The sequence below is a fragment of the Somniosus microcephalus genome, chromosome 13 (genome assembly GCF_052327205.1).
Source record: "Somniosus microcephalus isolate GS21.2 chromosome 13, FLI_Smic_1.0, whole genome shotgun sequence".
NCBI lineage: Eukaryota > Metazoa > Chordata > Chondrichthyes > Squaliformes > Somniosidae > Somniosus > Somniosus microcephalus.
The window spans coordinates 129063698-129207876 of record NC_140999.1 but is presented as its reverse complement, the minus strand read 5'-3'; the positions used below and the strand labels follow the sequence as shown (position 1 = coordinate 129207876).

The 144179-nt window shown below is 47.6% G+C and overlaps 1 pseudogene; it reads left to right on the top strand.

Moving 5' to 3' along the window:
* The first annotated feature begins 37643 nt into the window (after window positions 1–37643).
* On the top strand, window positions 37644–117531 carry LOC147108594 (protein-glutamine gamma-glutamyltransferase 2-like; annotated as a pseudogene).
* The last annotated feature ends 26648 nt before the right edge of the window (window positions 117532–144179 follow it).

The following is a 144179-nucleotide window of genomic DNA, read 5'->3' as shown; positions in this document are numbered from 1 at the left end:
ATGAGGGAAAGGATTCTCGTAGCGCTCGCGGCGATCGGGTGCGGGCTGGCCTACCGGGGCCACACCAAGGACGCCATCATGTTCGGATGTTCCGGGGACACAGCCCCCATCGCGACGGATGGGACGGGGAAGCGAGAGGTTGAGGAAACCGCCACCTACTTCCACCAAGGGAGATGGCCAGGTTGGCTGGGAACGAATTCTACGGAATACTCCAGCAATTTCGGTTTCGCCTACCAAGAGACTTCGTTAATGTGCCCTTGGGTGAGGATCCTTGCACCCAGAGTCAGCGTTACCGTGGGAAAGAGGATCTGTTTGGTGTGTAATGGGAACGTACCGTTAAGTAGATGGTGGTGGTTATGAAAGCTGGGGAAGGACATGAAGAACTCTACCATCGAGTGGGAACGACTGGGTAACAATACCCATCGGACAATTACGGGGACTCACGGACAATTACATGTGTGTTGGGACAAATGGTGGGAGCCAGATGAAGGGATATATGTCTGTATGTGGGGTTCGAAACGCGTTTGCCCCAAGGGCGTATCCATCTTTTTCCAGAGGCAGTGGCAGGATGAAGGAAAGGGGATGAGATGGGATGTCAGCACTCGGGCGTGCTGAGCCCCATACTCCCCGATTCCAGTAAACGCCACTGAACTCATCACCTGCCCACGCAAGCCCCTGCCCACGATTCCGGTAGCACTAGCCCAGAAGGAAGGGTGCCCCACCACCACAAAGGGACCCGGGAACGGTCTAGTATTGGTACCCACCAGTCAGGTGCTGTACCAAGGGGTACACTACGCGGTGGCCTCAGTGATTTTAAACCTCACTGAGGTACGATTGCCGGAGTGGTGTCCCAGGGAAACGGAACAATTGTACCAGGTCATGTTAACCCGAATGTTCAGACAATTTTACGAGTTTGACTTTGCCGATATCGACAAGGCCAAATTATACACCACACCACAGGAAATTTTGGATCGGGTAGGGAGGCAAAGAAGAGGCACTGTAAATGACATTTTCACTGCTTTTAACACCGGAACGTCTGTTGTCAACGCTCTAGCCAACGTGGAGCTGCAGACACAGATCAATGGTTTAAAAGCCCAGTTAAGGAACATACTGACAAGCGAGAATAAGGTAGTGGGTTCTGAGCTACATGAGGACCAAGCCATGACACTACACTTAAAGGAAATAATTGCTGAGCTGGAGAAACACGCTAGAACGGTAAATGCGCTCATTAAGGAGGATCGGAATGCGTCCGATCAGGCTGCGCAGAACGAGGCCTGTGTGCTATACGGGGCGTGGTTACTGGGCGAGGGCTGCAGTAATCTGGAGGATTTAAAACAAGGTTTGGTCCCGTCCTGGATCAGCAACAAGCACTTGCAAGTGCTCCACCCTTTTGAGAACGCATTAAGCCCGTGCCAGCTCAGACTAGCTGCAGAGGCATACCCAGTCCCAGTGGACTGCGGACGCTCAAACCACACTATCATGGGAATAGTGGTAAGGATGCCGGTGTTGGGTCCCGCAGCAAAGCCCGCCCCGGTATACAGGGTGGAGAACATTGGAGTCATTCAGGGGGGTGCGCACATTCGTTACGCAGTGGTCCCGCCTTATGTCATCAGATGGGAGCGTACGATGACAGGCACCGACCTCTTGGGGTGTCGTAGCCGGGGAGCACACATCATCCTGTGTCCCCAGCACATGAATGCCTTTTTGAAACCACAGTGCGGGTTCAGAGCCGCTAGCGCGAAGCCGATAAATTGCACCATGGAGGCAATGGCAAAGGACCATGTGCCCCCGCAGGTGGCATATATCGGAGGTGGGACTTACTGTGTCACCACCGCAGCGCCTCACTACCGCCACGGACAGCACGAGTGGTGTCCGGTCAGTGACAGCAGTTTCTGTTTCAAACCCAGGGCTGAAGTTCAAGTGGCACAACAATGGATTGTCCCCATTCCTGCACCCTCCACCGTTCACCTCACGGTAAAAGAGAATTTCACGGACTTGCAGCGATTCGTCACGCATTTTGGATATGTCATTCCCCCTCTCCCCGAACACCTCACCAAGATTTTAAAAGCCGTTATAGTTTCACAGAAGCATTTCTACACACTGGAGCAGAAGACATTAAAGATAGGGAAAGACATATTGGACATAGTCACCCCACCATGGTGGGACCTGTTCACCAATATAGAGATCCCGGCCTGGATTAGAATAGCATCCCACATCCTAGTAGTGCGTCAGGTTTTAATTGTAATATTTTTATTGTTCGTGCATTGCAAGAGAGGCAAACGCCTCCAGAGGCACGAGAACACAGGAGAATGGAGAGAACGCTATGTACAAGTGGGGGAAGAGGACACCCCAGTTTAAGCTGCTAGGTATTAAAAGTTAAAGCATCCCTCCACTCTTGATTTTAGCCACTGCATGATTTAAGGGTGTGAATACTGTAATGTTATAGCCGTTGGTGAAGTTTTGTTTTGTTTGATTAATAAAAGGTGTATGCAGGTGGTGCAAGGGGCATTGGCCCCTTCACATCTGAAAAATGAATGTGTTATAGTATAAGATAATACTGCCTATGATTGTCCAACTGTACACAAGGTAATTTTTCTGAAATGGGAACTGCATGTGTCGTGAGGGTCATAGATAGTTAATTACCAGGAATGTTTGGATGTGAGGAATCAGGGAAAATTTGCTCACCAAGGATTATTGATACTTTAAGCAAGCTATCAGTATCACAGGGAGGACTGTAAGATTCGAAATTTTCCATAATTAAATCACGCAACAAAACAGGGTTAATAAGACAGTTTATTGACCAAGAGAAAGCTTGTACAGAAAAACCTTTGATAAAAAGGGCATACAAAATGGCCGCCGGACCTCGTGATCAGTTTCTGGGACCATTTGATTTCTGTTACTGCAAGCCAGACAGGCTTGTGGATTGAGGACAGTAAGCCCGCGAAAGCCAGTATCGGGAAACCGAAACTCAGGGAACTGAGCATACATATTAATTGGATTCTAAGTACAAGACAGTTTCAGGTAACAGGATGGGGCCCATCAAGAAATGGGCGGACAATTGAATGAACACTTAAACCCATTTACTGTACAAAGGAAAGACCGTTTAACAGCCATCAAGGGCAATCTCCAGACCGATCAATATGCGAACCGAGTTACGGTGACAAAGTAAAAGACATTATCGGCCAGGAAGGCCAGTTAAGCAATCATCGGCTTCCGTTACAAGACAAAGCGCCCTTGCAGAGATTTCTGCCCGCCAAAAATATTACAAAGACAGGACTATGATTTGGCGGGAGATAAGACTGTCCCAAAAAGGTATAACTGTGGATTGAAAGGTCCATCAGTACGCTTCTTCTAGAATTCAAGCTTCGGGAAGGATACGATACGGATTCGATTCAGGAAGCTTCACCTCGGGTTTTCATTTCTTCAACGCACCGGGACAGACTTTCCGGTTAAGACAGCACTTCGGTTTCGGAACGTGGTCGGTGTTCAGCCAGGCAAGGCTCGGCCATGACGAGAAGACGACGAGGGTGGCCCGGGTAGTTTTGTCGGGAGATCATCGACGACCCAGGCCGAAGAAGAAGACACCCTCAGGAAAACCGACGATCCAGGCCGAGAAAAAGGACACTCCGGGCCTAGCACTCCCGTGCCTCAACATCCCATTCTCAGCTTTCCAGTAATGGACTTTCCAATGTGTATCCGGTTCTTCAACAACTTTTAACGGATTCAGTCATGACGAGCGCTCATCGGGACTGTATCGGCTGCTCCATCGCCTGAGAGAAAAACAAGCTGCGCCAGAAGTTTCCAAATCCACGTGACGACGGAAAGCTGTGCCAAAAGGGCTGCGAACCCCCTCTTTTGCGAATCTGAAAGTGGTGAACATGATTCCGAGTTCCTCAAGTCGAAACTTAGTCTAGGTCTAGGGGAGGGGGTAAGGGTAATCGTAATGTGTTTCCCCTTTTACGATGTGCCGTGTGTTCCCCATTTCCATAGAGTTAAGTTTATAGATATGTGCATGCTTGTAGTTACATTAATCTGTGCTTATGACATGTATTTTTTAATGCTGCAAACTGTTTAATAATAAAAGCATCCATTTCATGCTATTCAACCTGGTCTATTTTGTTTTTCTCTGCACTACAGTTCCCTGCACCTAATTCCAAGGTCTAGAAGCATAGGGGAGAGTGGGTCGAACCACTCAAGGGTAATTATTGCACGAAGCCTGGTAGGAGACCAGAACGAGCAAGAGAAACCCCCTACACCACCACAAGCTCCTCTGCACCCATGGGAGTGGCCCTCATCTCCATGGCAAAGGGTGCACATTGATTTTGCTGGTCCCTTCATGAACTCGATGTTTTTAATTGCGGTGGATGCACATTCAAAGTGGTCAGAGGTAATAAAAATGTCCTCAACCACCACGGAAAAAACTATCGCAGTTTTATGAACCATATTCGCCAGGAATGGGCTGCCTGATCAGATTTGCTCTGACAATGGACCACAGTTTGTGTCTGAAGAGTTCCGGAGGTTCTTAAAGAACAATGGTGTTAAGCATTACACATCTGCCCCATATCATCCAGCCACTAATGGATTGGCTGAGAGGTTTGTCCAAACATTCAAGAAGGCTATCAAGGCATTGTGTAATGAAGATATACCCCTACAACACAAGGTGGACAACTTCTTGTTTGCCTACCGGAATGCGACACATGCGGTTACCAACCAAACTCCAGCCATGATGTTCTTCAATCGAAGACTACGATGCCGCTTGGATTTGGTTAAACCAAATGTCCGAAGAGATGTGGAGAACAGGCAGTTTCAGAATATGAATGAAAGGCCGACCAGCAGTTTAAAGATAGGTCAACCAGTTTTGGCCCGGGACTACCGCACCGAGAAATGGCAGCCAGGAACGATTTGTACATGACAAGGTCCTCTCATGTATACCGTGGACGTTGGGGAGAGCATTGTAAGACGCCATGCTAACCAGATTCTAGAGTCACTGGAAAACGTCAACTCCACACCACGATCTGATACACCTGGTAATGAAATCGACGTTCCAATTGCAGCTACCGCAGAACCGGTAATATTGGAAGCAGGTGAACCAAACAACGACATTGATTTCGACTCAACATTGCCAGAAGAACCTGATACTCCAAAGAGGCGTTATCCAGACAGAATCAGGAAGCCTCCTCAAAGACTAAACTTATAATTGCTTAAACTTAACCAATGTATCTAGCAACAGTAATTGTGATTGTAATTCGTTCTCATTAGTGTTAAATGAATGTTATGTACTGTTTATCTAAAAGGGGAGGAATTGTTGTGTATGTACCTTTAAGAGAATAACTGGTCTCAGACTGCAATACCGGCAGTGACCACCCCTGTATCAAAGGCGCTAGAGAGCCTCTGTTTTGTTAGATTCGTTTATGCCTTCCACCAGTAAAGACTTGTTTGTTTCTCTCCTGCTAGTCCGTGTCTCAATCATTCACGGACTTAACAGTCCAGGTGTGACGTTGTCATCCTTCTTGGCCTCAACCTTCAGTGCCTGTATGGAATGCCAATCCAATTGTATCTTCTGGTTCCATTCACATCCTAGTAGTGGTGGTCCTCCATCTGACAATACATATAGGTCCATTTTAGGTATTTCCTGGCCTTTGTATATCACTTTCACCCTTATTTTTCCTTTGGGGTAGACTTTTTGCCCCGTGTGCATCTTCAAGACAATCTCTGTAGCTTTCAAGGGTATATGTGAAAATAGCCGCTTATAGTCCCTTTGGTTTATGACTGTTAGGGCTGATCCTGTGTCCAATTCCATTTTCACTTGGACTCCGTCTATCTTGAGTGTGACTCAGATAGTCTGGTGATCCTCCATTTTGGTTACCTTATGTAGTTTCAGACAACCCAGCTCCTTGCTTCCGGAGTCTGTATCACTTTTCTGTTCGTCTGAACTACTGTCCATCACCTTATGTACCTTTTTGTACTTCTCCTGTGGAGATTTCTTGCTGTTGGTTTTCTTCCCTGACCTGCAGACTCTTGCTATGTGTCCTGCTTTTCCACACTGTCTGCACACTTGGTCCTTGAACCAACAATCCTTCTGGTCGTGTGTTGTTCTGCCGCAGCGATAACACTTCCCTGCTCCATATGACATTTCATTGGTGCCATATTCTTGCGGTCTCCGTTGTATCTCTGCAGCGCCCCGTGCGGCTGCTTCATGTGATACTGCCATGCTGAAAGCCTTGTCCAGCTTAAGATCCTTTTCTGCTAGAAGCCATTTCTGGGTTCCTTCACTTTGAAGCCCACACACAAACTTGTCCCTTAACGTATCTGCTAGTCCCACTCCAAACTGGCAGTGTTTCGATAGCTTGCGCAGTTCCGTTAAGTACTCAGCATTACTTTCGTCTTTATGCTGGTTCCTTTTGTGGAACTTAAATCTTTCTGCTATCAGCAGCGGTGTGGGGTTTAAGTGGTCCTGTAGGATTTCTACTATGCTTTCGAAATTCTTATCCACGGGCTTCTCTGGGGTTATTAGGTTTCGCAATAAGCCATAAGTTTTTGCACCCATGGAATTTAACAAAACCAGTGCTTTCCCAGCATCTGGCACTTCATTCGCCCTGCAGTACACCTCAATACGTTCCACATATGTCGCCCAATCTTCAACTTCATTGTCGAATGCAGTGATACTGCCACTCTTCGGCATCCCTGGGTGTGATTTAACTGTCTAAAATGGCGTCTCCTGCGCTCTCCCTTCTTCTCCGCTGGCACAAAATGGCGTCTCCCGTGCTTTCCTTTCTTCCCGCGCTCCCCCTTCTTCTCCGCTGCGGCTTCTAAAATGGCATCTCCCGCGCTCTCCCTTCTTCTCCGCGGCTCAATGGCATCTCCCGCGCTCTCCCTTCTTCTCCCCGCGGACGCGGTTCAGCCCTTGAGCCCTGGCTGTGCTCTGCGTGTTCTCCTGTGCGCCTTTCCCGTTGCCGTCGCTCGGTCCTGAACCTGGCTGCTGCTTTACCCTCTCTCTCTCTCTGTTTGTTTTTCCTCGACGCCATTCGGTTTTCAACCCCCAGCTGTGCCTTGTGCGCTTCACCCTCTCTCTTACCCCGTCGACGCTGCTCGGCTTTTTCTCTGCCGTCGGTCGGCTCCAGCCGCCACTGTCCGGGGAGGGTCTGCGCTGTACCCGTTGCCAGTCTGTTGCTGGATCATCGTGGTTGGGGAACCAAGCCCGGCTCTCAACAGCCTCCCCTGCGATGTTCACTCTCTGCCGGATGCCTGGGCGGTTGCTCATGGTCGACGCCCGTGCTTCTGGCCTCGACTTTCTTCCACCGCCCTCCCGGAGCGAATCCTTGAAGGGAAATGGAGAGTTGCAGGTAGATTCGAATCGACCTCGTCGCCACTGTTGAATCCGTGATTCTCAAAGTATGATGTTTTCCAATAACTACACGGAGGCTGTAACTTAACAATCAACAGGTGTTTACTGGAGGAGGGTAGTCTAAAGACTGACAGTACAGAGGCATGCTCTAGGCTTATATACAGGTGTGGTCACTGTCGGTACTACAGTATACAGGAGCTGTAAAAGTAGTTCTCTCTTAAAGGTACATACACTACAGTATGCATATGGATTAGATGCAGATCCAGTCAAGATCGGCCTGGAGACAGAGGCCATCTAAATGTTGACCCAGACAAAAGGGGACAATTTCATATTCATGAGAACAGCACCCAGGACTAGACAACGAGAACAGCAGGACATTAAAAACAATGAAGGTCATTCCAGACCAGAGATGGGCTTTTACCGGCCATCGAAAACATTTTAAAATATAATAGCTACCCCGCTGTGCTCCCAGCCCGCCAAAAGTTAAACAAAGACTAACCTGATTTTGGGCAGGAGACGGAAGCTTCTGGAAGAAAGGTATACCTGGAAGACTTTTCGGCAGTTGGGGTAGAGGAGAGAGAAGCATGAATCCGGAATCTCTGAAGAAGAAGCACGCACTCAGAGGACGCAGAGCGCACACAGACTCGGGGGAAACTCTGAAGGAGACACCGGAGTTGTAGTTGGAGACAGCAGTGGGTGAAGAGGAGTCGCTTCGGGAGAAGATCAGCAAACTCCTCTCCACCATCGGAGGAGGAAGAAGAATCAAGCCAACATCAGGAAGGCCATTTCGAGCCGGCGTCCTGCCCCGGGGAAGCACATCGGGAGATCATCGACCATCCCCGGGCCGTTGCCGAAACGACAGGCCATTGACCCAACTTGGAAGAAGAAACAAAAAAAAATAAAACCCCAAGAGAAGAAACCTTCCAGCCACCCCGGCTCGGGAGAAGAGATAAAAACAAACTGAAGAAGCGATGGGAGCCAGCCCAAGGCTCCTCTGACCAGGGTTGAGCCGACAATCCTCGACCCCGCCGACATCCAGGCCTGCCGGTGTCCAGCCGCCCCGACCCCCACCTCAGGAGAGAGGTGTGGCGCAGCTCGCAGGGGTTCCACGATCCATGAGGAGACGGAACGCCTGAAGGGATCAAAACACAGACTCGATTTCAAAACCTTGCACTTCCTGGTGGGATTGGTGAGCATGTTTCTGGCCCTTCACAATCAGATCTAGATAGGTTTAATAAGGGGGTGGATTTAAGGGTACAATTAACATGAGTTGTTGTCCCTCGATGTTTCGTGTGTTTCCTTATTTCATGATGATCTTTGTAGAGTATAAGATGCCTGTATTTGCCTTAGTTAGTACTGTGTTGTTATGATTTGTTTGTGTTTTTCCCTCCCATGTACTCTCTTATCTGCTTGCATTTGATTTGATATTTTTCCTTATGCAATAAAATTTCATTTTGTTTCATCAAACTTGGTCTACAAGTGTTTTCTCTACATTGTAGTTCCTGGCCCAAACTCCAGAGTATAGAATCTAAGGGGCGAGTGGGTTGAACCACTCAAGGTTTTACTGTGCAAGAGAGAGAGGCCTCTCGAGAGGGAAACCTCAGAGGCATCTCTCAAGGAAAACCCCTTACAGAAAATGGTGACCGCGGCAGGACTCTGGCAGCAGGATTGCAATGTAGTAGATCCAAGTTTGAATGGTCGAAATGCAATGGATGAGAGAATAGCGGATTATGTCTTTGGCAAGGTAAATCTCACTAAACAGTGGGTTTCCGATCTCTTGCTGGATGGGCGTCCGGTGGACGCAGCCATCAGGTGGCCAGAGAGCAAAGAGCATAAGAAGTCAGTGGAGAAGGTAGTGTGGCTGATGTGTTACAAGAAGCAGGTCCAGATCTTGGACTGGGTCGTTGCAGCACAGGCAGCCAAGATCACAACCCAGGCAGCAGAGATAGAGGAAAAGGCCATGGGAGGGGAAAAACTCATCACAGCGCTTCACGTGCTGAATCAGGAACGCCAAGTGGTAGCTAGTCAACATCAGGCCAGGATAGAATACCTGGAGTGCCAGGTTACTGAGGCAAAGATTAATGAAACGAGGATACGGGAGAAAAATGCCCGCCTCGCACAACAGCAAAGAGCGCAGGAGGAGAGAGTAGTAGAGGTTAAGGCAGCTTACAAGCTAGCCCTCGAGCACAGGTTTGAGAGTACGGACCACGGCCCCTGCCAAAAGACCATAGAGGACCTAAGAACGGCCCTGGTAAAGTCAAAAGGCATGGTGTGTCTCGTCAGCCCGAAAGCTAGTCACATGGACTTTTTAAAGGAATCAAAACAGCCGATTCCAGCTGAGATAATTGTGGTACCAGCCACCGAGCCCTCAGCACCACCGAGCTATAGTGAGACTTGGCCGGAAAAGGAGGGGGTAGTGAAAGAGGAGGTAGCCGAGGTTGAGTGTGAGGAAGAACCACTGGTAGCAAAGCCGGGACTGGCACCAATGTGTCCCGCTCGGCACCAGAGGTTCGGTCCCAACGCTGCCGATAGCAGTATCGGACTACACCAGAACCAGCTCGTGGTGCCCTACGCTGGCCCGCAATTAAGGTCCATGGTGAGCCACCACGCACGACTCACAGTAAAGGGAGATCCCTCGCTCCATTTCAGGGAGATAGAGGAAACAGCAGCCATTAATGACTGTGATGATCAGGAACAGGTAAAACTGTTGCTTTTCTCCCTGGATTGCACAATCCTTCAGTGCCTCTCAGAGGATAGTAAGAGGGGACGGAAAGGGTATGCGGATCTCAGGGAGGAAGTTTTAGAAGTAATAGGAGTGGATGACGGTAGTCCGTTCGACCGTGTGGAAGGGACCGTGCAGCTATCTGGAGAACCCCCACGGGTTTTCGCAGAAAGGCTGTGGCCAGTGTATCGACGCAGCTGTCCGGGTATGCCTGAACAGGCTGTAATGAGCGACGAGCAGCGGGTTCATTGGCTCCGTTGCTTGGTTACCAACAGCTTGCCAGAGATACGGGCCCTAGCCAGATCTTGGTTTGATCCCCAAGGTCCCGGCGTCACGGAGGAGAGGGTGCTTCGTCAGCTCAATGTGGCGTACAAGAATTGTAGAGGTCAGGAAACACCTCCCCAGAAGGGAAAGGTGCATGAGGCAAAACCCGCAGCCCCAAGCAAGAAGGAGTGGCGTCAGGAGGGGAATCGCCCTGTCCAAGCCAAGCTCAATTGCTATGGGTGTGGGAAGGATGGACATTGGCGCAAGGACTGTCGAAATCCGTGGAAGGATAATAAGGGAAAATTTCCCACAGCCCAAGCCCAGACCGCCACACCAGCACCAGCCCAAACCCAAGCCGTAGCTCCTGCCCCAGCACTAGGAGCTGGTGCACTTATGGATCCCGCTGCGATTGAATCGATCATAGAGACAATGCGGTCTCTGATGATTTTGCAGGGGAAAATAGCCGTCACCACTGGTCTTGTCGTTCCTGAAACACCGACTCCTGTGCCCAATTGACTAGAGCCAGCGCAGCCTGTTGACCTGTGTCCTCTAGAAAGACATGCACAGGAAGAGACCTCCTGTAAAATGGAGGAATACCTGCGGTGCCAGGTTGCGGAGGCTAAGTTAGTTGAGCAGGTTTTAAGGGAGGACAACGCTAGGTTAACAGCGAGGGCTGGCAGTTTAGAGGGTCAGCTAAGGGCTTGTAAATGGTTTCACATCAATCAGTGCAAACTGTTTAAACCGGGTGCAAGAGCATCAGCAACCGAAGCCAGGTCTGAGGATAAAGATCCTCAGCCTGAGGCGCGCGATGAGTCACAGACCACACAACCTGGCATCATAGCCTGCTTGGAAGGAGAAGCTGTCCCGCCCACCTGGGGGGAGGTTTCCCCGATGGCCTGGGACTCGGACGAGGAGGGGCCCGAACAACAAGGTCCCGCCCTCGACACGATTCTGGAGGAGGTGGAGTCGGAGGACGGAGGTCCCGCCCTTGACTCAAGCGTGGGGGAGGTAGAAATTGGGGGCAGAGATTCTCCACCTGTAGGGACAGGTGAGGAGGAGCCGTCTGCCACAGGCCCAATTCCCGAAGGGGCGGAGCCTGAGGGGAGGGAGCCGAAGCCCACAGTCGTGGAAGAGCCACGGGCTGTGAGAGCTAAAGTCCCACCCGAAGTTCCACTCGCCAAGGGAGCCTGCCTGAATCCCAAAGGGGCGGAGCCTGAGGGAAGGGAGCCAAAGCCCACAGTCGTGGAAGAGCCACGGACTGTGAGAGCTAAGGTCCCACCCGAAGGTCCACTCGCTAAGGGAGCCACGCCCAAAGCACCTTTTCGCAGGTCGACTCGTACGCCTCAGCCAGTAAAACCTTGGCCCGAGTCCCCCGTTCTCAGTAAACGCCGACTTCAGAAATCCATGAAAAAACACAGTCCCCGATTAACAGCAAAAGGTTGCGGGGAACCCGAGCCACAGGTCACTGCAGCCCCGCCACAGGGAGCAGCAAGCTGCAGTCCAGAGCCACAGGTCACTGCAGCCCCGCCACAGGGAGCGGCAAGCTGCAGTCCAATCAGGGATTAGGCAAGCCGCCCGGGGACGGGCGGCGCTGTACATAAGTTTAGGATTAAGTTTAAGGTGTGTAAATAAAAAGGGGATTAGAGTTTAAGTAATTTTAAATCTGCTCAGTATGTGTGTTGTTTTGGATCGAGGTCGAAAGATCCGATCATGCCGTCACCTAAGCCAGAATCTCTCGGGAGCCTGGCTATATTGTTTGATTTATTGCAGGAACCAGGAGAAAGATGAGAGTGATCCTCGTCGCGTTCATGATAATCGGGTGGAGCTGGGCCTATCGGGGCCGCACTAAGGACTCTACCATCTATGGGTGCTCTGGAAACAGAGGCCCCATCGCGACTGATGGAACCGGCTCACGGGACGCTGAAGAGACTGCTGCCTACTTCCATGAAGGGAGATGGCCAGGCTGGCTGGGGTCGAACTCTACTGAATACTCCAGCCAGACGGGGTTTGCATACAGGGAAACGTCTCTGATGTGCCCCAGGGTGCGGATCATTGCACCCAGGATCAGCGTCACCGTGGGCAAGAAGATTTGCCTTGTTTGCCATGGACATGTACCTTTGGACCGTTGGGGGTGGCTGTGCAAGTTGAGCAGCACCATGAAGAATTCAACTGTGGAATGGGAGAGATTGGGTAATAACACCCATCGTACAATAACGGGAACTCACGGGGGGTTGAGTGTCTGTTGGGACAAGTGGTGGGAACCAGATGAGGGGATCTACATCTGTATGTGGGGTTCAGAACCTGCTTGCCCCACAGGCGTCTCCATCTTTTTCCAAAGACAGTGGCAGGATGCTGGACAAGGAATGAGGTGGGACGTCAGCACATGGGCGTGCGGAGTCCCATACTCTCAGATCCCAGTAAACGCCACGGAGCTCATCACCCGACCCCGCAAGCCCCTGCCCACAGTTCCAGTAGCTAAAGCTCTCAAGGAAGGGTGCCCCACCACGACAAAGGGACCCGGGAATGGATTGGTATTGGTACCCACAGGTCAGGTGCTGTACCAAGGGGTCCACTATGCGGTGGCTTCGGTGATTTTAAACCTCACCGAGGTGTGATTGCCAGAGTGGTGCCCCAGGGAAACGGAGCAATTATACCAGGTCCTGTTAACAAACATGTTTAAACAGTTTTACGAATTCGACTTTGCCGATGTCGACAGAGCCGAATTGTACACCACACCACATGCGGTCTTGGACAGAGTAGGGAGACAAAGAAGGGGTGCAGTAAATGATATTTTCACAGCTTTTAATACAGGAACTTCCGTCATCAACACACTGGATGACGTGGAGCTGCAAACCCAGATCAATGGTTTAAAAACACAGTTAAGAAAGAAACTGACTGATGAGAATAAGGTAGTGGGTTCTGAGTTACATGAGGACCAGGCCATGACACTACACTTAAAAGAGATAATAGCTGAGCTGGAGAAACACGCCAGAATGGTAAATGCCCTCATTAGGGAGGATCGGAATGCGTCCGATCATGCTGCGCAGAACAAAGCTTGTGTGCTATACGGGGCGTGGTTACTGGGCGAGGGTCGCAGTAATCTGGAGCATTTAAAGCAAGGCTTAGTCCCCTCCTGGATCAGCAACAAGCACCTTGCAGCCCTCCACCCTTTTGAGAATACATTGAGTCCGTGCCAGCTCAGACTAGCTTCAGAGGCTTACCCAGTCCCAGTGGACTGTGGACGGTCTAATCACACCATTATGGGTATAGTGGTAAGAATGCCGGAGATGGGAAAGACAGCAAAACCCGCCCCGGTATACAGGGTGGAGAACATTGGAGTCATTCAGGGGGGTGAGCACATTCGCTACACGGGGGTCCCACCTTACGTCATTTGATGGGAGCATGCAATGACGGGTACCGACCTCTCGGGGTGCCGGAGCCGGGGAGCACACATCATCCTGTGTCCCCAGCACTTGAATGCCCATTCGAAACCACAGTGCGGGTTCAGAACTGCTGGCGCGAAGCCTATAAATTGCACCATGGAAGCAATGGCACAAGGCCATGTGCCCCCGCAGGGGGCATATATAGGAGGTGGGACATACTGTGTCACCACTGCAGCGCCCCATTACCAACATGGACAGCACGGTTGGTGTCCGGTTAGTGACAGCAGCTTCTGTTTCAAGCCCAGGGCAGAAGTTCAAGTGGCCCAAGAGCGAATTGTCCCCATTCCTGAACCTGAAAGAGAATTTCACTGATCTGCAGCGATTCGTTGCACATTTTGGTTATATCATTCCCCCTCTTCCTGAACACCTCACCAAGATATTAAAAGCCATTGTTGTTTCACAGAAACACTTCTACACACTGGAGCAGAAGACTTTAGAGATAGGGGCAGACATATTGGACATAGTGACCCCACCATGGTGGGACCTGTTCACTAATATAGAAGTCCCTTCCTGGATTAGGATAGCCTCCCACATTCTTGTAGTGTGCCAGGTTGTCATTGTAGTTTATTTACTGATTGTACACTGTAAAAAGGTCAACCATTCGCAAAAGTATGAGAATAGAGGGGAATGGAGGGAGCATTATGTGCGGGTAGAAGAAGAGACACCCATTTAGATTTTGCTGCTTTGAATAAAGTTAAAATTTTCCTCCCTCCTCTATTATTTTTGATATGTATTCATGTGCATTTTTGAATTTTTCGTGTGTGTATTTTATTTTACTATTGATGTTTTATTAGAAGAGATGTTATTATTAGAAGGTAATGTGTATGCACTAGGTGATGTAGGGGTATAAGGACCCCCTCCATGCCTGGAAGTAAGTTGTTAGATTTTTAACTCCAGGGTATTGCCATCAATAAATGCTTAATGTACACTAGATATTTCTGAAATGGGAAATGCATGTGTCGTGGGGTCATAGATAGGTAAATACTGGGGATGGTTATATTGTGGAAAGTCAGAAAATTTTGCTCACCCAGGATATGATACTTCAAGCAAGTTACAGTATCATCAGGGGGGAGTGTAGGATTCGCAAAATTGGACTTTATATTAATAAGGGTCAAATGGCAGAAGAGGCCGTGATTTTAAAGACTGTTTTAAAAGAAGCCCAGATAAAGGGGCATACAAAATGGCCACCATACCATGTGACCAGCTTATTGGGACACTTTAAAATGGTTCCTGCGCAACCTCAGACAGCTTTGTGGATTCAACCCACAGCAAGTTCTGGAAGCCGTTTCTGAGAGAACGAAACCAGACCCACATGTATGCATATGGATTAGATGCAGATCCAGTCAAGGTCGGCCTGGAGACAGAGGCCATCTAAATGTTGACCCAGACAAAAGGGGACAATTTCATATTCATGAGAACAGCACCCAGGACTAGACAACGAGAACAGCAGGACATTAAAAACAATGAAGGTCATTCCAGACCAGAGATGGGCTTTTACCGGCCATCGAAAACATTTTAAAATATAATAACTACCCCGCTGTGCTCCCAGCCCGCCAAAAGTTAAACAAAGACTAACCTGATTTTGGGCGGGAGACGGAAGCTTCTGGAAGAAAGGTATATCTGGAAGACTTTTCGGCAGTTGGGGTAGAGGAGAGAGAAGCTTGAATCCGGACACTCAGAAGAAGAAGCACGCACTCAGAGGACGCAGAGCGCACACAGACTTGGGGGAAACTCTGAAGGAGACACCGGAGTTGTAGTTGGAGACAGCAGTGGGTGAAGAGGAGTCGCTTCGGGAAAAGATCAGCAAACTCCTCTCCACCATCGGAGGAGGAAGAAGAATCAAGCCAACATCAAGAAGGCCGTTTCGAGCCGGCGTCCCGCCCCGGGGAAACACATCGGGAGATCATCGACCATCCCCGGGCCGTTGCCGAAACGAGAGGCCATCGACCCAACTTGGAAGAAGAAACAAAAAAAAATAAAACCCCAAGAGAAGAAACCTTCCAGCCACCCCGGCTCGGGAGAAGAGATAAAAACAAACTGAAGAAGCGATGGGAGCCAGCCCAAGGCTATCTGACCAGGGTCGAGCCGACAATCCTCGACCCCGCTGACATCCAGGCCTGCCAGTGTCCAGCCGCCCCGACCCCCACCTCAGGAGAGAGGTGTGGCGCAGCTCGCAGTGGTTCCATGATCCACGAGGAGACGGAGCGCCTGAAGGGATCAAAACACAGACTTGATTTCAAAACCTTGCACTTCCTGGTGGGATTGGTGAGCATGTTTCTGGCCCTTCACAATCAGATCTAGATAGGTTTAATAAGGGGGTGGATTTAAGGGTACAATTAACATGAGTTGTTGTCCCTCGATGTTCCGTGTGTTTCCTTATTTCATGATGATCTTTGTACAGTATAAGATGCCTGTATTTGCCTTAGTTAGTACTGTGTCATTATGATTTGTTTGTGTTTTTCCCTCCCATGTACTGTCTTATCTGCTTGCATTTGATTTGATATTTTTCCTTATGCAATAACATTTCATTTTGTTTCATCAAACTTGGTCTACAAGAGTTTTCTCTACATTGTAGTTCCTGTCCCAAACTCCAGAGTATAGAATCTAAGGGGCGAGTGGGTCGAACCACTCAAGGTTTTACTGTGCAAGAGAGAGAGGCCTCTCGAGAGGGAAACCTCAGAGACATCTCTCAAGGAAAACCCCTTACATATTTATAATTTTCCACCGACAGTGGCAAGACGCCGGGGAGGGGATGAAGTGGGATACCAGCCTGAAGGCGTGTGCGGTCCCATACTCCCTGATCCCAGTCAATGCCACTGAGCTTGTAACCCACCCCCGAAAGCCCCTGCCCACGGCGCAGGAGGCGAGGTTACCCAGGGAAGGGTGCCCCACCACCACCAAGGGACCAGGGAATGGACTGGTACTAGTGCCTACCGATCAGGTACTGTACCAGGGGGTACACTACGCGGTAGCCTCCGTGATTTTAAATCTCACCGCGGTACATTTACCGGAGTGGTGCCCCAAAGAAACAGAGCAGCTATACCAGGCCCTATTAAAGGACATGTTCAAGAAGTTTTATGAGTTCGATTTCGCCAATGTCGACAAGGCTGAACTGTACACCACACACCGCGAGTTTTTGGGTAATGCAGGGAGACAAAGAAGGGGAGTATGGAATTATGTTTTTACTGTGTTTAACACTGGGACCTCTGTCATCAACAGTTTAGATGACGTAGAGCTGCAGACCCAGATAAACGCTTTAAAAACACAGTTAAGGAAGATATTAATGGATGAGAACAATGTAGTGGGCTCAGAGTTGCATGAGGACCAGGCCATGACGGTCCATTTAAAGGAGATTATAGCGGAGTTGGAGAAGCACGCAAAGACCGTAAATGCCCTCATAAGGGAGGACAGGAATGCTTCTGACCAGGCTACACAGAACGAGGTGTTTGTGCTGTATGGGGCGTGGTTACTGGGCAAGGGCCGCAATAATCTGGAGGATTTAAAACAGGGTTTAGTCCCCTCCTGGATCAGCAACAAGCACCTCGCAGCCCTCCATCCATTTGAGAATGCATAAAACAAATTAAATGGTCATTGAAACAATTATCCTCAGTCTACAGTGCAGATGCAAAGAGTAAGGCGAGGAAGCATTTCACCCATAGTGAGCTGTGTTATGTGATAGTAGTAGATCCTTGTACATTGTGCAAAAGAAGCTACAATCACGGTTTGAGTTCACCAGAGTGGGGCTGGCATGGAATGAAAATAATTTCCTTATATTTGTAAGTGGGCCAGGAAGACTTATTACACACACAGTTAAAGTAATTGAACTCATAAATGTTGCACCCATCAGGCCATTTTAATGTGTTGTCACGAAATCTAGGATACCAATCTGAGCTATTAAATTCTAGTTCAAATAATGCTTACAACAATGGTGGAGTATATTAAAGATGCCCAAGGGTTATTGAAGTTAGTAACAACATATTAAACAGGCAAACAAAAGAAGTAAAACAGCTCCCGGCGTACACTTCAATTGTATAACACAGGTGATGGATGTACGAACCACTCACATACAGCGCAGAGCCGCAAGAATGATGTTTATTGCATTGCTATATTGTTGCCTGGTAAATTTAGCCATCCAGTGGTACGTTACAGTCACTCACCCATTTAATGACATGCTGTTAATTAGTGCAATTTAGGCTCCATTGGTGATAAATTCTGGCCAATGGTGGGGAAACCAGGAAAATTTGAAACCATGCACTAGAGAAAAGGAATTAATTTATGTAGGAAGTCATAAAATGAAGTTAACACCACTTTCATTTTCTACATTTCAAAGGTAAATAAGATTTACATTTCCCACAGATTTATTTGCTTTGACCGTTATTTTTCATTGCTTCTAAATCCAATGCTTTTATCTTTCAGTTCATGTAGTCAATCATCATTGCATTTAAAAAACAAAATTGGGAATATGGTGAAGTTCATCTTCCCCCTTGTGCAGCTCTTACAGGGGCCAATCAATATGTGATCTTCGGCTCCCACACTGCTGCTGCGCACCAGGCCTAGCATTATGTGGTGCTGAGGCCTGCTGAATGTGTAATGTGCAGGGTATGTATTCATGCGCTCATGAACCATCTGTGGTACTGAGAGCCTGCACATTTAATAGTCGTTTGTTCTTCCTTCGATATTGAAGAAGACAGCCAGACAATCATCTCATTTTTTGCAGTGAGTTCTTTGGTGACTGATAAGACCTCAGAATAGAATCATAGAAATTTACAGCACGGAAAGAGGCCATTTCGGCCCATCGTGTCTGCACCGGCCGACAAAGAGCTATCCAGCCTAATCCCACTTTCCAGCTCTTGGTCCGTAGCCCTGTAGGTTACGGCACTTCAAGTGCACATCCAAGCACTTTTTAAATGTGGTGAGGGTTTCTGCCTCTACCACCCTTTCAGGCAGTGAGTTACAGACCCCCACCACCTTCTGGGTGAAGAAAATTCCCCTCAAATCCCCTCTAAACCTCCTACCAATTACTTTAAATCTATACCCCCTGGTTGTTGACCCCTCTGCTAAGGGAAATAGGTCCTTCCTGTCCACTCTATCTAGGCCCCTCATAATTTTATACAACTCAATCAAGTCTCCCCTCAGCCTCCTCTGTTCCAAAGAAAACAAACCCAGCCTATCCAATCTTTCCTCGTAGCTAACATTCTCCAGTTCAGGCAACATCCTCGTAAATCTCCTCTGTACCCTCTCTAGTGCAATCATATCTTTCCTGTAATGTGGTGACCAGAACTGCACGCAGTATTCTAGCTGTGGCCTAACTAGTGTTTTATACAGTTCAAGCATAACCTCCCTGCTCTTGGATTCTATGCCTCGGCTAATAAAGGCAAGTATTCCGTATAACCACCTTATCTACTTGGCCTGCTACCTTCAGGAATCTGTGGACATGCACTCCATGGTCCCTTTGTTCCTCTACACTTCTCAGTGTCCTACCATTTAACGCCCTTATGCCACTATCTGTGTTTGTGATCCAGACAATCGTACTTAGACATGTCTGAAGAACCCTACACGTGAGCAGAGGCCGTAACAGAATTGTGTAAACTCCTGCAGCCAGATGTGGAAATCGCTTGCAGATTACGGATGGTACTATCAATTGCTGTCACAGTCATTCTTATCTTGAACATATATGCCATTGAGTCCTTCCAAGCAACTTCAGGAGATATCTGCCAAATCTCCTAACCTGCTGTGCACTGTTGCGTCATACAGGACACAGAGATGCCGTGTTGGCCTGGGCCACTCAATTCCTCTATTTTCTTTTGAAAAACCTAAGGCAACACAACTTCATCCTACAAAGCAGCTTCGCCATGAAGCCGGGAGGAAAAGACTGGCAGCATCAATCAGTGTCAGAAGATGGCCCAACCAAGAACCAGAAAACATATCTTCCCAAACAGCTGGTCAATCAGCCAAAGGCTTAAAGCAGGCTGCGATAGAAGGCACAATTCACTAAATGTGCCTGAAACATTTAATGCTCAATGGTCATCTGCACTTGTGTACCATACCCTGGCCAAATAAATGCTCGTTGTCATTGCCCACAGCCTTACATCAACACACAAGATTATAATGGCATTGCTCCCCAACTATTCTTTTCTGCCTGCTCCTAAATGAGGTCTCACACTAAATTAGAGTTGCAGTTATTTCCACTTTTATTTACTGTGTGTGTGGTACAGGTGTGTTCAGTGTGTTTTAACCCAGCGTTTCCTTCTGTGAAAAGTGTACAGGTGTATACCTTCTGCTTTGCAACTGTGCTGTACAGAAGGAGGTTCATGACTGGTGCATGTCTGTGCCTGCCTCTAGCAATGGAGCTGGTCCTTTCCTTCTTGTGTTGGGACAATAGTTGGTTCCATGCCAATGGTATTGATGTGGTAGCTGCTTGTATACAGTTTGAAACATCGCTAGTAATTTCAGCAGGTTGCCAGGGTGTTGCAGATGTGGCAGCATTCTGAGAGAGGAACTCCACCATCCATTGCAATGCCTGCCAGTCCCTTGTTGGGCATGCCCTCAGCATGGTCAGGGATCTGTGTGGAAACAGAGTTTAGGCAGCAGTGAGGGTCTTGAAGCCCTTTGTTCGCTGATTTCTCCAACATTATGGGCCTGATAATAATGCAGAGGCGGAACTGAGCGGGGTGAGGGGGGCAACGATAGCGTCCGTGAAACACAGAGGATCGTAGAATGCGTGGGAATGTTCAATTTAAACAGGAATGCCTCATTATCTTTTAATTTCCGGTTTCGTTATGAGGGAATAAACCATGTTTCAGACAGATACACCATAATATGAACAGAATACTGATATTATTAATACATGATGATATACTGGGTTTAAAAATCTAAAGCCTCAGAGACACAAGCTGTAAAACCTCAGAGACATAAGCTGCAAACGGAATACAGGCTCCTGAGATAAAGATCAGTTGATAACAAAGTTGTAAACAAGCTTTGAAATGGGAATTAGTTAAAAATACTAAAACAATGAAAGATTGAAGCAAACCATTGGTGTTTCCAAAAGGTGTACGGTTTGCAACCAACACAATGAGAAGACCCAGTTTAAAGCTTTAAGAACTAACACGTAGAACAGAAACACAAACATTAAAAGAGGCAAGTGCCTTTGAAAAGATGACATCAAGTAAAAGAAACACCTGCTGGTCAAAGAGTTTTTATGCTAAACTTGGAAGACAGGAACCATAAGATTAAATATGCAACCAATTGAGATAGCTAGAAATGCATGAAACATTCAGTTAAAGTGGTTTTGATTTATATATAGTAAAAACCATACCAACAAGAAGACTTTGAAGATATAACTTCAATAGATGACATGAAGCAATTACATTGTGTTTGTATTAAACTTAGATCACCACAGAGTCACAATGTCTGCTAAAAACCAGTTAAGCCAATATTAAGAATTAAATGGAAAATCTTCGCTAAGAATGGCATCAAACAGAAACCATAGCTGTCATTGTTTTTATGATGGTTTTTGAAACACCTAAAGGTAGAGACATAATTATGCATGCAATAGTTGAATTGACAGTAAGATAGAAAGCATTCGAAAGAGATAGCAATAACGACAATTAGCTGACATCAGCAGAGAACTTCAAAGAAGAAACCACTGCCAAAAGAGACCTTTTCAACAGAAAGGCAGAACTCACTGAATGGGCAAAGCATTTTTCAACTCTTCAGAGATATCTCTGTAAGTCTTAACTATGAGTCTCGGGAAGTCAAAGTAATTGATTTTGGTGGATGTTCTGGATTTAGAAATAAGTAAGAAATGTAGAAATGTAACAAAGTAAAGATTTGAGAATAAGGATCTCTGAGAAATAAGAAATGTAAGCTATCTGTATTTTGAATTGTTAATGTTGTAACTGATTCAACAGCTGTTAAATGAATGTCAGCTCTTAAATAGAGCTATATATTTTTAGAATTGTCTCAAAGAGTAATTCTGTATAAACTTGCAAACCCAATTTCTGTACACTCTTTTATAAGGAGTTGCAGAATTCTGGGGGAGTATTCTGGACCTTCATAATATCCGGAAGGTTACAGTCTAGTTCAACTTATTAAAAGTACTATTCCTTTCCTTTAGGGAGAGAGAGCCTGAACCTTTAGACCCATTTAAGTGTCTTATGGAATTCAGCTATCTCTAACTTAAGTTGAAGGTGAACGTCTGGGGAATACGCTTGATCTGGGATAGCCCGGGAAGGGCTAGGACTTGTAATTATCCCTTCAGTTGGTGCCCAATGAGTGTGTTAACGAGTTGATACAGAACCTATACTTATATTTATATCTATATCCATGTTGTAGATTGTTAAGTATAGAAGGAGTGTTTACTGACAGTGGTTCTAAGACCCAGATTTAAGTTTCTAGAGATGACAAGACCCTGATCAGGCCTTGTAGAACTTAAATCAGAACTCCCTCAAAATACCATTGAGATCTAGAAGCTTCTTATAAAGTTCATATTAAACCCTAACTGAGGTTAGGTCCTGATGAAATATTAAACCCTAACTGAGGTTAGGTCTTGAAGAAATGGCAAATCCTGTCGGAATTGGCTAAGTTTTTTTATTAGAAAATTTGAACGATTGCTTTATTAGGGGAAATAATCCTATCCCTGTACCTCCACAAAACTAAGTGATAATTTTTGAAATAGAAGGCTTTGATGCCGAAGGAGCTGTTAGAACTCATGGCATGAATAATGTTGATCCCCAGAACCAGGGGATACAAAATATCCTGTGGGATAATAAAACAAATACTCCAAATCCAATAAATTCCTTAATGATAAGGTGCACACCAGCACAATTGGGAGGCCTAATGAACGGTGCCCAACAAGGTGGTGGCAACCATGGACGAATAGCAGAACCCGGAGCAGCCTATGCTCCTGGGAGCCATGGATTCCAGTTTAGGTGGCAAACTCATGATGAAATAAATGAGAACAATCTTCGAGAAAACTATAGACAGCTTAGAATCCATTATAATCAATGCAGACAGGCACTAGCTCACTCTTATCTAAATGCTGGAGGCGCAATGATTAATGGTCCAGTAAACCAACCCCAGCAACCACAAATTGCACCCCTAGGTCAAGTAAACCTGAGCTCTATCTATACAATGTGTGGTAGACCAGGAAACACCAGCCAGGAAAAAACCTGCTGGATTCTAACTAACCTTGATAAATTGGAAACCTGTTGCCAAGATTGGAATGCTCAACACCTGAGGCAACTACTGCAAATGATACTAAGTTCAGATTAATTCCCCCATTAAACCAGTGCAACAACTGGGTTCAAATATACGCTTATGTTCTCACGGCAACACAGGGAGGGCATTTAATGGGTTCAATCAAGGAAATACTCACTAATACAGCCACAACTAAAGGGCTGGTAGCTGCCTACAGATTAGGCAAAGTACTTACACAGGATAATTGGGACATTGTTCATGGTTGCCTGGCCAATCAATATCAAAATACAGCCCTCAATCTTGCCTGTGAGGGTGCTCTAAATGATTATTGAGATAACCAACAAAGATGGGATAATGTCAATCGCATTATCCAATTAAATCATGACCTGTTAAATCTACCCCAAACTAAACCTATAATGAGATCAGAAACTAGGGGGAAAAAATGGAGAAGGTATCTTTGGTACTCAGAACGAAGGACTGTATAGACCCAAGTCTCAAGTCCACTCTGCCCAGACATAAACTCATGGCTCAGGACCCCCAAGAGGGTATTCCAAAAGGTTTACACCCCCAATCCACCCACAATATGAGACTGATTTCTCCTCAGAAAGATGGGCAAGATGAGGGCCTAGACCTTGAAAGGAAAGCGAAGGACAGTGGACTCCCGATGGGGACAGCGTTTACACTGGCCAAAGTTTTCAAAGAGCCATGGGAGGATACCGAGAAAACCGAAATTGGGATCAAAAAGATTCCCGGCAGAACCAACGTCCACCTCAACAGGAGGATCGTCAAGAAAGTAAACGGTCCGATAAACCCCATCAGGGATCTTGAAAACATGAAATCCCCAAGAAGGAGGAACAAAAATCAGTTAAAATAATTAAAGATAAAGCAACAAATGAACCTCAGCATCTTGAGGATGATCAATCCCAGCATTGAAGGCCTGGCACCCAGCCAGGACCTTTTGAATTCCCCTATACCTTGGCAACCTTGCCCACAAACGAACACAGCTTGATTAAACTTGCCCAGAAGGGGGAGGCAAAGACCTTCTTGAGCAACTCATTAATAAATACTATCTTTATCTACAAGGCCATCCAAAATTAATGTGGAAAGGTATAGTATCTCTCCATCATGGAGGATGATAATACTGAAGAGAGAATCAGACAAATACTTATGAGACCGCTTACAGAATACCATCAAGTTATTTACTGTGATGGATCATCAATGGCGATTAAAAAAGAGACGTCCCAACAATCCTCAGCTAGGATGGGGATAGTAGTAGGGACTTTTTGAGATTCCTATTTCTTTTTATCCAAAAGAATTACTGTTTATACCCCTTGGCCATAAGACAGCGCAATATGCTGAAGCCGCAGCATTACGGTATGTTTTAAAGAAAGCAGACTTTATTAAACCCATACTGTGGGAAGATATTCTCCATTCAAGAATGGAGAAAAAGAAGTGTCAGGTGATTCATATAAACGGGCATACAACTGGAACAGTGCACTCAAAAGGAAACAGCCTTACAGACGACCAAGCAAAAACATTCGGTCTGCATGATATCCTCTCGAGAGGGGCCTGCCAATGTTAATGTAATCATTAGGGCAGAATGGGCAGCTAATCAGGGTGAGAAACTGATTCAGCTATTAGACCCAATAACAGAGAATCCACCAGAATGTCCACCAAGGTACTTTTACTCGGAAACCCCTATGGGCATTGTACAAGTTAAGTTGCCCAAAGGAAACCGAGAAGTACCCCCGAGCCACAAAGGAGAACAGCTTGTAAAAGAAGCTCACAAGGCCATAAGTCAATCATATTGTAGTGCCAGAATAACATTCTGCAAATTGACCCTCTTATATTGGCTAGAGCCATTGTTTGTGTCTTTACCTGTCCTATTGCTATCTCGTCGCACCTTGAATATCTCTTAATGTCTCTTCTTTCATCCCCTCCCCATTTCCCAGCCCCCAAACTGCCTTTTAATCTCTTTCATTTCCTGCCTTTTTTTCTCAGTTCTGTAGAAGTGTTTCGACCTGAAACGTTGACTCTGTTTCTCTCTCCATGGATGTTGCCTGGCCTGCTGAGTTTTTCCAGTGTTTTCTGTTGTTATTTCTGCCTGTACACCCTGATAGGTGGGTAGTACCTCCTGTGACCTCAACCCCTCTGCTGCTCCCCTCTCTGTTGGCCACCTGCAGCTCCCTCCACACCAGGCCCTTGCTGCTAATGATGCTTGTTCGCTTCCTCATCCAAAGTTCAATCTAAAGCAGCTATGGCAGCACCTGTCCTGATGTTATCAGGGCCAACACCTCCAAACTGTGTAAATAAGTCTCTCACGACAAGTACTCTCACCAAACTGGTTCGCACAGCGAACTGAGAAAGCAGCTGTGAGCACTGAGCCTTTATTCATATCGGAACACCTGACCTTTAACCATCACCATGAAGCGCCACTGAATCTCCTCTCTGTTTTACTGACGAGTTTCCCGAACCCCCGGGAAACCCATGTAGGAAGCGTTAATTTCAAATTGCTGCCAAAATTTTATGAAAGGAGCCTTATTTAAATATTGTAATGACAGACCCGCCTCTCCAGAGTGGGTTACTTGCATGCCCCAAAATCCATCGGCTTTAAAACGGAAACAGGCGCGTTTACGGCAGGTTGGCGGCGGGTTTCCCGCATTTCACAATTTAACGCCCCCCCCACCCCTGATCCTCTCCTGCCCATCGTGGGTGTGGGGGGGGGGGGTGAGGTTAAATCTCCACCCTCCGCCCCCCCCATTATGTCCAAATAGCAAAGACCGCAGCAAATTGGAGCACAAATTTTCCAGAGCTCCAGTCAAAGCATTCGTAATAAAAGGTGTGCTTGAGTTTAGAACCTCAACATAGGGGCTCTGGTGAAGATGGCTGTGGTGGTCTGCCGCTTGGCATAGATTCAGGTTGAGTGAGTCCCCAAAACTGTTCAGGCTGCTTGACACAATCCAATTCCCTAAGGTCCATATCCAAAGAGACCTTGAGATGTTTTGTATATACGTTTCCATGTGACTAGCTTTATTCAACTGCTGCTCCAGAGCAACAGCTATTGTGTAAGAGCAGTCAACTCATTCATGTCCTTTGTTTTGAAATAAAGCTCCTTAATTATTAGTGCATGAATGCGTAACGTGATTGTTTGACATGTCTTTGTCTGCAATTTCAATGGAGGTATTAACCCTTTTTAAAAGATGTTAAATGTTTGTTCCCTAATATTCAAAGAGCACAATTTCATGGGAGGCGATTTTAATTCAGGTGGCCAACTGGCAGAGCTCATCACCTGGATAGGTGATTAAAGGCTGAGTTTCATCCCTCAGAGCCAAATAGTTACGGGGTTTAACATTCTTTCGATTATTCCTATCTTGCTGGGTAAAAGATCAGATTAGAAACTGTTTTGAACCAAACTGACATGCAAATTTCAAACCTTGGGTTAACAATCTGCTGATGTTAATTCAGAGCCCTCAAACGGTAAGTCGCTGTCACAGAAACTCATGTTTCACCATTTGTCTTTAAACAAGGTATATTCCAAAAGAAATCCATGACCGCAAGAACTATTTTGGAAAAAAAAATGACTTCCTAATCTATTTACGATTGTCTGTACAGGAAATGCTGCCATATTTGAGTACAGTATTTGCAGACATGTTCTACATCGTACGCTGCGGGTGTATCCCTTGAACATTTTTTGACAGGAAAGGAAGGGATATTTGTCATTTTCATTATTATGACAATGTGTGCCAGAGACACAATGATGCATTGACACATTTTAAATCGTTTCATTGAAAGTAGATCACATATCAGAAATAAGTATTTTTGTACTTAAAGGGACATTGCCTTTGTTGAAAAAGTGTTGTGACAAATCTGCTTTTTTTGATAGGAAAGGAAGGGATATTTGTCATTTTCATTATTTCAATGTGTGCCAGAGACACAATGATGCATTGACACATTTTAAATCGTTTCATTGTACGTTTGTGAATAAAAGTTTCTCAAACTGTTTTTTACAAAGACAGCGCTCCTTTAATGGTAAAATACCCACCAGCAGTGTAGAGTACGATTTCAATAAAGCATAATTGTATGCAGACCATTACTGCATATTAGCTATTACATTGTGAACATAAAACCCATTTGCACTGAGGAGTGGGAGTGAAAGAGAGAGAGAGGAAGCGTTCACCTTGACACAACATGGCAGGCAGTGAGTGAAAATGCAGGATTATTTGCTTTGATTCCCTCTCTGTGATTTCCTTTTGCTTTTAATGACTGAGTTTTCTACGATTAATCTTCCTGATTTACTCAGATTTGAATATCTTGTAGCAAAATGAAGGAATGGTATTTGAAGGAGCTGAAGCTGCCACATGCCAGGTTCTTTCGTTTGACTGGTTGTTGTTTTGTTAAACTTAGCATCTCATAGAAACCAATAAGGAGGCAAAAGAAATAAAAGGAACACATGGAATAGCAAGAAAAGCTTTAACCAAAACTGAAAAGATGAGATTTATAGTTTGCTCTTTTCTGAGATAAATTTTTCTTATGATTCTAATTTGAGAAAGGGTGGTATATACAGTGCTTTTATAAAGTCATCTATATATAGTCAAAAAATGAAGTTAAAGATCTGGCTGTTTTTTGTGGTTAGTTTGTTTCCCCTCCACAGGCACATCGGGAATAGGCTTCAAGTGGTCTATGTGTATTGCAGATGTGATTCTACATTAAGGCCCACAAGTGCCAGAGCTGCAGTTCTTTTGCTGTTGTTCTGGCTTTGGTGGAACTTATGCGCTGGAAGCATTTCAGCAACTTGGTTGGGCTGCTGGTGTTTTGATTTTGCTACTTTTGTGTCACCAAATGGATTTACAGAAAAGGCAGCATGGATTCAACAGCTGCACACACAAGATTTCCAAGAACACAGCTGTTTACAAATCACGAACACAAGGCTAAAGCAATCATGAGGCCACAATTTTGCACAAATGGAGTTACTCAAAAGTTGTGTTTGTGACATTTTGGCCTCAATATTAACCTACCACGACAGTCAGAAGAGTATGGGGGGGGAGCAGATACATTTTTTTAATGGGGACCGCATCCCTGACCCACCATGGAGAGGCGGGACACTTTATTAACATAATTAAATAAGGCTCCCACAATGCAATTTAATAGTTGCTGGCCGGGTTTCCCAGGGCTCGGGAAAGCCAGCACTGAAAGGGAGGCGGGAACTGCCAGCTCAAGAAGGTTAATGCCTTTTACAGCACTCTTTGTGGGCCAGAAGGAGAAGGATACCCCCGCCCGCCGCACCCCCCCCCCCGCACTCCAACACCCCTCCTCACCCAACCCGGGACTTAAGGAAGCCTTCGGCATCGCTCTGCTGGTCACGGTCTCTCTCTCACTCCTACCGCAAACAGCGACCTCCCCGCCACCCCCCACCCCCCAGCCAAGCCACAAACTCTCGCTCCCTCCTTCTTGATTCCCATTCTCTTCCCTCACCCTTCAACCAAGCCCCGGTCTCTCACTCTCTCCCTTCCGATTTCCAGGGACTTTCCCCAAGGGTCCCTGGCTACACTCTCCTGCCATTGGTTTTCCCACATGGAAGCTGGCCAGCCTGTCAATTTTGCTGGTTGTAGGTCGGGATGCAGAAGAAAAATATTATAATGCGGTTCTGCCGTTAAATTCGTCCTTGCTGGGTTTTTACCCTGCTGTCGCACTCCCCCACACCCTCCCTGCCTCCCCGTAAATATCAGGGCCATTTCTGATCATGGACCTTTTCCATTGATGGGCGAATGTCTATTCAGGATTAATGGCTTGTATGAGTGGGCTAAGACCTCAACTCATCCAAGGCCAGAATAAAATGGCAGCCCAACATTTAGCACCAGCGGCCACCTTGTCATCAATGGAATTTTGTCTCAGGAGGCTGGGAATGAAACCAGCTCGCAAGATATTGTCCTGTTACTGCTGGCGACATGTATACCACCACATTATAGGCATATCTCCAACAGTGGGCTTGCCATTGAATCTCTCCCACTGTTTAAATAAGGCATAACTCATGGCTTTTGACTGTACTTCTGGCCACTGTACCTTTCCTAATGGCTGGAGAATGTCTACATGTAGCTAAATAAGCACACCATTGCTCTGAAGGTTTTTACAGACAAGCTAAGGTTCTCAAATAACAACAGAAAATGCTGGAAAAACTCAGCAGACCAGGCAACTTCTGTGGAGAGAAAATAGAGTCAAAGTTTCGGGTCAAACCCTTTGTCAAGACTGGAAGTTCACTTCTCTTTTGTTCTCTCCCAGCCCGGCCTTTTAATCTATTTCATTTCCTGTGCTCTTCCAGTCTTGACAAAGGGTTTGACCCGAAACGTTGACTCTTTTTTCTCTCCACGGATGTTGCCTGGCCTGCTGAGTTTTTCCAGCATTTTCTGTTGTTATTTCGGATTTCCAGCATCTGCAGTATTTTGCTATCAAGCTAAAGTTCTCTCCTTGCTGACAGCCAGAAGACATAGGCCTCAATTTTCATTGGGCCATGAGGCAGGCTTTGAGGTGGGCGGGGCGTTAAAATGGCAAGAAATGGCGGGTGGGACCGAGTGGGAACCCCCCGCCTGGTTCCCGACCCCCCGCCTGGTTCCTGATCCCCCCCGCCTGGTTCCCGACTCCGAACAACTTTAACTCAGGCATGTCTGATGGTCTCGACTCCGTCCCGCATCCAACAGCCGGGTCTGGTCTTTAAGGCCCTTAATTACCACTAAATGGCCTCTATAATCCTATTTTAACAGGCCCTTGCAACTTTAACCCTTTTCCCACGTAAAACACGCCTGGTGGGAATCACGAATTTGAAACCTGGCAGGAGCACTGTTGCATTGGTGACTTTCAACTGCAGGTCAACCATTAAAGTTGAGATTTGATCAGCTATCATTTGCTGGTGGCAGGACTTCATGGTCTCAGGTCTGGGGCAACTTTTACAAGGCTTAACCATACCTGTGGAAGGTTGGTGCCTCACACCCATCTCCATTGTGACCTAGTGGAAAACCCCTCTCGCCACCTTCACTCAGCGCTTCCTCAATGGAGGCATATACCAGAAGCATGGGAGCCATTTATTTCCTTCCCATCTGGGCATTAGAGGAGCTCGAGCAGCAGCCGCGGCAGCAGCAGAACCAGGAACAACAGCAGCACCAGCAACAGCAGCAGCAGCAGAAGCGCCGGCCTGCTGCTCACCCACCTGAGGCTGCACAGGCCAGAAGGGGTCAGCGCCTGGAAGCCCGTCGGCGCAGGAGATACCCCCCAAACAGGGTCTACAGACGCAGGGTCAGCTACCTCTACATGTCTGAGCAGCAGTGCCAAAGGCGGCTCCGACTTTCGCGAAAGGTAGTGACTGACATCTGCGCAATGCTACAGCAAGGCCTGCTGCCCAGAGGACCAGGTGGACAACCCTTACCAGTGGCCATCAAAGTCACCACCACACTCAACTTTTTTGCCTCAGGCTCATTCCAGGGATCAGCAGCAGACATCAGCGGCATCTCCCAGGCGGCCGCACACACTTGCATCACGCAGGTAACCGATGCCCTCTTTGCCATCACGCACAGTCACATCCATTTCACCAAGGATCGAGCAAGTGTCATGGCGCGAGCGGTTGGATTAGCTCATCTGGCAGGCTTTCCAAGGTGCAGAGCGTCGTTGATTGTACACATGTGGCCCTTAAGGCACCCCATCGCAATCCAGGTGTTTTTGTCAACCGCAAGGGCTTCCACTCCCTCAACGTTCAGCTGGTGTGTGACCACAAGAAGGAAATTTTGCATGTTTGTGCCATGTACCCTGGCAGTTGCCATGACTCTTTCATACTGCGCCAGTCTAGTGTGCCTCCTCTATTCAGTCCGCCAGACCAACTTAACGGATGGCTACTTGGAGACAAGGGCTATCCCCTGAGGACTTGGCTAATGACGCCGTTGAGGAGGCCAGACAACGAAGCTGAGGAGCGCTACAACTCCAGCCACATTTCCACCAGATCCATAATCGAACAAACCATCGGTTTGCTGAAGATGCGCTTCAGATGCCTGGTAGATCAGGTGGAGCCCTAAAGTACTCAGCAGCCAGGTTCTCCAGAATCATCATGGTTTGCTGTGTACTTCACATCATGGCACAGCATCATGGCTTGCAGATTCCTGAGGAGCAATTGACTCCTCACATATCCTCCTCAGATGAGGAGGTGGAGGAGGAGGGCGAAAACGAAGATCCTGCAGAGGCCCATCAACCAGCGGCAGCATTACGCGAGAACATTGCTGCCCGGGATGCAAGGAACGCACTCATCCTGGCCAGATTTGCTTAGCCTAGTCAATCAAACACGTTTGCTTCGCAGCTTCTTACCTGAGCATTGACAATGGCCAAGACCCTGTGGATTCCTAGCTGTTTGACCAGCATACTGACAATTGCAAGTAATCCTAAGCCCTCAATGTGAAAGTCCCATTCGCGAAATGACACACGCCACAACTGCAACAGTTGCCATCAGAATTTTTATGTACAAGAACCAACTGATGGCATTTTTACAATAAACACAACATTTCACCCAAGTGACTACCCTTGTGACTAATTGTGCAGAATTTTCCTCTTACGCATGCTCCTATGTAGTGCTTTCCCTGTGGCTTCAGCAGATGTGGAGGCCCCTTGCTCACTTTCCTGCTGCTCCGGTCTCGACACCTTTGGCGGGCGTTCCCTGGGGCTGCAAGCCTGTGAGGGCTCGTCAACAGTCTGCTGCTCCTGCGGCTGTGCAGGGGTTGAGACATCTATCTCACTTGGGTGTGGACTCCGGTGGGGCTCTGACCGAGGGCTCTGCAGTGGCATGGAAGTGTGAGCGCTTGGAGAGGAGCCCCCACTTCCTTGAGGTCTGCCACCAACCTCCCACTCATGGGTCAGGTCCCCCTCAGTGCCTGCAAGTGGCTGGAGAGCACATTGCTGCATATCAGGGGGGTCATGGGGACCTGTATCTGCAATGGCAGTCCTACTCAGAAGGGCTTTCATGAAGGTCTGGTTTCTCTGTTCAATAGATGCCCATCGCTCCTCAATAGATGTCATTCTATTATGAAAAATGACCATGTTTTCCATACCCTGGCGACTAAGCTCCTCCATGGCCGTAGCCCTCCTCTCCTCTACCATAGCCATCCTCTCCTGCACAGTAGCCAGCCTTAACATGGAGGTAGCCATCCTTTCTGTGTTGATGCGTTCATGCGCCAATGACTCCACAAAGGCTCTGCTCATGTTCGCTATGGACTCCTCCATTCGCTCCACACTCGCAGCGACCCTAGAGACAAAACCTGCCAGAGACTCCTGCATCTGTGCCTGGAGTTCCATCACCTCTGAACTCATGGATGGACCCAGAGGCAGAGGATCGACATGCTGCTGAGCCGAGCTGGCAGAGTCCTGCGCCCTCTGACTAGGACTCTCCACTGCTGTCCCTGTCTCCACAATCTGCTGATGCTCACTTGTGAGCTGTGATACACCAGTTGACAACACTACTCTATGTCCCGAAGGTCCCACCGAGGTGTGAGTGTCTGCGCTGGTGCTGGGTGCACAGAATTCTGCTGACGCTGCGCCCTCAGAGGTTGCAGCTTCCTCTGAGTCTGGCTGCTCAGCCTCTTCTTCCTGGTTAGGGGGGACGGATGCTTGGGATGGTCCTGTGGGGGATTAAAGGAAAGAGTTACAGATGTGATGCCAAGGCTACATGCACATAGCTTTTTGCAGATGCTCATAAGTCCATCTGTCACAGCTTGACAATCATTATCAGCGACTCATGCAATGTCAAAGAGAGAGATGGGAAACTTTTCTGTCACCAGCTTGCTGTGTTGCACCCGTCTGTCCATCCCCCATGCGCGAATCATCCTCAATGCCAATGATTTCCAGGACGGCCTCCTGCCAAGGGGTCAGGTGGGCTATTGAGGTTGGCCCTCCTCCTGTCCTGGCTCGCTCTCTTTTGTTGTGAGCTCTCTTTCCCTGCAATGAGGGAGATAAGTGGAGGTTGAGTGAAAATGAAGGAGTGAGTGTAGAGATTGCATAGCATAGATACTTAGAAGGAGACAAAGATGGAGTGAGGTTGCAAGACCAAGGGCCCTCCCTGTGTATTGTCAGTTGTGATCAAAGCATCAGAGTGATAGGGAGTGTGAGGGCTGCATGGTGGAATAGTTATGTGAATGTGAGCATAGAGAGAGAGGGAATGGCTAAGGGTGCATGGATGTCAGTGTCAAGAGGGATGTGGAGGAAGAGATTGCTGAAGCTGAGTGCTGGTGAGGAAAGGCAATAGGGATCAGATTGAGGGTGATGGGAAATTCATACTCACTTTTCCAGTGCGCTGAATGTCATGAAATCTTTTCCTGCATTGTATCCAGGTTCTGCGGGTGACTCCCAAGGAATTGACCTCCTCAGCCACCTGCATCCACACAGCCTTGGTCTGAGTAGATGGCCTCTTCCTCCCTGATGAAGGAAACAGGACCTCCCTGTTGGCCCTAGCCCCATCGACTAATGCCTGCAGTGCCACCTTGTCAAAGCGAGGAGCTGCTCTTGCCCTCCTGCTTGTCATCTCTCCTGCAGGTCCCTCTGACACCAAATGGATGAAGCTTGGAAGCCTGCAGAAGAAGCAAGGCTTGCTGTGGACTTTAAATGCAGCAGCAATGATGACGTAATCAGAGGGGACTTACAATCATGAAAACCCCCCTTGCAAAGGCTTCCCACATGTTGGAAATCAATTGGCCAATTGAGTTAAAATTGCATCAATCTCCCACATCCAATTAGATTCGTGTGGGAAACACGAAATTCGGATAACACGACAACAGCCCGCACCTGAGCTAAAATCACCCCCATAGTGTCCTCTACCTCTGGCAGCAGTGTTTACAGTGCCACTATGATTATCGTTGCAACACCCACTTTACTTTATCCCACTGCTACTGAAGTTGTGGTTGCAGGACTATTCAAATGATTTATATCATTTATCAAAACATTTGCCCTCCACCTAACCATGTCCTCACCCTTCCTATTCTTTGCAGTTTTGCCCTCATCTCCCCCTCAGCCCTCAGCTCTCTTACCTTGCCTATCACCTGCTCCCTTGATCCCTTCTCATCCCTGTTCCTGAACCACTTCACGTGAGTATAGATGATCTGTATTTTTTTAATACTTATGTTACTGTAATGTTTGTGCTCTGGATTGTTACTTGATACTAGGTTTCAGAACATAAAATTGCATTTTGGTTAGCAGAGACAAGAGACATTGGAAACAATTTTAACCTAACCCACCCATCGGGAAACAGATGGGATTGGGTGGAACACTGATTTTAGAGCTCGCCCAATTTTACTTTCCATTGAAGTCAGTGGACAGCAATATTGGGCGGGATGTAAAACTGGCGTACCACCTAATCTCGTCAGTTTCCTGACCAGGCTGACCTATATTGGCTCCCGGTCCGGCAACACCTCAATTTTAAAATTCTCATCCTTGTTTTGAAATCCCTCAACGACCTTGCCCATTTCTATATCTGTAATCTCCTCCAGCCCTACAACCCTCCGAGATCTGTGCACTCATCCAATTCTGGCCCCTTGCGAATCCCCAATTTTCTTCGCTCCACCATTGGTGGCCATGCCTTCAGTTGCCTATGTCCTAAGCTCTGGAATTCCCTAAACCTCTTTGCCTCTCTACCTCCCTCTCCTCCTTTAAGATGCTCCATAAAACCAACCTCTGTTACCTCTGTCCTAGTATCTCTTTATGTGGCTTAGCGTCAAATTTTATTTAATAATCGCTCCTGTGATGTTCCTTGGGATGTTCTATTACGTTAAAGATGCTATATAAATGCAAGCTGTTGTTGTTGTGATTGAACCAGAGACTATGGGCTGGATTTTCATTGAGGAGTCAGGTAGGAGGCGGGACTACAACTTTCGGGGTTGTAGTCCCGCCTCCATCGAGTTCTAGCCAACCCACGCGATTTAGACTTGATTGACCTTGTTGAGCCCACCCAGCGGGCTCAGCAGGCCAATTAAGGGCCACCCAGCAACTGGTGACGTCACAGATTGAAATCTCATCTGTCAAGACCTTTTGACAGATGAAATATCAGCGTTTCACAGCTGTTTGAAGCTGTCAAACACTGACCATCTGTACTCCAGGTTAATTCCTTCCTCTCAGGCTGATTTAGAGATCTGTCCAGAACAGAAAGCTGAATGCTGCTATTTTTGACAGCTGGCGGCCATTCTGCTTTCTGTGCCGGTGAGATGAGGGACTCCTGAGACCTGACGGAAGGAAGGCTGTAAAGTTAAATAAAGTTTAGTAGAACTGCTTTAAACACTTTACACACACCAAACACACTTACCTTTGCACTCATGCACCCATCACCCACCTGAACACCGGACATCTCGACCCCTCCAAGCCCTTCATCCCGACGGTCCGCCTCCTCTAACTTGGCGTGGTTTGGAGCCATCGGGAATCCCACACTTCAACATTAAGAATAGGGATTAGGCTAAAAACTGCCTGTTAACTACCTGTTAACAGGCAATTAATTGGCACTAATCCCCTTCCCGCCTCGGGGAGGCGGGTCCCACTGCGGGTTGGGTACCCGCCTCCTTTGAAACTGGCATGGAGGCGGGTTGGGTGCGGGATAGGTTTGTGCCCCCCCGATTTCGGGATTTTAACCCCCCACACTCCTCCAATCCCGCCTCCAAGGCCCAATGAAAATCCTGCCCATATGTCAACATTTATAAAAGGTGAGCAGAGAGAGCACATGGGATTATGACTGCTGCTTGTGTGGATTATATACATGGACTGGTTAGGTTGAATGGCCAGTTTCCATGTTTTAGTATGTATGTAATTCTATATAATCCCCTTCCAATATCACTCCTTTGCAGTCCACCTCTGGGGCACTGTCCCTTCCTAGTTCTGCTTTTACCTGACATAGCGCTGGCACTACATTGCTGCCAATGGCTGTTTGCACAGTCACCTCCTGTGTCCCCCAGAAATCTATCTTTGAGGCCCTCCTCTTCACTTTCTATCCATTACTGCTTGGCAACATTATCCAGAAGCAGGGGGCCACTTTCCAAATATATACTACCAGCATCCAAATGTGACTTGCTAGCTCCTCCATTGACCTAAATGTTGTTGCCACATGCTCAAACTTCCTGTCTGATATCAGGACATGGCTGAGCTAAAACTTCTTCCAGCTAAGTGTTGACAAAACTGAGTCCATCCTCTTCACCTGCTCTCAGCACCTTCCAACTTCTGGCCTAGAGTCCATCACCTTCCACTCTGCTAAATCAAGCTGAGAGAAAGTTTCTCTCTATCTACTTTGTCTAGGCCCCTCATGATTTTGAACACCTCTATCAAATCTCCTCTCAACTTTCTTTGCTCTAAGAAGAACAACCCCAGCTTCTCCAGTCCATCCACTTAACTGAAAACCTTCATCCCTGGAATCATTCTTGTAAATCTTTGCTGCACCCTCTCTAAGGCCTTCACATCCTTCCTAAAGTGCGATGCCCAGAATTGGACACAACACCTCTGTTGAGGCCGAGCCAGTGTTTTATAAAGGTTCATCATAACTTCCTTGCTTTTGTACTCTATGGGCTCGATTTTGCCAGGCCCGAGGAGGTGGGATTGGAGGCGTGTGAGATGTTAAAATCACAAAAAATGGCAGGTGGCTCCGATCCCGCCTCCAGCCCACCTCCGAGCAATTTTCTCAGAATTGGGGTTTCAGGCCCCGTTTCCATCCTGCCTCCAAAAGGCGGGATAGGCCCTTAAGGCCCTTAACAACCAGTTAAGTGCCTCTATAATCCAATTTTGAAAGGCCTTTCTGAATTTAACACTTTTCCCCCATGCTGCACGTCTCCTCTGGAACATGCCAATTATTCCTGGTGGCCTCACAAGTGGATTCCTTACTAACAGCTGCAGCTCCACCATTAAAAAGGAGTTTTCAGCAATCATCATTTGCAGGTGGCAGAACTTTGTTGTCTCAGGTCTGGGGGAACTTTTAGCAGGCATACCCATTGTTGTGGAAGTTTGGAACCTGACACCCAACTCCAGTGTGACCTCCTGGGAAATCCCTCTCCCCACCTTGACTGAGCGCTTCCTCAACTGAGGTATATAGCAGAAGAATGGGAACCATTTATTTCCTTTCCTCCTGGACAGTGGGGAGGTGGGCTGTCGCTGGTCCTGTGGGGGAGTAAAGGAAAGAGTTAGACACATGAGATAAACGTTACATGCACATTGAATTGTGCAGATGATCATAAGTCAATCTGTTAGAGCATCAGAATCAATATCAGTCACTCATGCAATGTCAATGAGAGAGATGAAAAACTATTGTGTCACCAGCTTGCTCTGATGTGCCCGTCTGTCCATCCCCCACTTGCGCATCCTCCTCCACTCCCACGATCTCCAGGGCCGCCTCCTCCACAGTGGTGAGCTGGGCTATTGAGGGTGGCCCTCCTCCTGTCCTCGCCCTCTCCCTCTTATTGTGGGCTCTCTTTTCCTGCAATGAGGGACACAAGTGGAGTTTGAGTGAGAATGAAGGAGTGAGTATAGAGAATCCATAGATGCTTAGAAGGACACAAAGGTAGAGTGAGATGCCAAGACCAAGGGCCCTCCCTGTGTTGTAAGTTGTTTTCATAGCATCACAGTGATAGGGAGTGTGAGGGCTGCATAGTCGAATAGTTAAGTGAATGTGAACATACAGAGAAAGGGAATGGGTAAGGGTGAAGGGATGTAAGGATGAAGTGGGATGTGGAGGAGGAGGTTGACAAAGCAGAGTGCTGATGATGAGAGGCGATGGGGATCAGATTGAGGGTCATGGAGATGGAATACTCACTTTTCCTGAGTGGAGAAGGTCATGAAACCTCTTTCGGCACTGCAGCCAGGTTCTGCTGCACATTGAAATCACATTCACCTCCTGTGCCACTTGCAGCCACGCTGCTTTTGTCCATTTGTGGAGGCTTATTCCTCCCTGAGGAAGGAAAGAGCACTTCCTTGTTTGCTCTTGCTCCTTCTACCAGAGCTTGGAGGGAGGCCTCATCGAATCTGGTTGCACACTTTGGTCTGGTGCTGGACATAGTAGCAGTAGGAATCTCTCAGAAGTATATGTTGATAAAGTTGTAAGGCTGAAAAAGAACCAAGGCTGCTTGCAGGCCTTAAATCCAGCTGCATAGATGACGTCATTGGAGGCGAGTTTCAGTATCAAAAGACTCACTGGGCCAGGGGTTCCCACACGCTGGAAATCAAGTGCCCAATTAAGGCAAAATCGCACTTTTGTCCCGCCTCACATCAGAGGCGGGGTCCTGACACGCTGACCACTTGACACACCCCCAGCCCACCTCCAATGACAAAATCCAGCCCTATGCCTCTATTTATGAAGTCCAGAATCCCGTATGCTTTTTTAATCACTTTTTCAACCTGCCATGCCACCTTCAACGATTTGTGCACATTTATCACCAGGTCTCTCTGTTCATTCTCTTCTCTTTACCACTGGTAGCCGCTTATTCAGCTCCTGCCTCTGGAATTCTCTATCCCGTTCACCTCACCTTGCAACATCTCCCCTTGCTTTCAAAAACCTCCTTAAAATCCTCCTCTTTCACTGTGTCTTTGGTTCCCTATCCTGGCCTCTTCATTATCCTATCCTCTCCCATGCTCCTTATCTACTGTATCCTTTTCCCTCATTGTAAAATACTCACACAACATATTCCTGCATGTGAGTAGCACTAAATGATATTTGTGTATAAATACTTTTTGGGCTGGCTTTTACCAGCCCTGAGGAGACGGGTTTGGAGGCGGGACTGCTGGCAAAATCAAAAAGAATGGGAGTGGGTCCTGAACCTGCTCCCAACCCACCTCCAAACAACCTTCCCGGGTGTCAAGTCCCCAATTTGTGCAGAGATCCGACTCCTAGCGGCAGGAAGAGAATTATAGCCACTTAACTGCCTGTTAACAGGTAGTTAACAGGCAGTTAAGAGGCTTTTTCCCATTTTGAGACTTCTACTGCGGGCTTCCCGATGGCGGGGAACCCTGTCAGGGTAAATGAGGCATGCTGTGGGTCTGTTGTAATGTTTGTGTAGAGATGACAGCTGCAGAAGTGGTGTGAAGGATCCAATGGGACACTGGTGAGTATCAGAGTTAAGGAGATGTTGGGAAAGTCATTTTTAATGTGTTTAGATTTTTCCGTAGGTGACAAGCTTTGAAGTGTTTGTGTGGCCTCACCTCATTGGGAGAAGTGACAGATCGCTTCTGTAACCTCACCTGCAGCTGCCATCTGTTTAATCCTAAGGAGAGAGTCATTGGAGAGCCTGGGTGCAAGGGCTCACCTTTGCACAGTGATTGTCAGTGTTTGATAGCATCTCAATGCTGTCAAACACTAACAGATCATCTGTCAAAAATAAATGGTACATGTCCCTTTAAGAAAACTGACAGATGAAGCATCATCAACTGACGTCATCTGACACTGGCTTTCCCTTAATTGGCTGGCAAGCCCGCAGAGTGGTCTTAACAAGGTCAATCAGGGGAAAATAGCAGGACTAGAACCCGGAAGGCAGCAGTCCTGCCCCCAACTCGTCTCGGCAGGTAAAATCCAGCCCAATATGTTTGTATGAAGTTCCTATTTCTGCTATTTTAACAGAGGTGAAAATTGGTTACCATCTCATTAAGGGTTTACATGCTAATATCATGCAGCACAATTTGTCACTGACACTTTTTATTTTATTTAGTTAATTGTCCCAACAGACAAACAACGGAACAGCTCCAAAAAACAAGAAGGTGATGCTATTCAGAGCCATAGATACCACCACCAGCGATGAGGTGCTCAACAGTTGTTAAACTTGGCCATCTGCTCCTGTTCTCCTCAAAGCTGCAAGAGCTCAAAACCTAACACATTTTTCCTTTATTAAAGCTGCAGACTGTGTTGCGCCTGATGTGAGCTACACTGACTTTCACTGTGAGAAGAACAACCAAGAGCACAGGACCTCTGAGATCAGCACCAAGCGACTGATAGTCAGGCGGGGACAGACCTTCCGCATCACAGTGCAATTCAGCAGAAGTCAATACAATCCAGAGAGTGACAGATTTAAACTGGTTGCTCAGACAGGTAATCAATTAGGAATGAGTATGGGAAATTTCACAATGACTATTATATTAATTAGAACATAAAAAGGGAAGATTTTTTTGTTTTTGTTCTTATTCTATTTTTGTTCCTGATTGAATAACACCCTCTGCTGATTTTATTGTGTTTAGAGTGTGTTTTGTGTGGATTGATTTGTGTGGGTTGAAGAGCCAGATGAGTCGACGGCTGGCAAACAGAAGTTGGAGGATTCACATTAAAAGGACGAGTGGCTGATTCTCTATTTTTTTCTGACATTTGAATACCCACTAATGTACCAGACAGGAAGCACGAGACAGGATGTACCAGACAGGAGGTTGAAAGTGCAGTGTCAAGTTTCAGACAACACACAGTAGTTTTATGTTGTTATGAACTTGGCAGCCTAAGATTTGTGCAACATCACTGAAGGAAGTGGTAGAATCAGGAAGTTTCTCAATGGATTGTTTTTGGGTGCTGCGGTTAGTCGCCTGCTTGTTATCCTTTTCATGGGAGGTGGACATTCTGATTTGAAGGTGTTCTGAACATATGAAAAGAAGTGTGGGAAAAGACATTCAAGCCCATCTAGACTGCCCCATCCAGACATGGTAGACAACCATGCACACCACCGACGCAGTCACTAGCCACACAATCTCTTGGCAGAGGCCACAAAAGGGGAAAAGAGCCTACTGCCAATTGAAGAAATGTCATGGGAAATTTTGCTCTGATTCACTATGCAAAGTCCATAACTCGTCACAATTGCAACTAACTAGCAGCTCACCATCTACAATTGCCCTATGCACTCACGAACCTATGAATTGCTTTTAAAAAATCATTTAGACAGTTGAATGGTAATGAATTCTTTAACTTAGACTCAAGTAGAAATGCTTCAATTTCTGAAAAACAAAAACTGAATTTGCAACCATCAGTAAGTTAAGACACGTAGGGCTGAAACTCTCTCTTCCCACCACCAAGAGGCTTGCCATCCCAACCCCACCATGACACCAATACAATTTCATGGGATGAGGATCATTAAGCAGTCATGCTGGGCTCCTGGTGGAATTCCCTCCAGCAAGTTGGGTCTTGTCAGTGGCCCTGAGCAGAAGCTGAGCACTGCTGCAGTGGGACCAGTGCGATCGCACCTGAAGTAATGGGAGCCACAATAAAAGGGCAGAATTGCCGGGAAGACTACAACAAATCTCTCAGTGAAGGCCTCAACTGTGAACAAGGCCTTCATCAGAGGACCTCGGGGCCTTCCCATTGCTAACCCATGGACAACTGCCAGGCTTTGGTTGGCAATCTCAGAGAGCAGCATAACCAGGGGTGGACAGGAGGGAAATGGGCTAGGAATTGGGACCTGCCTCCCTACCCCCACTGGTATTTGCTTACATTAGGCAGGGAAGGAGTGGCCAGTGACAGTCCTTCCTGGGTGTAGGGAGAGAAATCCAGGTCGAGCAGAGAGAGCAATTTTGTCCCCTTTTCTGCTGCTATTGCACTTCATTCAGACACGGTAGTGGAGGAAAGTCCAGCCCACAATCATTAACTCCTTCACTGTAACACCTCATCACAGATTGTGTCGCGCATGATTGTGCTAAATACCATCTAGGAAAGTACTAAATGCTTTAATTTGGCTTGCATAAACCACTTTATATCAACCGGTCCAAATTATATTAACATTTACACTATCAAATCCCTATCAGAACACATCTAAGTGACTGAGTGAATGAGTTAACTTCTTGACAAAATCATCAAAGAGGAAGTCAGTTCATGAAATCAATTCTTGATTGACACTTATGATAATACAATTAGCAGTATCTTAATGTAAACAGTCAGAGAGCTTAAGGCACTCAAATAGATATTATTAACTTATGGAATTAATGTCTGAGGTGACAAATGCAGTTCAAGTGTATCAACTGGGCTATACTTATTATAAGTGGATATTATGCTCAATGTCCAAGACTGACATAAAGTTACTCCGTTGTATCAAACCGCTACGCATAGTGGTTCAAAGAAGAAGGTCACCACCACCACCTTCTCAGGGGAGCAAGGGATGATCGATAAATGCCAGCCTTGCCAGCAATGCCCACACCCCAAGAACAAATCATTAAAAAAGAATTAATGCAGTACTCAAGATGGAGTCTGACCAAGACTCTGTACCATTGAAGCAGCACTTCCTCACTTTTGTATTTCAACCTCCTTGAAATAAAGGCCAACATTGCAATATCCATTTACATTACTTTTTGTACTTTTAGCGATTTGTGAACACAGACAGCTAAATCCCTTTGTTCCTCCCCAGCTTCTAGTCTCTCACGATCAAGAAAATATTCCGATTTGACCTCACACTTACCCACATTGAACTCCATCTGCCATAGTTTTGCCCACTCATTTAATCTTTCTATGTCCTTTCGTACCTTCCTGTTCCTATCCACACAATTTAGTGACATCTTAATTCTTGGATATACAACTCTCTATTTATTCATCCAAGTCATTAATATATATGGTGAAAAGGTGAGGCTCCAGAACCGATCAGAGGAGACCACCACTTGAAGTTGTGAAGGGCACAGCAGGCTATGTGTGGCAGACCTGTCCAGACAGCGACAGCATGCCTTGAAGACTCCGATACTTCTCACGATGACAATCTTGTAGAGGACAGTGCCTCATTGTAGCAGTCCTCTGCTGCTGTTTGGGCCACTCTTAGTGGGGTCATTATCCATGGGAGCAGGATAAACTCGTGGCCCTTACAGCTAATTTCTCATTGGTTGGCTGCTACTTATCCATGTGAGCAAAATTGGCAATGAATTGTCTCTTCAAAAACTGTGTGCACTTTGATGGCAGGTCACTATTTTTGATTACTGATTAAAAGTAAGTTGCATTTGCTGTAGAATTAATTTATTTCTGTTCATTTCACTTTAGGGCAAAACCTGTTGTGTCTGTGTATAATAAGACACAGACTGCAGGAGAACGGTACAACAGGTGTTTACTCAACGTGGCTCACAGTGGAACTGATCTGTACAGATTACTACTCAGTGCTATATACAGGTGTGGTCACTGCCGGGACTGCAGTATACATGAGCTGTAAAAGATAGTTCCCCCCTTAAAGGTATATACATTACAATTCCTCCCCTTTTAGCTTAACAGTACCATAACATTCATTTAACAATTAAATATCAAACTAATTACAATTAACACTTTTAACATGCAACATTAGCTGAAAATAGTCGATTTATATATTCAGTCTTTGGGGAGGCTTCCTGACCCTTTCTGGATAGTGCCTTTCCCGAGTGTCTTGCTCTTGGTGCGGAGGCGATTCTGGCCCCCTGTCGTCGGTTGGCTCATCAGTTTCCGATGCTACTGTTTCTGGGGTAGATGCGACCTGTACGTCGGGTTCATCACCAGGTACATATGGGCGAGGCATGGGGTTGACTTGTTCCTGTGACTCTAGGATCTGGTCAGCATGGCGTCTCACGATGCTCTCCCCATCGTCCACTGTGTACATTAGTGGGCCCTGCCGTGTGCATATCGTTCCTGGCTGCCATTTTTCTGTTCGGTAGTCGCGGGCCAAGACTGGTTGCCCTACATTGAAGCTCCTTGTTGGCTTCTCATGGATGTGCTGGAATTGCTTACTCTCAACATCTCTTCTTACGTTTGGTCTGAGCAAATCCAGGCACGATCTTAACCTTCGGTTAAAGAACATCATGGCTGGGGCCTGGTTGGTGACTGCATGCGTCGCATTCCGGTAGGCGAACAGGAAATTGTCCACCTTGTTCTGCAGCGGAATGTTGTCATTGTACATAGCCTTTATTGCCTTCTTAAAGGTTTGTACGAACCTCTCAGCCAATCCATTTGTGGCTGGATGATACGGGGCGGATGTGTAATGCCTTACCCCATTCTTTTTCAAGAACCTCCAGAACTCTTCGGACACAAACTGTGGTCCGTTGTCGGAGCAAATCTGTTCTGGCAAGCCATTCCTGGCAAAAATGGTCCGTAGGACTGCAATAGGTTTCTCCGTGGTGGTGGAGGACATTTTGATGGCCTCAGGCCATTTTGAGTGCGCATCCACGGCTATTAAAAACATTGAGTCCATGAATGGACCAGCAAAATCAATATGCACCCGTTGCCATGGAGATGAGGGCCACTCCCATGGGTGCAGAGGGGCCTGTGGTGGTGCATTTTGGACTTTCTGGCATCCTGAGCAGCCCTTGGTCAGGTCCTCAATTTGTTTATCGATTCCCGGCCACCACACATAAGCCCTGGCTAGGCTTTTCATTTTTACCCCTCCCAGATGACCCTCATGAAACTCATTGAGCACTCTATCCCTTAACTTGGGTGGAATCACCACTCGGGATCCACACATCAAGGTCCCCCGGCACACTGACAGCTGTTCTCTCCTTGTCGAGAATGCTGGCAACAGTGAGGCGCCATGTGCTGGCCATCCCTTCACCGTCAAATCATATACCCGAGACAGCGTCGGGTCATTTCGGGTTTCCTTTTCGATACAAGCGTTAGTTACCGGTAGGTATTCAACTATAGTCGAATGGAATATTTCGACAGGATCCACTGCTGGTGCTTCCTCCGCAGTAGGCAGTGGCAGGCGTGATAGCCCATCAGCATTTCCATGCTGTTTCGTGCCCTTATATTTAATCTCCTCGTGGTGCGCCCCTAGAAAAAGTGACCATCTTTGTAGTCGTTGCGCAGTCATCACCGGAACGCCCTTCTTCGGATTAAAAATGGAGACAAGAGGCTGTTGATCAGTCAGCAAGGTGAATTTCTGCCCGTGCAGATAGTGATTGAACTTTTTCACTCCCCACACTAGGCTGAGGGCCTCCCTGTCAATCTGGGCGTAGTTACGCTCGGCTGAGGTTAGTGATCGTGATGCAAAGGCTATTGGCCTCTCTGAGCCGTCCGAGAATTTGTGCGACAGCACCGCTCCAATGCCGTAGGGTGGCGCATCATATGCCAACCGAATTGGTAATGCCGGGTTGTAATGGGCCAATGCTTCTTTCGATGTGATTAGTGTTATGCTCTTCTGGAAAGCTCATCTACATTCGTCACTCCACTTCCATGGCACCCCAGTTTGCAGTAGGGTGTTCAGTGGGTGTAGTATTGCAGACAAATTTGGCAAGAACTTATGGTAGTAGTTTACCAGCCCGAGGAACGACCTCAGTTGTGCCACATTTTCCAGTGCTGGAGCCTTGACTACTGCCTCAATCTTCTCTGGCGACTTATGTAACCCCTCTTTATCGATAACGTGGCCACAATACGAGATCTGTTTTATAAAAAACTCGCAATTGGGGCGGTTAGCTCGGAGCCCATATTCCTGCAATCTAGTGAGCACCTGCTCCAGGTTGGCAAGGTGATCACTGTCATTTTTGCCCGTGACCAGGATGTTGCCCAAATAACACTGGGTCCCTATGATCCCTTGCAGGACTTGTTCCATTGCCCTCTGCCAAATAGCCGGAGCTGATGCTACCCCGAATACCAGCCGGTTGTATTGGTAGAGACCTTTATGGGTGTTGATTGTGAGGTATTTTTTTGATGCTTCTTCTACCTCCATTTGCAGATACACCTGGGCCAGATCAATCTTAGTGAAGCGTTTCCCTCCAGATAGCGAGGCGAAAATATCTTCAATCTGCGGAAGTGGATATTGTACGGTGTGAAGGACCGGGTTTACTGTTACCTTAAACCCCCGACAGATGCGAACCTTCCTTGGTTCCCCAGGCGTGCTGCTCAATGACTTTTTCATCACAGGGACAATGGGTGTAGCCCACTCGCTCCAGTCTACTTTGGACAGTACACCTGAATGTTCCAGACTCTCCAGCTCTGCTTCGACGGCTGGGCGGATCGCATAAGGTACCGGTCTGGCCTTAAAAAATTTTGGGCTTGCGTTTTCTTCAATTTTAATCGTCGCTGTCATGCCTTTTAGTGTTCCGAGTCCTTGCTGGAACACTTCTTTCGCGTCAGTTAGGATCTTTGACAGTCGCCCAGGTGTGATGTCCTCATCCTTTTTGTCAGCCACAGACATGCCTGTATGGAATGCCAATCCAGTTGTATTTTCCGGATCCATTCACGTCCCAGTAATGGTGGTCCTCCATCTTGCAATACATACAGGTCTAGTTTTGGTGTTTCCTTACCGTTATATATAACGGTCACCCTTATTTTTCCTTTGGGGTAGACTTTTTGCCCCGTGTACATCTTCAAAATAATTTTTGTGTCTCTCAAGGGTATGTGTGAGAATAGCTGCTCGTAGTCCCGTCGGTTTATGACTGTTAGGGCTGACCCTGTGTCCAATTCCATCTTTACCTGGACTCCTGCTATCTTGAGAGTGACCCAAATGGTTCGGTGATCCTCCGTTGTGATCACATTATGTAATTTCAGACAACTCAGTTCCCTGCTTTCGGAGTCATTGTCACTCTTTTGTTCGTCTGAACTATTCCCCGTCATCTTATATACCTTCTTGTTCTTTCCTTTGGTAGGTTTCTTATTGCTGGTTTTCTTTCCCGACCTGCAGACTCGTGCTATGTGTCCTACTTTTCCACACTGTCTGCACACTTTGTCTTTGAACCAGCAATCATTCTGGTTGTGTGTTGTTCTGCCGCAGCGATAGCACTTCTCTGTTCTATATGACATTTCGTTTGTGCCATATTCTTGCGGTCTCTGTTGTATCTCTGCAGCGCCCTGTGCTGCTGCTTCATATGATACCACAATGCTGAAAGCCTTTTCCAGCGTAAGGTCCTTTTCAGATGAAAGCCGTTTCTGGGTTCCTTCACTTTGAAGCCCACACACAAACTTGTCCCTTAAGGTATCTGCCAGTCCCGCTCCAAACTGGCAGTGTTTCGATAGTTTGCGCAGTTCTGTTAAATAATCACCATTGCTTTCATCCTTATGCTGGTTCCGTTTGTGAAACTTGACTCTTTCTGCTATCAGCAGCGGTGTGGGGTTTAAATGTTCCTGTCGTATCGTTACTATGTCTTCAAAACTCTTTTCCATTGGCTTTGTTGGGGTTACTAGATTTTGTAATAAACCATACGTCTTTGCACCCATTAAATTTAACAATACCGACGCTTTCTTGTCATCTGATACCTCATTTGCCTTGCAGTATACCTCTATTCGTTCGACATCTGTAGTCCAATCTTCGACTTCATTGTCAAATGCGGTGATACTGCCACTCTTCGGCATTGTGGGTGTCGTTTAAAATGGCGTCTCCCAATGGCTTAAAATGGCGTCTCCCGCGCTTTCCTTCCTCCCCCGCTGCTGCCAACGCCGGTCCCGGCGGTTCTCGTGGCAATGGCGGTGCCCTGTAGTTTTCGCGCGCTTCTCCTGCGCTGCTGCCAACGCCGCTCTCGGCGGTCCTCGTGGCAATGGCGGCGCCTCGCGTGTTTCTGCGCGTCTCTCGCTCCCTCTCTCCGACGCTGCTCGGCCCCTGAACACCGGCTGTGCCCTGTGCGCTCTGCCCTCTCTCTCTCTCCCCCGTCGACGCTGCTCGGCCCTTTGCTGTGCCGCTCGGTCGGGCTCTAGCCCGCCGCTGTCCGGGAAGGGCCTGCGCACTACCTGTTGCCAGCCCGTTTCGCTGGACCACCTTGACTGGAAAGCCAAGCCTGGCTCTCGACAGCCTCCCTCGCAATTCTCGAGTCTCTGCTGGATGACTGGGCGGTTGCCCGTGGTCGACGCCTGAGTCTCTGGCGTTGACCTCCAATCCACTGATCTCCAGGAACGAATCCCCGGGAGATGATGCAGAGTTGCAGGTAGGTTCGAACTTGCCTTGTCGCCAATGTTGTGTCTGTGTATAATAAGACACAGACTGCAGGAGAACGGTACAACAGGTGTTTATTCAACGTGGCTCACAGTGGAACTGATCTGTACAGATTACTACTCAGTGCTATATACAGGTGTGGTCACTGCCGGTACTGCAGTATACATGAGCTGTAAAAGATAGTTCCCCCCTTAAAGGTATATACATTACAAAACCCTTCAGAAACATCTGGAACTAAAGTCCTGTTTTCGCTGTCAGACTCAATAAATAAAAAGAGATGGAGTGCAGTTGCTGTTTCCTCCTCCAGAAGCAAATTGTCCCTGAATATATCCTCATCGCCAACTGGTCGTCACATCTTAGCTCTGCAGAAAATAACTTCAGGCCAGACTGTGATTTCTACTTTTCAACCCATGGTGCTCAGGTACTGCTCCGTTTAATACTAGATTACAAATGATTCCTGCATTTAGTGAGTTAGAACCAGATTGTAAATGAAACAAAAGGATATTACTTTATCGTAGGGTTACCTTTTCATGTGCTCTCAACAACAATTTGTATTTATAGAACGCTTTTAACGTAGTAAAACATCCGAAGGCACTTCACAGGAGCATTATCAAACAAAATTTGACACCAAGCCAGATAAGGAGATATTAGGGCAGATGACCAAAAGTTTGGTCAGAGAGGTAAGTTTTAAGGAATGTCTTAAAGGAGGAAAGAGAGGTAGAGAGGCTAAGAGGTTTAGGGAGGAAATTCCAGAGCTTAGGGCCTTGGCAGCTGTAGGCATGGGAGCCAATGGTGGAGTGATTAAAATAGGGGATGCTCAAGAGGCCAGAATTGGAGGAGCGCAGATATCTCGGAGGGTTGTAGGCCTGGAGGAGATTACAGATTACAGGGGTGAGTCCATGGAGGGATTTGAAAATAAGGATGAGAATTTTAAAATTGAGGCTTTGCTTAACCGGGAGCCAATATAGGTCAGCGAGCACAGGGGTGATGGGCGAACAGGACTTGGTGTGAGTTAGGGCACGGGCAGCAGAGTTTTAGATGACCTCAAGTTTATGGAGAGTAGAACGTGGGAGGCCGGCCAGGAGTGCGTTGGAATAGTCAAGTCTAGAGGTAACAAAGATGTGGATTAGGGTTTCAGCAGTAGATGAGCTGAGGCAGAGGCAGAGTCGAGCGACGTTATGCAGGTGGAAATAGGCGATCTTAGTGATGGCGCGGATATGTGGCCAGAAGCTCATCTCGGGGTCAAATATGACACCAAGGTTGCAAACAGTCTGGTTGAGCCTCAGACAGATGCCAGGGAGAGAACATAAGAACATAAGAACATAAGAAATAGGAGCAGGAGTAGGCCAATCGGCCCCTCGAGCCTGCTCCACCATTCAATAAGATCATGGCTGATCTGATCCTAACCGCCAATCTACTAGCACAGAACCATCTCCTGAATCTAACAGAATTAGACACACGAAATAGGAGCAGGATCAGGCTACACGGCCCCGGGCCCGCTCTGCTACCCACAGGGCCATGGCCGATCCGAACCTAGACTCATGTCCAAATTCCTGCCCGCTCCCCGTAACCCTTAATTCCCTTTACTTCTAGGAAACTGTCTATTTCTGTTTTAAATTTATGTAATGATGTAGCTTCTACAGCTTTTTGGGGCAGCATATTCCATGGACCTACCACCCTCTGAGTGAAGTAGTTCCTCCTCATCTCAGTTTTGAAAGAGCAGCCCCTTATTCTAAGACTATGCCCCCTAGTTCTAGTTTCACCCATCATCGGAAACATTCTCCCCGCATCCACCCGATCCAACCCCTTCACAATCTTATATGTTTCAATAAGATCGCCTCTCATTCTTCTGAACTCCAATGAGTAGAGTCCCAATCTACTCAACCTCTCCTCATATGTCCATCCCCTCATCCCCGGGATTAACCGAGTGAACCTTCTTTGTACTGACTCGAGAGCAAGTATGTCTTTTCTTAAGTATGAACACCAAATCTGTATGCAGTATTCCAGGTGCAGTCTCACCAATACCTTGTACAACTGAAGCAATACCTCCCTATTTTTATATTCTATCCCCCTAGCAATGAAAGCTAACATTCCATTGGCCTTCTTAATCACTTGCTGCACCTGTATACTAACCTTTTGAGTTTCGTGCACCAGGACCCCTAGATCCCTTTGTACTTTAGTACTTTCCAGTTTCTTGCCATTAAGATAATAACTTGCTCTACGATTTTTCCTGCCAAAGTGCATAACCTCACACTTTCCAGTATTGTATTCCATCTGCCAAATCTCTGCCCACTTTCTTAGCCTGTCTATGTCCCCTTGCAGGTTTTTATGTCCTCCTCACTCACTACTTTCCCCCCCATCTTAGTATCATCTGCAAACTTTGACATGTTACACTCGGTCCCCTCCTCCAAATTGTTAATATAGATTGTAAAGAGTTGGGGACCAAGCACCAACCCCTGCGGAACACCACTAGTTGCTGATTGCCAGTCTGAGAATGAACCATTTATCCCAACTCTCTGCCTTCTGTTAGATAGCCAATCCTCTATCCATGCCAGAATATTACCCCCAATCCCGTGATTTTTTATCTTAAGCAATAATCTTTTGTGTGGCACCTTGTCAAATGCCTTTTGGAAGTCTAAATACACTACGTCCACTGGTTCCCCTTTATCCACCCTATATGTTACTTCCTCAAAGAACTCCAGCAAATTTGTCAAACATGACTTCCCCTTCATAAAACCATGCTGACTTTGTCCTATTAAATTATGATTATCCAAATGTCCTGTTACTGTCTCCTTAATAATGGACTCCAAAATTTTACCTACCACAGATGTTAGGCTAACCGGTCAATAGTTTCCAGCCTTCTGTCTACTGCCCTTTTTAAATAAGGGTGTTACATTAGTAGTTTTCCAGTCTGCCGGGACCTTTGCCGAGTCCAGGGAGTTTTGGAAAATTATTACCAATGCATCCACAATCCCTACCGCCACTTCCCTCAAGACCCTAGGATGTAAGCCATCAGGTCCAGGTGATTTATCCGCCTTGAGTCCCATTATTTTACCGAGTACCACTTCCTTAGTGATTTTGATCATGTTTAGCTCCTCCCCCCCTATAGCCCCCTGTTTGTCCAGTGTTGGGATATTCTTAGTGTCCTCTACTGTAAAGACTGATACAAAATATTCATTCAGTGTTTTTGCCATCTCCATATTTCCCACCATTAATTTCCCGGTCTCATCCTCTAAGGGACCAACATTTACTTTAGCCACCCTTTTTCATTTTATATAACTATAAAAACTCTTACTATCTGTTTTTATATTTTTTGCTAATTTACTTTCATAATCTATCTTCCCTTTCTTAATTAATCTTTTTGTTATTTTTTGCTGTCTTTTAAAGTTTTCCCAATCCTCTATCCTCCCACTAGATTTGGCTACCTTATATGCCCTTGTTTTTAGTTGAATACTATCCTTAATTTCTTTACTTAGCCACAGATGGCTGTCTTTTCTTTTACACCCTTTTCTTCTCAGTGGAATATATATTTTTTGGAAGTTGTAAAATAACTCCTTAAATGTACACCACTGATCATGTATCGTCTTACCCTTTAATCTATTTTCCCAATCCACTCTACTCAATTCCACTCTCATACCTTCATAGTCTCCTTTATTCAAGCTTAGCACGCTTGTTTGAGATCCAACCTTCTCACCCTCTAATTGAATATGGAATTCAACCATGTTATGGTCACTCATTCCAAGGGGATCCTTTACTAGGACATTTTTAATTAATCCTGTCTCGTTACACAGGACCAGATCTAAGATTGCTTACCCCCTGGTCGGTTCAGTTACATACTGCTCAAGAAACCCATCCCTAATACACTCAATGAACTCATCCTCAAGGCAGCCCTGCCCAATTTGATTTGTCCAATTAATATGATTGTTAAAATCCCCCATAATTATAGATGTTCCCTTATTACAAGCCTCAACTATTTCCTGATTGATACTCCGTCCAACAGAGTTGCAACTGTTCGGAGGCCTATAGACTACGCCCACTAATGTTTTTTTCCCCTTATTATTCCTTATCTCCACCCAAACTGTTTCATTATCCTGATCTTTTGACCCAATATCATTTCTCTGTATTACAGTGATACCTTCCTTTATTAACATAGCCACCCCACCTCCCCTTCCTTCCTGCCTGTCCTTCCTGATCGTTAAATAGCCTGGTATGTTTAATTCCCAGGCATTGTCACCCTGCAGCCATGTTTCTGTAATGGCCACAAGATCATACCCATATGTAGTTATTTGTGCCATTAACTCGTCTATTTTGTTATGAATGCTATGTGCATTCAGATAGAGAACTTTCAAATATGTTTTGTGACACTTAGTTCCTGCTTTTGCCCTTTTTATTACTTTACCTTTTACTCCATACCTTCTGCCCCTTCCTGACATGCTCTGGTTTTTAATTTCCCCACTGCTACCTAAGTCTATGACCTTCTCTGTTGTCATTTTTATTATTTGTTCTCTAGGAACCTCCCCCCCACTAGTTAGTTTAAAGCCCTCTCTACAGCCCTAGTTATATGATCCGCCAGGACTCTAGCCCCAGCACTGGCCAAGTGAAGCCCATCCCAACGGAACAGCTCCCTCCTGCCCCAGTACTGGTGCCAGTGTCCCAGGAAACAAAACCCATTTATCCCACACCAGTCTTTGAACCACGCATTTAACTCTCTAATTTTATTTGTCCTAGCCAAATTCGCTCGTGGCTCAGGTAATAATCCACAGATTATTACCCTTGAGGTTCTGTCTTTTAATTTGACCCCTAGCTGCTCATACTCCTTTAACAGAATCGGCTTCCTAGTCCTATCTATGTTGTTTGTACCAACATGGACCACGACAACTGGATCCACCCCCTCCCACTGCAAGTTTCTTTCCAGCCCAGAGGAGATGTCCTTAACCCTGGCACCGGGTAGGCAACACAGCCTACGGGACGCTCGCTCTCGGCTGCAGAGAACTCTATCTATCCCCTAATAATACTATCCCCTACCACTACAACATTTCTATTTACTCCCTGCTCTTGAATGGCCCCCCGCTCCACGGTGCTGTGGCCAGGTTGCTCATCCTCCCTGCAGTCCCTGCTGGAGTAAGAACCTCGAACCTGTTGGACAAGAGCAAGGGCTGCGGCTCCTCCAACACTACCTCCTGGACCCCCGTACCTGCCTCACTCGTAGTCACACCATCCTGTCCCTGACCATGGGCTACATCTGAATTAATTAACTTCATAGGTGTGACCATCTCCTGAAACACAGAGTCCAGGAACTTCTCCCCCTCCCTGATGTGTCGCAGTGTCTGAGGCTCAGACTCCAGTTCATCAACACAGAGCTGGAGTTCCTGTAGCAGCAGACACTTGTCACAGACGTAATCACCGTGAGGGATGGAGTTGATGGCTAGGGAACAGAGTTTGTAGCTGGGACTGAAGACAATGGCTTCGGTCTTCCCAATATTTAGTTGGAGGAAGTTTCTGCTCATCCAGTACTGGATGTCGGACAAGCAGTCTGACAATTTAGAAACAATGGCAGGGTCGAGAGAGGTGGTGGTGAGGTAGAGCTGGGTGTCATCAGCGTACATGTGGAAACTGACGCTGTGTTTTCTGATGATGTCGCCGAGGGGCAACATGTAGATGAGAAATAGGAGGGGGCTCATTAATACTGCAGTAGGATTTTATAATATATCCAAAAATAAAACATGAATTAAATGTTGTTTTCATCAGCCTGTACAATATTTAAACATAAAAATGTGTTATATATTCTCAGGATTTAGTGTTGGAATATTTCCATTTATTGAGTGTGTATAAAGGTGGATTCTATGCTGGTTAAATGATAAAATCACAGGCATTTCATTCTTGAAATTAAAATTGCATATGAAAGTCTAAAGAAATTTGAAAATAAGATTGATTTCTGCTAATTTTGTGATCATAATGCTATGTCCATATGACAAAATTGCACACTGTAACTGGCTGGTTGTCAGCAAGTATATATGATAGAATAACTATGCCCAGTAACGATGTGCACTTCCACTGTCAGGACTGACCCATGTACAAAATAATTCATTCAGTCATAATATACGTGTAGATTAATACTGCTCAAGAGACTAGCTTGGAGCTGTTGCCTTTATGGCAGGAAGTAAGGTTCTAAATGCAGTCTTTGTTTATAGATTTTATTAGAGGGAATGATGCTCACAGACAATGCACACGATGATACGAAGGCTGTGGGAGACTGCAGGTTACAGTTGCTGAGCCCTCTGGGCCTTTCCTAACTTCCTTACTATGTTTTTGCTTTTTAAGCTTAGCTAAAAGGCCATTACATCACTTCCTCCATGACCTTTGTTATGTATTTTGTGTTCTCCTCCCACCTGTGGTGGCGCTGTCACAGGAGATAAATGGTTGGGTGTTCTCTGTTAAGTTTAGCTCTCTTTGTTCGGAACTTGCTAGAACTTCCTTTCCTTCCAATAAAGCACTTCATGTTTGAATCTCTGAGTTCTGAGTCCTAAATTGTGTCTAGGTAGAAAGGTACCGACACGACAAGTGGCAATGAGGAGCGGATGAATCTGCTGTGACAGGATCGGACAAAGTCAACATGGATTTACAAAAGGTAAATCATGCTTGACTAATCTACTGGAATTTTTTGAGGATGTAACTGGTAAAACAGATAAGGGAGAACCAGTGGATGTGGTGTATTTGGACTTTCAGAAGGCTTTCGATAAGGTCCCACATAAGAGATTAGCGTGCAAAATTAAGGCACATGGGATTGGGGGCAAGGTATTGACTTGGATAGAGAACTAGTTGACGGACAGAAAGCAAAGAGTTGGAATAAACGGGCCGTTTTCCGAGTGGCAGGCAGTGACTAGTGGGGTACCGCAAGGATCGGTCCTAGGACCCCAGCTGTTCACAATATATATTAATGATCTGGACGAGGGAATTGGATGTAATATCTCCAAATTTGCAGACGACACAAAGCTGGGTGGGAGGGTAAGCTGTGAGGAGGATGTCGTGAAACTCCAGTACGATTTGGACAGGTTGGGTGATTGGGCAGAAACATGGCAAATGCACTATAATGTGGATAAATGTGAGGTTATCCACTTTGGTGGCAAAAACAGGAAGGCAGATTATTATGTGAATGGCAATAGATTGGGAGAATGGGAAGTGCAAAGAGACCTGGGTGTTATTGTGCACCAGTCACTGAAGGTAAGCATGCAGGTGCAGCAGGCGGTTAAGAAGGCAAATGGTATGTTGGCCTTCGTAGCAAGATGGTTCGAGTACAGGAACAAGGATGTCTTGCTACAGTTGTACAGGGCCTTGGTGAGACCGCACCTTGAATATTGTGTGCAGTTTTGGTCACCTTACCTGAGGAAGGATGTTGTTGCCATGGAGGGAGTGCAGCGAAGATTCACCAGGCTGATACCTGGGATGGCAGGAATGACGTATGAGGAGAGATTGTGTCGATTGGGCTTATACTCACTGGAGTTTAGAAGATTGAGAGGGGATCTCATCGAAACCTATAAAATTCTGTCAGGTCTGGACAGACTAGATGCAGGAAGGATGTTTATGATGGCCGGGGAGTCCAGAACCAGGGGTCATAGTCAAAGGATAAGGGGTAAGCCATTTATAGAGTCATAGAGTCATAGAGTAATACAGCACGGATAGAGGCCCTTCGGCCCATCGTGTCCGCGCCGGCCATCAAGCCCTGTCTAATCTAATCCCATATTCCAGCATTTGGTCCGTAGCCTTGTATGCTATGGCATTTCAAGTGCTCATCCAAATGCTTCTTAAATGTTGTGAGGGTTTCTGCCTCCACAACCCTTTCAGGCAGTGAGTTCCAGACTCCAACCACCCTCTGGGTGAAAAAGTTCTTTCTCAAATCCCCTCTAAACCTCCCGCCCTTTACCTTGAATCTATGCCCCCTAGTTATTGACCCCTCTACTAAGGGAAAAAGCTCCTCAGCATCCATCCTATCTATGACCCTCATAATTTTGTACACCTCAATCATGTCCCCCCTCAGCCTCCTCTGCTCCAAGGAAAACAAACCCAATCTGCCCAGTCTCTCTTCATAGCTGAAGCGCTCCAGCCCTGGTAACATCCTGGTAAATCTCCTCTGCACCCTCTGTAACGCGATCACATCCTTCCTGTAGTGTGGCGACCAGAACTGCACACAGTATTCCAGCTGTGGCCTAACCAGTGTTTTATACAGCTCCATCATAACCTCCTTGCTCTTATATTCAATGCCTCGGCTAATGAAGGCAAGTATCCCATATGCCTTTTTTACCACCTTATCCACCTGTTCCGCCGCCTTCAGGGATCTGTGTACTTGCACACCCAGATCCCTCTGACCCTCCGTCTTGCCTAGGGTCTTTCCATTCATTGTGTATTCCCTTGCCTTGTTAGTCCCCCCAAAGTGCATCACCTCGCACTTTTCCGGGTTAAATTCCATTTGCCACTGTTCCGCCCATCTGACCAACCCATCTATATCGCCCTGCAGACTGAGGCTACCCTCCTCGCTATTCACCACCCTACCAATTTTTGTATCATCCGCGAACTTACTGATCATACCTTTTACATTCATATCCAAGTCATTAATGTAGACCACAAACAGCAAGGGACCCAGCACCGATCCCTGTGGTACCCCACTGGCCACAGGCTTCCAGTCACAAAAACAACCTTCGACCATCACCCTCTGCCTTCTGCCACTAAGCCAGTTTTGTATCCAATGTGCCAAGGCACCCTGGATTCCATGGGCTCTTACCTTCTTGACCAGTCTCCTGTGCGGGACTTTATCGAAGGCCTTACTGAAATCCATGTATACCACATCCACTGCGTTACCCTCATCCACACACCTAGTCACCCCCTCAAAAAATTCAATCAAATTAGTCAGACATGATCTTCCCTTGACAAAGCCATGTTGACTATCCCTGATTAATCCTTGCCTCTCCAAGTGGAGACAAATTTTGTCCCTCAGAATTTTTTCCAATAATTTTCCTACCACTGATGTTAGGCTCACTGGCCTGTAGTTCCCCGGTTTTTCCCTACTACCCTTCTTGAATAATGGTACTACATTAGCGGTTCTCCAGTCCTCTGGCACATCCCCTGTGGCCAGAGAGGTCCTGAATATATGTGTTAGAGCCCCCGCAATCTCTTCCTTTGCCTCACACAGCAGCCTGGGATACATTTCATCCGGGCCTGGGGATTTATCCATTTTTTGGCCAGCTAAAACCGCCAATACCTCCTCCCTCTCGATGTTAATATGTTCGAGCATATCGCAGTCCCCCCGCCCTATTTCTATGTCTACATCGTCCTTCTCCATAGTGAGGACAGATGCAAAAAATTCATTTAGAACCCCTCCTACATCTTCCGGCTCCACACACAGATTGCCACTTTTGTCCCTAATGGGCCCTATTTTTTCCCTGGTTATCCTCTTACCCTTAATATACTTATAAAACATCTTAGGATTTAGGACTGAAATGAGGAGGAACTTCTTCACCCAGAGAGTGGTGAAGCTGTGGAATTCTCTGCCACAGAGGGCGGTGGAGGCCAGTTCATTAAATATATTCAAGAAAGAGTTGGATATATTTCTTGAGGCTAAAGGGATCAAGGGATATGGGGAGAAGGCAGGGACAGGGTACTGAATTTGGATGATCAGCCATGATCTCATTGAATGGCGGAGCAGGCTCGAAGGGACGAATGGCCTACCCCTGCTCCTAACTTCTATGTTTCTATGGGTGCAGTGAGTAAACAGAAAATTTAATTTGAAACGTGAGATGGCTACTATATTAGGAAACATCGGTGATTTTGATGAAAATGTGGAGCAATGGAGCGCATATACGGAACGTTTTGACTATTTTGTATTGGCGAATGCGGTGGCAAATGAAAAGGTCATGCCTACCTTTTTGAGTGTAATCGGGCCGAAGACATTCAATTTACTTCGCAGCCTCGTGCAGCCAGATAAGTCAGGAACTAAAACATATAAGCAACTAGTGGAAATTCTTGGAGCACATTTTTCACCAAAACCTCTGGTTATTGCTGAGAGATTTAGATTTCACAAACGGAATCAAGAGGAGGGGGAATCAGTGACGATGTTTATTGCTGCTTTAAAAAGGTTGTCGGAACACTGCCAGTTCAAGGAGGTGCTGAATGACACCATTAGAGACAGACTTGTGTGTGGTCTGCAAAATGCAGCCACACAGAAGCACCTTCTTACTGAGGACAACCTTACTCTTGAAAAGGCCATTGAAGTTAGTGTCTCCATGGAGATGGCGGAAAAGGAGGCTCACCAGTTGAGTTCAACAGGGACAGTTCACAAGGTGTTGTCTGAGCCTAAAGGTGCGCGGAACGGCACATGTTACCGTTGTGGGAAAACGGGCCATCATGCTAATGACTGCTGGTGTACGGAGCTGGAATGCCGAAATTGTGGCAAAAAGGGTCACATTGAACGCACCTGTAGAGGTAAAAAAAGAACAGACAGAGCTGGGAAGCATGGAAGCAAAATGTCTGTATTTGGACAAGAGGGGAAAAAGAGTGTTCATTCAGTGCAGTATGATGGAACAAGCAAAACAGAGGGGAGCTACACCTCTGAGGAGGAAGAGGTGCACATACTGACGGTTGCAGGCGATTCAAATGGCTACTGGGTGTCACCACTGGTGGAGGGACAATCAGTGCGGATGGAGGTGGACACAGGCGCGGCTGTGTCCCTTGTTTCAGACACTGTCTACAACAAAATGCTAAAGCAGCTTACCCTTCAGCCAACAAACATTATGCTAAAGACGTATACTGGCGAACCTGAGGCCATGAGAGGCGTCATTGAGGTGACAGTTAAATTGAACGGACAGACTGCAAAACTGCCACTATATGTGGTAAAGGGAAATTACCCATCACTACTGGGACATGCATGGCTAGAGAAAATCACGCTGGACTGGCCTGCAGTCCGTATGATGTCAAAAGGGGAGTCAGGTCTGACTGCAGTGTTAAACAAACATGCAGAACCCTTCAATGGGGAACTTGGGAGCATGAAAAAAATCAGCGTGAGACTGGACATTAAACCTGACAGCAAGCCGAAGTTTCACAAAGCCCGACCTGTACCCTATGCAATTAGGCCAAAAGTTGAGGCTAACTTGAAGGCCTTAGTCGAGAATGGAGTCCTGGAGCCTGTGAGCGTGAGCAAATGGGCCACACCCATTGTTCCTGTCCTGAAAAAGGATGGATCTGTTCGAAGCTGCGGGGACTTTAAAGTGACTATTAACCCGGTGCTGTCTGCGGAACAGTACCCTCTTCCCCTCATTGATGATCTTTTTACGGGCCTGGCCGGAGGGCAAAAGTTCAGCAAAATAGACTTATGCCAGGCTTATCTACAAATGCATGTCGATGACAAATCAAAGGAGCTGCTGACAATTGTGACACACAAGGGGCTATACAGGTACTGCCGCCTTCCGTTTGGAATTACGTCGGCCCTTGCTCTATTCCAAAGGGCAATGGATCAGATTTTGAGTGGACTGCCAGGAGTCCAGTGCTACCTGGACGACATCCTTGTCACTGGGACAAATGAGGAGGATCATCTTCTGAACTTGGATGCGACACTACAACGACTGAAAGAGTACGGACTCAGAGTTCGTAAAGAAAAATGTGAATTCTTTCAGTCTTCAGTTGAGTACCTGGGGCATGTGATTGACGCTACTGGCCTGCATAAGGCGCCGTCAAAGGTCAAGGCGATCGTGGAGGCCCCAGCACCCCAGAATGGGAGCCAGTTACGTTCATTTCTGGGGCTACTTAACTACTATGGGAAGTTTATTCCAGACTTAGCAACATTGCTGAAGCCATTACATCAGTTGCTATGTCAAGGCAAAACATGGAAATGGACTGAACTGTGCAACGAAGCTTTCGCCCAAGCAAAGAAAGCATTGCTGAAATCGGAGGTCCTGACACACTTCAACCCAAAGCTACCCATGCAGCTAGCATGTGATGCATCACCATATGGTGTGGGAGCAGTCATATCCCACATCATGCCTTCGGGTGAAGAGAAACCTATCTCCTTCGCATCACGCACCTTGAACAAGGCCGAGAGTCACTATGCGCAGATCGAGCGCGAGGCCTTGGGAATCGTTTTTGGAATTCGAAAATTTCATCAGTACCTGTTTGGGAGAAGGTTCACACTCCTGACAGACCACCGTCCATTGACTTCACTCTTTGGGCCCCACACTGGAATTCCGTCTCTCGCTGCAAGCAGGATGCAAAGGTGGGCTTTACTGTTGTCAGGACACACATACGACATCAAATATCGCAAATCAGACTTGCACGGCAACGCAGACGGTCTCTCGAGGCTACCCTTGCCTGTTACTCCCCCAGAGCCTCGTCAGATAGACATCTTCTACTTTAGACAAGTGGAGGGAGCACCTGTCACTGCAGTTCAGGTGCGAAGGTACATCCGCAACGATCCAGTCCTGTCTGAGGTAATGGACAATGTCATTTGAGGGATAGCTATAGGAGATTCTCCTAGTTTGAAACCTTACATTTCAAAAAGAAATGAGCTCTCCGTCCAGGCAGGTTGTCTTCCTTGGGGACGCCGTGTCATCATTCCGCCACCTCTGAGGGAACCAATACTGCAACAACTTCATACAGGCCACAGTGGGATGGTTCGGATGAAGGAAATGGCAAGAAGCTACTTCTGGTGGCCAGGTCTCAATGGGAATATTGAGGAGAAAGCCAAAACATGTTCCCCATGTCAAAGGGTCCAGAATGTTCCACAGCTGGCAACCTTACACCCCTGGGATTGGCCTGCAGAAGTGTGGCAGCGAGTACATGTGGACTTCGCCGGTCCTTTCGAAGAGAAGATGTTTATGGTGGTTGTGGACGCTCATTGCAAGTGGCCGGAGGTCGCTGTGATGAGATCTACCACGGCAGAGAAAACAATTGAGAAACTTGGTGAGATGTTCAGCCGTTATGGCTCACCGGAACAACTCGTAAGTGACAACGGTCCACAATTTGTATCACAGGAGTTTGCAACCTTCCTGCATGTGAATGGTGTCCAACACATCAGGTCTGCGCCCTATCATCCCTCTACTAATGGCCAGGCAGAAAGGTTTGTGCAAACTTTGAAGCACGCCTTGAAGGCATCGCAAGGTCAGGGCTCAATCCACCAACGTCTGAACAGCTTCCTGTTGTCCTACAGGAACGAGCCGCATGCCACAACCAAAACTTCCCCCGCTTCGCTCATGATGAAGAGGCAGTTGTGGACAAGTTTTGACTTACTCATCTGGAGAAGACACACAGATCAACTGTTGCTAGGAGCAGAGACAGCCACAGAGGCTCCAACGGCTGGTTGGCCTGAACTGTTTCCGGATGTTACCGCAAACCAGCATCCTTTGCCACAGTGCTCTTCTCCAACACAGGAAGTCAAAGAGACTGTTCCACCTGTGCAAACTCCTGACTTTCGACTGACACAGGCACCTTCTCCATCCAGACCTGTGTCAATGCCTACTGCTGTGGAAGCCAGCGATGACCGCCGGTATCCTGTCAGAGAGCGGTGGCCTCCAAGACGCTTGGATCTGTAGGCTTAGTGACTTACCCACAAGACTGGGGCAGAATAAACCCCAGGGTAAAGTCAGAGGTTGAGGCAGTCTACCTCTACCCTAGGTTAGTTGAGTGCACTGAAAGTAACTTACCTGTTGAGGAAAAATGTGGACCTTCCATTTAAGAGGGGAGGAAATGTTATGTATTTTGTGTTCTCCTCCCACCTGTGGTGGTGCTGTCACAGGAGATAAATGGTTGGGTGTTCTCTGTTAAGTTTAGCTCTCTTTGTTTGGAACTTGCCAGAACTTCCTTTCCTTCCAATAAAGCACTTCATGTTTGGATCTCTGAGTTCTGAGTCCTAAATTGTGTCTAGGTAGAAAGGTACCGACACGACAACCTTCATGCTTGTTTATGCTAACTTACATCAATTCAGTATTCCAGAGCGTGGATCTCATAACAAAAGCTGTCCTAACTTGTACAGCAAAAGGTAAACATATAGGGCCATATCTTGCTGGAGCAGGGCATCGCATAACGTGCCCTGTTATTTAGACATTTTCTGCATTCTTCAGCTCAAAATTTGTTTGTGCTGTAATTTGCTGGAAGTGCGAGCTGATACCAGGATGGTGAGAGCAACGAGGCATCTGGGATCTCAGTGAATGGTGGGACCAACAGTGTATCTCCTTAAACAATGGGATTTAAGGTTTAAGTAAGAAACAGAGGAACGACAGAGCAGGAGGGTAAATAGAGTCAAATCAGGGACAGAAAGAGAAATAAAGAAAGGGAAAGAAAGATTGAATTAAGAAAGAGAGAAAAAAGGGGTAGAAAGAAAAAGTAAGAACAAATAAAAAAATTGGCATTTTAAAAATCTCTTAGAACAATTTACTACCTGAAGGAATGAGACTTCACAGTTTAAATTGTTCAATTTATGGACCAGAGAGGTTGATTGGCATTGCAATAAAAATGATCACGTTGTTGAAAAGGTAATTATGCACTTAATTACCAAACGTAACTTTCTGTGGCGAGTTTAATGGGCAATTCATGTGAAAATCCAGCAAGTTCTTAAAAGGCTAAGGGCGAGATGCTGTTTGTGTGAAGCAAAATGCGGAGTGGCATAAATCGACCAGTGAGTTCTGGAGATTCGCAGCTCAGGGTGTAGCTCTTAATCCCCTGAACCTGCTAGCCGATTTGCACATTAATAACACTGTACATCATTAACACCCTGTTATTTTTACAGAAAGACCCTGCCCATTGTCACTAAACAGACAGATGCATCTATTAGAAGGCTGCTTCGTATGATGACAATCTGTATAGCCATGGAGATTTGCGCTGATTTGTTGACATTCTACAGATCATAAGAACATAAGAACATAAGAAGTAAGAGCAAGAGTAGGCCATACGGCCCCTCGGGCCTGCTCCGCCATTCAATAGGATCATGGCTGATCCGAATCTAGACTCATGTCCACTTCCCTGCCCTCTCCCCATAACCCCTAATTCCCTTATCTGCTAGGAAACTGTCTATCTCCATTTTAAATTTATTTAATGGTGCAGCTTCCGCAGCTCTCTGGGGTAGCAAATTCCATAGATTTACTACCCTCTGAGTGAAGATGTTTCTCCTCATCTCAGTTTTGAAAGGGCAGCCCCTTATTCTTAGATTATGCCCCCTAGTTCTAGTCTCACCCATCAGTGGAAACATCCTCACCGCATCCACCCGATCAAGCCCCCTCACAATCTTATATGTTTCGATAAGATCGCCTCTCATTCTTCTGAACTCCAATGAGTAGAGTCCCAACCTACTCAACCTTTCCTCATACGTCAACCCCCTCATCTCCGGAATCAACCAAGTGAACCTTTTCTGAACCGCATCGAGAGCAAGTATATCTTTTCTTAAATATGGAAACCAAAACTGCACGCAGTATTCCAGGTGTGGCCTCACCAATACCCTGTATAACTGCAGCAAGACTTCCCTGTTTTTATACTCCATCCCCCTTGCAATAAAAGCCAAGATTCCATTGGCCTTCCTGATCACCTGCTGCACCTGCATACTAACTGTTTGTGTTTCATGCACCAGGACCCCCAGATCCCTTTGTACTGTAGCACTTTGCAGTTTCTCTCCATTTAGATAATAACTTGCTCTTTGATTTTTTCTGCCAAAGTGCATAACCTCACACTTTCCAACATTATATTGCATCTGCCAAATCTCTGCCCACTCACTTAGCCTGTCTATGTCCTTTTGCAGGTTTTTTATGTCCTCCTCACTCACTGCTTTCCCTCCCATCTTTGTATCGTCGGCAAACTTGGATATGTTGCACTCGGTCCCTTCCTCCAAATCGTTAATATAGATTGTAAAGAGTTGGGGTCCCAGCACTGACCCTTGCAGAACACCACTAGTTACTGATTGCCAGCCCGAGAATGAACCATTTATCCCAACTCTTTGTTTTCTGTTAGATAGCCAATCTTCCACCCATGCCAGTATATTACCCCCAATCCCATGATTTTCTATCTTGATCAGTAATCTTTTGTGTGGAACCTTGTCAAATGCCTTTTGGAAGTCCAAATACACTACATCCACTTGTTCCCCTTTATCCACCCTGTATGTTACATCCTCAAAGAATTCGAGCAAATTTGTCAAACATGACTTCCCCTTCATAAAACCATGCTGACTCTGTCCTATTAAATTATGTTTATCCAAATGCTCTGTTACTGTTTCCTTAATAATGGACTCCAACATTTTGCCAACCACAGATGTTAGGCTAACTGGTCTATAGTTTCCAGCTTTTTGTCTACTTCCTTTCTTAAATAAGGGTGTTACATTAGCAGTTTTCCAATCTGCCGGGACCTTTCCTGAGTCCAGGGAGTTCTGGAAAATAATCACCAATGCATCCACAATCCCTACCGCCACTTCTCTCAAGACCCTAGGATGTAGGCCATCAGGTCCAGGGGATTTATCCGCCTTAAGTCCCATTATTTTACTGAGTACCATCTCCTTAGCGATTTTAATCGTCTTTAGCTCCTCCCCCCCCCATTGCCCCCTGTTTGTCCAGTGTTGGGATATTTTTAGTGTCCTCTACTGTAAAGACTGATACAAAATATTTGTTCAGCGTCTTTGCCATCTCCATGTTCCCCACCACTAGTTTCCCGGTCCCATTCTCTAAGGGACCAACATTCACTTTAGCCCCCCTTTTTCTTTTTATATAGCTGTAGAAACTCTTGCTATCTGTTTTTATATTTTTTGCTAGTTTACTTTCATAATCTATCTTCCCTTTCTTAATTAATCTTTTAGTTATTGTTTGCTGGCTTTTAAATGCTTCCCAATCTTCTATCCTCCCACTAGATTTGGCTACTTTATATGCCCTTGTTTTCAGTCGGATACTATCCTTTATTACTTTACTAAGCCACGGATGGCTGTCTTTTCTTTTATTCCCCTTTTTCCTCAGTGGAATATATTTATCTTGAAAGATGTGAAATATTTCCTTGAATGTAGACCACTGCTCTTGTACCGTCTTACACTTTAATCTGTTTTCCCAGTCCACTTTAGTCAATTCTACTCTCATACCTTCATAGTCTCCTTTATTTAAGCTCAGTATGCTGGTTTGAGATCCAACTCTCTCACCCCCAAACTGAATTTGGAATTCAACCATATTATGGTCACTCATTCCAAGGGGATCCTTTACTAGGACATTTTTTTATTAATCCTGTCTCATTACACAGGACCAGATCTAAGATTGCCTGCCCCCGGTTGGTTCAGTTACATACTGCTCAAGGAACCCATCCCCAATACACTCTATGAATTCTTCCTCAAGGCTGCCATGCCCAATTTGATTAGTCCAGTAAATATGAAAGTTAAAATCCCCCATGATTATAGCTGTTCCCTTATTACAAGCCCCAACTATTTCCTGATTTATACTCCGACCAACAGAGTTGCAACTGTTAGGAGGCCTATAGACTACGCCCACTAGTGACTTTTTCCCCTTATTATTCCTTATCTCCACCCAAACTATTTCACTATCCTGATCCTTTGACCCAATATCATTTCTGACTATTGCAGTGATTCCATCCTTGATTAACATAGCAACCCCACCTCCCTTTCCTTCCTGTCTGTCCTTCCTAATTGTCAAATACCCTTGTATGTTTAGTTCCCAGTCATGATTATCTTGCAGCCATGTTTCCGTAATGGCCACCAGATCATACCCATGTGTAGTTATTTGTACCGTCAACTCATCAATTTTGTTACGAATGCTGCGTGCATTCAGATAAAGAGCTTTCAAATATGTTTTCTGACAATTTATTCCTGCTTTTACCCCTTTTACTATTTTACCTTTATCTTTATACATTCTGTCCCTTCCTGACACACTCTGGTTTTTAATTCCCCCACTGCTACCTTGCTCTATTGCCTTCTCCGCTGTCATTTTTATTTTTCGCTCTCTTAAAACCTCCCCCCCACTAATTAGTTTAAAGCCCTCTCCACAGCCCTAGTTATTCAATTTGCCAGGACTCTAGTCCCAGCACTGGCCAAGTGAAGTCCGTCCCAACCGAACAGCTCTCTCCTATCCCAGTACTGATGCCAGTGTCCCAGGAAGCAAAACCCATTTCTCCCACACGAGTCTTTGAGCCACACATTTAACTCTCTAATTTGCATGTGGCTCAGGTAGTAATCCAGAGATTATTACCCTTGTGGTTCTGCTTTTTAACTTGGCCCCTAGCTGCTCAAACTCCCTCAGCAGAACCTCCTTCCTTGTCCTATCTATGTCGTTGGTACCAACATGGACCATGACAACTGGATCCTCCCCCTCCCACTCCAAGTTTCTCTCCAGCCCAGAGGAGATGTCCTTAACCCTGGCACCGGGCAGGCAACACAGCCTTCGGGACTCTCGCTCTCAGCTGCAAAGAACACTATCTATCCCCCTAACGATACTATCCCCTACCACTACAACATTTCTTTTATCTCCCCCCACTTGAATGGCCCCCCGCTCCACGGTGCTGTGGCCGGGTTGCTCATCCTCCCCGCAGTCCCTGTTCCCATCCTCACAAGGAGTAAGAGCCTCAAACCTGTTGGACAAGAGCAAGGGCTGCGGCTCCTCCAACACTACCTCCTGGATCCCCGTACCTGCCTCACTTCTAGTCACACCATCCTGACCCTGGCCACGGGCTACATCTGAATTAATTAATCTAATTGGTGTGACTACCTCCTGATACACAGAGTCCAGGTAACTCTCCCCCTCCCTGATGTGCCTCAGTGTTTGAAGCTCGGACTCCAGCTCTTCAACACGGAGCCGGAATTCCTCGAGCAGCCAACACTTACTGCAAATGTGATCACCGTGCATCAATAGTGTCCACCAGATCCCACATATTGCAACAGCAACACATCACCTGATCTCCCATTCTATGTAATTAATTAAATTTATTAATATTATTCTTAAATACCCTTAAATAATTTTATTAATTATCACTGCTGTTATGTGAATGATGTCCTGAATTCTAAAATCTAAACAGGTAAGTTCACGGTCGATTGCAGTGGAGAAACTCCAGCCTTTTAAATTTTAAATGTCTCCCATGCCCTAGCAATACTGGATGCCAGGGGCACACAGGTATCTCTTGCTGTTCGATGTTATTCCCTCATTTGCATGCACCTGCCTAGAAATGGGATGGAGATTTTGATAAGTGGTTAAAAGGGCAGGGACCCGACGTATTCAGGTCCCACCCCGATTTCCACTCTTGCCAAGCCTGGATGTGACATTATTACATTGCATATGATAACGAAATTCGACATGTTCAATACATCCAGTGCAGTACTGAGGGAGTGCTGCACTGTCGGAGGTGCCGTCTTTCGAATGAGATGTTAAACCGAGGCCCCATCTGCTCTCTCAGGTGGTTGTAAAAGATCCCATGACACTATTTCGTAGAAGAGCAGGGGAGTTATCCCCCGTGTCCTTGAAAGGATAATTACAGTCCTAGCCCTTTTGGGCTATCTCTGATCAGACGTATTCCCCCGACGTTCACCCTCAACTTAAGTTAGAGATAGCTGAATTCCATAAGATGCTTAAATGGGTCTAAAGGTTCAGGCTATCTCTCCCTAAAGAAAAGGAACAACTGAAAATGTTACCGTCCTCCAGATAGTACTTTTAATAAGTTGAACTAGACTGTAACCTTCCGGATATTATGAGGGTCTGGAATACCCCCCAGAATTCTGCAACTCATTAAAAAAGAGTGTACAGAAGTGTGGGTTTGTGAGCTTATACAGAATTACTCTTTGAGCCAATTCTAAAAGTATATCGTTTTATTTAAGAGCCGACATTCAGTTAACAGCTGTTGAATCAGTCGCAACATTAACAATTCAAAATACAATTAGCTTACATTTCTTATTTCTCAGAGATCCTTATTCTCAAATCTTTACTTCGTTACATTTCTTACTTCTTACTTATTTCTAAATCCAGAACATCCACCAAAATCAATCACTTTGACTTCCCGAGACTCATAGTTAAAGACTTACAGAGATGCCTCTGAAGAGTTGAGAAACGCTTTGCCCATTCAGCGAGCTCTGCCTTTCTGTTGAAGAGGTCTTATTTTTATACCCTTTTGGCAGTGGTTTCTTCTTTGATGTTCTCTGCTGATGTCAGCTAAATGTCTTTATTGATACCTCTTTCGAATGCTTTCTATCTTACTGTCAATTCAACTATTGCATGCATAATTATTTCTCTACCTTTAGGTGTTTCAAAAACTATCAAAAAAACAAGGACAGCTATGGTTTCTGTTTGATGTCATTCTTATTGAAGATTCTTCATTCAATTTTTAATATTGGCTTTACTGGTTTTTAGCAGACATTTTGACTCTGTGCTGCTCCAAGTTCAATACAAACACAATGTAATTGCTTGGTGTCATCTATTGAAATTATATCTTCAAAGTCTCCTTGTTGGTATCATATTTACTATGCCTATAAATTAAAGACACTTTGACCAGAGTGGATCATGCATTTCTAGCTATCTCAATTGGTTGCATATTTAATCGTGTTTCCTGTCTTCCAAGTTTAACATAAAACTATTTGACTAGCAGGTGTTTCTTTACTTGATGGCATGTTTTCAAAGGCACATGCCTCTTTTAATGTTTGTATTTCTGTTTTACGTGTTAGTTCTTAACACTTTAAACTGGGCATTCTCATTGTTTTGGTTGCAAACCGTAGACCTTTCGGAAGCACCAATGGTTTGCTTCAATCTTTCATTGTTTTAGTATATTTAACTAATTCCCATTTCAAAGCTTGTTTACAACTTTGTTATCAACTGATCTTATCTCAGAAGCCTGTATTTCTGTTCACAGCCTTGTCTGTTGAGACTTGTGTCTTTTAAACCCAGTATGTCTTTTATTAATAATATTAGAAATTTGTTCATGGTATCGTGTATTTCTCTGAATCATGACTATTCCTTCACACCCCCGCCTTGACCAAAAGATGAGCTTAAAATGTCAGGACAGAGTTTGGTCAATATTGCTCATGAGGTTACAATAGCATATTAATTTTACAAGCTGCACAATCATGTGCTACATGAAAATTCCTTTTAATCATCCTAGGACAATGTTTTGTCTTATTTTAAATTGTACACAATTTAAAAGGATAATAAGTACATAGTCATTCAATTAGTGAAACAACAATGTCCTTAGAATGTCCAATCGGCAGATGTACGTTCCGTAGAGGTGCGTTATTCATACGAGTCAAGAAAAAGTTAGTTGAAACTAGTTGAAGCCTTACATGCTGTTCCTTTGATCCGGCGTGTGTACCGATGCGTGTTGTCATTAAGGCCTTGCCATGCACTCAGTTGATTCCTTCTTTTATCTGCGGTGTCTTCCTCCTTTGCTGAAGTAACTCATTGGTCTTTCCTTGTTTCAGTTGTTGCTTTTCGCAAATCCAATTGCTGATGCGTTGCCAAGCAACATGTAGAAGTGTCAGTGACACCTTCTCACTTCCCGTCGTCAGTATTTCGATTGCATCGATTTCCTGTGTCGTGCCCCAAGCTGGGTCTTTAAAGACAAGTGTACGACTGCACCTTGTATTGTTCCTCCTTTTCGGTATCCTTCAGGACATCTTTTGATATTGTCTATGGAGACAGTTTAAAAAAATATACTTGCCATTCCGCTGGTTAATATGTATTTGAACTGTTCTTTCATTAATTAAAGACTGTATTTGAACAGGTTTTTCCACTTCAGTCTTAAACCAGGTTTCTGCTCGAACTTCTTTTCCTGCACCCATTCTCTTACTATGGGTTGCCATACTTTATGTCAATTTTTTCTGCCTATTTGCTTCCCTTATCCTCTGATCAATTCGATGAATCTCTTCTGTTACTTTTTTTTAATCTAACTGTCGCTGTCGGGTCAAGGACTCAAAGTGTGTAGAGGCAATAAAAGAACTATGGGTAAGCAATGTATGCATCTCAACCCCATACATCAGATAATATGGAGTTTCTTAGGGGACACTGTCCCTGATGCAGATGTGGGCACATTATTGAGTGATTGCTGTACTTCCAGAATGCTGGTGGTCTACTTATTTCCCTGATTCTCAACAGTTTGACCAATAAGTTTATTACTTCCCGATTTTTTACATTCCACCAGCCCCGCTGATTGCGGATGACGTGGCGTGCCGTGCTCTAACCCAATTCCCCTTTGTTTGCAATAGTCTTTGAAGACGTTAGAGACAAAGGCTCTGCCTTAATCGGAGTGTAAGATTTTGGGTGCACCAGCTACAGTAATTATATCAGAAATAGCCCTGGCGAGTGCGTTTTCCAAAATAGTTTGTGGGGACCAGCCAGCAGAAGGAAGTGCATCCATCCACACAAACGAGAACATATCTATATCCCAAAAATGGGGGAAGTGGTCAAATAAAGTTAATAAAGAATTTTCCCATTTGCTCATCAGCTTTCACAGGAGCCAATGGTGGTGGCTTAATTTAGTGATGACTTATTAGTCGAATAGCATGGCTCACAATTTGCCATCTATGTTTTACAGGCTTTAAGCATGCCTGGCCACCAATATAAGAGGGTCAATTTGCAGAATGTTATTCTGGCACTAAAATATGATTTACTTATGATAGCAAAATACTGCAGATGTTGGAAATCCGAAATAACAACTTATGCCCTTGTGAGCTTCTTTTACAAGCTGTTCTCATTTGTGGATCGGGGGTACTTCTCGGTTTCCTTTGGGCAACTTAACTAATACAATACCCGCAGGGGTTTCCGAGTAAAACTACCTTGGTGGACATTCTGGTGGATTCTCTGTTATTGGGTCTAATAGCTGAATCAGTTCCTCATCCTGATTAGCTGCCCACTCTGCCCTAATGATTACTCTAACATTGGCAGGCCCCTCTCGAGGGGGTATCCTGCAGACCGAACGTTTTGCTTGTTCGTCTGTAAGGTTGTTTCCTGTTGAGTGCACTGTTCCAGTGGTATGCCCGTTTATATGAATCACCTGACACTTCTTTTTCTCCATTCTCGAATGGAGAATATCTTCCCACAGTGTGGGTTTAATAAAGTCTGCTTTCTTTAAAACATACCGTAATGCTGCGGCTTCAGCATATTATGCTGTCTTATGGCCAAGGGATATAAACAGTAATTCTTTTGGATATAAAGAATAGGAATCTCAAAAAGTCCCTACTACTATCCCCATCCTAGCTGAGGATTGTTGGGGTGTCTCTTTTTTAATCATCATTGATGATCCATCACAGTAAATAACTTGATGGTATTCTGTAAGCCGTCTCATAGATATTTGTTTGATTCCCTCCTCCGTATTATCATCCTCCATGATGGAGAGATGCTCTATCTTTCCACATTGATTTGAATGGCTTGTAGATAAGGATAGTATTTATGTAATGAAATCTGTTTGTCTTGATCCTGTATTCGTTTTGCACTCATGTATATTACCCTCCCCCACTGTGTATAGTTTCACTTCCTCTTTCCCGACTAACCTGGGAGGTTCCAGGTCTTGGCTCTTGGCTCCGCCCCTGACTTCTCTTACATAAAGATCCCAGGATCTGTATGACTCATTCCTGTGAACCAGTCGGCGTGTTGAGATGTTAGCTCTGATCTTAGTGATTAAAAGCCAACTTGTTTAAGTCTATTACTTCTAGTTTTGTGGTTATTGAAGGCCCATCAATTTATTAATGAGTTGCTCGAGGAGGTCTTTGTCGCCCCCTTCTGGACAAGTTCGATCAAGCTGTGTTCGTTTGTGGGCAAGGTTGCCAAGGCATAGGGGAATTCAAAAGGTCCTGGCTGGGTGCCAGGCCTTCAATGCTGGGATTGGTTTCCTGGACCATTAATCATTGTGCCTCCAGCATTTAGATAAGAGTGAGCTAGTGCCTGTCAGCATTGATTATAATGGATTCTAAGCTGTCTATAGTTTGCTCGAAGATTGTTCTAATTTATTTCATCATGAGTTTGCCACCTAAACCGGAATCCATGGCCCCCAGGAGCATAGGCTGCGCTGGGTTCTGCTATTCAGCCATGGTTGCCACCACCTTGTTGGGCACCGTTCATTAGGCCTCCCAATTGTGCAGGTGTGCACCTTATCATTAAGGAATTTATTGGATTTGGAGTACTCGTTTGATTATCCCACAGGATATTCTGTATCCCCTGGTTCTGGGGATCAACGTTAATTGTGCCATGAGTTCTAACGGCTCCTTTGGCATCAAAGCCTTCTATTTCAAAAATTATCACTTGGTTTTGTGTCGGTACAGGGATAGGGTTATTTCCCCTAATAAAGCAATCGTTTAAATTTTCTAATAAAAAAACTTAGCCAATTCCGAAAGGCTTTGCCATTTCTTCAAGACCTAACCTCGGTTAGGGTTTAATATTTCATCTCTACCTAACCTCGGATAGGATTTAATATTTCGTCAGGACCTAACCTTGGTTAGGATTTAATATGAACTTTATAAGAAGCTTCCAGACCTCAGTGGTATATTGAGGGAGTTCTGATTTAAGCTCTACAATGCCTGATCAGGGTCTTACCATCTCTAGAGACTGAAATCTGGGTCTTAGAACCACTGTCAGTAAACACTCCTTCTATACTTAACAATCTACAACATGGATATAGATATAGATATAGATATAAATATAAGTATAGGCTCTGTATCAACTTGTTAACACACTCGTTGGGCGCCATCTGAAGGGATAATTACAGTCCTAGCCCTTTTGGGCTATCCCAGATCAGGCGTATTCCCCAGACATTCACCCTCAACTTAAGTTACAGATAGCCGAATTCCAAAAGACACTTAAATGTGTCTAAAGGTTCAGACTATCTCTCCCTAAAGGAAAGGAACGACAGAAAATGTTGCCGTCCTCCAGATAGTGCTTTTAATAAGTTGAACTAGACTGTTACCTTCCGGATATTATGAGGGTCTGGAATACCCCCAGAATTCTGCAACTTGTAGGGGGTGGCGTGTGGTGGTGTTTGGCGCGTGCGCCCAGTCAGTTATGCCTCTGACTGTCTTGTGAGCAGTTCGAATCGCTCCCATGCGCCTGGGTTCTAGACACTGGACTTAGGTACAAGGCGGCGGTACAGAGAAGACTCGAGTAGACAGGTGGTTGGATGTAAACAAAAACCAAGATTTTATTGAAGAGGAAAACTTGATACAATCTTATGGAAAAATTACTAGTGTACACTTCTACAGGCAAAAAATACAAAAGAATAATAACTATACTTATACAGGGAATGGGGAACACACGGCACATCGAGGGAAAACAGCTATCTTAACAATCCCCTTATCCTTATCCCACCCCATATACCTAACTAGATTAAGCTATGAGGGGTCAGAACTTCATGCTCACCAATCAAAAAGGTTTGTTAGTCTCAAAACAACGGTTGGGTTCGGGGTTCGCTCTTGGTGCTCTCTGGAGCCTGCCGTCATCACGTGGTCTCCGGGCGCTGCAAGGGCGTTGTCCAGGTTCGAGTACCCCAAAGTTAAAGTCTCTGTTTGGGTACTTTACCTTGCAGGGATGATTCTTCGTCGCCAGCCGCCAGTTTGAGTTGGTGTGCAGATATTCGAAGGTCGGCCGAGGCTGAAGGCCCGGTAATTCGAAGCCTCCCCTGAGTTCGTCTCCACAGGTGGCCTTCCCTCCGGTGGTCTTCCCTCCTCCCCTCATCGCGTCCTGCCTCGCTTGGCCTGAATTGTCCGTATCCGCCCGACCCAGTGCCGGGACGATTCCAGATTGTTAAGTATGTGTATTGTATTGAACAATTAACACAAAGACTTAAACGTATAACTCAAACAGGTCTTTACTGGTTGGAGGTAGGGACTATACGTAGGTCTTTACTTCATGCCCACAGGCGGGAACTGAGGGGAGATCAGTACCCACAGTACTATTTATACCCCTATGGCCAGGAGTGGTACTGCGTATCACTACGCCCTACAAGTAGTGCAGTCCTGTCCATAGGTTCAAAGTAGCACACATATTACATACACAACATTCCTCCCTTCCTAGCTTTACAGTCATCTCCCCATTTAACATAACGTAATAACATATATACATATATAACTTCAGGTTTACATAACAGAATAACATAGATACATAGATAACTTCATGTCAAAACAGATCACAGATTCAGTCTCTGCGGAAAACAGTTCACAGATTCAATCTCTGTGGTGTAGTCGGTTCACGTTGCTGGAGTGACTCATTCAATAGTCCTTCCATGGATTTAACAGTTTGAACTTCCGAACTGAATTGGCTCTGTTCGGAGGGACCACGTGTGTGATCTGGTAGAGGTAATAATGGTTCAGATGGGTCATCTTCTGTTTCGACTTTTCCTTTTCTGCTTCTTGGAGACTCTCTGGGCTCCACTGTCAGCTGCCAGCTGCATGCGCAGTTCCTCCTTCTCTTCCTCCTTTTTCCGCAGTAGAGCCACCTTCTCCCGATGTTCCGTAGACTTTCGGTGCTCCTCCATGATTTCTGTATGGTGGGAGTCGAAGTTACAAGTTGGGCAGGACAGGACATAGTAATATTCGGTGTCGTCCTGATCTAGGCCAGCGAGAGGGTCTTCTATTTCCTCCATACCCAGCTTTTGTTCCAAGTCCAGACATCTTTCCTGAAGAGACTTCTTCATGCGTACCTCTTCATCCAGCTTTTTCTGGGCTTTCAGCAAGTCGTTTACTAATGACCTCATTTGAGATTTTACTACTTCAACTTCTTTTGGATATTGATTGATCGGACTATTCAATCCCTCTACCGGAGCAGCTGTTTCAGCGGTCTGTTGTTCTACGTTGACGTGAGTCAGCGTACTTTTGGCATCCAAGGGCTGCTCTGTTGCAGTCATCTCAGTCTGTGTTGCCACCTCAGCTCTTCCAATAACCTTTGAGAGCTCCGAACCCCTTTCGTTTGAATATTGAAGTTCGTGTTCAAGTTTTTCCCATTTCAGAGTCCTGTCCTTCAGCATATGCAGGAGTTGGCTGACCGTTAACTCCTCTGACATCAGACGTTTTGTGTGCTCCTGCTCCATTTTCTCCATCAGCTGCTTCTGTTGTCTTTCCAGATTCTCCAACTCTATATCAAAGAACTCTTTCGTTGCATTCAACTCTTGCTCAAAACGGCGAAGCATTTGTTCTAATTGCTGTTGTAGTTTGAAATGGAGTTGAGTTCGAGCCCGGTGTCCCTCAGAAATGGGCACATCAGTAGACTTGCCAGACTCAGAATCCACAGTTAAACTATGTTGTTGTTGCTCAGTGGAATTCTGTGCTGAAACTTTGTCTTTTGCACCTGAGTTGGGCTTACCATCATCCGTTCCAGAGTCTGGGCCGACTATCTTCACCGAGTTCTCACTCGTTATTGTTTGTAGGAAATGCCAGTCCATATTCATTTTCCTAATCCACTCCCGTCCTAGTAGTGGAGAACCTCCTTCAGATATCACATATAAGTCCATTATTTGACTGTCTTCGCCCTTGTGGACCACTGCAACCTCTATTTTCCCAATGGGGCACACTCTTTGCCCCGTGTATGTTTTCAATATAATCCCCGTATCCTGTAGGGGAATATGTTGGAATAACTTTCCGTAATCTTTCTTATTTATGACCGTCAATGCCGATCCAGTGTCCAATTCCAGTTTTACTTGGACTCCTTCTATCTGAAGAGTGACCCAAATTGTCTGGAGGTCTGCACCCTTACCAGCGTTGAGTACTCTTAAGCTAGCCAGTTCATTACAGCTTAAGCTAGCCAGTTCATTACTGCTAGCGTCTGAATCGGACTCCTGTTCGGTCACCTTGTGTACCTTTGCGTATTTTCCTTGCGGTGACTTCTTGTTGCTGGTCTTCTTCCCTGACCTGCATACTCTAGCTATATGTCCAAGCCTACCACAAGTTCTACATTCTTGGTTTTTAAACCAACACTGGTTCTGATCATGCATTGTCTTTCCACAACGATAACATTTGCCAGAACTCACACCCAATTTGTGTGCACTGAGCTCCGGTGACCGTAGCTGCATTACTGCCGTGCCTCTCGCTGCGGCTTCGTGTGCTGCTGCCATAGTGACCGCCTTCTCAAGCGTCAGCTCATTCTCCTCGAGCAGTCGCTTTTGTGTATCCTGTTTAAATAAACCACACACAAATTTGTCTCGTAGTGCCTCTGTCAGTCCCGTTCCAAACTGGCAATATTTCGCTAATTTACGCAATTCCAGCAAATATTCAGCATTGCTTTCATGCTGTAGCTGCCTTCTGTTGTAAAATTTAAATCGTTCCGCTAGCATCAGCGGCGTGGGGTTTAGATGATCTTTCAGGACAGTAACAATCTCATCGAACGTCTTATCCGCCGGTTCATCTGGTGATAACAGGTGTTTCAATTGCCCGTATGTCTTCACACCCATTAAATTTAATAATGTTAGAGCTTTATCTTGGTCACGAATTTTATTGGCCTTACAATAATTTTTTACTCTTTCAACATATATGGCCCAATCTTCGAGGTCACTATCAAAGGTGCTAATATTCCCGTGTTTAGGCATTGTAGATTTGCAATTTCTCAGATTTTATTTTGTTTACTTGTTATCAAAGATGGCGGCTTCCCGCTCTTGCCGTCGTCCTCCGCCCACAAAATGGCGGTTTTCCCGCGCTTGGCGGTCTTCACCGTCCCCCGACGCCGTCTCCCTTCAGCCCCCGAGTGCGGCCCTTATCTTCGCCGCGATCGATAGCCCGCGCTGTGCACCGCGGCTCTCACACCTTGAGCTTCTGCAGCCGCCGCGCCTTTCAGTCCGAGTGCGGCCCTTATCTTTGGTCCCGATCGCTGGCCCGCGCTGCGCCTCGCACTTGAAGCGGCTCCCGGCCTCTGGCTCACCCGCTCGCGCGGCTCTTGCTCGCTCCCTCCCGGGCTCTGGCTTACCCGCTCGCGCGTTTCACCGCGGCTCTTATCAGGGATTGCGATCGCCCTTATCTTCTCCAACTTCCCCAGCCCTGTCTTTGCAGCCTACGCTGCACGGCTTACCCCACCACCTAGGTTGAACAAGGAAACTGCAGAAAGACTTCTGTCAGTCGCTGGAAGCTGTCAGGATGGCTGCTGCACTCCAGTGCTCAGTCGCTGATGGAGGCTTCAGAGTCCTAAAGCCTGTCGCTTCTAGTGGGGTGGTGATGTTTGAAACCTCTCTTCAACTGCCGCAGGGTAAGAACCTGACTCGTCGCCAGTGTTAAGTATGTGTATTGTATTGAACAATTAACACAAAGACTTAAACGTATAACTCAAACAGGTCTTTACTGGTTGGAGGTAGGGACTATACGTAGGTCTTTACTTCATGCCCACAGGCGGGAACTGAGGGGAGATCAGTACCCACAGTACTATTTATACCCCTATGGCCAGGAGTGGTACTGCGTATCACTACGCCCTACAAGTAGTGCAGTCCTGTCCATAGGTTCAAAGTAGCACACATATTACATACACAACACAGATGGAGTGGGAAAAGGCACGGGCAAAGGCCAGGGGGTAACCGCGGGACGGGGAAAGAGCGGCAGCCACGAGGGCGAGGGGCCGAAGAGCAGCAGCACCAGCACACCAACCAACCAATGAACACACACCCTGATTGCTACCCAGGGGCCTTCAATCATACCTTCGTCGAAAACCCTTATCTGCGCGCCAAATCAGGTTAGTTCTTTGTCTTAATTTTGGCGGGCTAGTTTAAATAATGGTAGCAATCCATACTAACTGGTTTTAGATGGCTGGTAATCGCATCTACCGGCCCGATAATTGACTTGCATTGTCATGAAAGTTCCTTGATGGGCCTGTCCAGCTTCGATGGCTCTGTTAATCTGTTTCCGATAATATATGTAGACTGCTTGATGGCCTTAACTATAGGCCTAAACTGAAATTAGATTTGTCTCCAATTCGGTCTAATGCATAATTCAGAGTCCTGTGTGGTTTCAAAATACAAAGTCTCTCTTCACAGACACTGCAGCTTTGGCTTCAATTTCTCCACAAGCTGCCTGCATCGCAGAGTCCATTTAAAAATCCCACAGGCTTTCTGCCACGAGGCACGGATGCCATCTTGGGTAACCTTTTTGATTTAAAATGTCCACACAGCGTCCCGTTTATTAATAACAGCCTTCGGGGAAATGCAGAAATTTTGCAAATCTTACAAACTCCTTACAAAAGAGTGTACAGAAATGTGGGTTTGTGAGTTTATACAGAATTACTCTTTGAGACAATTATAAAAGTATATCGTTTTATTTAAGAGCTGACATTCAGTTAACAGCTGTTGAATCAGTCGAAATATTAACAATTCAAAATACAATTAGCTTACATTTCTTATTTCTCAGAGATCCCTATTCTCAAATCTTTACTTTGTTACATTTCTTATTTCTTACTTATTTCTAAATCCAAACATCCACCAAAATCAATCACTTTGACTTCCCGAGACTCATAGTTAACGACTTACAGAGATGCCTCTGAAGAGTTGAGAAACGCTTTGCCCATTCAGCGAGTTCTGCCTTTCTGTTGAAGAGGTCTTATTTTTATACCCTTTTGGCAGTGGTTTCTTCTTTGATGTTCTCTGCTGATGTCAGCTAAATGTCTTTATTGATACCTCTTTCGAATGCTTTCTATCTTACTGTCAATTCAACTATTACATGCATAATTATTTCTCTACCTTTAGGTGTTTCAAAAACTATCATAAAAACAAGGACAGCTATGGTTTCTGTTTGATGTCATTCTTATCGAAGATTCTTCATTCAATTCTTAATATTGGCTTTACTGGTTTTTAGCAGACATTTTGGCCCCGATTTTCGGCTTGTGTGGGGAATGGTCGGGTTTCCCCGAATGTGGGGTTTCTGACACACATAAAAAAGTGTCAGCCAGCTCCACGCAATTTTCCCTCAAGTGGCCAATTAATTCCCAGCATTTGGGAAGCCTTGCTAATTGTCCAATTCGAGTCAGAAATCCCCACAGTATGATGTCATCATTTGTGGTGCTTTCAAGGTCCATAGCAAGCACTGCATCCTCTGAAGGCTTCCAAATGAACCATACAGGATGGCAGAGGAGCCTGCAGCAGCTGTGTCCAGTGCCAGACACCGAGCTGCCTCCAAATTCGACGAGGCTTCACTGCAGGCATTATTGGATGGGGTTAGGGCCCACAGGGAGGTCCTCTTCCCTAGGTCAGGGAGGAAGAGGCCTCCCACTGAGACCAATGCTGCATGGATGCAGGTGTCAGCAGATGCCAACTCGCTGGGAGTCACCAGAAGAACCTTGGCATTACATCTCTAACTCCTTCCTTTACTCCCCCACAGTACCATCCAGAGCCCCCGTCCTCACTGTGGAGGAGGAAGAGACTGTGCAGCCAGACTCCTCAGAGGAACCTCCAACATCTGAGGGCGCAGCGTCAGCAGAAGTAAGCGCACCCAGCACCAGCGCAGACACTCACACCTCGGGGGGACCTTCGGGACATAGAGTACTGTTGTCACCTGGTGTTTCACAGCTGACAGGTGAGCCTCAGCAGATTCTGGAGACAGGGACAGCAGTGGAGAGTCCTCGTTGGAGGGCGCAGGACTCTGCCAGCTCAGCTCAGCTGCGCTGCATGGCGACCCTCTGCCTCTGGGTCCATCCGCAAGAGAAGAGGTGATGGATCTCCATGCACAGATGCAGGAGTCTCTGGCAGGTTTTGTCTCCAGGGTCGCTGCGAGTGTGGAGTGAATGGAGGAGTCCATAGCGACCATGAGCAGAGCCTTTGTGGAGTCATTGGCGCATGAACGCATCACCATGGAAAGGTTGGCAACCTCCATGCAGGAGATAACTCACCAGGGTACAGAAAACACGGTGAGTGCTCATAAGAGAATGACATCTCTTGAGGAGCGTTGGCCGTCTGTTGAACAGAGAAACCAGATCTTCATGGAAGTCCTTCTGAGTAGGACTGCCAGTGCAGAAACGGGTCCCACTGGCCCCCTAAAGCACAGCAAGGTGCTCTCAAGCCACTTCCAAGCGCTGGCCCCTTCTGGCCTGTGCAGCTTCAGGTGATTGAGCAGCAGCCTGGTGCTCCTGGTGCTCATCCTGCTGTTCCTGGTTCTGCTGCTGCCGCCTCTGCTGTTGGAGATCCTCTAATGCCAGGAAGGGAAGGTACCAAAGGCCTCCCATGCTTCTGGCAGATGCCTCCATTGAGGGGGCGCTGAGTTAGGGTGGTGAGAGGGGCTTCCCAGGAGCTCACACTGGAGAAGTGTGTGAGGCTCCAACTTTCTACAGCTGCTCCTAAGGCTTCAAAAAGTTCCCCCAAGCTTTGATCAACAAGGTCCTGCAGCCTGCAAATGCTGCCTATTTAAATCTCTTCAGCCCTCAGCGACCTGCTGCTGCAAGCAAGCAAGCCAGCTGTTTTCACGCCAGCTTTCATCGGCGGGGTTCACCGCAGGCGTGTTTCATGTGGGGAAAGCCCCAAAGTCGCAACGGCCCCGGAAAATCTTCCTTAACAAGTTGATGCTTGGTGATTAGTGCTCCGATGAGCATTCCCGCCAGCGGTGGCCGGGACTGAAGTGGGGTGTGTGGAAACGGCGGTCCGAAAGTCGGACGGGGCGGGGAATCAGGCAGGGGGGGCGGGTCCTGACCCACTTTTTCGCTGATTTTCAGCCCCCGGCCGCATGAAAAGCCGCCCGACGGCGACCAGAAATTCGGGGCCTTTGACTCTGTGCTGCTCCAAGTTCAATACAAGCACAATGTAATTGCTTGGTGTCATCTATTGAAGTTATATCTTCAAAGTCTCCTTGTTGGTATCATATTTACTATGTCTATAAATTAAAGACACTTTGACCAGAGTGGTTCATGCATTTCTAGCTATCTCAATTTGTTGCATATTTAATCTTGGCTCCTGTCTTCCAAGTTTAACATAAAACTATTTGACCAGCAGGTGTTTCTTTACTTGATGGCATGTTTTCAAAGGCATTTGCTTCTTTTAACGTTTATATTTCTGTTTTATGTGTTAGTTCTTAACACTTTAAACTGGGCATTCTCATTGTTTTCGTTGCAAATCGTAGACCTTTCGGAAACACCAATGGTTTGCTTCAATCTTTCATTGTTTTAGTATATTTAACTAATTCCCATTTCAAAGCTTGTTTACAACTTTGTTATCAACTGATCTTATCTCAGGAGCCTGTATTTCTGTTCACAGCCTTGTCTGCTGAGACTTGTGTCTTTTAAACCCAGTGGCCTAGAAATTCACTATGGCCCCGCCAGCTGGCTAGCGCCCAAAAGTTAGCGCTGGGCGGGAAGCCTATAGCGATCGTCAGATATTCATTGTTAGCGCCCCAATTCGGAGCCGGGCGCTATACCAGGGTGTGCCCGCCTCCGCTTGGGGCGCTGACACTGAATATCAGTGCTCTTGGTGCCGCTGCGCCAGCCGCTGCGGAGCGGCAGGCTGCGGTACTGCAGGCCTCCTCCTTCTCTTAAGGGGGAGGTGCCTGCAACAGCCGGAGCCCCGATCGCGAGTGCCGGCAAAAGAGCCCGGCACAACGGAGAAGTGCCGGGCTCCCGCAAACCAGCCGGCAATGCCGCGGGGGGGGGGTGGAGGAGGCCGGGGAAGGAGGTACGGGCAGGCGGCAGCCGAAAAAGCGGCCGGCCGCACCTTCCCCTTTAAAGCGCCCCACTAAGGATTCAGTACGGCCCCGTTCTCTGGTCGCTGTTTGCGGCCGCTTCGGAGGAGGCGGCCGCAACTAAATATGGGGATCGGGCCGGTTTCGGGGCGGTACCGGGGCACTGCGCACACCGATGACGTCATCGGTGCCGGCGCAGCGCTAACGGCTACCGCTGCCAATACCGCTGCGCTGAATATCTGCGCAAACTCATTTTTGGCGCAAAATCACTCTTTAGGCATTAACTGGGCGCAATGCTGGCAGCGCCCTAATGAATTTCTAGGCCAGTATGTCTTTTATTAATAATATTAGAAATTTATTCATGGTATCGTGTATTTCTCTGAATCATGGCTGTTCCTTCACATCCTGGCCAATATTTATCCATCAATCAACATAACAAAAACAAATTATCAGGTCATTATCAGATTGCTGTTTGTGCGAGCTTGCTATGCGCAAATGGCTGCTGCGTGTCCTACATTACAAAAGTGAAAACACTTCAATTACTTCATTGGCTGTAAAGAACTTTTGGACGTCCTGTGTTCGTGAAAGGCGCTATATAAATGCAAGTCTTTGTTACTTCTTTCTTTCTCTAAGTTCCTTGAGATTTCAGCTCCTGAATTTAAGCCTCACCCCAGAAAAGTGTGACTTTTAGTTTTTCTACCAACTATATACAAAAATAAATCACCAAATACTTTCTTAATAGAAGTAATGCATCATTAAAATACTTTAATATCAGAGCATTGAAATTGGCTTGCAAAGTCCTTCTACTCTTGCGAAGTGGCAACTAAAGTCTTATGGTGTGATGAATGGAGTGACTTAACCAGCTTTGGTAGCTGAGAGCCCTGGTGTTAAAGAAATCATGCCCAACTTTTCGACAGTTCACGAATCACTGCTGATCCAGCTATTGTAAAGTCTGTGTTTTCTCTTTTTTTAGAGAATGAAGTACAGCTAAACGAGTACGTGCTAAATGAGCAAGGAGTTATCTTCACTGGCTGCACTGAATACATTCAAAGTCTGTCATGGAACTTTGGACAGGTGTTTGTAAAACTGGGAAAACTTTCTGTTGAGCTGCTTTTACCAACTAAGTTCCAACTGTTCTTATTCCCTTGTACCCAAGTTGTTTGCTCACCCTGCTCTTTTTCTGGGAACTACCAGGAAAGTAACTGCATCAAAACAACAACAGCAACAACATGTATTTATATAGCGACTTTAACGTAGTAAAACGTCCCAAGGCGCTTCACAGGAGTATTTTAAGACAAAAAATTTGACACTGATCTACATAAGGAGAAATTAGGGCAGGTGACCAAAAGCTTGGTCAAAGAGGTAGGTTTTATGGAGCGTCTTAAAGGAGGAAAGAGAGGTAGTGAGTCAGAGAGGTTTAGGCAGGGAATTCCAGAGCGTGGGGCCTCGGCAACAGAAGGCACGGCCACCAAAGGTTGAGCGATTATAATCATGGATGCTCAAGAGGGCAGAATTAGAGGAGCGCAGATATCTCGGGGGGTGGGGTGGGGGGGGGTTGTTGTGGGGGATTACAGTGATAGGAAGGGGCGAGGCCATGGAGGGATTTGAAAACAAGGATGAGAATTTTGAAATCGAGGCACTGCTTAACTGGGAATCAATGTAGGTCAGCGAGTACAGGGGTGATGGGTGAATGGGACTTGGTGCGAGTTAGGACATGGGCAGCCGAGTTTTGGATGACCTCAAGTTTACATTGGGTAGAATGCGGGAGGCCAGCCAGGAGTGCATTCGAATAGTCAAGTCTAAGGCATGGATGAGGGTTTCAGCAGCGGATGAGCTGAGGCAAGGGTGGAGACGGGTGATGTTACGGAGGTGGAAGTAGGTGGTCTTTGTTATGCTGTGGATATGTGGTCGGAAGCTCATTTCAGGGTCAAATATGATGCCAAGATTGCGTTCAGTGTGGTTCAACCTCTGTAAGGGTTGGGGCTTCTTTAAACTGGTTTAAAGTAATTTTCCTGGTCTTGCAGCCTTTGCCTGCACATCAGACCAATTCCAATAAAACCAATTTTAAAACAGCGGTTTCTAATCGCTACCCCTCCTTTAGTTCTGAGTGGAGGAACTTATAATTAATGATATTAACGGAACACGTGGTTTGGATGAGAGAAAATTATCAAGCTTTATTAACTAAAAGAAACTACAATCACAATATCAAACTATCCCACATGAACACAGTAAAATTGTAAAACTATATATCAAGGGGGTACACGCGGCAAAAACGAGGGGTACAATGGCTACAATGTATTTAAACAATCTTAGCAATTCCCTTAAATCACCATCCCCCCTTAACTCCTGCTAGGTTGCCTTGTTGAGAGTCAGAAAATCTCTGCTCACATGGTCCAGCGAAGAGAGAGAGAGAGAGAGAGAGCTCACCTTATTGTCCCAGGAAGTCAAGAGAAAGAGCTGGCTTCAGCATCTATCTTTATACCTGGTGAGCCCCTCATATCCTGCCTTGCAGGCTGTGTGCAAAATTTCCCTGTGATAGGCTAACTCAAAGTGGTTAGATTGAGTTAATGTGATTTTCAGAGCTCCCTTTGCTGAAACAAAAGGGAGATACATCTGCTCTATAGTCCAGTACTGGGTGATTGGAAACCCATTTAAAGTTAACGCTTCCCATTCAAGGTGCAAACGTCTCTTCTGCAGTTTCAGGTGTATCTAAACAAATGCTAATAGCATTCAGTTGCTTTGGAAACAAAGCATTGCCCTTGTCTTCAGCCATGTGGTGACAGCCATTTTATCCCTGGAAAGTTAAAAGCACATCGCTCAGGGATCCTTTAATCAAAAACATGGATCTTCAGAACTGTAAATTATTGCGAATTCTTACAGTCCGCCCTTGGATACTTCCAGCTTGCTTGTAGTATCCTCTTGAAGAAATGAGCAATGATTTCTGACCCCCCACAAACAACCATCCCCTGTATTTACCTAATAGCTATCTGCCACTGATCCCCGTCCCGTCTATTCCCCTTAAAATTCAAGAAAAAAACCATGGTACGGTAGGCATCTTACAGATACTTCAGTTTTCACTAAGGGGTCTCATACCCCTACACGCTTGTAAAATTATACAGTGTAAACCAAATTTACAATCACCTTTTTTTTTTACATCATAGGTTATTACAAAATGTTGCAATCTTAGTTACACAATGTACTCAAAAATTATCGCAAGCACGGAGAGGGTCCTACGCCTCTGCTCAACTTGGAGTTGTCACAAACTGGTCCCAAGCATGGAGAGGATCCTACGCCTCTGCTCAACTTGGGGCTGCAACACAAAATACAAAAAATCATTTAACAACACGCTTAAGTGAACCCGATCATCCCGTGCCGATGATGGGTCGCGAAATTCGAGTGGGTATTGCTCCTCCCACTCGGGCAGTAAAAGTACCTTCCACCCCCCTATGATCAGCTTAAACTTTAAAAACAGGCAGAATGGATTTAGCGACCAGCCTGCTCCGACAGCCCTGAGCCGTTCCCTTGTCCTTTTGTGGAGGCGGGGTACCCCTCACGTTTAAAAATGACCTTCCACAGACCGAGACCGGGGAGTATTGGATCTCATGACTCCCAGTCCCTCCCCCTCCCGTCTTCCCTCGACTGGCTGCAGAAAATGATGGGTGCCTGTGTGGCGGCACTCCCTGGCCCCACACTGATCTGGCCACCCACTCATCCTTCCCAGCCACAACTTATCTTCTTTGCCCGTGGGCCCCCGAGTGAGTTCCTCCCTCCCCCGACCGCACCCACGCGACTCTTGGGTCTCCCCCTCCTCTATACAATCATTCCCGGGCCATCACCACCCACCCCCGGGGAACGCGTCCCTATGACCAGGCGCCCGCGCTTCCCCATCGTGACTCCTCAACAGCGAGGTCTCCCGCACGTGAACTTCGGTCAGGATAGTGCTGGGTTGGGGGCCATGCCCCACCCAGCTGGGGCCATCTCCTCCCCGTAGGAGGAGTAGGCAAGTTCCTCCAGACTCTGTCCGGTTTTTCCCGAAGATCGCTGCGGGGTCTCCTGGATTCGTCCAGTGGCGAGGTGATCCCCAACATTCCGTATCTTCATTCGATGTCCAGCTCGGGCTGGGCGAACATGGCTGCTTCATTTTCCCATCTCCTGCAAAAACTTAAAAGGGACATGCAGCCAGGTCTCACTGACCTGCTGCCTTAGGTAGAGACATGGTCGGGTCCCTCGACCTCGGACCAAAATACAAACATTCGGCACACATGTAAACTTAAACTCTTTGCACTTTGACTTAAAACTAGTTAAATCAACAAAACTTAAAATACACCTTAAAGCAAGCTATATCCGCACACATAGCTATAATACAAATGCCGCCCGTCTCCGGACGGCCAGTCTAATCTCTGGCACTGTCACAGATTGCTGCTGGCTGCAGCGAAGCTGGACTGCCTCGTGTCTCTGGTCCCTCGCAGCTTATGGCTGTTGAGTGGGGACCTCTGTTCTCTGGCTTTTCCCTGGCTCGGGAGACCGCCCTACTCCACTGTAAAGTGGGTGACCATGCTTTCTTAGGCTGGGGCACCCGCTGAGACCTTCTGAGGGGTGTCTCTATGGGGGAAACTTTGGCTGGCGGACCCTGAGCTTGGGTCACAGCCCCAGCTGGCTGGGAACCTTCTCCCCCATGTCCAAATAGCCCGCACTGTATAATGTACCTGGCAGCCTGCCGGTGCAAATCTCTCTCTGGGTTTGTCTGCTTTTCCCTGGAAACAAGTCACAGTTCCTGTTTTTGTAGGCTGTGAACTTGAACTTGCGTGGACAACAAACTCATGTTCCCTCACCCAGGTGCCTTTAACTGGGGAATTTTGGACCTGCCTTTTTCCTGGGGCCAAAACCATCCCCTGTGTGCCTCCCTTGTCCTGGATTTCTGCTACTGGGCCTGCTCTACAGGGGTCCCAGAACTCTCCTTTCCTGTTCCCTGGCATAACCAGCTTACTCTGGATATGAATGGCTCCTCCCCCCACACAAGCCACAGTGCTTGCCTGTGAACTCGAACTTGCTGTGGGCTGAGGATTCCTATTCTCAGGCTCACTCCTCACGGGCGGACCGTACCTCCGTTGTTGGAGGGGGTACACTGGTCCTGGTCCCCGCCTGCCTAGCGGGACCTGCTGGCGTTCTCCTACCACCCCATTGTCCACCTCTCCTCGCTGCCAGAGCTCCTCAAAACCCGGAGCTGTGGGCTGCTGACTTGGGATCTCTAATTCCCCAGCCAGCCTTTCCCTGGGTGTTGCCTGTGGGATGGTTTCACTTGGGCTGCCAGTAAAGTCCGGCTGACCTGCCTTCAGGCTGATCATGCAAATCATCCCCTTAGATGCATTTAAAGCCATGTTAAGGCTTTCTATCTCTGCTCTACAGGGGCCATGATCTGCTTCACCAAACCGGACATTCTCTTCCCGCAGTCTCAGCTCATTTTCCCTGGCCTCAGTGATTTGGTACTTTAGGAATTCTATCTCGTTTCTCTCATGGCTCTCTCTCTCGCTAGCTTTTTGGGTGAGGTGTGCATTCTCCTCCTGTAGCCTCATCTCACAGTCCCTTGCCTCTGCTACTTCCTGCACAAGGCGCTCTATAAATGCCTGGCATTTCGTGACCTCTAGTGTGAGGCGTGCATTCTCTTCCCGCACCCTCATACCACTAGCTCTGGCCTCATACACCTCTCTGAGGCGTTCTACCTCCGCCTGGCATTTTTCAAGCTGGGACTCCCGATTCTTGGCATCTTTAACTTCCTCCTGCACCCTCTTCTCACCCTCTTTAACCCAGCCACCTATACCATGATAGGTCAGCCTACACGCTGCTGCTAACATCCGCAGGGCTACCCACATACTGAAAACAATGAGAGAAACAAGAGCTGATGCTTTCTCCAGATCCAGACCACTTATTAAATCAAAAACTGCCTCCACTCCTGGCTGGCTCGCCATTGTAAGGGTTGGGGCTTCTTTAAACTGGTTTAAAGTAATTTTCCTGGTCTTGCAGCCTTTGCCTGCACATCAGACCAATTCCAATAAAACCAATTTTAAAACAGCGGTTTCTAATCGCTACCCCTCCTTTAGTTCTGAGTGGAGGAACTTATAATTAATGATATTAACGGAACACGTGGTTTGGATGAGAGAAAATTATCAAGCTTTATTAACTAAAAGAAACTACAATCACAATATCAAACTATCCCACATGAACACAGTAAAATTGTAAAACTATATATCAAGGGGGTACACACGGCAAAAACGAGGGGTACAATGGCTACAATGTATTTAAACAATCTTAGCAATTCCCTTAAATCACCATCCCCCCTTAACTCCTGCTAGGTTGCCTTGTTGAGAGTCAGAAAATCTCTGCTCACATGGTCCAGCGAAGAGAGAGAGAGAGAGAGAGAGCTCACCTTATTGTCCCAGGAAGTCAAGAGAAAGAGCTGGCTTCAGCATCTATCTTTATACCTGGTGAGCCCCTCATATCCTGCCTTGCAGGCTGTGTGCAAAATTTCCCTGTGATAGGCTAACTCAAAGTGGTTAGATTGAGTTAATATGATTTTCAGAGCTCCCTTTGCTGAAACAAAAGGGAGATACATCTGCTCTATAGTCCAGTACTGGGTGGTTGGAAACCCATTTAAAGTTAACGCTTCCCATTCAAGGTGCAAACGTCTCTTCTGCAGTTTCAGGTGTATCTAAACAAATGCTAATAGCATTCAGTTGCTTTGAAAACAAAGCATTGTCCTTGTCTTCAGCCATGTGGTGACAGCCATTTTATCCCTGGAAAGTTAAAAGCACATCGCTCAGGGATCCTTTAATCAAAAACATGGATCTTCAGAACTGTAAATTATTGCGAATTCTTACACCTCAGACAGATGTTAGGGAGAGGGATGGAGTCAATAGCTAGGGAACAGAGTTTGTGGTGGGGACCGAAAACAATGGCTTCGGTCTTCCCAATATTTAATTGGAGAAAATTTTTGGTCATCCAGAACTGGATGTCAGACAAGCAGTCTGACAATTTAGACACCGTGGAGGGGTTGAGAGGAGAGGTAGTGAGGTAGAGCTGGGTGTTGTCAGCGTACATATGGAAACTGACGCTGTGTTTTTGGATGATGTCGCCAAGGGACACATGTAGATGAGAAATAGGAGGGGTGCCAAGGATAGATCCTTGGGGGACACCAGAGGAGACGATACGGGAATGGGAAGAGAAGTTGTTGCAGGTGATTCTCTGGTTACGATTAGATAGATAAGCAAGGCTCAGCACTAAAACACTGCTGGTAATATTAGCAGTACCAGATTGCAAGTACTCGTTCCACTAAAAGTTAACTTGTAAAATCTCTCCTTTTCTAACTGTCAAAAGCAAACAACTTACACAGATGTAATGCGATCTCTCGTTGAGATAAAAAAAAACATTAGGACCCTTGCTGCCTACTAGGAAGCTAACTAGAAAATAAAGGACAACTTATGTGTCAGCTGTGGTTCAGTTGGCAGCACCTTGCTTCTGAATCATGAAGGTTGTGGTTTCAAAGTCCCATTCCAAAGAGATGAGCACAACAATCTAGGCTGATATGCCAGTGCAGTGCTGAGGGAGTGCTGCACTGTCGGAGGTGCTGTCTTTTGGATAAGATATTAAACCGAGACCCCATCTGCTCTCTCAGGTGGATGTAAAAGATTCCATGGCACTATTTCAAAGAAGAACAGGGGAGTTAGCCCCAGTGTCCAGGCCAATATTTATCCCTCAATCAACATCACTAAAAACTGATTGTCTGGTCATTATCACATTGCTGTTTGTGGGAGTTTGCCGCATTTCCTACATTACAACAGTGACTAACTTTAAAAAGTACTTCATTGGCTGAAAAGCGCTTTGGGAGTCCGATGGTCATGAAAGGTGCTACATAAATGCAAGTCTTTCTTTCTTTATATTTATATTTATATTTTTTCATTCTCAGGATATGAGCTGGGAAGGCAGGCATTTATTGCCCACCCCTTGTTGCCCTTTAGAATGACATCTCTGGAGGAGCAATGGTCATCTATTGAACAGAGAAACCAGACCCTCATGGAAGTCCTTCTGAGTAGGACTGCCAGTGCAGATACGGGTTCCCATGGCCCCCCTGATGTGCAGCAAGGTGCTCTCAAGCCACTTGCAAGCACTGAGGGGGACCTGACCCATGAGAGGGAAGTTGGTGGCAGACATCAAGGAAGTGGGGGCTCCTCTCCAAGCACTCCATGCCACTGCAGAGCCCTCGGTCAGAGCCCCACCAGAGTCCACACCCAACTGAGACTGGCGTCTCAACCCCTGCACAGCCGCAGGAGCAGCAGACTGTTGATAAGCTCCCACAGGTTCGCAACCCCAGAGGACGCCCACCAAAGGTGTCGAGACAGGAGCAGCAAGAAAGTGAGCAAGGGGCCTCCACATCTGCTGAAGCCACAGGGGAAGCACAACGTAGGACCATGCGTAAGAGAAAGATACTGCACAAATAGTCACAAGGGTAGTCACTTGGGTGAACTTGGATGTTTTATGTTAAAAAGCCATCAAATGATTACTGTAAATAAAAAATCTGATGGCTATTGCTGTAGTTGTGGTGAGTGTCATTTTGCGAATGGGACTTCCACATTGAGGGCTTACGATTACTTGCAATTGTCAGTATGGTGGTCACATTGCTAGGAATCCGCTGGTCCTTGGCCATTGTCAATGCTCAGGTAAGAAGCTGTGAGGCAAAAGTGCTTGATTGGCTAGGCTAAGCAAATCTGGCCAAGCTGAGTGCGTTCCTTGCATCCCGGCCAGCAATGTTCTTGCGTATTGCTGCCGCTGGTTGATGAGCCTCTGCAAGATGTTCATTTTTACTTTCCTCCTCCTCCTCCTCCTCATCTGAGGAGGATATGTGGGGAGCCACTTGGTCCTCAGGAATCTGCAAGCCACGATGCTGTGCCATGTTGTGAAGTGCACAGCAAACCACGACGATTCTGGATTTGCTGAGTACTGCAGGGCTCCACCTGATCTATCCAGGCATCTAAAGCGCATCTTCAGCAAACCGATGGTTTGCTCGATTATGGCTCTGGTGGACATGTGGCTGGAGTTGTAGCTCTCTTCAGCTTCGTTGGATGGTCTCCTCAACAGCGTCATTAGCCACGTCTTCAGGGGATAGCCCTTGTCTCCAAGTAGCCATCCGTTAAGTTGGTCTGGTGGACTGAATAGTGTAGGCACACTAGACTGGTGCAGTATGAAGGAGTCATGGCAACTGCCAGGGTACTTGGCACAAACATGCAAAATTTCCTTCTTGTGGTCACACACCAGCTGAACGTTAAGGGAGTGGAAGCCCTTGCGGTTGACAAAAATACCTGGATTGCGATGGGGTGCCTTAAGGGCCACATGTGTGCAGTCAACGACACCTTGCACCCTTGGAAAGCCTGCCAGATTAGCTAATCCAACCGCACACGCCGTGACACTTGCTTGATCCTTGGTGAAATGGATGTGATTGTGCGCGATGGCATAGAGGACATCGGTTACCTGCGTGATGCAAGTGTGTGCGGCCACCTGGGAGACGCCGCTGATGTCTGCTGCTGATCCCTGGAATGAGCTGGAGGCAAAAAAGTTGAGTGCGGTGATGATTTTGACAGCCACTGGTAAGAGTTGTCCACCTGGTCCTCTGGGCTGCAGGTCTTGTTGCAGCATTGCGCAGATGGCACCCACTACTTCTCACGAAAGTCGGAACCGCCTTTGGCACTGCTGTTCAGACATGCTGAGCTAGCTGACCCTGTGTCTGTAGACCCTGTTTGGGGGGTATCTCCTGTGCCGACGGGCTTCCATGCACTTGCCCCTTCTGACCTGTGTAGCTTCAGGTGGGTGAGCAGCAGCTTGGCGCTCCTGTTGGTGCTGCTGTTGTTGTTGCTGCTGCTGTTGGTGCTACTGTTGTTCATGGTTCTGCTGGTGCCGTGGCTGGTCTTCGTCCTCATCTGATATCCAGAAGGGAAGGAAATAAATGGCTCCCATGCTTCTGGTATATGCCTCAGTTGAGGAAGCGCTCAGTCAAGGTGGCGAGAGGGGTTTCCCAGGAGGTCACACTGGAGATGGGTGTCAGGCTCCAAACTTCCACAGCTTTGGTTATGCCTTCTAAAAGTTCCCCCAGACCTGAGACTACAAAGTCCTGCCACCTGCAAATGATGGCTGATCAAATCTCCTATTTAATGGTTGAGATGCAGCTGATCGCTAGCAATCCAATTATGTTACCGCCAAGTTTCACCGTCGTGTTTTAGAACAGGTGTGCTTCACGTGGGAAAAGGGTTAAAATCACAAAGGCCTTTCAAAATGGCATTATAGAGGCAATTTTGTGCTTGTTAAGGGCCTTAGCGGCCTATCCTGCCTCTTGGAGGCGGGATGGCAACGGGACCAGTAGCCACGATTTTTTGAAAATTGCTTGGCGGCGGGATGGAGGCGGGGTTGGGCCCGCCCACCAGTTTTTTCAATTTTAACTCCCCACATGCCTCCAATCCCGCCCCAACGGCCCGATGAAAATCCAGCCCAATGTGTTTGTCTTCTTCTTTGCTGTCATGACTTTACAACAATGTTACTACAAATTTACTCTGTTACCCTTTCAGGTGAATTGTAATGATGATAACGGAATACTTTTTGGCAAATGGGATGATCCGTATACTGATGGAGTATATCCAGGGAAATGGAATGGATGTGTTGCCATACTTCGTCCGTGGCTGTCAGCCTGTTTGCTATGGGCAGCGCTGGGTGTTTGCAGCGGTGGCCTGCACAGGTAGTGGCAATCGTGATTATCACATAAAAATGAAGTTGAAACCTATAAAAATGAGACATATAAGCATTTTTCCAAAATATTTGATACATATTTCCATACAATTATCTACAACTGTATATAGAATATATTTTAATATAGACTGAAACTATGTAAAGGTATTCAGGCATTTACGTATTCTATGGAACAAATAAATATATAATTTTGTCATTAGGAATATTGGGGTAGAATTTTGTCTCGGGTACTGGCACAAAACAGGTGGTATCGGATCGGCTGCCTGTTATACGCAGAGCCTGATATTTCATTCCATTCACTGCAACGAAACTAAAATGATACATACAACCCTAACCCTAACCCTGACCTTAACCCTAACACTGATCCTAACCCTAACACTGACCCTAACCCTAAACTTAACCCTGATCCTGACCCTAACCCTAACCCTGACCCTGATCCTGACCCTAACCCTAACCCTGACACTGACCTTAACACTAACCCTGGCTCTAGCCCTGACCCTGACCCTAACCCTAACCCTGATCCTGACCCTAACCCTAACCCTGACCCTGACCTTAACCCTAACCCTGACCCTGACCCTAACCCTGACCCTGACCTTAACCCTAACCCTGACCCTGACCCTAACCCTAACCCTAAATACAACCCTAACCCTAACCTAACCCTGACCCTGAACCTAAACCTAACCCTAACCCTAACCCTAACCCTGGCCCTAACCCTAACCCTGAACCTGACCCTAACCCTGACCCTAAACCTGACCCTGACCCTAACCTAACCCTAACCCTGAACCTGACCCTAACCCTGACCCTAAACCTAACCCTAAACCTGACCCTGACCCTAACCCTGACCCTAACACTAACCCTAACCCTGACCCTAACCCTAACCCTGACCCTAACCCTGACCCATTGCCATCAATGGAAGTAACGATCAGGCTCTGCGTATAATGGGCAGGCAATTCAATACCGCCCGTTTGGCGCCACTGCCCGAGATGAATTTCTACCCCAATGAGTATTTCACTTACGTGCCTTTTCATCTCCGCCTTCTGCTATTTCCTCACCTTCCCTGAAGGCAATGACTCATTTTACATAATTACTTGCAATCTACAGCACAAAGACAAGCCATTTGGCTCAACCAGTCTATGCCGGTTTTTATGCCCCATACAAGCCACCTCCCACTCTAATTACTACTTCTCACCCTCCCCTCTCACGTATGCCTCAAACTGCTCCTTAAATGTGTTGTTCTATCTGCTGCATCCACCCAATGTGTCACATACCCACCACTCTCTGTAAAGAGTGCCAGCTGCCCAACAATAGAAATCAATAACGCAGTTTCTGAAAAGAAAAATATAACCCTGAATCATGAAAATGCTTCTGCAAGCTTTATCTGAAAGTGCGATTCCAAATTATAGACTGAATTGGTTTTCACAGGTTTATTTTCCTGCTATAGTTGTAAAAATGGAATAATATTAGAATAAATTAATAATTTTCCCTTTCTTTAGTTTTGATATGCTTAGGAATTTCTACCCATGTTGTTACAAACTTTGAATCTGCTCATGACACCAATGGGAATTTAATACTTGATAGTGAGTATGATGATGAAGGGATGGAACTGGGAAGATCAGAAGATAGTATATGGTAAGTTTAAACTGAATACAATGGGCTAGATTTTGATTCAGGGGCGGGCTGGGGTCATGTAATCCGCATTTTGTGTTATCTACCTGAATCTAAATCAATGTGGGAGACTGATGCTATTTTAACTTAATTGGCCAATTGAGTTCCAACGTGTGGGAACCCATGGCAAATGAATTTTTCCAGTCTGAAAGTCGCCTCCGATGACATCATCATTGCTGCTGCATTTAAGGTCCGGAACAAGCCTTGCTTCTTCTGCAGACTGCCAACCTTTTGGCCTTTCATGCTAGAGGGGCCTGGAGGCAGAATGACCAGCGAGAGACCTAGGTCTGCTCCCAGGTTTGATGATGTTGCCCTGCAGGCTTTAGTTGAGGGAGCAAGAGCTCATAAAGAGGTGCTCTTCCCTTCTTCAGGGAGGAAGAAGCCTCCCCAGCAGACCAAGGCTATGTGGATCCAGGTGGCAGAGGAGGTCAACTCATTATCAGTAACCCGCAGTGACGTAAGAAAACTACTAGGCACTTGGTCTGAGTATTAAACAAGTCTTTAATCAACTGTTTTTCAACATGGAGATCGAGTTGTGTCCTTTACTAGTTCCTGTTAAAGAATGTCCTGAGCAAGCTGGGCCCATGCCCGAGTATTTATACTCTCCCTGGACAGCACCACCAGCAGGCTACCCAGTATTATTTCATAAGTCATTTCCACATGAATGACAAGATTCATGTCACGCAGAACCTGGATTCAGTGCAGGAAGAGATTCCATGACCTTCTAGCACTGGAAAAGTGAGTATGAATTTCTCATCACCCTCAGTCTGATCCACATTGCCTTTTCTCACCAGCACTCAGCTTTAGCAATCTCTTCCTCCACATCCCACTTGACACTGACATCCATGCACCCTTACCCATTCCCTTTCTCTCTATGGTCACATTCACCTAACTATTCGACTATGCAGCCCTCACAATCCCTATCACTGTGATGCTATGAAAACAACTGACAACACACAGGGAGGGCCTTTGGTCTTGCCACCTCACTCCATCTGTGTCTCCTTCTAAGTATCTATGCTATGGAATCTCTACACTCACTCCTTCATTCTCAGTCACCCTCCACTTGTCTCCCTCATTGCAGAAAAAGAGAGCTCACAATAAGTGAGAAAGAGTGAGGACAGGAGGAGGGCCACCCTCAGTAGCCCAGCTCAGCCCTGGGAGGAGGCGATCCTGGAGATCGTAGGAGTGGAGGAAGATGCGCATGTGGGGGACGGACAGACGGGTGCATCACAACAAGCTGGTGACAGAATAGTTTTCCATCTCTCTCATTGACATTGCATGAGTCACTGATAATGATTCTGAAGCTTTAACAGATGGACTTATGATCATCTGCAATATGCAATGTGCATGTAACCTTGGCATCACATCTCTGACTCTTTCCTTTACTCCCCCACAGGGCCATCGCAAGCACCTGTCCCCACTAGCCAGGAAGAAGAGCCTGAGCATCCAGACTCCTCAGAGAAAGCTGCAACCTCTGAGGGCATAGCGTCAGCAGAATTCAACACATCCAGCAGCAGCGCAGACACTCAGACCTCGGTGGGACCATTGCGAGATAGAGTAGTGTTGTCACCTGGTGTATCACAGCTCAAAAGTGAGCATCAGCAGATTGTGGAGACAGGGACAGCAGTGGAGAGTCCTAGTCGGAGGGCGCAGGACTCTGCCAGGTCGGCTCAGCTGCATGTCGACCCTCTGCCTCTGGGTCCATCCATAAGATCAGCGGTGCTGGAACTCTAGGAACAGATGCAGGAGTCTCTGGCAGCTTTTGTCTCCATGGTTGCCGCGAGTGTGGAACGAATGGAGGAGTCCATTGCGAACATGAGAGCCTTTGTGGAGTCATTAGCGCATGAATGCATCACCATGGAAAGGGTGGCAACCTCCATGGAGGTGATAAGTCGCCAGAGTGCAGAAAACATGGTGAGTGCTCTGAATAGAATGACATCTCTGGAGGAGCGATGGTCATCGATTGAAAAGAGAAACCAGACCTTCATGGAAGTCCTTCTTAGTAGGACTGCCAGTGCAGATACGGGTCCCCATGGCCCCCCTGATGTGCAGCAAGGTGCTCTCAAGCCGCTTGCAAGCGCTGAGGGAGACCTGACCCATGAGAGAGAAGTTGGTGGCAGACATCAAGGAAGTGGGGGCTCCTCTCCAAGCACTCCATGCCACTGCAGAGCCCTCGGTCAGAGCCCCACCAGAGTCCACACCCAGCTGAGATTTGCGTCTCAACCCCTGCACAGCCGCAGGAGCAGCAGACTGTTGACAAGCCTTCACAGGTTCACAACCCCAGAGGACGCCCACCAAAGTTGTCGAGACAGGAGCAGCAGGAAAGTGAGCAAGGGGCCTCCACATCTGCTGAAGCCACAGGGGAAGCACCACGTAGGTGCATGCGTAAGAGAAAGATACTGCACAAATAGTCACAAGGGTAGTCACTTGGGTGAAATTTGATGTTTTCTGTGAAAAAGCCATCAGCTGAATAATGTAAATACAAAATCTGATGGCTACTGCTGTAGTTGTGACGTGTGTCATTTCGTGAATGGGACTTCCACATTGAGGGCTTAGGATTACTTGCAATTGTCAGTATGGTGGTCAAATTGCTAGGAATCCGCTGGTCCTTGGCCATTGTCGATGCTCAGGTAAGAAGCTGCGAGGCAAAAGTGCTTGATTGGCTAGGTTAAGCAAATCTGGCCAAGATGAGTGCGTTCCTTGCATCCCGGGCAGCAATGTTCTTGCGTACTGCTGCCGCTGGTTGATGGGCCTCTGCAAGATGTTCGTTTTCGCTCTCCTCCTCCTCCTCCTCCTCATCTGAGGAGGATATGTGAGGAGCCACTTGGCCCTCAGGAATCTGCAAGCCACGACGCCGTGCCATGTTGTGAAGTGCATAGCAAACCACGATAATTCTGGAGACCCTGGCTGCTGAGTACTGCAGAGCTCCCCCTGATCTATCCAGGCATCTGAAGTGCTTCTTCAGCAAACCGATGGTTTGCTCGAATATGGTTCTGGTGGACATGTGGCTGGAGTTGTAGCTCTCCTCAGCTTCATTGGATGGCCTCCTCAACGGCGTCATTAGCCACGTCCTCAGGGGATAGCCCTTGTCTCCAAATAGCCATCCGTTATGTTGGTCTGGCGGACTGAATAGTGGAGGCACACTAGACTGGCGCAGTAGGAAGGTGTCATGGCAACTGCCAGGGTACTTGGCACAAACATGCAAAATTTCCTTCCTGTGGTCACACACCAGCTGAATGTTGAGGGAGTGGAAGCCCTTGTGGTTGACAAAATACCTGGATTGCGATGGGTTGCCTTAAGGACCACATGTGTGCAGTCAACGGTGCCCTGCACCCTTGGAAAGCCTGCCAGATTAGCTAATCCAACCGCACGTCCCGTGACACTTGCTTGATCCTTGGTGAAATGGATGTGATTGTGCGCGATGGCAAAGAGGGCATCGGTTACCTGCGTGATGCAAGTGTGTGCGGCCGCCTAGGAGATGCCGCTGATGTCTGCTGCTGATCCCAGGAATGAGTTGGTGGCAAAAAAGTTGAGTGCGGTGGTGACTTTGACGGCCACTGGTAAGGGTTGTCCACCTGGTCCTCTGGGCTGCAGGTCTTGTTGTAGCATTGCGCAGATGTCACCCATTTGCTTTTGCGAAAGTCGGAGCCGCCTTTGGCACTGCTGCTCAGACATGTTGAGGTAGCTGACCCTGTGTCTGTAGACCCTGTTTGGGGGGTATCTCCTGCACTGACGGGCTTCCATGTGCTGGCCCCTTCTGGCCTGTGCAGCTTCAGGTGGGTGAACAGCAGCTTGGCGCTCCTGCTGGTGCTGCTGCTGTTGGTGCTGCTGTTGTACATGGTTCTGCTGGTGCCACGGCTGCTCTTCGTCCTCATCTAATGTCCAGAAGGGAAGGAAATAAATGGCTCCCATGCTTCTGGTATATGCCTCAGTTGAGGAAGCACTCAGTGAATGTGGCGAGAGGGGTTTCCCAGGCGGTCAGACTGGAGTTGGGTGTCAGGCTCCAAACTTCCACAGCTGTGGTTATGCCTTCTAAAAGTTCCCCCAGGCCTGAGACAGCAAAGTCCTGCCACCTGCAAATGATGGCTGATCAAATCTCCTATTTAATGGTTGACCTGCAGCTGATGGTCAGCAATCCAATTGTGCTCCCAATGTGCTGCCAGGTTTCACCATCGTGTTTCAGAACAGGCGTGTTTCACATGAGAAATGGGTTAAAATAGCAATGGCCTTTCAAAATGGCATTATAGAGGCAATTTAGTGCTTGTTAAGGGCCTTAACGGCCTATCCCGCGTCTTGGAGGCGGGACGGAGACGGCACCATTAGACACGAATTAATGAAAATTGCTTGGAGGTAGGATGGAGGCGAGGCTGGGCCTGCCCTCGAGTTTTTGCAATTTTAAACCCCCACATGCCTCCTGCCTGATTCCCCACCCCGTCCGACTTTCGGACCGCTGTTTGTCCGTCACCCGCTTCAGTCCTGTTAAGTCTGTGTGTTATATCAAGAATTACTACACAGACCACAAGAGTAAACTTTAGCAGGTCTTTACTAGTTGAGGGTCAGGGCGGAACTGCCCAATAAATCATTACACAGCACTTATATACCGGTGTGGTCACCACCGGTATTACAGTATACAGCAGCCAAGATAAAGTAGTGCAACCCTTAAAATAGTTCTCTTAAAGGTGGAACGGTTACATACACTACAATCCTCCCTTTTTAGCTTAACAATATATATATTCCCCATTAAACATACATCATAACATATATACACAACTTCATGTACAACAGTTCACAGATTCAGTCTCTCTGGAGGCTTCCTGACTCGGTCCGGATAACGCCTCGGTGGTGTAGTAGTTTTCGGTGGTGTAGCAGGTTCTGTTGGCAAGGTCGATTCGGCTTGAATGCCAGTGTCGGGTTCATCTGATTCCAGTATCACCGGATCGGAGGTAAATCCTATGGGTGTCTCTGCTTCATCATTAGGCGTATAGAGTTGTGGAGTAGGTTGTCCCTTTTCGGATGACTCTATGATCTGGTCAACATGGCGCCTTATTATGCTTTCACCAATGTCCACGGTATACATCAGCGGTCCAAGTCGTGTGCAAATAGTTCCAGGCTGCCATTTCTCGGTACGGTAGTCCCGGGCCAAAACTTGTTGACCTATCTGGAAGGTTCTAGTTGGCCTTTCATTCATGCCTTGAAATTGCCGGTTCTCTACGTCCCTTCTGATGTTTGGCTTGATCAAATCCAGCCGGCATCTTAGTCTTCTATTAAAAAACATCATGGCGGGAGTTTGGTTTGTAACCGCATGTGTTGCATTCCTGTACGCCAACAAGAAGTTATCTACCTTATGTTGTAGATTTATGCCTTCCTTACCCATGGCCTTTATGGCCTTCTTGAAGGTCTGGACAAACCTTTCAGCTAATCCATTGGTGGCGGGATGGTATGGGGCGGACGTGTAGTGCTTAACCCCATTGTTTTTTAAGAACTTCCTGAATTCTTCGGACACAAATTGCGGTCCATTATCAGACAGATCTGTTCCGGCAGCCCATTCCTGGCAAATATGGTCCTTAATACTGTGATGGTTTTTTCCGTGGTGGTGGAGGACATCTTTATTACCTCCGGCCACTTGGAGTGTGCATCCACCGCGATTAAGAACATTGAGTCCATAAATGGACCAGCAAAGTCGATGTGTACCCTTTGCCATGGAGATGAGGGCCACTCCCATGGATGTAGAGGAGCTTGTGGTGGGGCGTTTTGGACCTTCTGGCATCCTAGACAGCTCTTGGTCATTTCTTCGATGTCTCCATCGATGCCTGGCCACCACACAAACGCTCTGGCTAGGTTCTTCATTTTCACTCCACCCAGATGCCCCTCGTGAAGCTCCTTTAGCACTTTATGCTGGAGTTTGGGTGGAATCACCACTCTGGATCCACACAACAAAGTTCCTCGGCACACTGACAGCTGTTCTCTTCTTTGCGAGAATGCTGGCAACAGTGGTTCGCCATGTGCTGGCCATCCCTTCACCGTTAAATCGTAGACTCGTGAGAGAGTCGGGTCATTTCTTGTTTCCTTTTCGATCGTAGAATTTGTTACTGGTAGACATTCCACTATGGTTGAGTGGAACACCTCCACTGGGTCCACTGTAGGCGCCTCTTCTACCGTTGGCAACGGTAGGCGCGATAACCCGTCAGCATTCCCATGCTGTTTTGATCCTTTGTATTCTATGTCACATTGGTGTGCCCCTAGGAAAAGGGACCACCTCTGTAGCCTTTGCGCTGTCATAATGGAAACGCCCTTTTTAGGGTTGAATATGGATACCAACGGCTGGGGGTCTGTCAGCAGTGTAAACTTCTGGCCCTGCAGGTAATGATTAAACTTCTTTACTCCCCACACCAGGCTGAGAGCCTCCCTATCTATCTGAGCATAGTTGCGCTCAGCGGAGGTCAATGATCTGGATGCAAATGCGACTGGCCTTTCCGAGCCATTTGGCCACTTGTGTGAGAGTACTGCTCCAATACCATAAGGAGAAGCATCACAAGCTAAACGAATAGGTAGTGTTGGGTTGAAGTGAGCCAACACTTCCTCTGAGGTGATCAATGCCTTGCTTTTGCGAAAGGCTTTCTTACAGTCCTCACTCCACTTCCATGGTACTTCTTTCTGCAAAAGAGCATTCAGTGGGTGCAGCACCGTGGATAGATTTGGCAGAAACTTATGGTAATAGTTAATCAACCCTAGGAACGACCTCAACTGGGATACATTTTCCGGAGCCTCAACTGGGATACATTTTCCGGAGCGGGAGCCTTCACAACAGCTTTGATCTTGTCAGGTGACTTGTGCAGCCCCTCCTGGTCAATGACATGACCACAGTACGAGATCCGTTTCTGAAAGAACTCACATTTCTGGCGATTAACTCGAAGGCCATATTCCTTCAACCTGGTGAGCACCAGTTTCAAATTTGTAAGGTGTTCCTCATCGTCATCTCCTGTAATCAGGATATCGTCCAAGTAACATTGAGTGCTTGGAATTCCCTGTAATACCTGCTCCATGGCCCTCTGCCAAATTGCTGGAGCCGAAGCCACTCCAAAAACCAGTCTATTATATCGATACAAGCCTCTGTGCGTGTTGATTGTGAGATACTGGCGCGACTCTTCCTCAACTTCCATCTGTAAGTACGCTTGTGCCAGGTCTATCTTGGTGAAGCGTTTCCCGCCAGACAATGAAGCAAAGATATCCTCAATCCGCGGAAGCGGATATTGCACCGTGTGAAGCACCGGATTAACTGTGATCTTGAAGTCTCCACAGATGCGGACCTTCCCCGGTTCCCCTGGCTTGTTACTCGATGAACGCTTCATGATGGGAACAATGGGCGTGGCCCACTCACTCCAGTCCACCTTAGACAGTACTCCTGAACGTTCTAGCCCTTCCAGCTCAGCTTCCACAGCAGGTCGTATCGCATAAGGTACCGGTCTGGCTTTGAAAAATTTTGTGTTTGCATGTTCTGCAATCTTGATTTTTGCCTTAATTCCTCTCAGTGTTCCCAGTCCCTGTTGGAACACCTCTTTAGCCTCATCCAATATTCTGGACAATCGTTCAGGTTTGACATCTTTTTTCCCGGAATCTACCGTTATTGCGTTTAGGGAGTGCCAGTCCATATTTATTTTCCTGATCCACTCCCGTCCCAGAAGCGGTGGACCTCCCTCAGGTAGTACATATAAGTCCATTCCTTGGTGTTCTTTGCCCTTGTGTACCACCTTGACTTTTATCTTTCCGATGGGGCATACTCTTTGCCCCGTGTATGTCTGCAATACTATCTTCGTATCCCATAGGGGGATATGTTTGAATAACCTTTTGTAATCTTGCTTATTCATGACCGTCAACGCCGATCCGGTGTCCAATTCCATCTTAATTTGGACTCCTGCTATCTACAGTGTGACCCAGATAGTTTGTCGGTCAGCTTCCTTACTCACATTGTGAATTCTCAGACTACCCAGTTCCTTGCTGTTGGAGTCTGAATCCGAATTCTGTTCATCCGAACTCCTCTCAGCCACCTTATGTACTTTTCTGCACTTTTCCTGCGGTGACCTTTTGTTGCTGGTCTTCTTTCCTGACCGGCATACTTTAGCTATGTGACCAAGCTTGCCACATTTTCTACATTCCTGGTTTTTAAACCAGCATTGGTTCTGATTGTGTGTTGTCTTCCCACAACGATAACATTTCGTTGTACCCGAAGCCATTTGATTTACGCTGAGTACCGCTGCCTTCAGCTGCATTTCCGCAGTGCCTCTCGCTGCGGCTTCATGTGATGCTGCAATAGAGACAGCCTTATCAAGTGTAAGATCATTCTCTTCAAGCAGCCGCTTTTGTGTTCCTTCTTTCGACAATCCACACACGAATTTGTCTCTCAGTGCCTCTGTCAGGCTTTCCCCAAACTGGCAGTATTTCGCTAGCTTACGCAGTTCAATTAAATACTCCGTGTTGCTTTCCTCTTTCAGTTGCGTTCTCGCATAAAATTTAAATCGTTCCGCTAACATCAGCGGTGTGGGGTTCAAATGATTTTTCAGGACAGCCACAATTTTAGCGAAAGTCTGATCCGCCGGTTTAGCTGGTGATAGAAGATGCTTCAAGAGCCCGTATGTCTTCGCACCCATTGAGTTTAGTAAGGTTAGTGCTTTATCTTCATCTGATATTTTATTTGCCTTACAATATATCTCTATGCGTTCTACATACGTGGCCCAATCTTCAACATCGGGATCGAAATCGTTGATGTTACCACGCTTAGGCATCTTCGCAACCTTCTCAAGAAACACAAAGAAATTTTTCTTTTATTTTTTTTTTCAAAATGGCGGTTTCCCGCGCTTGTCTTCTTCCCCCGCCTACGAAAATGGCGGCTTCCCGCATTTTGCCTTTCTCCCCCGCTGGCTGTAATGGCGATTGCCGAATTGCTGCGTTCGCCCTCCCCAGCGGTTTTCAAATCGTGCCTCCCAGCCCCTCTTGCAGTCCGGTCCTTTCCCCCGGCTGCGGCTGAGTTCTCCGCGTTTCTTTTTTTTTTTTATTTTCTCCCGCGCCTTACGCTGACCCGGTCGCTGCGCCTCGCGGCCTCGGTAGCTGCCCGGCCTTTTTCACCGGTCGCGGTCGAGCTCTCTCTCGACGCTGTTGCGTCTCCCAGCCCGCTTGCAGCCCGGTCTTTCGCACCGGCTGCGTTTGCATTCACCGCGGCTCCCGTGCCTTACGCTGCCCCAGTCTCAGCGCCTCTGGCCCCGACTTCTGTCCGGCTCTTTTCCCCGGCCGTGGTCGAGTTCTCCGCCCTTATATCCTCCGTTTTTCCCTCCCCTACTTCACAGCCACCGTGGCCGACTTACTGTTCGTCGCTGATCGGCTTACCCACCACCGTGATAGAAGGGATGATCACTGCCTGTTGCTGATGGAAGGCTTCGTGTCAGAATTCTTCCTTTCTCTGCAGACCCGAGTCTTCTCTCAGCAGAATGATGAGGGCGGATGCCTCCTCTCGACGCCCGTTAAACTGCCTTGGATGTATCTCTGCCGCAGCGTAAGATCGTACTCGTCGCCACTGTTAAGTCTGTGTGTTATATCGAGAATTGCTACACAGACCACAAGAGTAAACTTTAACAGGTCTTTACTAGTTGAGGGTCAGGGCGGAACTGCCCAATAAATCATTACACAGCACTTATATACCGGTGTGGTCACCACCGGTATTACAGTATACAGCAGCCAAGATAAAGTAGTGCAACCCTTAAAATAGTTCTCTTAAAGGTGGAACGGTTACATACACTACAAGTCCCGGCCGCCGCTGGCGGGACTGCTCGTCAGAGCACTAATCACCAATGATCACATTGTTAAGGAAGATTTTCCGGGGCTGTTGCGACTTTGGGGCTTTCCCCACATGAAACACGCCTGCGGGGAACCCCGCCAATGAGAGCTGGCGTGAAAACAGCTGGCTTGCTTGCTTGCAGCAGCAGGTCGCTGAGGGCTGAAGAGATTTAAATAGGCAGCATTTGCAGGCTGCAGGACCTTGTTGATCAAGGCTTGGGGGAACTTTTTGAAGCCTTAGGAGCAGCTGTAGAAAGTTGGAGCCTCACACACTTCTCCAGTGTGAGCTCCTGGGAAGCCCCTTTCACCACTCTAACTCAGCACCTCCTCAATGGAGGCATCTGCCAGAAGCATGGGAGGCCTTTGGTACCTTCCCTTCCTGGCATTAGAGGATCTTCAACAGCAGAGGCGGCAGCAGCAGAACCAGGAACAGCAGGATGAGCACCAGGAGCACCAGGCTGCTGCTCACTCACCTGAAGCTGCACAGGCCAGAAGGGGCCAGCGCTTGGAAGTGGCTTGAGAGCACCTTGCTGCGCTTTAGGGGGCCAGTGGGACCTGTTTCTGCACTGGCAGTCCTACTCAGAAGGACTTCCATGAAGATTTGGTTTCTCTGTTCAACAGATGGCCAACGCTCCTCAAGAGATGTCATTCTCTTATGAGCACTCACCATGTTTTCTGTACCCTGGTGAGTTATCTCCTGCATGGAGGTTGCCAACCTTTCCATGGTAATGCATTCATGCGCCAATGACTCCACAAAGGCTCTGCTCATGGTCGCTATGGACTCCTCCATTCACTCCACACTTGCAGCGACCCTGGAGACAAAACCTGCCAGAGACTCCTGCATCTGTGCATGGAGATCCATCACCTCTTCTCTTGCGGATGGACCCAGAGGCAGAGGGTCGACATGCAGCGCAGCTGAGCTGAGCTGGCAGAGTCCTGCGCCCTCCGACGAGGACTCTCCACTGCTGTCCCTGTCTCCAGAATCTGCTGAGGCTCACTTGTGAGCTGTGAAACACCAGGTGACAACACTACTCTATGTCCCGAAGGACCCCCGAGGTGTGAGTGTCTGCGTTGGTGCTGGGTGCGCTTACTTCTGCTGACGCTGCACCCTCAGAGGCTGGCGCTTCCTCTGAGGAGTCTGGCTGCTCCATCTCTTCCTCCTCCACAGTGAGGACGGGGGCTCTGGATGGTACTGTGGGGGAGTAAAGGAAGGAGATAGAGATGTAATGCCAAGGTTCTTCTGGTGACTCCCAGCGAGTTGGCATCTGCTGACACCTGCATCCATGCAGCATTGGTCTCAGTGGGAGGCCTCTTCCGCCCTGACCTAGGGAAGAGAACCGCCCCGTGGGCCCTAACCCCATCCAATAATGCCTGCAGTGAAGCCTCGTCGAATTTGGAGGCAGCTCGGGGTCTGGCACTGGCCACAGCTGCTGCAGGCTCCTCTGCCATCCCGAATGGTTCGTTTGGAAGCCTTCAGAGGATGCAGTGCTTGCTATGGACCTTGAAAGCACCACGAATGATGACATCATACTGTGGGGATTTCAGACTCGAATTGAACAATTAGCAAGGCTTCCCACATGCTGGGAATTAATTGGCCACTTGAGGGAAAATTGCGTGGAGCTGGCTGACACTTTTTTATGTGTGTCAGAAACCCCACATTCGGGGAAATCCGACCATTCCCCACACAAGCCGAAAATCGGGGCCATAGAGTCATAGAGTTATACAGCACAGAAAGAGGCCCTTCGGCCCATCACGTCCGCGCCGGCCATCAAGCCCTGTCTAATCTAATCCCATTTTCCAGCATTTGGTCCGTAGCCTTGTATGCTATGGCATTTCAAGTGCTCATCTAAATGCTTCTTGAATGTTGTGAGGGTTCCTGCCTCTACCACCTTTTCAGGCAGTGAGTTCCAGCTTCCAACCACCCTCTGGGTGAAAAAGTTCTTCCTCAAATCCCCTCTAAACCTCCTGCCCCTTACCTTGAATCTATGCCCCCTTGTTATTGACCCCTCTACTAAGGGAAAACGTTCCTTTCTATCTACCCTATCTATGGCCCTCATAATTTTGTACACCTCAATCAGGTCCCCCCTCAGTCTTCTCTGATCCAAGGAAAACAACCCCAGCCTGTCCAGTCTTTCTTCATAGCTGAAGTGCTCCAGCCCAGGTAACATCCTGGTGAATCTCCTCTGCACCCTCTCCAAAGCAATCACATCCTTCCTATAGTGTGGCGACCAGAACTGCACACAGTATTCCAGCTGTGGCCTAACCAGCTTTTTGTACAGCTCCATCATAACCTCCCTGCTCTTATATTCTATGCCTCGGCTAATGAAGGCAAGTATCCCATATGCCTTTTTAACCACCACCTGTTCTGCTGTCTTCAGGGATCTATGTACATGCACACCAAGGTCCCTCTGATCCTCTGTCTTTCCTAGGGTCTTACCATTCATTGTGTATTCCCTTGCCTTGTTAGTCCCTCCAAAATGCATCACTTCACACTTTTCAGGGTTAAATTCCATTTGCCACTGTTCCGCCCATCTGACCAACCCATCTATATCGTCCTGCAGACTGAGGCTACCCTCTTCGTTATTTACCACCCCACCAATTTTAGTGTCATCTGCGAACTTACTGATTATACCTTTTACATTCACATCCAAATCATTAATGTAGACCACAAACAGCAAGGGACCCAGCACCGATCCCTGCGGTACCCCACTGGACACAGGCTTCCAGTCACAAAAACAACCTTCGACCATCAACCTCTGCCTTCTACCACTAAGCCAGCTTTGGATCCAATGTGCCAAGGCACCCTGGATCCCATGGGCTCTTACCTTCTTGACCAGTCTCCTGTGTGGGACTATATCGAAAGCCTTACTAAAATCCATGTATACCACATCCACTGCACTACCCTCATCCACACACCTAGTCACCCCCTCGAATAATTCAATCAAATTGGTCAGACATGATCTTCCCTTGACAAAGCCATGCTGGCTATCCCTGATTAATCCTTGCCTCTCCAAGTGGAGACTAATTCTGCCCCTCAGAATTTTTTCCAATTATTTCCCTACCACTGATGTTAGGCTCACTGGCCTGTAATTCCCTGGTTTATCCCTACTACCCTTCTTGAATAATGGTACTATGTTAGCTGTTCTCCAGTCCTCTGGCACATCCCCTGTGGCCAGAGAGGTTTTGAAAATTTGTGTCAGAGCCCCTGCAATCTCCTCCTTTGCCTCACACAGCAGCCTGGGATAACTGGCCAATTGATTTCCAACGTGTGGGAAGCCTTTGCAAATGGGTTTTTCATGACTGAAAGTCCCCTCCAATGACGTCATCATTGCTGCTGCATTTAAGGTCCACAGCAAGCCTTGCTTCTTCTGCAGACTGCCAAGATTTCTCCATTTGATGGCACAGGAACCTACAGGAACAATGGCCAGCGGGTGGCCAAGAGCAGCTCCTAAGTTTGATGAGGCAGCACTACAGGCATTAGTCGATGGGGCTAGGGTCCACAGGGAGGTCCTGTTCCCTTCATCAGGGAGGAAGAGGCCTCCCAGTCAGACCAAGGCTGTGTGGATACAGGTGGCTGGGGAGGTCAACTCCTTGGGGGTCACACGGCGCACCAAGTGCAGGAAAAGACTCCTTGACCTTCAACACACTGGAAAAGTAAGTATGAAGTTTCCATCACCCTCAATCTGATCCCCATTGCCTTTCCTCACCAGCACTCAGCTTTAGCAATCTCTTCCTCCACATCCCTCTTGACACTGACATCCATGCACCCTTACCCATTCCCTCTCTCTCTATGCTCACATTCACATAACTATTCCACCATGCAGCGCTCACACTCCCTATCACTCTGATGCTTTGAACACAACTGACAACACACAGGGAGGGCCCTTGGTCTTGCAACCTCACTTGATCTTTGTCTCCTTCTAAGTATCTATGCTATGCAATCTCTACACTCACTCCTTCATTCTCACTCAACCTCCACTTGTCTCCCTCATTGCAGGAAAAGAGAGCTCACATTAAAAGGGAAAGAGCCAGGACAGGAGGAGGCCCACCATCATTAACCCAGCTAACACCCTGGGAGGAAGCCGTCCTGGAAATTGTTGGGGTTAAAAAAGATGCGCATGTTGGGGATGGACAGATGGGTGCATCACAGCAAGCTGGTGACAGAATAGTTTTCCATCTCTCTCATTGACATTGCATGAGTCGCTGATAATGATTCTGAAGCTATAACAGATGGACTTATGATCATCTGCAATATGCAATGTGCATGTAACCTTGACCTCACATCTCTAACTCTTTCCTTTACTCCCCCACAGGACCATCGAGAGCCCCCGTCCCCACTGTCCAGGAGGAAGAACCTGAGCTTCCAGACTCCTCAGAGAAATCTGCAACCTCTGAGGGCGCAGCATCAGCAGAAATAAGTGCACCCAGCACCAGCGCAGACACACACACCTCGCTGGGACCTTCGGGACATAGAGTAGTGTTGTCTCCTGGTGTATCTCACAACTCACAAGTGAGCATCAGCAGATTGTGGAGACAGGGACAGCAGTGGATAGTCCTCGTTGGAGGGCGCAGGTCTCTGCCAGCTCGGCTCAGCTGCATGTTGACCCTCTGCCTCTGGGTCCATCCATAAGATCAGAGGTGATGGAACTCCATGCACAGATGCAGGAGTCTCTGGCAGGTTTTGTCTCTAGGGTCGCTGCGAGTGTGGAGTGAATGGAGGAGTCCATAACGAACATGAGCAGAGTCTTTGTGGAGTCATTGGCACACGAGCGCATCAACACGGAAAGGATGGCTACCTACGTGGAAATGATTGCTGCCTCCGTGGTAAGGCTGGCTACGGTAGAGGAGAGGAGGGCTACGGCCATGGAGGAGGTTAGTCGCCAGGTTATGGAAAACATGGTGAGTGTTCCGAATAGAATGACATCTCTTGAGGAGCGATGGGCATCTATTGAACATAGAAACCAGACCTTCATGGAAGTCCTTCTGAGTAGGGCTGCCATTGCAGATAAGGGTCCCCCTGGCCCCCCTGATGTGCAGCAATGTGCTCTCCAGCCACTTGCAGGCGCGGAGGGGGAACTGACGCATGAGAGGGAGGTTGGTGGCAGACCTCAAAGTAGTGGGGGTTCCTCTCCAGGCGCTCACACTACCATGCCACTGCAGAGCCCTCAGTCAGAGCCCCACCGGAGTCCACACCCAAGTGAGATAGACGTCTCAAACCCTGCACAGCCGCAGGAGCAGCAGACTGTTGATGAGCGCTCACAGGCTCGCCACCCCAGAGGACACCCGCCAAAAGTGTCGAGACAGGAGCAGCAAGAAAGTGAGCAAGGGGCCTCCACATCTGCTGAAGCCTCAGGGGAACCACGATGTAGGAGCGCACGTAAGAGGAAAATAAAGCACAAGTAGTCACAAGGGTAGTCACTTGGGTGAAATTTTATGTATTGTTAAAAAAAGCCATCAGATGAATTCTGTCAATAAAATGTCTGATGGCTACTGCTGTATTTGTGGCGTGTGTCATTTTGCGAATGGGACTTTCACATTGAGGGCTTAGGATTACTTGCAATTTTCAGTATGCTGGACAAATAGCTAGGAATCCGCAGTGTCTTGGCCATTGTCGATGCTCAGGCACGAAGCTGCAAGGCAAAAGTGCTTGATTGGCTAGGCTAAGCAAACCTGGCCAGGAGGAGTGCGTTCCTTGCATCCCAGGCAGCAATGTTCTCGCGTAATGCTGCCGCTGGTTGTTGGTCCTCTGCAGGATGGTTGTTTTTGCCCTCCTCCTCCTCCTCCTCCTCCTCCTCCTCATCATCATCTGAGGAGGGTATGTGAGGAGCCACTTGGTCCTCAGGAATCTGCAAGCCACGACGCTGTGCCATGTTGTGAAGTGCACAGCAAACCACGACGATTCTGGAGACCCTGGCTGCTGAGTACTGTAGGGCTCCACCTGATCTATCCAGGCATCTGAAGCGCATCTTCAGCAAATCGATGGTTTGCTCGATAATGGATCTGGTGGAAATGTGGCTGGAGTTGTAGCCCTCCTCAGCTTTGTTGGCTGGCCTCCTCAACGGCGTCATTAGCCAAGTCCTCAGGGGATAGCCCTTGTCTCCAAGTAGCCATCCGTGAAGTTGATCTGGTGGCCTGAATAGAGGAGGCACACTAGCCTGGCGCAGTATGAAGGAGTCATGGCAACTGCCAGGAAATATGGCACAAACATGCAAAATCTCCTTCTTGTGGTCACACACCAGCTGAACGTTAAGGGAGTGGAAGCCCTTGCGGTTGACAAAAATACCTGGATTGCGATGGGGTGCCCCAAGGGCCACATGTGTGCCGTCAACGATGCCCTGCACCCTTGGAAAGTCTGCCAGATGAGCTAATCCAACCGCTCGCGCCGTCACACTTGCGCGATCCTTGGTGAAATGGATGTGATTGTGCGCAAGGGCAAAGAGGGCATTGGTTACCTGCATGATGCAAGTGTGTGTGGCCGCCTGGGAAATGCCGCTGATGTCTGCTGATGATCCCTGGAATGAGCCTGAGGCAAAAAAGTTGAGTGCGGTGGTGACTTTGATGGCCACTGTTAAGGAGTGTCCACCTGGTCCTCTGGGCAGCAGGTCTTGCTGTAGCATTGCGCAGATGTCAGTCACTACCTCTCGCGAAAGTCGGAGCCGCCTTTGGCACTGCTGCTCAGTCATGTTGAGGTAGCTGACCCTGTGTCTGTAGACCCTGTTTGCGGGGTATCTCCTGTGCCGACGGGCTTCCAGGCGCTGGCCCCTTCTGGCCTGTGCTGCCTCAAGTGGGTGAGCAGCAGCCTGTCACTCCTGCTGCTGCTGCTGTTGCTGGTGCTGCTGTTGTTCCTGGTTCTGCTGCTGCCGCGCCTGGTGCTCAAGCTCCTCTAATGCCCAGAAGGGAAGGAAAAAATGGCTCCCAAGCTTCTGGCATATGCCTCCGTTGAGGAAGCGCTGAGTGAAGGTGGCGAGAGGGGTTTCCCAGGAGCTCGCACTGGAGATGTGTGTGAGGCTCCAACCTTCCGCAGGTGTGGCTAAGCCTGGTAAAAGTTGTCCCAGGCCTGAGACAAAAAATCCTGCCACCTGCAAATGATGGCTGATCAAATCTCCTCTTTAATGGTTGACCTGCAGCTGATAGTCAGCAAGCCAATAGTGCTCCCGCCAGGTTTCACAGTCGTGATTCCCACCAGGCGTGTTTTACATGGGAAAAGAGTTAAAAGTGCAAGGGACTGTTAAAATGGCATTACAGAGGCCATTTAGTGGTGATTAAGGGCCTTAAAGACCAGTCCCGCCTATTGGATACGGGACGGATTCGGGACCATCAGACATGCCCGAGTAAAAATGGCTTGGAGTCAGGAACCAGGCGGGGGTGTCCCGCCCGCCAGTTTTTGTGATTTTAACCCCCCGCACGCCTCCAAACCCGCCTCCACGGCTCAGTTAAAATCGAGGCCAACGTTTCAGGTCGATGACCCTTTGTCAGAACCGGAAAAAGTTGGAGATGTAAAAGGTTTTTAAGTAAGTGTAACAAGGTAAAAGGGACAAACAGAAATCCCGTCGGAGAGAAAAGTAGAACTTCTTCAAGGTGGGCATTCCTAGAAGAGAAGTGACAGCGAATTAAACACTAATACAAAAGCAAAATACTGCGGATGCTGGAAATCTGAAATGAAAACAGAAAATGCTGGAAATACTCAGCAGGTAAGGCAGCATCCGCAGTAATTTGCTTTTGTATTAGTGTTGAATTCACTGTCACTTCTCTTCTAGGAATGCCCACCTTGAAGAAGTTCTACTTTTCTCTCCGACGGGATTTCTGATGGTCATTACTAGTGCAGCAGCAATTTGCTTTCCTCCCCGCTTCCAGACTCAAGGACTTGCCATGGGGCACCTCCTGTGCCAGGGGAATGTAGGGTTTAGGGCAATGACCTGTCATTTTGGATGTTCTGAAGAATTGACTTGTTTCCTCAGGTCCCAGGTGTGTCTGTGCAGTCCCGCGAGGTGATGGCAGAAATCAGTTCTGAGAACTTTTTGCCTGTGACGCTGACTAACTGTGTCTTCACACTTGAGGGAGCAGGTCTGATTGATGGTCTGATGGAAATAAGGTGAGTCGGAACACTCTGAAAATATACAGTACAGGTCAACAAGTAGACATAGCCCTTATGATCAACATGTGTACAGTAGGTACATTGTGGGGACACCATAAACATGCAACAAATTGGGACAAATACTTCATTAGATTTAATATTTACCAGCCTGGAGTCCAGAAAGATAATGGGCTCAATTTTGCCAGTCCCGAGGAGGCGGGATTGGAGGCATGTGAGGATTTAAAATCGCAAAAACTGGCAGGCGGGCCCGATCCCGCCTCCATCCCGCCTCCAAGCAATTTTGCCAAATGCGTGTTTTCTGACCCCGTTTCCAACCCGCCTCCAAGAGGCGGGATGGGCCCTTAAGGCCCTTAACAACCAGTTACGTGCCTCTGTAATCCCATTTTGAGGGTCCGTTGTGATTTTAACAGTTTTCCCACATGCTGCACGCCTCCTCTGAAACATGCCAGTGAAACTTGGCGGCAGCACAAGTGGATTGCTTACTACCAGCTGCAGCTCCACCATTAAACAGGAGTTTTCAGCAATCTTCATTTGCAGATGGCAGAACTGTGTTGTCTCAGGTCTGGGGGAACTTTTAACAGGCATACTCATTGTTGTGGAAGTTTGGAGCCTGACACCCATTTCCCATGTGACCTCCTGGGAAACCCCTCTCCCCGCCTTGACTGAGCGCTTCCTCAACTGAGGCATATACCAGAAGCATGGGAACCATTTATTTCCTTTCCTCCTGGACATCAGATTCGGATGAGGACCAGCTGCGGCAGCACCAGAACCATGAACAACAGCAGCAGCAACAACAGGAGTGCCAAGCTGCTGCTCACCCACCTGAAGCTGCACAGGCCAGAAGGCGCCAGTGCATGGAAGCCCGTCGGCGCAGGAGATACCCCCCAAACAGGGTCTACAGACAGAGGATCAGATACCTCAACATGACTGAGCAGCAGTGCCAAAGGAGGCTCAGACTTTCTCGAGAGGTAGTGGGTGACATCTGCGCAATGTTGCAGCAAGACATGGAGCCCAGAGGAGCAGGTGGACAACCCTTACCAGTGAACGTCAAAGTCACCACCGCACTCAAATTTTTTGCATCAGGCTCATTCCAGGGATCAGCAGCAGACATCAGTGGCTGCACACACTTGCATCACGCAAGTAACTGATGCCCTCTTTGCCATCGCGCACAATCACATCCATTTCTCCAAGGATCAAGCCAGTGTAACCGCACGTGCGGTTGGGTTTGACAGTCTGGCAGGCTTTCCAAGGGTGCAGGGCGTCGTTGACTGCACACATGTGGCCCTTAAGGCACCCCATCACAATCCAGGTATTTTTGTCAACCGCAAGGGCTTCCATTCCTTCAACGTACAGCTGGTGTGTGACCACAGGAAGGAAATTTTGCATGTTTGTGCCAAGTACCCTGGCAGTTGCCATGACTCCTTCATCCTGCGCCACTCTAATGTGCCTCCGCTCTTCAGTCCACCAGAGCAAATTAACGGATGGCTACTTGGAGACAAAGGTTATCCCCTGAAGACGTGGCTAATGACGCTGTTGAGGAGGCCATCTAACGAAGCTGAGGAGCGCTACAACTCCAGCCACATTTCCACCAGATCCTTAATCGAGCAAACCATCGGCTTGCTAAAGATGCGCTTCAGATGCATGGATAGATCAGGTGGAGCCCTGCAGTACTCAGCAGCCAGGGTCTCCAGAATCGTTGTGGTTTGCTGTGCACTTCACAACATGGCATAACATCGTGGCTTGCAGGTGCCTGAGGAACAAGTGGCTCATTACATAGCCTCCTCAGATGAGGAGGAGCAGGAGGAGGAGAGCGACAATGACCAGCTTGCAGAGGCCCATCAACCAGCGGCAGCAGCATGTGAGCACATTGCTGGCCGGGATGCAAGGGACGCACTCAGCTTGGCCAGATTTGCTTAGCCTGGCCAATCAAAATTTTTTGTCTTGCACCTTCTTACCACACCATCGACAATGGCCAAAAACCTACGGATTCATATCACCCTGACCACCATACTGACAATTGCAAGTCACCCTGAGCCCTCATTGTGGAAGTCCCATTTGCAAAATGACATAGGCCACAACTGCAACAGTTGACATCAGAATTTTTTTATCAAAATAAGCAACTGATGGCATTTCAAAAATAAACACAACATGACACCCAAGTGACTGCCCTTGTGACTACTTGTGCATTATCTTCCACTTACGCGTGCTCCTACGTGGTGCTTCCCCTGTGGCTTCAGCAGATGTGGAGGCCCCTTGCTCACTTTCTTGCTGCTCCTGTCTCGACACCTTTGGCGGGCATCCTCTGGGGTTGCGAACCTGTGAGGGCTCGGCAACAGTCTGCTGCTCCTGCAGCTGTGCAGGGGTTGAGACGCCGATCTCAGTTGGGTGGGGACTCTGGTGGAGCTCTGACCAAGGGCTTTGCAGTGGCATGGTCGTGTGAGCGCTTGGAGAGGAGCCCCCACTTCCTTGATGTCTGCCACCAACATCCTTCTCATGGGTCAGCCCCACTTCAGAGCTAGCAAGTGGCTTGACAGCACCTTGCTGCAATTCAGGGGGGCCATGAGGACGTGTTTCTGTACTGGAAGTCCTACTCCTGAGGACTTGCCTGACGGTCTGGTTTGTTTGCTCAATAGCTGCCCATCGCTCCTCAAGAGATGTCAGTCTATTCTGAACAAAGACCATGTTTTCCATTAACTGGCGACTAAACTCCTCCATGGACGTCGCCATCCTCTCCTCTACCGTAACCATCCTCTCCTCTACGGTAGCCAGCCTTACCATGGAGGTACCCATCCTTTCCACGGAGGTTGTCATCCTTTCCGTGGTGATGCGTTCATGCGCCATGCCTTCACAAAGGCTCTGCTCATGTTCGCGATGGACTCCTCCATTCGCTCCACACTCGCAGCGACCCTGGAGACAAAACCTGCCAGAGACTCCTGCACCTCTTCCTGGAGTTCCAGCACCGCTCCTCTTCTGAATGTACCCGGAGGCAGAGGGTCGACATGCAGCTGAGCCAAGCTGGCAGAGTCCTGCGCCCTCTGACTCGGACTCTCCACTGCTGTCCCTGTCTCCACAATCTGCTGATGCTCACTTGTGAGCTGTGATACACCAGGTGACAACACTACTCTATCTCGCGAAGGTACCACCGAGGTCTGAGTGTCTGCGCTGGTGCTGGGTGCGCTTAATTCTGCTGACACTGCACCCTCAGGGGTTGCAGCTTCCTCTGAGGAGTCTGGAGGCTCAGGCTGTTCCTCCTGGATAGTGGGGATGGGTGCTTGCGATGGTCCTGTGGGGGAGTAAAGGAAAGAGTCAGAGATGTGAGGCCAAGGTTACATGCACATTGAATATTGCAGGTGATCAAAAGTCAATCTGTTAGAGCATCAGAATCATTATCACTGACTCATGCAATGTCAATGAGAGAGATGATAAACTATTCTGTCACCAGCTTGCTCTGATGCACCCATCTGTCCGTCCCCCATTTGCGCATCCTCCTCCACTCCCACGATCTCCAGGGCCGTCTCCTCCCAGGGGTGAGCTGGGCTACTGAGGGTGGCCCTCCTCCTGTCCTCGCTCTTTCCCTCTTATGGTGATCTCTCTTTTCCTGCAATGAGGGAGACAAGTGGAGTTTGAGTGAGAATGAAGGAGTGAGTGTGGAGAATCCATATCATTGATGGCTAGAAGGAGACAACGATGGAGTGAGGTGGCAAGACCAAGGGACCTCCCTGTATGTTGTAAGTTGTTGTCATAGCATCACAGCGATAGGGAGTGTGAGGGCTGCATAGTCAAATAGTTAGGTGAATGTGACCCTAGAGAGAGAGGGAATGGGTAGGGTGCAGGGATGTCATTGTCAAGTGGGATGTGGAGGAAGAGGTTGTCAAAGCTGAGTGCTGGTGAGGAGCAGCAATGGGGATCAGATTGAGGGTGATTGCAAAGTCATATTCACTTTTCCAGTGCGCAGAAGGTCATGAAACCTCTTCCTGCACTGCAGCCAGGTTCTGCGGCACATAGACAAAGAGTTGACTTCCTGGGCCACTTACATCCACACAGCTTTCGTCTGCTGGGGAGGCTTCTTCCTCCCTGAGGAAGGGAAGAGCACCTCCTTACTTCCTCTTGCTCCCTCCACCAGAGCTTGCAGGGCTGCATCATCGAATCTTGGTGCAGACTTTGGCCTACTGCTGGACATATTGGCTGGAGGAATCTATCACAGCAAAGGGCATAAGGTTTGTAGTCTGCAGAAGAAGCAAGGCTGCTTGCAGGCCTTAAATCCAGCAGCGCTGATGATGTCATCGGAGGCGACTTCCAGAATGGAAAGACTCATTGGGCCAGGCGTTCCCACACGCTGGGAATCAATTGGCCAATTAGGTGAAAATCGCATCTTTCCCCCACATCAAAGTGGATTCGGGTGGATAACACGAAAAGCGGCTGACACGCCCCCAGCCCGCCCCAATGACAAAATCGAGCTCATAGTTATTGTGATCATTGTGCAATTAGATATTGTAATTAAGGATTCAGTGAACAGACTAAACTAATAAAACAGATGTCAAGAATTCAGTAAAGCTAACAATCAGGTTGAGGAAAAGGTCCTGGGCCCCCAGCTGTTCACAATTTACATTAATGACCTGGATCAGGGAGTCGGATGCAGCATTTCCAAATTTGCAGACGACACTAAACTAGGAGGGGGGGTGGGCTCAGAGGAAGAGACCAGGAAGCTCCAGAGCGATTTGGACAGACTGGGCGATTGGGCGGATAAATGGCAGATGCACTATAATGTGGACAAGTGCGAAGTTATCCACCTTGGGTGCAGGAACGGGAGGGCAAATTATTATTTAAATGGCAATAGATTGGGAGAGGGGGAAGTACAGAGAGACCTGGGTGTTCTTGTACACCAGTCACTGAAGGCGAGCATGCAGGTGCAACAGGCGGTCAAGAAGGCAAACGGTATGCTGGCCTTCATAGCAAAAGGGTTAGAATACAGGAACAGGGATACCTTGCTGCAGCTGTACAGGGCACTGGTGAGACCACACCTCGAGTACTGTGTACAGTTTTGGTCGCCTCATCTGAGGAAGGATGTTCTTGCCATGGAGGGGGTGCAGCGGCGATTCACCAGGCTGATACCAGGAATGGCGGGAATGACCTATGAGGAGAGACTATGTAGTTTAGGGATGTACACACTGGAGTTTAGAAGATTGAGAGGGGACCTCATAGAAGTGTATAAAATTCTGACAGGTCTAGACAGACTGGATGCAGAAGGAATGTTTCCCTTGGCGGGTGAGAACAGAACTAGAGGACATAATTTAAGGATAAGGGCTAAACCATTTAGGACAGAGATGAGGGGGAATTTCTTCACTCAGAGAGTGGTGAACCTGTGGAACTCATTGCCACAGAGGGCAGTGTACGCCAGCTCATTAAATATATTTAAGAGGGAATTAGATATATTTCTACGGGCAAAAGGGGTTAAGGGTTACGGAGAGAAGGCGGGGACGGGATACTGAATTAAAGGATCAGCCATGATCTCATCGAATGGCGGAGCAGGCACGAAGGGCCGAATGGCCTACTCCTGCTCCTATCTTCTATGTATCTATGTATCTATGTATCAGGGAGGATTAATTGGAAAATGGTATTAGAAGGAAAGGTGGAAATTTTAAGATTATTTTAAGGCTCTTTAATTACTTTGTTCTTATTTTACCTGCTCTAGGGTTGGGAAGATAAATCCAGGAGGAGTGATTACAAAGGAGGCTTCACTTATTCCCAAGAAAATGGGGCTGAAGAAAATAATTGTGGATTTTGACAGTGATAAACTGAAGGATGTGAAAGGATACATCAAATTTGACATTCAGGAAGGGGGAATATGATCCAAAAAGTTCTTGGAAACCCCATTTATAATATGAATCTATTAGGGTGTACTCTTACAATTTTAGATATTTAGGGGGAAAAATTCGGTTGGTTGCGCCACCCATTAGCGCCTAAAGAGGTCTAGAAGTGGGGCGCTAACCAACTAGCGCACTGGCGCAGCGAACCCTGCGCCTCTTCCCAAATTGAGCCGACATTTAGCGCCGGTGCTAAACCATAGCACCCGCTCACCGGCGCACGCAGATCATGATGTCATTTCAGTGTGCAACGCCCTTGGGGTGCCCCGGACTGGAAATTCAGTGGCGCCCCCCTCTGTTCCGCCTGTCGCTACCAACGACAGGTTACCTTGAACGTTTCCCAGTTGCTGTCGGGCTGGGGGGGCGCTATTTAAAGGGGACTCTTCCTGGATTATTAGTGGTAGCCATTTTTGGACCACACCTTCTGTGAGAGAGAGAGAGAGTTGCTCAGAGACAAACGGAGAGCCATTTCTGCAGTGAGCCAGCACTGGCTGAGGAACTTTAGCCTTCTGATCATAACTTTGCAGTTGGTAAGCTTCTCAACCGGCATAACTTTCAGTGCGCACTTACTATGGGGGCTGCATTGGATGGCCTTCTCAATCATATTGACAGGACACAGGGATAGAGTGGCAGGCATGGCCAGACGGAGGAGGGCCAACAGATGTCGGCACACAAGACCTTATGCTGCCAGGGTATTCCGCCAACAGTTTTCGTATATCAACATGTCAGAGGAGCAGTGTTTCCGAAGGCTGCACTTCGGTAAGGAGGTGGTCACTGAGCTCTGCCACCTGCTTCAGCCAGATCTGCAGCCTCAACTAAGGTGCAGGACATCTCTGTCGGTGGCTGTGAAGATCACTATGGCTCTAATCTTCTATGCCAGCAGCTCCTTTCAGGCCACTGCTGGGGACATTACCAACATCTCACAGTTTGCGGTGCATTGCAGCATCCGTCAAGTGACTAATGCCCTTTTTAAAAGGAGACGGCAGTACATCTCCTTCCCAATGACCCCGGACAAGCAGCGAGAGCGCGCAGAGGGCTTCGCAAGGATAGCGGGCTTCCCCATGGTGCAGGGCGCCATTGACTGCACGCATGTGGCTTTGTGGGCGCCTCTAGAGAATGCGGAGGATTTCCGCAACCAAAAGGGGTTCCATTCTTTGAATGTGCAGCTGGTCTGTGACCGCTGACAGCTGATACTCGCTGTCAATGCCCACTTTCCAGGCAGCAGCCACGACATCTTCATCCTGCGCCAGACTTCTGTGGCAGACCTTTTCAAAGTCCCAGCTCACCCAGGAGGCTGGCTTCTCGGGGACAAGGGCTATCCTCTGTGCCCCTGGCTGCTGACCCCGCTCCGTTCGCCCAGCACCCCTGCTGAAGAACGATACAACGAGAGCCATCAAGCGACCAGGAACATCGTGAAGCACACAATCGGCGTGCTGAAGCAATGGTTCCGCTGTCTGGACCATTCCGGAGGAGCCCTTCAGTACTCACCTGAGCGAGTCTCCAACTTCGTGGTTGTGTGTTGCATGCTGCATAACCTGGCAATCCTCAGGACCCAGCCAATGCCACCAGACATTGAAGCACCAGCGGAGGAGGAGGAGGAGGAGGAGGAGGAGGAGGAGCAGCACCAAGACAGGAGGGAGGCACAAACTGCAAGGGCCGTCCGTCAGAGGCTTATAGCAAGTCGCTTCTAGGCCCCTCTGAGGGAATGCTTTCTGCCATTCCAAGAACATGAATGGAACCGTTCTGCTACCCCTAAGCTGGTCAAGGCAACAATTTGTGCAAAGAACAGACATAGACATTGTAAATAAATAAACTTCTTTATTTAACAAACTGTGTATCCTTCCCGCATGACAAAGCAATGGAAACAAACACCAAAACAAACAGACTGCCACATAACTGGCTCTCACACCCTGGAGACAATGTCCAAAACATAACTGGCTCTCACACCCTGGAGACCATGTCCAAAACATAACCAACATTCAGGCCAGCATCCTCTGCCTTGAATGAAAGAAATAACATAATTTAGCAGCACCTCCTACTTTTTGCCCCTCGATGGTGATCTGCTGCCCTTGCGGAATTGCCCCCTTCCCGCCCTGCAGCTCCTCCATAATGGGACCCCAGTGGTTGCAGCAAGGCTGGGGGAGGCCTGCTGACTGTCTGAAACTGAGACCGCAGATGCCCTTGAGGTACGGCCTGGACCAGCTCTGGGCCTGGAGGGCCTGGCTGCTGACTGCTCCAACTCCGCATGGGCGGCAGCAGTCTGTCCTACAGGTGGTGGCAGCTGCAGTGGAGAAGTGCCAGTGGTGGCATCAGGAATGCCGTCATCCTGAGAGCGGACAGCAGCTCCCTGGTCGGCCGACACACTGGCACTCTGACGGGGCAGCACCGCAGCATGCGCAGCAATCGGCTGGTGCACAGATTGCTGGCCTGCTGTGGCATGGCAAGGGCCCCGGGGAATCCTGCCCGATCCAGCGAGGGTGGCAGCAGTCAGTGCTCGCGTGGCCCCAATCTGCGTCTGCATGAGACCAGCCACTGACTGCATGGCAGCACTCAGCACTTGCGTGGCAGGTGCCAGTGCTTCGCTGAAGTCCTGGACAATCCTTGCCAGTGCTGCGCCGAAGTCCTGTACACGGCTCCCGAGCTTCCCTACCCCCCTCGCGTTGCTGTAGGCCGCTGGGTCCTGGAGCTGCATCCTCCTCAAACCATTCCCCCCCGCTCCACTCCAGGGAAGGTGTCTCCCCAGTCTGGACATGGGCTGGCTCGCCTGAGGGTGGCACGGATTGTCCGGCTTCCTCCTCCTCGTCGCCTCCAGAGTCACTTGCACTGGCAGCTTGAGGGCCCACCTCCCGAGCTGGTGATGCAGCATCTAAAAGCAGGGAGGTTCAAGAGTGGCTTTAGCGAAAGGACAGGGTGGCAGCAAGGGATGCATGAGTGCTGCAATGCTCTGAGTTGGCTCGAGAGTGAAAAAGCATGCTGGTGTGGGGAACAAGTGGAAGGAGAGAGGTCAAAAAGGTGATGACCTTACCATTGCTGTCCACAATGGGGTCGGCATCTCCAGAGGCGATGGGGCCAATCATCCGGCTTGCCACAATCCAATGGACTCGCTCCTCCAGGTCTGTGAGGGTCTGCAGGTGAGGCCGGCCTCCTCCGGTCCGATGCTGTTGCCTTCTATTATGGGCCAGCTTGGCCTGCAAGAGAAAGGACGGGGTGTGAGGAAACCTGCAGCCCTGATCTGGGATGACATGCCTCCCATGGTCGATTAGCCCTTACATTATGCTGCCCTGATCTGGGATGACATGCCTCCCATGGTCCAGGAGCCCTTACAATATGCACAGAGCTGAATGTGCGTGTGTGTTTCCAGAAAGAGCCATGGGTGCTGGATGACAGCTGGCCATTGGGGATTTGCACACCCTCTGGCCATAAATTGAGGTCCAGATGGAGGGATGAAGATGATTCTGAAAAAGGCACTCACCCTGACGACCCGAGTGAGGTCGTTGAACTTCTTCCTGCATTGCACAGGAGTCCTGGGAACCATGCTGCTGGAGATGACTCTGTTGGAAACCTCCCTCCAAGCTCTGCGATAGTTGCAGTGCTGAGGCCTCCTGCCATTCTCTGGGTAGAGTACAGATCGCCTGCACTCCACCGTGCCAACCAGAGCATCCAATGCCCCCTCGCTGAAGCGCTGCGCTCTCTCCCCGGCCCTCTCCATGTTCAGGCAGTTGTCGACGCCACAGGTAGGTTACCGCCGAGTTTGAGGCCTACGATGCATAGGGTGCGGCTGGAGATGATGATCGAACCGCCCCTTTAAGAGCTGTCCAGCGCCAGCGTGTCTGGCTGAACTCGATAATTGACAGCACCTGTGCTGCGCCTGCTCGCGGAGATATTGCGTCGCGCCGCCGGGTTAGCGCCTTAAGACTGTCGTGCAGCACCTGATTTAGCGCCACAATCACCATCAGAGGTGCAGATACCCAATATCGCTGGAGGTGGCGATAATTTGCGCCTGGCGCTAAACTTTGCGCACTGCCAATACTAGTGCCCCAAACGGGGCGATACCGAATTTCTCCCCCAAGGAATCATTCCAACTTTATAACATATGTGATTTAACTTCCGATGTCACAGCATGCCACACACGGGGCTTGGTTTTAACTCCCGGACGGGAATGCGTCTGGGAGTGGCAGCAGGCAGGCTCAGCTGATTTTATCATGTTTGCGTTCATTATCCTTACATTTATCCTCTTCAACAGTATGTGCTTATTATTCCAGTCTCTTGTGTACTGGGACCTGATCACGTCACTTATCTTCATTTACAAGTTTTATTATATTACAAGAAACACCCTCCTCCACATCACTTATGAATTGTGTGAACAACAGGGAACATAGAACTAACTTCTGTGAAACCTCACAAGTCACTTTGCTAGGACAGCGCTCTTTGACTTTATCTTCTCTCACTAAGCAAGTTCTCAATCCAGCTACTGATTTATCCATTAAGTCGATGCACCTTAGCCTTTAAAAAACTTTAAGAGCAGAACTTTCTCAATTACCATAGCTACTAATTTAACTACTTCTTTGAAGTTACCATAGATTAGAGCAATATTTTATGAATTCCATTGCTAATCTGATTGTATCTCACATTTCTCTGCAGTTTTTGAAGGCTGGTATATTGTATGCATTAAACACATTTGCCATTTTTTCATCTTCCAAGTTTCTACATGACTTACCTCTGAATGAAAGTGTCTGTGAACTCCATTCGCTCCCACAGCTAACATTTGGATCCCTTTTGCTGCCTCCTACAAACTACCTTGCTATTATTCTCTGACTCTCATTTTAGTTATCCTCAACTGACATCTGTACAACTCTCAGTCCTCACAACTCCTTTTATATTTTAAAATATTTCTGCTTTGCCTTTAAGCTAGTTGTGACCTCTTAATTAGCGGGTACGGTAGCATATCTGAGGAAGGATGTTCTTGCCATGGAGAGAGTGCAGCGAAGATTCACCAGACTGATACCTGGGATGGCAGGAATGACATATGAGGAGAGATTGGGTCGATTAGGCTTATATTCGTTAGAGTTTAGAAGAATCAGAGGGGATCTCATTGAAACTTATAAAATTCTATCAGGACTAGACAGACTAGATGCAGGAAGGATGTTCCCGATGGCGGGGAGTCCAGAACCAGGGGTCACAGTCTAAGGATAAGGGGTAAGCCATTTAGGGCAGAGATGAGGAGGAATTTCTTCACCCAGAGAGTGGTGAACCTGTGGAATTCTCTACCACACAAGGCAGTTGAGGCCAATTCATTAAATATATTCAAGAAGGAGTTAGATATATTTCTTAAGGTTAAAGGGATCAAGGGATATGGGGAGAAAGCAGGGACAGGATACTGAATTTGGATGATCAGCCATGATCTCATTAAATGGCGGAACAGGCTCGAGGGGCCGAATGGCCTACTCCTGCTCCTATCTTCCATGTATCTATATATCTACATAGTGGTTATGTTACTGAACTAGTAATCCAGAATGATCCGGAGACGTGAGTTCTAAATCCCACCACAGGCAGCTGGGGATTTTAAATTCAATTAATTAAAATAAAAATCTGGAATTAAAAACTAGTATCAATAATGGTGACCATGAAGTTACCAGATTGGCATAGTGGTTAGCACTGTTGCCTCACAGCGCCAGGGACCCGGGTTCGAATCCGGCCTCGGGTGACTGTCTGTGTGGAGTTTGCACATTCTCCCCGTGTTTGCGTGGGTTTCCTCCGGGTGCTCCGGTTTCCTCCCACAGTCCAAAGATGTGCGGGTTAGGTTGATTTGGCTATGATAAATTGACTCTTAGTGTTAGGGGGATTAAATACGTGGGGTTACGGGGATAGGGTGGGATATGTGTTGCTGTAGGGGTTACGGGGATCGGGTGGAATATGTGTCGGTGCAGGCTCGATGGGCCGAAATGGCCTCTATCTGCACTGTCGGGTTTCTGTGATTTCTGTGTGAAAAACAAAACCCATCTGGTTCACTAATGTCCTTTAGGGAAGGAAATCTGCCGCCCTTACCCAGTCTGGCCTATATGTGACTCCAGATCCACAACAATGTGGTTGACTCTTAACTGCCCACTGTGGTTCAAGAAGGCGGCTCACCACCACCTTCTCAAGGGAAATTAGGGATGGACAATAAATACCAGCCTTAGCCAGTGATGCCCACATCCTGTGAACAAATTTAAAAAAAAATTCAGCCACCTGATTTTAATCATCATTTTCCTTGTGTTGAAAGCTCACTTCTGTACGGGTCCCTATCCTCTGTGACTGAGCTGAGAACTACCCTAACTGTGGAAGGAGGTTTTGATGTTCAAACAGAAACCTGAACTGCCTCACAGCCAAGCAACCAAGACACTTGAAGGACACTACTAGGATGTCATAAAGATATGGACACAAATTTTTATTATTAAAGATGCACTATTTTGGCTCATGCAGAGAGATAGCTGGAATAGAGGATCCCACAGTACAACCTGAAGGATCAAACCTTCCTCGCAAACTGAGGACAACCATCAACTGCCTCAGAACAGGTCATGGTAGATGCTGCCACCTTCTCCATAGATGGAAGATTAAAGCATCCCCATCATGCGACTGTGGAGCTCCTGATCAGACCTTGGAGCACATCATTGAGCACTGCCCTCAGAGGAAATTTGCAGGCAGCCTACAAGATACCCACGCTGTTACACCAGAAGCTTTGGCCTGGATATCTGACTTAGATATTGACATCTGATTTGCTTTGCTACTACCATACGACAGAAGAGGAAGTTGGAATAGTCAAGTGTTATATTCATTGCGTTCAGAAAAACAGCAATGTTTAGCAAGATAGAGAAATGTGTTTCAACCCTATTTGTTCCAACATTTCGCAAACATAGAAAGAATCTTTGTCAACTAACAAAGATGGTGTTTGTTTACTGAACCATGTTAGTAGGATGCTACCGATAATAAAATATATATCTTATGAAGAGGAAGATTACATTCATATATAGTTGCATCACCTGCAAGTTCACCTCCAAGTCACACACCATCCTGACTTGGAAATATATCGGCCGTCCCTTCATCGTCGCTGAGTCAAAATCCTGGAACTCCCTCCCTAACAGCACTGTGGGAGCGCCTTCACCACACGGACTGCAGCGGTTCAAGAAGGCAGTTCACCACCACCTTCTCGAGGGCAACTAGGGATGGGCAATACAGGAAACTTTGGTTTATCCAGAGGTTGTATGCCCGGAAACCTCGATCTAACGGCAGAAATCAGCAACCGTTTTGGTTAGGTTTTTTTTCTTCTCCTAGCATTTTTTTTAACAGTCAGGCTCTGGAAAGCATCTCTGTAGCTTAGCAACAGCTTCAGAGACGCTTCCAAGGTACGGGCCGAGTGTTTACAAGCTGTTGCTAAGCAACAGTGTTTGTTGTCAGATACGGAGATGAAAACCTCCTATCCTTCAACATTAGCGCTGGTCTATCCGGAAGTTTTGATAGATCGGCAGCAGCTCGATCCGTCGGTGCCAGATATCAGAACTTTTCCTGTAAATGCTGGCCTTGCCAATGACGCCCACATCCCAGGAATGAATAAAAAAATAGTTCCTTTGTTAAAGCAGTCTTTGCTGTATTATGGAGCTAGAAATGAGGACAAAGGAAGAAATAATTTCCCATTTGGAAATTTCTGGAATTTCAACCTTTCAGCCTTGGTCATTTGGTTGTTGACTATGTTAGTGAATAAGAAGACATTTTCTCCTGCAATATATTCAGCTTTAGGCCTTCATCCTTACCAGCAGACAACAGTGTAACTTGTCATTGTTGTTCTGTACTCACATTTTGAAAATCAACACCAGCACCAAACTCCACCATGAGTTTAGCCAGTTCCATATCTTTTTTTCTGCAGCAGACATGCAAGACTGTATCAGCATTATCCTGAAAAGTAAGTCGGGAGATTAGATGCAGGTTATTTTCATTTAAAAGGCTCCAACATATACATAATATCTGTTTAAAATTCATTTCCCTGTAACTTCCACTGAAGTAAACACCCATGTAAGCCACATTAGGAGTTGCATGGTACAGCAGTGCTGAAGAATGTGGTGCCGATGTCTGATATTTGAGTCGCTTGATAATACACTGGTTGTCAATAGTCCTACAGCTCTGTAACCTGCAACATTTTATTAGAATATTATTGAAGTCAATGGAAATAATTATCATGAGAGATGTAAAATGGGCTGCCGATTCGCAGTAACCCATTTTACACTGTCGCACAAAGTCAAAATATACCCCATATTGTGTACAAGCCCAGCTCAGATCTGGTAGAAGTGGGACAAATCATCTTCGAACCTAACAAAAGGACAGCAATATGAATTTTTCTGCTTTTGTGGTTGTCATCAGGTGAAGAGTAGGACAAGTCACTGAATATATTTAAGAAGGCGATAGATAGATTTCTAGACACAAAAGGCATCAAGGGATATGGGGAGAGAGCAGGAATATGGTATTGAGATAGAAGATCAGCCATGATCATATTGAATGGCGGAGCAGGCTCGAAGGGCCGAATGGCCGACTCCTGCTCCTACTTTTCTATGTTTCTATGTTTCTATGGCCTAGAAATTGGGGTGAGGCGCCAAACTGGCACCAAGTTCGCCTGGGCGCAGATTTTTGCGCAGCGTTCGGAGCAGTAGCGATCGTCAGATATTCAGCCTCAGTGCCCCAGAGGGAGATGGGGCATGGCTCGAGGCGCTCCGCATCCCTCTTAGGGCGCTGAAAGTGAATTTCGCAGTGCAACGTGCCACAGCGCCACACGCTGCAGCACGGCACGCTGCGGTACTGCAGGCCTTCCTCCCATTGTTAAGGGGGAGGGGCCTGCAGCAGCGCGAACCCCGATCGCGAGTGCTGGCAAAAGAGCCCGGCATCGTGGAGAAGTGCCGGGCTCTCGGGAAACAGCCGGCAATGCCGCGGGGGGGTGGGGGTCTGGAGGCCGGGGACGGAGGTGCTGGCAGGCGGCCGCCGAAAAAAATGGCCACCCCGCATCTCCACCTTAACTTGCACCTCTGCTGGCGCAGTAAGGCCCCGTGAACCGGGCATGGGTAGCGAACGGTGCAACAGCGGCGTTCGCTACCAAATATCGCGATCAGGGCGCGAATGGGGCGCTGCGCACACCGATGATGTCATCGGTGGCGGCACAGCGCAACAGGCTAATGCCACCATTAGCGCCCCTGCTGAATATCACAGGAGGCGCAGCCAGTGGCTCTACAGCCACTGGCTGCCTCTTTAGGTGCTAACAGGTGGCACTACTCACCCAATTTCTCCCCTGGCGCAGGACTCCCAGGGGACGACCACCTAAAAGGGATGGGCAATAAATGCTGGCCTTGCCAGCGATGCCCACATTCCATGAACGAATAAAAAAAAAGACAGAGGGTTTACTGATTATCATACTAGAATTGAAGGATGAGCAGTAGCCAACAAAGCTGAGGGTCTTTGGGGTCACAATTACTGAACAGCATTACATGTTAGAAGATGCACAGAAGGTGTCTTTTGTGACAAGAACTGCTTTGCCTGTGACTGGAAATCTTTTTGCCACTGTTATAAAATCTCCTTAGTGGGTATTTAATACAAATTATCAGAGACGATGTACACCTGCATTCAGAACTAACGTAGCTTTCCAGAAATGCCACATTAGTCCACAGAGGTGTAGGACAACGTTTGAGGAGACAGCAACCATTCTATACCAGACTCCCCAGGGTGCCATCAACTGCGCACAGATGGAGAGAGGGCACCTCCAGTAAATCACACCGTCTATGTCAACTGCAACTGGTCTACACACAATGAAGGATTCCTTCATTCTTAGCCAGACAAATCTGTCTCCAGTGTTCCAACGAAGTGGTCAACTGCAAGGCAGGTTGTTGGGGGGCTTGAAACACATTGCTCAGAAAATGGTGGAAACGCTCAGCAGGCAGCATAGTGGTTATGTTATTGTACTAGTAATCCAGAGGCCTGGACTAATGATCTAGAGACATGAGTACAAATCCCAGCACAGCAGTTGGGGAATTTAAATTCAGTTAGTAAAAAATAAATCTGGAATAAAAAGCTAGTATCAGTAATGGTGAACCATGAAACTATCAGGAAGTTGTAAAAACCCCATCAGGTTCACTAATGTCCTTTAGGGAAGGAAATCTGCTGTCCTTACCCGGTCTGGCCTATATGTGACTCCAGACCCACGGCAATGTAGTTGACTCTTAACTGCTCTCTGAAATGGCCTAGCAAGCCACTCAGTTAAGGGAAATTAGGGATGGGCAATAAATGCTGGCCTTGCCAGCGATGCCCACATCCTGTGAATGACTAAAGGAAAAAAAAACATCTATGGAGTGAAAAAGGGAAAAAGTGGGGGTGGGAAGGAAATAACAAAAGGGAAGGTCTGTGATGGGATGGAGGGCAGGAGTGATGTTGAAAGGCTGTTTCCCTAGCTGGAGAGCCTAGACCTAGGGTTCATAGGCTCAGAATAAGGGGTCGGCCATTTAGGATTGAGATGAGGAGAAATTTCTTCACTCAGAGGGTTGTGAATCTCTGGAATTCTCTTCCTCAGAGGGTTGTGGCTGCTCAGTCATTCAGTATATTCAAGACTGAGATCGATAGATTTTTGGACACTAAGGGAATCGAGGGATATGGGGATAGGGCGGGAAAGTGGAGTTGAGGTAGAAGATCAGCCATGATCTCACTGAATGGAGGAGCAGGCTCGAGGGGCCGTATGGCCCACTCCTGCTCCTATTTCTTATGTTCTTAAGATTAAATGACAAAAGAGACCTCCCCTTTTGTTCTTTTCTCTTGCCCTTTTCCCCTGGCTCTGTACTTGCTTATAAACTTCTTCCAGTTCTGATGAAAGGTCACCGACCTGAAACGTTAACTCTGTTTCTCTCCTCAATGCTGCTTGACCTGCTGAGTGTTTCCAGCATTTTCTGTTTTTATTTCAGATTTCCGGCAGCCACGGTATTTTGCTTTAGTCAATCAAACAAACCATCAGTCCCCTCAATCAGCAACTTCAGTACATTGACAGCTCGAGAGGAGAATTTATAACACAATCCAGCCAAAGTGTGAAAAATGATTGTGGTCTGCTGTGTGTTGCATAATCTCACCACTGAGAAGGGGCTAAACGTTGGATTTAATAAAGAATGCATCCAATCCATGACCATAGAGGAGGGAGGATTCCAACTCACTGCACCGACAGAAGACGAGTTTGCATGAGCAGGGGAGATTAGGGTCAATTTATTTCAGTTAGGGTAATCTGGTGGGGTGGAACATCGCAGGGTACGTTTTTATCTTCAGCAGTCCCAGCACAGAACTTTGAGCACCAGGGACACACATTGAGAAGTCGGATGTGCTCGCCCCCTGATTTTCTTTCCCTTGTTGACAAGCCTTACTGTACAGAGCTCCAACAGTACTTGAACCGGGCCTTTGTTCACTTGTACCTTCCTTTGTGTCCTGAGCTGGAGATCGGCATTAACACTAAGCAGCTCCTTGCAGACTGCGATGTTACCGATTTCAACACTTAGAAACAATGGGATGCAGCCATCCTGTGGAAAGAAAGAAAGAAATTGAGACCTAGGAAAGAAAGAATGTAGAAAGAAAAGACTTGCATTTATATAGCGTCTTTCACAACGTCAAGTTATCTCAAAGCATTTTATAGCCAATGAAGTACTTTTGAACTGTAGTCACTGTTGTAATGTAGGAAACACAGCAATCAATTGATAATGACCAGATAATGGCCCAGAAATTCAGGTCGGAGGCTTCCCGCGGGTGCAAGCCCCCGACCTGCACTTACCTAGCATGCCGGCCGTTGAGCTGTGGGCCCCCGTGGAATTCCGATCCTGGGCCTGCTCCAACTGCCAGCGCGCAGTGCTTGCGTATCCCAGGGGTGCAGTTAGTTTGATGCGTCCCCTGGGATCACGTGGGCCATGGGGAGCCAATCGGAGCAGGGAATGCCCATTCATAAGTTTGACAGGAAGGGCTGTCAAAACTTATAAATACTACAGGCCCCAAAACATCACTAAATCTTCAAATAATTTTTTTTTAAATCACATTTTTAAAATAAACTATAAATTACATGAAATAACTATTTTAAACAATAATTTAAATTTTTGAAAAAGTAATTTTATTTTCTAACGGGGCTAAAAATAAACTTACCTTTCTTTAAAGTATTTAAAAATAATAAACCTGTGGAAAAAATGTTTTAATTTTAATTAATTCACCACTTACCTTGTAAAAAGCAGGCCTTGCGACTGCTTTTTAAATGTGTAACTTCTGGAGACTTACCTTCCCGGGAAAACCTGCAAAAAAACCCTAAGTTTGATGCACACGTGCAGCCTCTCCTGCGCACGCATTCGAACTCTGAATCCCTTCGTTCAGGGGAACGGAAGTGCCGGTTTCCCACGCATGCGCAGTGCATGCAGGAAACCGGCACTTCCATTGGGCTTACGGGTGAGTACCCCATGCGTACTCACCCGTGGAGACCCGAAGTTCTGGGCCAATCTGTTTTGTTTTAGTGATGTTGATTGAGGGATAAATATTAGCCAGGACAGTGGGGAGTACATCAGATCATAACCTCTGCCCCTATCACATATATATTATATAAAATTTATTTATTTATTTTTTAATCCACACTTTTGTCTGGCCTTTTTTCTTCCCTCCCACATGGCAGCTGTCCATCATTCTGCCAGCGCCATTCACACTATCACTGACCTTCCCTTTTGTTCTTTCATCCCCTCCCCCTTTTCCCAGCCCCCAACTTGCTTTAAAATCTATTCCCTTTCCTGCTTTTTTCTAGTTCTGACGAAGGGTCATTGACATGAAACGTCAACACTGTTTCTCTCTCCACGGATGCTGCCCTGGCCTGCTGAGTTTTTCCAGTGTTTTCTGTTGTTATTTCAGTGGGGAGTACACCCTTGCTCTTTTTCGAATAGTGCCATGGGATCTTTTACGTCCACCTGAGAAAGCAGACGGGGCCTCAGTTTGACGCCTCAAGGCTGACACCTCCGACAGTGCAACACTCCCTCAGCACTGCACTGGAGTGTCAGCCTTGAGTTTGTGCTCGAGTCCCTGGAGTGGGCTTTGAACCCGCAACCTCTGAGGTGAGAGTTCAACCAACTGAGCCATGGCTGACTGTTGTGTATGTACCTTTAAGAGAAGAAGTGATTCTATACTGCAGTACCGGCAGTAACCACCCATGTATATAAAGCCATAGCAGGCTTCTGTACGTCAGTCTTAAGTTACCCTCCGTTCAGTAAATACCTGTTTTATTGTTCTCCTGCAGTCCGTGTATTATTAAGGCGCGGACACTACAGTGGCGATGAGCAGGTTCGAACTCACCTGCAGTACTGCATCACCTCATGGGGATCTTTCCCTGAGAAGAAGCTTTTGGAGGTCGAAGTCAGAACAGCAGGCGTCGACCGCGGGCAACCGCCCAAGGATCCATCGGAGTTCGGAGAGTTGCAGGAGAGGCTGTGGAGAGCTGGGCTTGGCTCCCCAGTCAAGGTGTTCCAGCAAATTGTGCTGGTAGCAGGTAGTGCGCTGACCCTTCCGGACTGCGGCGGGCTCGAGCTCGATCGAGCGGCTCAGCAAAGGGGCCGCGCAGCGTCGTCGGGAGGAAAAGAGAGAGAGAGAGGGTGGAGCGCACAGGGCGCGGTCGGTGCTCAAGAACCAGGCAGCGTAGCGAAAATAAAACAAGGGGAAGGAAAAGTGAGACACGCCGAAGCCACGGGTCGCCGCCATTACCCTGCAGAACGCTAGGAGCAGCGTGGCAGCAAGGGGAAGAAGGAAAAGCACGGGAGGCACCATTTTATTCCATTGGGGAAGAAGGAAAAGCGCGGGAGGCGCCATTTTAATCCATTGGTGAAGAAGAAAAAGCGCGGGAGGCGCCATTTTAAATCACCCAAGATGCCGAAAAGTGGCAGTAACACTGCTTTCGACAACGAGGTAGAAGACTGGACCACGTATGTGGAAAGAATTGAAGTGTGCTGCAAGGCAAATGAGGTGGCCGATGGAAAGAAGGCGTCGGTATTATTAAATTTGATGGGCGCAAGAATGTACGGCCTATGGCGGAATTTAATTACCCCAGCTAAACCAATGGAGAAAAGTTTTGAAGAGATTGTTAATAGCTTACAGGAACACCTAAACCCTACACCGCTGCTGATAGCAGAAAGATTCAAGTTCCATAAAAGAAACCAGCACAAAGATGAGAGCAATGCTGACTATCTTACGGAACTACGCAAGTTATCGAAGCACTGCCAGTTCGGAGCAGGACTGGCAGACACCTTACAGGATAGGTTTGTCTGCGGGCTCAAGAGTGAAGGAACCCAGAAACGACTACTTTCGGAAAAGGACCTGACGCTAGAACAGGCTTTCAGCGTGGCAGTATCCTACAAAGCAGCAGCACGGGGAGCTGTGGAAATACAACAGAAACCACAAGAATACAGCGCTAACGAAATGGCGCATGGAGCAGAAAAGTGCTATCGCTGTGGCAGAACAACCCATGATCAGAAGGACTGCTGGTTTAAGGACAAAGTATGCAGGCAATGTGGGAAAATGGGACATATAGCAAGAGTCTGCAGGTCAGGAAAGAACACCAACACTACAAGAACTACTAAGGAAAAGTACAAGAAAGTAAAGAAATTGACAGACAGTAGTTCGGAAGATCAGGAGAGTGATAAGGACTCCGGGAGCAGGAGACTAAGTTGTCTAAAGTTACACAACGTGATCGCAAAGGAGGATCACCGAACCATTTGGGTCACCCTCATGATAGCAGGGTCCCCAGTAAAGATGGAATTGGACACAGGATCAGCCCTAACTGTCATGAATCGACGAGACTATGAGCGGCTATTCCCACACATACTCTTGAAGGACACGTCCATTGTATTGAAGACATACACGGGGCAAAAAGTCTACCCAAGAGGAAAAATAAGGGTGCCAGTTGAATACAACGGCAAGGAAACACAGAAACTGTATCTATATATACTACCAGATGGAGGACCACCATTATTGGGACGTGAATGGATCCGAAAAATACAATTGGATTGGCACTCCATTCAGGCGCTAATTGTGACTGCTAAAAAGGATGATGACGTCACACCTGGACGACTGTCAAAGATTCTAACTGACGCGAAAGAAGTGTTCCAACAAGGACTTGGGACTCTAAAAGGAGTAACGGCAACGATAAAAATCGAAGATAACGCAAACCCAACATTTTTTAAGGCCAGACTGGTACCTTATGCGATCCACCCAGCCGTTGAAGCAGAGCTGGAGAGTCTGGAGCATTCGGGTGTGCTGTCCAAGGTGGACTGGAGCGAGTGGGCCACACCCATCGTTCCTGTAATGAAGAAATCATTGAGCAGCACGCCTGGGGAACCGAAGAAGGTTCGCATCTGTGGGGACTTCAAGGTAACTGTGATCCCAGTCCTGCACACAGTACAATATCCACTTCCACGGAGAGAAGATATTTTTGCCTCACTATCTGGAGGGAAACACTTTACAAAGATTGATCTGGCCCAAGCGTATCTACAAATGGAGGTGGAAGAAGCATCTAGGAAATACCTCACGATAAACACTCACAAAGGCCTTTACCAGTACAATTGACTGGTATTCGGGGTAGCATCAGCCCCGGCTATTTGGCAGAGGGCGATGGAACAAGTCCTGCAAGGGATCCCGGGGACCCAGTGTTATTTGGACGACATCCTGGTTACGGGTGAAAATGACAGTGAACACCTTGCCAACCTGGAGCAGGTGCTCACGAGATTACAGGAATATGGGCTACGAGCCAACCGCCCCAAATGCGAGTTCTTCAGGAGACAAATCTCGTATTGTGGCCACATGATTGATGAGGAAGGGTTGCATAAGTCGCCAGGCAAGATTGAGGCTGTAGTCAAGGCTCCAGCACCGGAAAATGTGTCGCAACTGAGGTCGTTCCTCGGGTTGGTGAACTACTACCATAAGTTCTTGCCGAATTTATCTACAATTCTGCACCCACTGAACGCCCTGCTGCAAACTGGAGTAACATGGAAATGGAGTGATGAGTGTAAGCGTGCCTTTCAGAAATGTAAATGCCTAATCACTTCAAAAGAAGTATTGGCCCACTACAATCCAACACTACCGATTTGGTTAGCATGTGATGCATCTCCCTATGGCATCGGAACGGTGCTGTCACACAAATTCCTTGACGGTTCAGAGAGGCCAATAGCCTTTGCGTCGCGCTCGTTAACCTCAGCCGAGCGTAACTACGCCCAGATTGACAGGGAGGCCCTCAGCCTGGTGTAGGGGGTGAAGAAGTTCAATCACTATCTGCACGGGCAGAAATTCACCCTACTGACTGATCATCAGCCCCTGGTCTCCATTTTTAACCCAAAGAAGGGTGTTCCGGTGATGACGGCGCAACGGCTGCAAAGATGGTCACTTTTTCGAGGGGCACATCAGTACGACATAGAGTACAAGGGTACGAAACAGCATGGAAACGCTGATGGGCTGTCGCGCCTACCGTTGCCTACGGTAGAGGAAGCACCTGCAGTGGACCCTGTTGAGATATTCCATGCGACCATAGTCGAATGTCTACCTGTTACAAACTCAAGTATAGAGAAGGAAACCCGAAATGACCCGACACTCTCTCGGGTCTATGATTTGATGGTGAAGGGATGGCCAGCACATGGCGACTCACTGTTGCCAGCATTCTCGCCAAGGATAGAACAGCTGTCAGTGTGCCGGGGGACCTTGATGTGTGGATCCCGAGTGGTAATTCCACCCAAGTTGAGAGATAGAGTGCTCAATGAGCTTCATGAGGGTCATCTAGGAGGGCAACCGATAAAGAAATCGAGGATATGACCAAGAGATGCACAGGATGCCAGAACGTCCAAAACGCTCCACCACAGGCCCCGCTACATCCATGGGAGTGGCCCTCATCTCCATGGCAACGGGTACACATTGATTTTGCTGGTCCATTTATGGACTCAATGTTCCTAATCGCTGTGGACGCCCATTCGAAATGGCCAGAGGTCATCAAAATGTCCTCCACCACCACGGAGAAAACTATTGCTGTCCGATGGACCATCTTCACCAGGAATGGCTTGCCAGAACAGATTTGCTCCGACAATGGGCCACAGTTTGTGTCAGAGGATTTCTGGAGGTTTCTGAGGAATAATGGGGTGAAGCATTACACATCTGCCCCATATCATCCAGCCACAAATGGATTGGCTGAGAGGTTTGTTCAGACCTTTAAAAAGGCAATAAAGGCAATGCATAATGACGACATACCACTACAACACAAGGTGGGTAATTTCTTGTTTGCTTACCGGAATGCGACACATGCAGTCACCAACCAAGCTCCAGCCATATTGTTCTTCAACCGAAGGCTAAGATGTCGCCTGGATTTGCTCAAACCAAACATAAGATGAGATGTTGAGGATAAGCAATTCCAGCACATAAATGAGAAGCCAACCAGGAGCTTCAAGATAGGGCAACCAGTCTTGGCCCGCGACTACCGAACAGATAAATGGCAGCCAGGAACGATATGCACACAGCAGGGGCCACTAATGTACACAGTGGACATTGGAGAGAGCATCGTGAGACGCCATGCTGACCAGATTCTAGAGTCACAGGAACAAGCCAAACCCATACCACGAGCAGGTGCACCTGGTAATCAACCCGAAGTACAGATTGCGTCTACCTCAGAAGCAGTGGTATTGGAAGCTGACGAACCAACCAATGACAATGAGCCAGAATCAACTCCGCCGCAAGAACAGGATACTCGAGAAAGGCGCTATCCAGTCAGGATCAGGAAGCCTCCTCAAAGGCTGAACTTATAAATGATTATTTCAGTTGATGTATATAGTACAGAGAAAATTGTAATTGTAATTAATTATTATTTAGTTGTTAAATGAATGTTATGTACTGTTTATCTAAAAGGGGAGGAATTGTTGTGTATGTACCTTTAAGAGAAGAACTGATTCTATACTGCAGTACCGGCAGTGACCACCCCTATATATAAAGCCATAGCAGGCTTCTGTATTTCAGTCTTAAGTTACCCTCTTTTCAGTAAATACCTGTTATTATTGTTCTCCTGCAGTCCGTGTATTATTTATACTCGGACACAACAGGTGATACCGAATTTTTCTCCCCAGTTGGGGTCGGGGGGATTTCATTGCAAATATGGTCTGTTTAATTGAGGAGTAGGCATAAAAAAATTAATCCTCTGCTCACTTCTAGTTTCTTTTGCAATTGTCAATGTTGAAAATCAGGAATGCTCTCTTTCGTCCTCTTTAATTCAGTTTCCATGTTTCCGAAACTAAAATAAAAATTCAAAAATACCGGGTTTAAAATATTATAATAGCTTTTTAATATTCCTGCACATAAAGCTGATATGGCTGTTAAAAAGGCTTACACGATCCTTGGTTTTATAAATAGAGGCATAGAGTACAAAAGCAAGGAAGTTATGCCAAAGTTTATAAATCACTGTTTAGGCCTCAGCTGGAGTACTGTGTCCAATTCTGGGCACCGCACCAGGATGTCAAGGCTTTGGAATGGGTGCAGAGGAGATTTACTAGAATGGTGCCAGGGATGAAGGACTTTAATTATGTGGAGATGACTAGAGAAGCTGGGATTGTTCTCCTTAGAGCAGAGACGGTTAAGGGAAGATTTAATAGAGCTGTTCAAGATCATGATGGGTCTTGACAGAGTAAAGAAGAGGAAACAATTTCCATTGGCAGTAGGGTCGGTAACCAGAGGACACAGATTTAAGGAATTGGCAAAAGAGAATTTTTTTTCCCACAGGATCTGGAATGCCTTGCATTTTGGTGGTCACCCGTCCTAATATCTCCTTATGTGGCTCGGTGTCAAATTCTGTTTGATAACATCCCCGTGAAGTGCCTTGAGACGGTTTACTACGTTAAAGGTCCTATATAAATGCAAGTTGTTGTTGTTGTCGTGTAGTGGAAGCAGATTCAATAGTAACTTTCAAAAGAGACTTGAAGGGAGAAAAAATGACAGGGCTGTGGGGAAAGAGCCGGGGAGTGGGACTAATTAGACAGCTCCTTCAAAGAGCAGGCACAGGCATGATGGGCCGAATGGTCTCCTCCTGTGCTGTAAGGTTCTATGATAGAAAGAATATACTACTTGACTAGGGAACACCAACTTTATTCCCTTTGTGAGGAATACTTGTGCAATGTAATGTAATGCATTACACTTCATCAGCAGGGCTGGAATTGAATCCAGGTACCAGAGGTGAAAATGCCTGTATCTAACCCACTCCCCCATTTCCCTTTGTTCTTTGCCAACTATATAACAAGATGGATGTTCCATAATGACCTATTGTATAATTTTTTTTTACCTCGAGCAATAAACCCAGAACTAGAAGTAACTGTTTGTGGCATAATGCAACAAACTCTCCGGCCAGAATATAAATGTGTATAAAATAGAGGGAAGGGCACACAGTTGATTAGCTGGTTGTCCTTTCACCTCTGATGGGATCTAATTTGAATCCAATCCAGAATGATGGGAGTCCTCTCCTGGCTGGCTGCAAGGGTCTTGTGTGAAATATGCAGCTTCGACCCATTTCCTCGTGGGCGTGAGCCCATAGCACAAAACTGTGCCTAATTTGGTACTAAATTAATGATGTCATTCAAAGGCAATAATGGTGGCTTGTGTATTATATAGAAATAGGTGCGGTAAGGGTTAAGGGTAAGTAGAGAGAGGTTTACTCTGCCACTGCTTGCGCTAACCCTGACCGTGGAAATGTTTGTACCGCTTGGTGTTCTGGTGCTAGCGTTAAAATTCCTTGCTTTGCTAAGCACCAAATAGTATCCCATCAACATAAAGAAAGAAAAAAGGGAGATAAGAGGGATCCTAGCTGTACACAATACCTTATATGGCAGTGATGTCTCATCTACGTCATAATCGGTGCCGGACACATCATGTCACCAATCCCTTACAAGGCAGTGAAAGGTCACAAAAATCTAACAAATCATAATAGACGCCTCATATATTATAAGCTGTGAAAGATATTAAAACATCAAAAAAAAAGACAAAATACTGGGATTCAAGAAGCAAAAGAAAGGTGAAAGGGACACAATAATGCAGTGTGATAAGCCAAAAAAGAAACCACAAGCTTGTTTTTTACGAAGGCGGCACTTACGACGCCTCAATATATGCAAAAGGGACAGATCTAAAACTTATCGAAGGAGACGCCACATTAGAAGATTACCAAAAAGACGAAGAAGAAGATGTTAAAGGTTGACTATGCCAGATTCATCCAGCCAACTAGTAACATTCTTAATGAATTTTGTGAAGAAAAATTCACTGTTCGTGAAGAGATCCTCTCTGAAATCAGTGCTCTCGCAGCTTTATATACTGCGGCAATTTGAATAAACCTCAAATCAAATAAACATTGTGGCCTAGAAATTCATTGTAGCCACTTTTGGGGTGGTAAAGTCGGGCGGCCGCTAAAGTTTGCGCCCGCCGCCAAATCGAGGCCACTTCTCCGATATTCATTAGCTTCGCCCTAAGAGTTTGTTCGAGCGCTAAAACTGGCGCTGCACGCCTCTCTTTAGGCGCTAAGCCGGCGGGCCGGGGCGCTAAACCGGAAGTTGGGCGCAGGGCAGGTGCGGCGAGCTGCTGATTGACGGCAGACACTCTGGATCCGGTGAGCTCTTAAAGGGGGAGGGTGGATTTGTTTTTTTGAAAGGCCGACACTGGTGTATTTGTGGTTTTGGGGAGGGTTTCTCTCCATCAGTTTGTTATGTGTTCCCGGCACACCAGTCCTCCTCCTCCTCCTCCTCCTCCTCCTCTTCGCCAGCCGTACCATTTCTAGTACAGGAGGGCCCTTTAATTTGCGTTCCCCGCGGCCCGCATCGGCTGTGTACCATTCCACTTCACAGTCGTTAGGGCCGCCCGGCGCACAATGGGCCGGCGCGAGTGAAGTTCCGGTTCGGGGCGCACAAAGGGCGCTGCACGACGAAATGACGTCATGATCTGCGTGCGCAGCAGGGCGCACGCTAAGACTTTGCGCCGGCGCTAAATGTGTACTGAAGTTGGGGCGAGGCGCAGATCGCGCTGCGCCCGGGCGCTAAGCGCCTAGCGCTCGAGATCTACTCCTCCTAAGGCGCTAACGGCTGGCGCGCCCAACTGAATTTCTAGGCCTGTGTACCTTGTTTTCAATTAAGTGCCCTGTTGATCCTCATTTACTGATCTATGATGTAACCATTTATAATTGCCTTTCTTGTAACTTTTTTACTCTTTTATTGTCTCTTTAATACTATGGGCTTCCTTGGGGCAATACGGAGCCAATAGAAAGTGGTCCACCACATTCAGCTCCTGAGGTGGCAGATCTCAACTGGGAGATCAAAATCAGTAGCTCATGAATCGAGAATGGGGAAAAGAAGAGCCAAGGCTCCTGCTCCTGAATGCTATCCAATGACCGTCACTGGGAAAGTGCACTTGGGGGGATGTTAGAGCTCAGCTGCGACGCCACTGACATGTAATGCATTGTGCGCTGCTGTTCAATCCTGGCCTAAGCTGTCTGGCTCCGGTGGATCTGCAGAGGATGGGGCCAAGACCATGCTTTCAACCCCGCACCTTTGGCAGAAAATATATGTTCACCCACTTGTAAATGGGGAAATGCGGTCTCCAAGTTTTCCGTAATTAAGCCTAATCGAGCACTGGGTGCAAGGACCTGCCTGCCCTGGGGGTTTAACAGAAGAGCCTGTGCAAATGGTCTCAGAGCGTAGCCGTACGCAGACCCCATCAACAAGGGGAATTTTTTTTATGTTTGACTGGAATGAAAGCTACTCTTCCGGCTCCGGCAGTCCTGTGTGCAGTGAGTGCAGCTGAGGCCATTCAGTTCTGTAATGAATACTATTGGGGTGAAATCACAACATGCAATATTTTATGTCTGTATATTAAATTCCTGAAGAAGTTATGTCGAGTGCAAAGGAGCAACAGATACAAATGATCATGTATCCCAAGCACATCCCCAGCATAGATGCTATCATTCCTCTAAATGTTCAATCCGGTGACGTACAGGATGAGCTCCCTACCACCAGCCCCCCCAAAATGTAGTTAGTGTTAATTGGGCCTTATTCTTGATACTTACATTTGGAGTTTGTCCAGACATGCAAAGAGAAAAGAGAGGAAAAACCAACAAATAGACTTCCAATATCGGGCTGCTGTGTCACCGGCAGCGGTCCCTCGGGTAAATCTTTAAAGGGGTAGGGAAGATGACCGGGAGGGGGGGGTGGCGACTGGGAGGGGGGAGGACTGGGAGAGGGTGGCAACTGGGAGAGGGGGGGGGGACCGGGAGAGGGGGGGACCGGGAGAGGGGGGGGAACTGGGAGAGGGGGGCAACTGGGAGAGGGGGGGGGAACTGGGAAAGGGGGGGGACCGGGAGAGGGGGGGACCGGGAGAGGGGGGGGCGACTGGGAGGGGGGGGTGCGACTGGGAGGGGGGGGCGACTGGGAGAGGGAGGGGACTGGGAGAGGGTGGCAACTGGGAGAGGGGGGGACTGGGAGAGGGGGGGACTGGGAGGGGGGGAACCGGGAGAAGGAGGGGAACTGGGAGAGGGGGGACCGGGAGAGGGGGGGACCAGGAGAGGGGGGCGATTGGGAGAGGGGGGAACTGGGAGAGGGGGGGACCAGGAGAGGGGGGGACCGGGAGAGGGGGGGACCAGGAGAAGGAGGACTGGGAGAGGGGGGACTGGGAGAGGGGGGACTGGGAGAGGGGGTGGACCGGGAGGGGGGGGACCGGGAGAGGGGGGACCGGGAGAGGGGGGGACTGGGAGTGGGGGGGGACCGGGAGAGGGGGGGACTGGGAGAGGGGGCGACTGGGAGAGGGGGGGACTGGGAGAGGGGGGAACTGGGAGAGGGGGGGGACCGGGAGAGGGGGGGGACCGGGAGAGGGGTGGTCCGGGTGAGGGGGCGACTGGGAGAGGGGGAGACTGGGAGAGGGGGGGGACCGGGTGAGGGGCGACTGGGAGAGGGGGTGGACCGGGAGAGGGGGGGGACCAGGAGAGGGGAGGGACCGGGAGGGGGGGGGACCAGGAGAGGGGGGTGATTGGGAGAGGGGGGGACTGGGGGAGGGGGGTGACCGGGAGAGGGAGGCCAGGAGAGGGGGGTGACTGGGAGAGGGGGGTGATTGGGAGAGGGGGCGACTGGGAGAGGGGGGCGATTGGGAGAGGGGGCGATTGGGAGAGGAGGGCGATTGGCAGAGGGGGGTGATTGGGAGTGGGAGCGATCAGGAGAGAGAGAGCCGATCGGAAGTGGGGGATCGGGGGGATGGGGCGAGGGGGGCAATTGGGAGGGGGAGATTGGTAGAAGGGAGCGATCGGGTGAGGAGGAAATCGGGAGAGGACGGATCGTGAGGGGGGATCGGGGGAGATCGGGAAAGGGACGTTGAGAGGGACGTTCGGGGGAGGTGGGGATCGGGAGAGGGTGCAATCGGGAGTGGGAGCGATCGGGAGGGGTTGGCGGCGCGATTGGAGGGTCGAGATCGCAATTGGAGGTGTCAAGCTCCCAATCAGGGCAGGGATGTGGCAATCAGGGGTGGGTGCATCGGTCAGGGGTGGGAGATCAGAAATCTATCTAATTTCTAGAAGGCATTTACAGAGTTCCTGATGAAAGGCTATTAGTTAACCTCAAAGTTGTGGAGATTCAGGGAAATTCTTATGTAAAGATATGGGGTGAAATACTATAACGCTGGAAAATGGGCAGGGGCACAGTAAAGTGAGATATGCCTGTGTCCATTCAAAAACGCAGGCAGAACGTCAACTTCGTGCTGCCTACTAATTACCATGATTGTAGTGCACAACAGAGCACGGAACGCGCTCCTGACAGGCTGTGTGCTCAGCAGGGGGCTGAAGTTCACATCGCTGAAGCAAGACAAACTTTCCTTAAAGCTAGCCTACTCCTCCACAAGGCAGTCTGCAGCTCTTAAAGGTGAGCTTCCTTCTGCTGATCAAAAATGCTAAAAGTGCTTCAGCACTAACACAAATGGCTCATCAGGCCAGGGAAATGACACCCAGGGTCTCAGACGCAGCACTTGAGCTTTGTGCAAGGGGTCAATACTGGAAGAGCGGTCCTCTACCCACAGGGGGCCAGGAGGCCCTCCAAAAAGAATGATGTGGGACCTGATCACCGAGGCAATGTCGTCTGGGACCCCAGGACCTGGCTCTAGTGCCCAAAGAAGTTTCATGGCCTCAGACAAGTGGTCAAGGTCAGTGAATACATCTTCAAAAGCCATCTCCTACCAGCTGCATCACTAGCCTCACACACTGCTCAATGCATGACCACTCCACACGCAGCCCGCAATCGCTCACGTACCAACAATCTCTACCAAACACAAGGCACACCTCACATTCCTAGCTTCACCTGTTGGAGGAGACAGTGCTGGCAATTCTTGGCAGGGGCATGGCTGAGCCCTTGGCTGGCGGCGGGGCTGAAAGAATACAAGATGCCAATATCCTCATACATTATCCCCCTTCTCACATTCCACTTCACCCGCATCCCAGAATCTCTTCTGATTTACAAGCTGCACATGGTGTAAGCATGCACCTCTTGCTTTCCCCTCCTCGCCTCATCACATTTCTTCCTCATTTCAGACACTCAAGAAACCCAGCCTGCCAGCCAATGTTTGACCCAGAAGAGGGGGAGGAGAGTGACGACAAAGAAGAAACACTATCACTCAATTTCACACTCCCAGCCACCAGCTCCTCCACTGAAAGTCAGCAGCCTTCCACCAGCCATGCTGCAGCCATTGGGGTAGCACTGCGTAACAGCACTAGGATAAGCAAGACAGTCACTAAGGGAATGCACAAGGGTGATTACTTGATCTTTGATGTAATATTGGATGCATATATGGATAAAGTTGGATTGGAAAGTTTGCTTTGTGCTTGCTTTTATTTCAGCATTGTGGCCAAGAGGATGCTGTGATGGTCAGTAACAGAGGGAAAGGAAGCTGTGGGACAGATGTTGAAAGGTGAATTGGGGTTGTGTTCACTGGTACCGCAGGCGGATGAATCCATCCCGGATATCCCGGCCAGAAAGGGGCTGTCTGGGTTGCCTCCTTCCTTCCGCTTCCTCCTCTTCTGCTTCCTCCTCTTCTGCTTTCTCCTCCCTCTGCGAGCAGTTTGTCCCCTTTGCTGCCTCTGCTCTATCTCCATGTGAGCCCAAGAGAGACTGCAGTTAGAGTCACCAGGACTGGGAGCAAGTGGTCTTCTTAGAGGCCTTCATTTAACAACCAAAGCTTTACAAACGCCCAACAGCACTCCCTGCACACTTTAACAACTTTTTTAATGTATTGCACCAAGCCACAACTCCAACAAAATATAAGGAAGCCAGTCCAAAAGCAAAAAACTACACTTAGATGAAAGTTGTGTGTGTCCCTTTAAGAAGCACTGGTAGCGGCTCCGTTGTACTGCTGCATGCACGTTCTTCCGTGCATGGTTTGGAGAGGGTGTTATTATTAGGAGTGGCGACATCCAAAATCACAGATCGTGCGTCAGTTCAGACATTGCACGCTGAATGATGTCATGCTCTGGATCATTTAATTACGGGAAGCGAGAGCTGGCAGCAGGAGTGCTGTCAGCCTGCCGCAAAATGGCGGCTGCCGCGTTGCGCACTGGAAGCCGGCAGAAGCGAGGCGGCCGCCATTTTTTACCACCAAACTGGCCTTAACAACCGCTGTTAAAGGCTCCAATTTCGCGGCCAACGTATCAAAATATCCGAGCTGGAAGGTGAGGGGAAAAAAATCTAACCAATGGGGCTCGCCGTGAGATGGCCCACTCCAGCAAACTCTGAGAGGCCAATAGGGAACTGGGTAGAACAATGGCCGATAAAGTTTAATAATGACAGATGTAAACTGCTGCTCATTGGAAGGAAACACATGTAACTTTGTGAATTGACTTCAAATAGCTTAGGATGAAGTTGAGAAAAAAGCCAGGGGTCTAAGCAACCGCGGCGCTCACATTTTCCAACCAATGCAGACCAGCAAAGCTGACAATGTTGAACCAATAGAATACAATTTAGAGAAAGTCACTGATCAAACAATGGGGAGAGAGCGGGAATATGGTATTGAGATAGAGGATCAGCCATGATCCTATTGAATGGCGGAGCAGGCTCGAAGGGCCGAATGGCCTACTCCAGCTCCTATTTTTCTATGTTTCTATGTTTCTAACTGTACAGTGGGCCTTGACAGACCATACTTTGAGCACTATATCTGGCCACTGGGGACAGAGGGGAGCTACTCAAACACTGGAGGCAGCATAGAGGAGAGCCACAAAGGCTGAAGCCTGGACTTAAAAGGTCTGTTATGAGGAAAGACTGGCGAAACATAGGCTTTTCATCCCGAGAGGTAATCTTTTAGAGGCGGACGAGACTGTTAATGGTATGGTAAAGGTAAATCCAATTTTAATTAAACGGTAAGAACAGACTCAGATGCCTGCCTGCACATTGATAGGCGTCACGTGATCAGACGTCATGTGATCAGACTTTCAGGAATGCCTCCAACCAGATTTGGCAAATCTATGACACATAATCTTGATTGTACTCAACAATCCACTGGTGAGAAGTATATATTGGAAGCGTAAATATGCTTTTGTGAGTTTTAACCTCATTGTGTAGGCCTGGAGGATAAA